This window comes from Pezoporus wallicus, unplaced genomic scaffold (assembly GCF_028554395.1).
Source record: "Pezoporus wallicus isolate ANWC-B61680 ecotype Strahan unplaced genomic scaffold, APGP_CSIRO_Pwel_v1 contig_6966, whole genome shotgun sequence".
In the NCBI taxonomy this organism is placed as follows: Eukaryota; Metazoa; Chordata; class Aves; order Psittaciformes; family Psittacidae; genus Pezoporus; species Pezoporus wallicus.
In genome coordinates this window covers 1,673,029-1,817,207 of record NW_026639746.1, presented here as the reverse complement: position 1 = coordinate 1,817,207, position 144,179 = coordinate 1,673,029, and positions in this window count along the sequence as shown.

Genomic DNA, 144,179 nt, shown 5'->3' with positions numbered 1-144,179 from the left:
TTACCTTCTAATTGATCTATACGTTTTCCACCTAATTAAAAATTTGTACACCTTAAAGCGTTTCTTAAATGCAGTGACCACTTCTGAAATGGTGGAATAATTCGTATCTAATAGCAAGGCTCAAGTAAGAAAAGGTGTGGATGATGTGATTTAGCGCTTATTTCAGCTGATTTTGAGGAACATCTTATTTTTATTTATAGCAAATTCATGATTTCAGTGTGGTTTTACTCTGGGACTAATCAGATGTTAAGATATAAAGATGATAAGACATAAAGTTAGATGTGTCTGAAAGTCTTTTTCAGAATCAAGGCCTTGTTCTGAGTTTTGAGTGTTGGATTTGGTTGTTTTTGTATTTTTTTTATTATTATTTAAATAATTTCTACTTTTTCCTATCTTAGAATTCACTTAGCATCAGGATTACGAAAATTAGGGTCATGCCCACAAGCAGGCAGCAACAGCAAGGGTGATTTTCCACAGCTTAACTTTCAGTGTTTATAATTTGTAAAACAGCAACTAAAAGAACATCAGAATAATATAAGCTTTTTGCGAGAGAAATAATCGAAGTGTTTACTGTTTCTTAAGTTTTCTTCTGTAAGATATGTAAAAAGACAATGCAAGACCTTAGATAGATAGATATTGTTCCCCCATTAAAATTACAAAGGTTCCTAGGGCCAAGAAAGCAATTTGTGAAGGCACAGAGGTAAACACTTTGCACAAAGGAAATTAATAAAATGTTCCCCAGTGGTTCTGAAACAGGCTTGCTTAAATATTTTCCTCACTGTGTGTGGGATAATGAGGTCACCATATTGGACCACAATGGTTAGGGGCTTTCAGCAGCTAAAAGCCTAGCAGCTTTTTGCACCTCTTTCCAAGGCTAGGGTGGCCTGCAGAACAACTGTCCCCAGCCCCAGGCACTTCCCATGATGGTGCTACAATAGTTACATATTTTAGTCCATTACCCACTTACATAAAGGAAACACGTATTCTGCTGAACAAATGCTGTTGAAAATATTCACAACAGTACAACCAAGCAAAATATGACCACCTGTACAAAATGCAGCTGGTAATAAATTTCAAAGGAAAATTGTGGAATAACAGAAAGACATGTAAATGTAAATGTGAGAAATTTCAGGGTAATAGAGCTTCAGTCTACTACTTGCTGTCAAATGCGATCACATGCGTTGAGAATTGGGTTGCTCAAATACATTTCAGTATAGTTGCTAATAAACGAACTTAAAAGACTGATTTTAAATTGTAAATCATACCTTCTAACACAATTATGACAAATCTTTTTTTGTGAAAATAAAGTCAAAATTTGTAATAAAGGTCTTGTTTCACACATTAACGTGCTTGCTGTTGCAAGCACAGAAAGAAAAAGCCCTATTTTTCCATTAAAAAGTGTAGTGCTGTTATCACTGTAAAATTACTAAACACTAAGAAGGCTAATGCTCGATGGGGAACATAAAATAAAAAGAGATGGGTAGAAACCTATAAACTGGATGACAAGAAGTCTACTTGTGCTTTAGAGCAAAATGATATAAAAATGAAAATAAAAGAAAAATGAGTGGAAAAAAGAGAACATAAAAGGGTTGTATTTATAAAAATAGAGACAATGAAAGACCTGTTAAACAGAAACTTTGGAATAGGTGAGAAAGAAATCTTTGATTTTTTCTAACTCGCTGTTGAACCAGTCTTCTGGAGATCAAGATTTAGCATTCTGGAGTCTCATTTTGAGTTTTACCAAGGGTGCTTGGAAGAGGTCAAAATGTTTTCAGAGTCCAAACTTTCTCTCCAGTCGTGTTCACTGGAATAATTGGTAAATTGCATCTCTGGATTCCAAAGCACTAGGAAGCGGCTGCTTTATTGAGTATGCCTTTCTATGGACAAATTAAAAATTTACCAGCAGAGTTTATTTTTTTTTCTAGAAGTGAGAAATTATCATTTGGCTAGAAAGTGTTGAAATGTTTACACAACCATCTCTTTTTATTTGCCTAGCTGCAGGCCAAATCAGTGTTAAAAAAAACCTCCTTGAAGACGGTAAAAAAAAGTAAACCTGTTCCAATTCTACCAAGAGGACACTGAAATGTTAAGATCCTCCAGAGTATGCTCTCCTTTATATAGACTGCTTTATTATCTTGTATTTTCACTTACAAAACCTCCAACTCTAATACAACCTTAATTGTGATTTCTCTGGGTGTGAGGTGAGAAGGTGTTCAATACCACAGATCTATTGTGAGGCAGCTGCTACATTGCCATGGAACATGATAATACAGTACATATTTCTAATCAAAATGTTTTGTTAACAGGAAGGTCAAAGAAGCAATTAGTGGCGGAATACAGTTCTATCATGTGCCACATACTATTTGACTACAATACAAACTGACACAACAGCTATTTCTGCTATTGGAATCACAGAGGTGACCTAGGGCACTCTATCAAGCTTAGTTTGACCCTGACAGCTTTTGACCAGTTATTTGTTGTCATATCTTTCTGACTGAACAAGATGACAAATATACACAAGACCTCATGCTCAAATGCTGCATTCTGTGAAGTGAGACAGATTTTGACCTTTAATTGGTAGAGGTCTTGGGTCTTGTGACTACACATGTGTTATCTTTATTATCCTGTAGTGGACAGAAATTCTGTTAACTACTGCAGCAGTATGTGCTTGCAGAATAGGAAAAACGTAGTTCCACTTAAACGGCATTGAACGATGTTATTCCACAAGACAGTCCTTTTTTAAAAGAAGCGATTGCTCTGACTTTACAGAAGAAGAGAGGTTTTGCTTCAAGTAATAAGCTTCTAATGCTTTATGGTATTTTGTACTGATGCAGGGGTCTAAACAAAACGAAAGAAAAGAAAGGATTTGGGATGAGTATAAAAAGGGACAAATAAATAAATAGGAACTTTGTCCAGGGCTAGAACATTTGAATAAGCACATATTAAGACATTTTTATAAAATAGCGGTCTATGAGCAGTTTCAGTAGTTATCTCAAAAGAGGAGGAAGAAATTATTGATAATTTTTTTGTGGCAATAACCAAAATGAAAACACCATTTTTATTATTTCATTTTTACTATAAACAATTTGAAGTTTTCAGTTGACCTTTAGGAGATGTAGATTGCACAGGCAAAATTCTTTGCCACAGATGTTTTTATTTACCATCAAATAAACGTTGGCTAAGCTTTGAAAAATCAATACTTGATTTCCCAGTCTTGTGTTTGGTCACATTTCCATGAACATGAGGTTGGTACCTGAGGAAGTTCAGTGGTTTGTGGGCTACTATTCTGCCTTTCTGAATACTAACAGTCTGCAAAGTACAAGATGAGAAAAACTGCCTTAGAGATATTAAGAAGCATAGTAAAGCTCTTCACTGGAGAGATGACTGGTGGAAAGAAGGTCAAAAATCAGTGAACAACACAACAGTAGGAGATGGTTTATAAATTAACACATAAGAGTGTCAGTAACTTAGTCCTATGTGGCTTCTTGTTTCTGCTCTTGGGCTGCTTTTCTGAAGTCTTTAATGGGGGAGCTGTCGAGATGAATGTCCTGTGATCTTAGTTCCTTTTGTCTTAGCCTTTCCACACATAACAGCTCCAGGAAGGCGTGAAGAGGGTGATTTCATGGGTCCCTGCTCAAAGGGACCAGGCTTTTTCAAGGTACCACTCAGCTGCTGTTCAGAAACAGATTTTCTGGCCTCCTGCTCATACCAGCTACCTCTTTTGCCTGGAAGGGCCTTCATCAGTAGGTATTATTTGTCTCTTTGCTTGTTCTTCCCCAGTTCTGCTGTTCAGTTCTCAGCTTTTACTGGTTTTGCTTTCAACTACCTGCCGCCTGTTTCCTTTTCCAGTGGCTATTCCTCAGGCATCTGCCTGTAGCTAGAAGCTCATCTCATGTTTTTTCCCCTGAAAATCTGGATTGCATCACTGGATTGCTCTTTTTTCCCTAGTTCAGCAAGCATATCCTAGAAGGTTTTTCTATCCTACCTGTCCCATTTAGAGTGCCAGAACTACCAATGTATTAACACATGTATTACAGTGTATGTGGAATTTATAGACTTATTTGATGTGAAAATGTAGCTGCATTATTTAGGCTGTGGTGAATCATTTAGGAAGTTCTCATAAGACATAGCTTCCGACATTGATAGAAATCAAGACCGATTTGAACATCGTCCCATTATTTCTTATTTCAAGCTATTTTAAAGTAAAATATATGAGTAATGACAATGACTTATGATGAGAGAATCATAAGTCCATGTAGTCAGCACAAAATATTTTTCACTTAGGAGAACGTAATTCCCCTATGGAGTGTTTAATCAAGTAGTTGATTTTGGTAGGCATATGCTTGCAGACTATTGTTTAGCAAGGATTTTCAGGGCCAGACTGTTGTTTAACAAAGATGTTAATGATAGAGACAGGACATAAAATGTTTTGACAGTAAAGGTCTTTAAGTACCAGCTTAAGAGGTATTACAAAAACTAGTGCCAGCTAGGTAATACAAAGAGATCTGCAGAGAAAGATACTAGAAATACAGAAGAAAATGGGAATGTGCGACAGAGTGAATGCAAGGAGAAAGTAGCTTATAAAACAAATATTTAGCAGAATGTAGAAACCCAGAAAGCAGAAAATAAGGCATTTGTTTGCAGCATGATACGGACTTGAAACTAGATTTGTGTCATCAGAAATACCACAATTCAATCTCTTATTCCAAGTGAAAGCTGAGATAACAGTCTTGATGAAGTGTATGCTGATGAATACTCTGTAAATAGTAATCATTTGCAATTATTGCTAGTAGTTGGCTTTCGTGTTTTTCTGTTTATGACTGCACTTGGTTCAAGAATGATGTGAAAGGAATCTTCTACTCCAGCAGTTCGGCTTCTTGTCACATTTAAAGCTGCATGAAAGCAATTAAACTCCCCAAACTTTGTGCAGCTTAAAAATGTTAGTTTGGGTGATTTTTCCTTTTTTTTTTTTTTTTTTTTTTTTTAATTTAAAGAAATTAGGCCATCCTCTCTTTTGAACACACCACTGGCCTGTGGTTGACCACTAGGGATTTTTGTTCTGAAATATTCAGGGCTTTATTCAATTGCCTAAAGATAGGTTTCTATTTAAGATCCCCTGTCATAATTAGCCACATGGGGCTGGTGGATGCCATTAAGACATGTACGCCTCTGAAAAGGCAGGTAGAGTATCTCGTGTTGCACAGTGTGTCTGTGTCAGGCAATGAAATTGTCTGTTCAGAAATGGGGAACACGGAAACAATCATATCAACAATATTTCTTCAAGTAAAGTGATCACTGGGTCCATAATGACTGTGCAAGTAGGTACTGTTGTGATGGAGAGGGATTAACATGTTCCCTACAAAAGTATAAAAGCTGAAAAGGTTGCATGTCTTGGTAAGGCAACATATATGAGTCTTACACATCTATTTCAAGAAATGATTGGCCCAAATATTCTCACCTACATAGTACAAACCATGCCCCATTGAAAAAGCTGTGGTTTTACACCTTTATGTCTGAGATGTTCATGGGTCCTAAGATAAATTTGCCTTCTGCTGTTTAATATTTTAGGTGCAAATCTATGTTTTGCTCATTTTGTATTATACATATACTTACAGCAAGTTCGCTTAGATCCCAGGAATAATACTTATTTTGGTTTTAGCTATGAAACTGAACAAACTTCTTCTCTGTCCTTTGGTAGCTTTGATAGAAAAATAGGATCTTCCCCACCCCTTCATCTCTTGCTTTTACCTTTCTGTTAGACGTAATTTCCCAGTCCTGTTATACCATGTACCAATCTCTATATACTCTGCTCTTTAGACTTATTCCCTCTCCAATAAAAACATGGAAAAGAAGCAATTCTGCCTTGGTGGTTCTCAAGAGCAGACATTTTTACAACTTAATCTTCCAAAGTTTATTTTAAAAATGTATTTTTATGAGACACCACTGTTAATTCTTTAATCTACCTTTATATTCTTAACAATACTGTTCTGTTTTGTTTAGCCCATGAAAAGAAAGAGTCTGCCCTTTGACTTATGACTTGCTCCACCTGCTTATTCAATTTTATTTCACATTTTACTTACATTCAGCAGAAATCAGTTTAGCAACCTAAATGGTTTTGATTTAAGATTAGCACTCAGAATAGTAATGCAGAAACATATTATAAGTTATGTTTCCAAGCCAGTTTAATTCCTTTTCTCTCTGCTGCAAGAGGTAAAATGTGGCTGTTTGGCATTCCCTGCCAACCCTCATTTTACAAGAGAACAAGAAGTGAGCAGAAATATTGCAGTGCTGCTTGCATTCAACATATGTAAAATCAGATTCTGGCTAGTCAGGTTTAGACACTGAAATAGACACGGCTTTTGGCTGTGACTGATATTCAAAGATTATGTAGTTTCTTATTTATCTTGGTTTTCTTTCACTTTGTTCTTCCACAGTATTTTCTGCTCTTTTCCGCTTGCTCAGCTGTTTCCAAAGCGAGAAAGCACTATGTTTTCCTCCAAGAAGAGTGACATTACTTCCCATATGATTTCACAAGGGAGTTTACAGTGGTTAAGATATTGGGAATTTCCTCAGTAAAGGTTTTCAGCTTTTGGTGTAGGAATTCGGGAGCTCAGAGCCTGGTTCTGCTTGCCCTGCACAGAGGCAGGTCTGCCTTTGGGCTGGGGATGGGGGTTGCTGGTGCAAACTCCTGCCTTCCCCAGGAAGGAGGTCCCAGAGGAAGGCTTTGGAGGCATCAGAAGGATGGAAACCGCTTTTTAAATGCTATGCGCAATCACACATATAAGTGTGATTTATTCAGGATTCAGAGCCTCTTAGGAAGAACTGATGTGGCAAATAAAGGGAAAGGCAGGAAAAGCAGATGCTTTACTTGCTTTTTAATACTACTCTCAATCTCTGGCTAATCAAAATCCCTCAATAAACAAGACCAATTTGGTGCATACATCTGTTTCATAGCCAGCCTATGTTGTCAGTGGTGTTGTCTTGAATTCTTTGAGTCTCAGAGCCTCCACCACCTGCAAGATCAGATCCTTGGCTGTAACCAGATGGTGGCATTGTAGCATTACAGCAGATTTCTAAAGTTGCCATAATTTCACTTGGGGCAATCCAGAAAGCCATGAAAAGCAGAGAATACATTTCAAAATGTAATAGCTGGAGAATTTTGCACACACAGAATGATGATGGTGCATCTAGAGCTGAAAGAGGATGCACAGGCAGAGGATTCTCTTAATCACCAACCTTAATAAATAAAATGTTAATTTTGAAGAATTGTCAGCATGTACAAAAATCCAAGTAGGCAGTGATAATTTATTCATGGAGGTATTCAGCATTTAGGAATATTTATGAGCTATTTATTGGGAAAGAAATTTAAGAAAATGAGGGAAGTAAGTGAATTGTGCTGTAAATATCTAAAGATATATTACACCTGAAAATGTCAAATTACAGAAATAATATAATTTTCTTATACCTTTTCTTTTTTTTTATTTTTATTTTTTCCCAGAAAAAACATGAAATGCAGATTGTGGCTCAGAAGCATGAAGTGGAATCATAATAATTCTAACTTAATTCTACCATGTTATTTCACTGTCATTTCCTGTAAGTTATTACTCTCCTAAGCTTCATTCTCTTCAGTTATGAAGAAAAGGAGATAATGCCATAATGCTTTCAACACTGAAAGAACTAGTTAATTAATATCTACAAAATATGTTGACAAATTCTGTGTGCTGACAACATTTTAGCATGTTGTTCACAAATCAAGGTTACAGAGGAACCACTGTTAACCCCTTCTCCAAACCAGCAGTATGTTTTCTGGTTCCTTGGTACTTGCATGTGGTTAGTGTTATGCTTGCACCAGCTGCACTTACATTTGTACCCAGAGGCCAGCATTTAGACCCTATTCTGCTCAGTTCTGACCCGTGGCTCTAACTTATTCTCAGAATAGTATTGTTACTACCAGCATATCTTTTTTACTGTGCTTTCACCCTGAGGAGACCCAAAACCATACTACAAATCTCCAAATTCAGCATGCTTATTTGTACAGGAGTTTAATGCAGTTGTGATGTGTACCTGTACTACAATTAGCTTGAATTTACTTACAAATGAATAGTTCCTCTTTAAGCAAAATAGTCTGAGTGAAAATAGTGTCAGTGTGAAATACCACCAGTCTTCATAATGGGACTATGGCCACTAGTGAAGCTTCTGAGACCTGCAGGGTAAATCCCACAGCTTTTTGCAGATACAGTGTGCTGATTTGCTCTATAGGCTATTTCCCCATGCCCTGTGGCTCTGATTTGTGCAGCCGATCTGAGTTTGCACGGTAAATGTGAGGTTTCACTAAAAACCAATCAGGCAGAAATAACCTCTTAAAGGTCTGGCACGTCAGCATGAATTTTAGCCCATACCCTCTGTGGAAAGTGAGCTTGTCTTAAGCATATTACCTTGCTAAGCTAAGGCATTTGCTGCATGGAAGAAACTTGACATAAGGACTACTATAACTCAAGATAACTTTGAAGTGAAGACAGTCCACAAAAATGGTGATTTTGGCCAGGATTACATTGTAAGGAATTGTGACAGACCGGGCTACAAAACCTGGTAGATTTGGCTATAGCTTCTTGCTGTAAGTGGAATGCAACAGCATTCCCTCACAAATCATCCTAAAATAAATGGGGGGGGGGGGGGGGAAGTAGTTTTTTCATCACTTTAGCGGAAGAAGGGGTTAGCATATGGCTTGAGTTTTGCCATTAATTTCAACAGCAGCCCACTGAACCTATATTATATCTGGAGCTGAAAGCTCACCATTCATTCAGCTTTCTGTCTCTTGTGCTGTTGGTGCAGGACAGTGTTATGTGATGTGAAGGCGTAGACAGGGACCCAGGTGTTGCTTCTGACTAAAAGCCTCTCTGCTGGAACTTCCTCACTCATCTCCCTGATTACAAAGACAGCAGGTGTCAAACAGATCAGAAAAAGAACAAAGGACATTATCTATCCATACTTAATTAAAGGCAGAAATGCACTCAGGCCTGGCTGGCTGCACCAGAAGGCCATGAGGGTGATAGTGCTTTAATTTATTTTAACTACGCAGGAAGAAATTTAAGATGATTGTTGAGAACAATGTAATTAAAGTATAGAATTATCTTCCAGTATTTTGTTTGCTCCTGTTTTGATGTTTTTAAGAAAAGAACTATATTTGGACTTCCTTACAGTTACTTTATTTTTATTAGTACTTTTTGTGAATACAGTACATGACATATATTTAAAATATGCAAGGTAGCCTGATATATATTACAGTCTTATATCATTGTAGTTTTAGTTTAAATGTCATTGAAGGAATAGGCTTTCAACTCCATCATCTTCAGTGGTTACATTATTGTTTTTTTTCCAGTAGTTTAAATTTTCTATTACATGAATCCTATTTATTCATCAAGTAAAAATGTGGCTTACTTATCTTATGGTTCACCTTGCTACTATATGTGTTGCATGAATTCAGTCACTCTTTCAGTTCTTAAAGATTCTCAGTATAAAGGATTAGGGAAAGAGATATAATCTCTGTTTATACAAGTCACTTGGATATATTCTAATCAAAATGACTGTCATGTGTTAGTAGCTTAACCATATAATAGCTGTGGTGGAATATCAGTGATTTTCATATCAAGCTTGTAAAAATTACACAAATTATCTTACAACAAAACCAGAATTATGCCTGCCCTGGAAACATTCTGGAACACATATAATTGTGGTGCATTCAGATTATTTTCTTGTATCAGTGCCATTAAAAGAGCTAAGATTGGTACATATTGTGGTGTATGTCATTTTCCAGTAAATAATTCAAAACCCTTATATTACAAAGGATTTTTACAATATTAAGTAAAATAGAAAGAATCTGCCAAACACCAAGGGTTTAGTGGGGCAGCAAGAAAGGATATTGTTGCAGAAAGGCTAGATAAATACCATGAATTGACTACTCAAAGATGTAATGTGGACTGAGGTTTTAAGAGACTTTAAAAATGACAATTACCTCATAAAGAAAACTGCTTATTCTTTAGATACTTCACTAGGTTTGTAATCATCAAATAAAGACTCAGATTCTGTTTTGTATGCTTAATATAAATAGCTCTTGTATCTATAAAGCCCTTTCTGAATGATTAGTTTCTTCATTATTTTTACTATACTAAATTATTCAGTACTAGTAAAAGTCACAGTCTAAGATCCGAATTCAAATTTCAGTGACCATGATGAAGGGATCCTGATCAGCTTTGAATCAAATTCCAATGTACTGATATAAAGTAATGGAAATAGTTCAAATGTATCCTTAAAAATGTTGCTTATATAGTGTCCTACTAATTTATATGGGACTTAAACACTTGCTGAGTTTGTTTTCCAAAATTAAACCTTAACTCACAGCTATCTTAAGTCATATTTTATGGCATTGTCAATGAAAGCTTTGCAGTTAGATTCTGCTACCACTGGTTAACATGCAAAGCCTGAAGCTTTATGGAGTCGGTATAGATTTCATTTGACTAGTCTTCTAAGTTTAGTAAGCATTTGTGGTTATGATGCATTGGAAGTATTTTTGGTTGTACCTCACCATCACTTTTGGGAATAAGTAGGATGAAAAAAATAGACTTGTTACTGTGGTAGCTAGTGGGAAATAGAGAAAAGTACTGCTAAAGAACCTCATTTACTTGTAATAGAGAATATTATTCTTAAAGCAGGTTTGGTGGGTTTTTTTGTTTGTTTTTGGTTTGGTTTTTTTTTAGGATGAGAACAACACTAACAGCAGTTATGTCTTGTTTTCAGCAAACTTAAACAGTTGAACTATTTCTTAGTCTTGAACATTTTAAAAAACCCCACTGGATTTCTAGGACATGTGCCTGAAGTTAATGTAGACCACAGAGCATTTCTCTTGCTTAGATGAATGTCTCTAATAGTAACATTTCTGGGTCTGTATTCTTTGCTCTCTTTTCATAATGTCACCACTTCGGGTCTTTGAGCCAGGGCTCAAAACAGTTCAGGGAAGCTCTTCAGTGCATGCTGAATCAACTCCTATTCAGGAAGACCCTGTGCACAAGACTAAATTTAAGCATGCATCTGAATCCCATTCATCTCAATGGTATTTAAGCACAGACCTAATATTAAACATCTGTTTAAATATTCTCTCAAATCAGGACTTTTTCCATAATGAGGACTCAAGTTCAAAACTATTATTTTTTGTGTGTTCCTTTAATTTGTTTAAATTCTAGGGAAATATATGGATTTTTCCTTGTGTGGAGCATTTTATGATCACATTATATCATGGTCTGTTCCAATAAATAACATTTTAACTGTTTTCCATTCAGCAGTTAAAATGCTTGGTTGTGTGAAGCTGAGCAGGACTTGCAAAAGTAGTTGTGGAAGCGTGGCTGCCAGCTGCATGATTGATGCTTTCCAGGGCATGCCTGTCCTCAGATCTGCATTTCTGCAAGGAAAAATGTCTATATTATAAAACTTTGTGCGTAGGTTTCATGTCAGTCCCCTTTAGTTGTTGAAAGCTGTATGAAAAAGCTTATGGGTCACCCTATGCTTGTCTTGTATGAAATGGAGAGATGTGGCTGTCCTTGGAGGATGATTCACCTGATTTGTCTTAGAGAAGCATTTTAGAGGTAATTAATTGCCCCTGGCAGGCAGGGCCAATCTTGTACAGGGATTGGTTGAGAAAACTGGACCCAGATATATGGATTTTCTCATTTTCCTGTCTACTTACTGAAACTGTTCGTGCTTAAGTGCTGTAAAGTACACACTCCTAAATATTATTGGGAGAAAGGAATAAGAAAAGTGTGTCACTAAGGTGACCAAGTAGATGTGCATTTCTTTTGTTTATCTTTTTTTACCTGATAATCTTAGATTAATCTTACTTTTGCCTTGTCCTGATCATCAAAATCAGAACACAGAGGACTACTTGTGCGTTCTCTGATCCATTACTATGATACAACAATTTCTTTTAGGAGTCTTGCAGTCTAAAGGTGATAAATATATTTACTTTCCCTGAAGGAATCAATTAATCACATAAGTCAGACAGAAATCAGTGAATCTATTTTCCTCACTCTCACAAGCATGGAATATATTCACTCATAACCAATCCCACAACAAATTTTAGCCAGAAACTCAAGCAGTAAGTAAACATTGACACATTTGGCAGAGAGCAGAATAGTTTGGTCATTTGATGTTGACATTTTTTAATTAAACACTGTCATTGTTTTAGGGAAATTAATTTTAATACAAGAAAATGGTGAGAAATATAAAGCTTCCTCAAGTTAACTTTTAGCTCATCAAAGAGCATCATACAGGGTATATTAAAAAAAAAGCACGCAATTTTGATGTTACCTTTCCAGTATATACATTTAATCTGTATTTTCTGCATTGATTTCAGGTATATTCCTTAAAAACCTTGTGCTCCTTTATATCTTTGCATTCTTGTGTATGTAAGTATTAAATGAAACCAGATTCCCTTTGATTTTAAGAAGTACATTGCTTTACTTGAGTAAACGATGTGTTACTTTTTCTTGGTGATGGATCACCACCTGGCGTTTTCTGGCAAAGTATTGCATTCTCCACTCCTAAGAGTTAAAATGTATTTTCCATTTTAAATAGCTTACATATTATTTTAGAATATGTAAGAAGTATGGAGGTGCTGTAAAAGAGTACATAAGACTAAGGCTCCTAATAAACAACCTGTACTTACTTTCATTAAAAAGGCAGTAAAATATAACCAAAAGAGATAAAATAAATAAACTTGCATTTCTGAACATTACAGGGGAAGAAAGAGTAGCTGAGATTATCAGTGGAACGTACGGTTCCATACTACATGCAGCATGACCCTGGAAATTCATGGTAAAATGTAGCTGAGCAGTTTTATGACCAGCAATAATAGATATCTGAAATCAGTGCTTTAATGATGCTGCTGAACTTGGGTGATAATTTTTGGTTATTATCAAAACACTGAGCTGGTTGTTTCTGCAATTCTTCCTGCAGGATAATCTTGCCTTCATAGAAATAAACCAAGTTTGTTTTCAGGATTAGGCTCCCATTTTGTCTGTTAATACTTTTGTGCATCAAAACCTCTACTGAAAGTCCTAATTAGACTAGTCAATGCACTGTAGACCTTTAAATGCTTTTCCTAGCCCAATACAGGCAATTCTGAAGCTATATTTGTCATGTGGGTTGAAGTCCAGGTTTTTCATATGCTAGTGGGTTGGCAGGACCAGGCAATTTTTGCAATATCTTTTCTCTTGTTATTGCCTCAACTACAGTATCAACTTTTCCAGACAGAAACTTGTGAGTTCCTTGACCACAGGTAGGTACAACTGCAGAAAACAAGATATAGCAGCTCTCTCTGGAAAGAAAAAACTGATGTTTTCCCCCCACATATCTATATCTAAAAATAGTTTTAAGTACTTAATTCTGACATGCCAAGCCCTGGGTTTTCTTGCAGCAAGGCAATTTGGTAATTCTAAAAGTTTGTGCCATTCAAAGAAAAATGTCTGGGAAGCCGGCAAGCTATGATAGGTTCCTCACAGATGTATGCATCTAAGCTCCCCTGACCCTGTTGTGCTGGCATCCCACCACCCAGAACTGGGAGCAGGGAAGGGATGAATGGTTCCAATCTGGCTTTGGCAAGTGTTGGGCAATTTCAGTACACCTTTAGCAACAAAGGCCGGTATCTAATAAATCAAGAGAGCTGTGCCAGGGTTATATATAAAACCAGGCATTTTTATATCTTATGAAAAGTGTGAAAAAGTGTAGAAATATGTGAGTCATGGCTAGAAAGACTGTAGCTGTGGAAGGGATGGACTTTTTGGTATGGAATGACATCTTTTCTAAGTGGGGACTGAACCTGTTTCATGTAGAAGTGTTAACTCCTTGGATGCTTAGAACAGCAATGAATATTTGGGGCATAACATCAAACATGTTTGTGTTCTCATTCCCATATGATTTTTGATACATGCTGAACAGTATGTGGCCAGAAAAAGTCCCTGTCTGCTACAGAGTCAGATGCTACAACATGCAAATAACCTAGGTAAGTATTTATGGATATAATTGTAAATGAGCAAAAAAAAAATTATATGTCTGAATCATCACTTGTTTGGTTAAAGCATTCTAATAAAGACAATTTTAATTGTCCAATGTAACTGTCTAGCAGAGCTACATTTTTTCCAAACATGACTAAGGAAATGTTCTTTATGGCAGATCTTGGCTGAAACACCTACAGAAACCTTGGTATTTTAGATTCTTTTGTGTCTGCTTCTACAGACACAATTCTCTTGTGAAAATTTTAAAGTATTTTAACTTAAGAAAATCTTTAATGCTTTCTTTAAAACATCTCAGACAGAAGGAAAATGATGGCTCTTGTCAATAAGGTGATGAAATGTAGCTCTCGCAATCCTCTGCACTCCAGTAATTACTTGCTGAAGTTAATCTCTTCCTCCTGTTGCCCTCAGGAAAAAAGAACCACAGACACAAACTCCAGACCCAGTGACAACTCCCTTTCCTTCTGGATAGATAATTTTTATGGCTATCAAAATTAAAAGCAACCAGGAAGGGGTCTTAATTCTGGACTTTTCAGGTAATCATAGCAGCAGCTTTTCCTTCTGATTTCACCTGTAAAATTGACAACAACTATTAAGTTTCCCAATGTAATTAAAACTTCTGACGGAACTTGTCAGCGGAGCATGAAAATATTTCAACAATTTAATAGTAATCAGTTATTTTTAGCCAGAAATACTTGGGGGTTTTATGTAGTTTCAAAAATAAGTACATAAAAAATACAGGTAATTGTTTTCAAGTTTGGCCATGCTGTTGTGTTCAGTCAGTACAATCAGTTCCAGTATCCCTTCTGAGAAGGAAGTATTGACAGTGAATACACTGAAATAACATCTTTGGCTAGGGAAGCTGATAGTGGGACAGCCATGCCTTTTTACGCAAAAAAGATTCTGAAAAATATAATCTTAAATGGAGGAAGCAATAATGTTGTGTAGAGGCATTCTAAGTATCTGGCTTAAGCTGCCAATTACTGTGGATGTTAATTTTGCAGTACTGCCAGGATTTTATGTTAATGTTATTGAACAAAAGGCTAAAGTACTTTTTAATTTAAAACTACTGAACTATAAAATTGAACTATTAGGCTTTCCATGGGTTTAAGTGGACAAAGAGAATATTGTGTCAAAGGCTCAATTCGGTCACCTTCAAGCCATTACACCTTTTGAAATTTGAAGAAGTAAGTTGCTGTGGTCTTTTATTTTAGCCTGAAATCCTCCCGTGGTTCCTGCTGCTACCCTTAAATAAACATTATTCTTCACTGCATTCAATGCCAAATATTAGCATAGAGAACTTCAGACGAATCTGCCCCCTTCTTCTGTGTGGTACTCTCAGCCTGATCAAAGAACTTGTTTCAGGGCAGCCTAATCACATGAAAATGGAAAACCTGGCTGCTGACTTTAACCTGGTGTAATCTTGCAATTCTCCACACCTTAGCAAGCACAAGATTGCAGTGCAGGGTGGTAGTAGCTGCTGGCACCCTGTCCTCTTTCTGAATCTGTCCCTCTGGCTGGAGAGCAGAACCGGAGCTGCTCTACCTGGGGTATTTGCATGTTGGTACTGCTTCTGTTTTCAGTTCATTGTCTACAGAATAAACTAAAAACCAGTAGGTGTGCTAATGACTTTACCCTACCTGTGAGCCTGGTTATGAAGTATGATTGGCTTACTGACCTTATGCTACAACTGGAACAATGTAAGCAGGAGGGAATTTGGATGTGACCTGGGCATAGTGCTGTGCAATTTGCCATGTGATATACTTCGCAGTGTAAGCCAAGTCTAGGTCTTTTTCCAAATTTGAGAACTGATGTTACATCTCCAGAGAATAGGTCAGGAAAGTGAGGAGCCCTCAGCAATGATGGCCAGGGCACAGAACATGTCTCTAACTTCTGCAGCAGTCTCTGAACCACAATAGCAAATATAGACCCCTTTTTATGAATTTAGACAAGAGTGTGTGTGCAGTTTTAAGGAGCTATAGCACACTTATGGAGAAAATTGTGCCTCATTGCAGAAATCACCAGGTACCAACAATTCCCCTGCTGCAGAACTGAGCCATTGGATACATTGCTGTGGTTTAACCCCAGCTGGCAACTCAGCCCCATGCAGCTGCTCACTCAGTCCCCTCTGCTGGGATGGGAGGCAGAATTAGAAGGGTAGAAGTGAGAAAGCTCATGGGTTGAGATAAAGACAGTTTAACAGGTAAAGCAAAGGCCGTGTGCACAAGCAAATCAAAACAAGGAATTCATTCACCACTTCATATGGGCAGGCACTTGTTCAGCCATCCCCAGGAGATCAGGGCTCAATCACATGTAACAGTTACTTGGGAAGACAAACAACGTCGCTCCCAACATCCCCCCTTTCTCCTTCTTCCCCCAGGTTTATGCTGAGCATGACACCATATGATGTGGGATATCCCTTGGGTCAGTTGGGGTCAGCTGTCCTGGTTGTGTCCTCTCCCAGCACCTTGTGCACCCCCAGCCTGCTCGCTGGTGGGGTCGTGTGAGGAGCAGGAAAGGTCTTGGCTCTGTGTAAGCACTGCTCGGCAGCAATGGAAACATCCCTGTGATATCAGCACTGTTTCCAGCACAAATCCAAAACATGGTCCCATACCAGATACTATGAAGAAAATTAACTATATCTCATCCAAAACCAGCACATATGTTAAGTATTTTTTCTGGCCTTCACATGAGTCAGAATTTAGAGACTGTAGCAGCAACAAAATTTTTAAGAGAGTATCTGATTTGCTGCTGCACAGTAAGGTTAAAAAGAGACTTAGACAGATTGCAATGCAGTCACTTGTCAATGGTTTAATCAAAATGTTTGAAGCTTTTATTGCATTCCAGTGGAGAAAAATGATTTTGAGCACCATGTGTTCAACATTTGCAACCAAATAGCAGATGAAATATTTGATTCATTTGCTACAGACCTTTGGTTATTTTCCAGAAAATGCTTGACTGTTTTTTTGATGAGATCACTGCTAAAGTTGTTGTTGAGGACATATTGTGGTACAGGCTGAATGTTATTCCTACTTCATCTTTGTACATTTTCTCCTCTTAAGGAATAGTGGACTGGAAATCTTTTTCTCTTCTGTCTGTATAAGCAGTCAATGTTTGAATTATGTGAAGCCTGGTGTAGGGGATAAAACCTGCAGGAGAACAACTTGCACAAGATGGCAATTCATACAGCACTGGATAATCTAAGGAGTTTGTGTGTTCTCTAGAGAAAGGCCAGGTTTCTAGACATTTTGGCTATTTAATCCAGCTCCTCATGTTGCTAGAAAGCATTTTTCAGTTTTGGGAGAAAAATATTTACCCCAGCTTTGTACCTATTGCTGGTGCCAACAAGAATTAGGTGTAGATGCTAAGCGCCTCATCTGACTAGGAGAGGAAACAATGCATCTCAGCTCCCTCTGTGAATCCTACCCTTGTCTGCCTGATCCTCATAAAAAAAAAACAGTGGCATGTCTTTCCTTCAGCTGTATGAGACAGTGCATGACTTGGATGTGATTAACTGGGGGAAAAGAAATAGGATAAAGTAAAAGTAGGGCAACAAAGAGTACACAGTAGATATAAACTGTAATGATTACACTACAAATCCAGTTAAGAAGAGATCATATGATATGACAAAATTAAATGAGATTGAACAGCAAGTAAGCATTTGAAGAGGCCTCTCTTTTGTCGTAGAGTTTCATACAGAAAGCTACATGTGAGTCCAGCAGAAATCAACAATGGCCATGTATGTCTTATTTTCCTATGACATTTACCTGTGAGAGGGTAGATGTGTTGGATTTAGAATATGTTTGAAAGACAGACATGTTTTGATAAATTTTGTGAGATAATGAGCAGGTCGAAGGAGGTGATCCTGCCCCTCTACTCTGTTCTCATGAGACCTCACTTGGAGTATTGTGTGAAATTCTGGTGTCCTCTTCATAAAAAGGACATGGAACTGTTGGAACAAGTCCAGAGGAGGGCCTCCACGATGATCAGGGGACTGGAGCACCTCCTGTATGAAGACAGGCTGAGGAAGTTGGGGCTGTTCAGTCTGGAGAAGAGAAGGCTGCATGGAGACCTCATAGCAGTCTTCCAGTGTCTGAAGGGGGCCTATAGGGATGCTGGGGAGGGACTCTTCATTAGGGACTGTAGTGATAGGACAAGGGGTAACGGGTTAAAACTTAAACAGGGGAAGTTTAGATTGGATGTAAGGAGGAAATTCTTTCCTGTCAGGGTGGTGAGGCACTGGAATGGGTTGCCCAGGGAGGTTGTGAATTCTCCATCCCTGGAAGTGTCCAAGACCAGGTTGGATGAGGCCTTGTGTGATATGGTTTAGTGTGAGGTGTCCCTGCCCATGGCAGGGGGTTGGACCTAGATGATCTTAAGTTCCTTTCCAACCCTAACTATTCTATGATTCTATGATTCTGTGATTTTACGATGGTGTTTCTTCTGGCACTGAGACAGAACTCTGGAAGATGGCACTGTATGTCCCACATTCCTGCCTGGCTTTGGTTCTCTTCCAGCAATGAAACATGCAGCAAGAAAGGACAAAATGCAGTTCTGTTGACTATATCTGAACACTCCAAATGCACAGATCTGTTCAGAGGTAAAATGTGGCATACTGACACCTAAAGAATTTGCTCTTCTATGTCTCTATAATCATGCTGTGAATCTGCATGCCCACCCATCACCCCTTACCCGATTTCTTGGGCACAGTAGATTAGACATTTGGCACCATTTGGTGTGACTTGTAGAGGCACGGAACTGGTAACGCGTTTCTTGTCTGCCCTGCCTGTGTATCAGCATATATTGAATACAGTTGTGTAAGATTTCAGAGTTGGCAGGAGAAAATCATCTTTGTTGGAGCCATACACATACATACACACACGAGATTCAGTAACACTGTAATGTGGAAGAAGGTGAACAGAGGCATTAAAAAGCATAAGGTTACTTGTCTACCAAATAGCAGCAGATGGCAGGGACTAGCAGGTCAAATTCGTTTCCTGTTTGGGGAGAAAAAAAAAAATCAATGATTCAGAGTCAGTACTTTCTTATTTTAATTATGCTATCTGGTTCCCAGAGAAAGTTACTTACACATAACCTGTCTTCTGTCCCTTTCAAGAATCACACTAATCATGACGAAGCAACTCAGCTTCAAGAATGAGATTAGGGAGACTATGCCTATCTGAACTAAGTCATTCTCAAACTGAGCTCACCTTGTCTTTTTGTGTAATAAACTCTAAGCTTTCATATAAACTGAGTACTGTAGGGAAGCTTTGGCCTTTCAAAAACATTGGGCCCAGGTCCAGATTGTAATACTGCCATGCATCTTTCTACTTCATGGATATAGTGATTACCTAAGTACTCAGTGTCCTAAACATGTGAAAGTCAGAGCCACAAACGTTTTCCTCTCACTCTTTATATAATTTTGTTCGCCCATTTAAATGACAAATTCACCTCTTCCTGTACATAATTTGTTCAGAATTGAACTTTTTCTAATTTCTTTTTTTTTTCTGTTTTCACTGAGTTTTGCTGGTGTTTTCTTCACCTAGATTTGCAAAACTATCCCCCATAGCAGAGGCTAAGGAAAGGAAGAAATCATTTCCAGTTCCTCTGAGGAGAAGTAGACCCAACCCCCTGAGAATCTGTATGCAACCTTGTTCTAGAATACCCCCAGGGTTTAAAAATTAAATAAATGAAAAAGTTTGGTTTCAGTGTGTTAGAAAAAAATACTGCATAATTATGAAAATGAAAGAAAAGAGGGCATCCTGTTTTAAATAGAAAGTAATTACACAGCAACTCTAAAATGATAGGCTCCCTCATGAAATTGAAAATCTCAGATAAGTACATGGCATAGCACAAGAAATTAGATTATTTTTCTTAATAGCAGTTAGGTGGGGAGAAAAAAAAATCAGTTTTGATGGAAAGAACTAATGCCACAACCTTAGTGGTTTAGGTGTTGAAAGTCTTGACACTGACAATGGAACACATTCATAACGACATTCTTCAGACATGGTGGTATTCGGAACAGAAGTTCTCAGCAGAGAAATGAAAAACAAAAATCCATTTACATCAAGAAAAAGTATGAATTTCCTTAATACGTTAGTTTGCTCCAGGCCAAGGCGGGTTTAAGGCCTTCCTGCTGTTCCATATTAGTACTTTATCATACTATTGCGCCTGCAACATAACTAATTTATTTGGCAGAGATAGAATACTATTTTGCTGCACCAGACATCTGAAAGAATAAAACTAAAGGTATCTTGGGGGGGGGGCTTCTCTGTGACAGTTTCAATAAAGCTACAGCTGCTATAGGTGTAAGAAAGAACTGGATGAGAGAAAGAGATAAGCAAATTAAGATACACATTATTAGATACTCAGTGTGTTACACACTGGTGGATAACGATTGCAACTAACAGAAAGTGTTGAGACCACAAAAAATACAGACCTACTCCATTTTTGTTTTGTTTTATGACCAGGTTATCAGATATCAGAAAGTACAATACAATATATCCAGATTTAGAAATGACTATGCACTTGGTATTTGGGTGACTTGGAATTAAAAATCAGTACTTTTGGTAATAAAGCCCAAAATAAGCTATATATATGTTTACTATCAACAGAATAAAACAAACAATTTTTTCTTAGAACTGGATATTCTACAGAACAAACCCTGATCAAAAGAGAAAAGAAGACTAGGGTTTTTAAACCATAAATTGGAAATCACCCAAAGATGGCACGTGCATGGTAATTGACATAAAGGTTATGAGACAACAAGCCAAGGAGTTACACAAAAGGCTAATACATTTGTGTGTGAATTGTATGGCATGTTTTATTTTATGTGCTAAAAGAAAACTCCTGCAGAAAGTATTCAGAAAATATATTTGGAAAGACAAAAGGAGACAGAGACTTAAGGCACCTCATTGTTACACATGTTATCTTTCTCTTTGTCCCCGTCTTTTCAGTCTTTTCAATCAGATCATCACAATGTTTTCATAACTTTGTCATTATCATATACAAGTGGAATATCAAAGATGAAAGAAGGGATAGAAATAAGATGACTGCAGGGTACGCATGTCATTTGGTCATGTCAGTAGCTGCCAATTAACTTGCCCCATGTCTTATCTGGGTTGCATGTATGTGTCATACACACAGAACAGTGATGAGCTGTTCATCACATATTCAGGTGAAAATAACTGTGGCATCTTAAACCACAAAATCAACTAGCTTGAGAAGATAATATTTTGACTAATTACTTCCTTCCACCATTGTGATTACTTATGTGTGCTGTAACCACCCAAAATACTGAGCCACATCCTATACAGCTTGCTTGTTCTCAATAAGTCTCTCAGTTCTGCTCCCCACAACGACATATCAGGATATTGAATATGTACTTAACATGACTTCTACTGACTAGGTTCTTGTTTACTGATTATTTTAAAAGGTGCATGCTTTTTGGTAAGTCTTGGGGTGCTTGCTCTCTGCTGTGTCCTGAACAAGGAATGTCTGAGATTGTATAGACTTATTTTCTTTTGTCTGAAGAGATCATAAAAATAAGAGATTTAAAGTTTATTAAATTATAAAATGGGAATTTCTTCCTTGAAAAAATAGTGAGGAAATTTATAATGTCAGTTGAATTAAATAATATGTTCCTTACTGAGATAATTGAAACAGTATGGAGTTCCAAAAAATACATACCTATTTTCTCTCATGAAGACCCTACTGGCAGAATAATGGAGCTTTTAAAATTGCTATGAACAGGGTAGTTGTCTTTACATGAACTATAACCTCTTAAAATATTGCTGTGTTTATACTCCAGGTGGTTGTGCCTGAGGAGGGAGCAATGAGTCATGTGCCAGGATTCCTGGCTCTGTATGCATCAAGAGCTCCGCCAAACACCTTTTGAGTCTTTCCATGTCACACCTCATCACATGTGATTAAAACTGAACAAAACTTTTCTGATGATGTTTCCTTTGGGCAACACTAGTTCTGTAGAATGAAAAAGTTTTGGTAAATTGTGCCAGTTTTCTCAGATCTCTGAGAGGGGTCAGTATCTGGGAACCAGGACCTGGCGGCCCTGGGGCACTCACATTCCCAGCAGCTGCAGTGCCAAGGGCCCACCCAGGCAGCCATGAGCATGTTTGGGATTTTCCCATACTGTAATTTTCAAAGTTTCTGTTATGTATCCAATTCCTTTGTATTTTGCTCTTTGATTTGATTTTTTTTTTTTTTTAATTTTCCCAGGGTATGTCTGCACTGATTGAAGCTGTGGAGTTGCTGGATTTAAAAGGAGAGTTTGCACACAGCTGCCATTGAGTTGTGCATGTGCATGTGCAGTGGTGGAGAGTCTGTGAAAGCCTGTCATATCAGGAACTACAGCTTAATGGCAGTGTTTCAAGGTTGGAGTCAAACCAAAAAAAGCCTGATACTTCTGAGTCAAAAAATATCTTAACTTTTCCACTCTATTATTAAAAAAACACCCCAACACAAAACTATTCACTGTTTCACCTATTCCGTAATGATTCTTCTCCAAGAGAATCATTAATATCTGAAGTTTTCCAGTAGGCTGGAGATTCCTTTCCCTCCTTATTAACATGATATTTTCTACCTCAAAAATATAAACACAGTAGTCTAAAGATGTGGACAAGTACATAGCAAATAATGAGCAAAATCACCCCCATTACCAAAATCCTGTCAGGATTCTGCTGTGTGAGTATAACAGAGGCAAGCTCATTCCTTACTATAGGATCCTAAGTTTTGCTAAGTAGGCTGAGGACAGTTTCTGAGGCAACAGTAAATGACTTAGAGATTCAGAATGAATTACCAGTTGACAAAAAGCTTTAATGAAAGTGTCGGGTTTGCTCCTTTCATGTGTGGGCTGTGAGGTTGAGGTCCTGGCTTTCTGGCTCTGATTTGCTTCTCATGGCAGACTGAGGGGAGAATTGAGGGAACTAGAGGATTATCCGAGGTAAATGCACTTGTGAGGTGATTACTCAGACTGTATCCCCTCATAATTGGGTTTTCATTTGGTGCCAGGTGTCACCCAGCTCCCACTGAAGTCAGGAGAGGGATGCCCTTTGAATTCACCTGCTTCCCTATCATACTGTGGGTGTAGAGCACTGACATCTATTTCACCTGTCAAAAATTTCAGTCTCTGTCATACAAATGACAGGAGATAAAGTAGGATTTAAAGACTGAGAAGGAAATTTAAATATGTTTCAACATTTGCTGAATTTGGAAGATGAAATGCTGCCAGCTATTTGATGTGTGTTTTCATATGCTGTACAAACTTACATTTTTGTTTGTTTTTCACAATAGAACAATAATCAACAGACTGTGGCCTTAGACTCAGGCTTTGACAATTCTTGCTGCTTCCACTTTACGACCATGTGGAGCTCTGGCTTTACAAATTTGGTACTTCAATACTATTGCAATGTAATTATTCAGATATTGGTTTGAGAACTGACAGCAATAATGCATTCTGGCACTCATAATGCTGTGGGTCTTCCTAATTTCTTCTTTTACATTCTATTTAATATTAAAATGGTGGTAACCTGTGGCCACTGACATACTGTTCTGAGAAATACATGCAAACACACATATGTATGCACACGTACATAGTTGTAAGTACATAGTGGAAGAAGCCAATGTATGCACCCATGGTTTCACAATGAAACTATGAGGTGAAAAACTGGTGGGCACAGCGAAAAGGGGGATGAAGCACAATGTGACACAATTATTTATACTTGCTCACTCCAGTGCAGGGAAAAATGGTCTGTTTTGTTTACAGGAAGTTGTGACATCTTTCAAAGAGGTAAAATTATCATATACTGATTCACAGAAAAATTAGGAAGCTATTTAGCTTTCTAGCAGCTTGCAAACCCTGAACCCAGGGGCAGATATGGAGTTTCACACAAAATACTAGAAATTTAGCCTGGGGGAAGGCAGAAATATCAACATAATGATCACCAATGCAACAATAAGTTAAGGTCAAAAGAGTAAATTAGACAATAAGGTGAACTTAGAACCATAGAATCATAGAATAGTTTGGGTTGGAAAGGATCTTTAACGGTCGTTTAATCCAGCCCCCCTGCAATAAGCAAGGGCATCTTCAATTAGACCAAGTTGCTCAGAGCCCAGTCCAACTTGACATTGAATGTTTCCAAGAATGGCGCATCTGCCACCTCTCTGGGCAACCTCTTCCAGTGTCTTTCCACCCTCACTGTAAAAAATTTCTTCCTTCTATCTAGTCTGAGTCTACCTTCTTTTAGTTTAAAACAGTTACCCCTTGTCCTGTTGCAACAAGCCCTGCTGAAAAGTTCGTCCCCACATTTCTTGAGTTAGACCAAGATCTGGGTCATGTTGAGCTTCTCATTCAAGCAACACACCCAAGTCCTTTTCCTCAGGGCTGCTCTCAGTGCAGTTTCAGCCCAGTCTGTTGTTGTGCCTGTGGCTCCCTTGGCCCAGGTTCAGGACCTTGCGCTTGGCTTTGTTTAACTTCATGAGGTTTGCACAGGCCTACCTCTCAAGCTTGTTCAGGTCCCCAAAGGAGTGTCAGCCACACCACTTGGCTTTCTGCTGTCCTTTGCTGTAGAAGAGTGGAGGAAAAATGAGTAACTGAGATAACATCAGCTCCTAAAATTCTCCTGCAATAGAATTACGTTGATAAAACTATTCTCTTTGTTTCAAAAATGTAAGGTAGATCCCTGCCTAACAAGCTTTCTCAATTTGCATGCAGATTAAGTTGACCTATTTGCCTCCTCCCTCCCCTCCCAAAGCTGAGTGTAATCCTCTGTGCACAAAACTTGAGAATTCCTGCTGTAACAAATGTGAGGGAGTGATAGTTGCACACTGTGGTACTGCGGGAATTTGGAAGCTCTTCAAAATGCTATGAACTTTCAAACTACTGCGGTTCCTTTAACTAAAAGATTGATACATACATATTTGTAATTAAGACATGTCTGTAAGAAAAGAAAGAAGGCAGGTAAGTAATCTGGTGATAAACGTATGCTGTGTGTCCCTACTGCATCTGCACCTGGAGTTCCGAAATGGCCAGTGGCTAAAATTTTTGTGAAAAAGAGTAACTGCCTCAGAGCTACCAACACATTTGCTTTTATTTCCTTAATTGCAGTAACTTGCAACTGCTATGTCTTTATGGTTGAGTTTGTTACTCCCTCTTTGATACCGTGAATGGTTAATTACACAGAAATTGTGGAAACTTCATCTCTAAGCAGTCTTTTTCTTGGGAGAAGGAAAATAGTTTACATCAAACAAAAAATTAATTTTGTGGAGCCAAAAATAAAAGATGGTTGTTTTAAAGGAGTTCTAAATATGAGGGTTGGCTGGAACTCGTAGCCTGGATGTTATTTTAAGAAAGTTCTATTGTATTTTTCTTTCTTTCTAAAGCAAACTCGGACAGGATTAAAAATATCAGAGGAACTGGACCCCTGCCAGCCAGGAATTTATTAGAACAACACTTTATTGTGCTCACATAGCTTTTCTTTGATCTTCTAAATTATATTTAGAGACAGATTGATTTAAAATGCTTTCTTCAAAAACTAATGGTAGGAAGCTTATTTTGTTTTGCCAAAAAGCTATGCGTATGGGAAGAAAGGGGGAATCTTGTAAAGTATGGACACTGATGTATTGTACACAAGGACCACACTTCAGTGAATGAAAAAACAGATTTAAAACATTTCAGGTCTTTCTTACACAGGGCATGGAGCTGTCAGCATCGTCAGTACAATTTATTCACACTGTTCAAGTGCTTATGAAAGCTATCGAGCAGCCTGATCTATAAGTGATTGAAGAGACAATACTCTAGAGCTTTGAGTACAAATAAAACCCCACTATTTCAGGCTCCATGCATCACAACTAGTGCTTTCTAGGAGCTCTGCCAGTCTAAATAAAACACAATCTTGCGGTAATTTTATGCAGCACTTGAAAGAAGACTAAGGCTATGCCATGCCCTTCATAAATGCTTCTCTACCACATTTTGCCATAGCCAAGTGATAATTTGACTTGACTATATGCATGCAAGATAATTTGACTTGACTATACACATTCTTTCATATTCTGCTTTCCATTAACTATTATACTTTCCTTTGTTAGGTTATTATGCTAAAAATATTCACTTTATAATGCCAGGATTTCCTGATGCCTCATTTACTCAATTGATTTGAAAGAATAACATCTCCTAGCCTAGCTGTTTGATACATTATGCATAGGGGGAGGATATGTGCTATCCAAGACATATTTCATTCATTAAGTCTGACCAATTACCTCACAGTGTAAGGCTAAAAGTGCAAATGTTCGTCAAGGCTGAAACTGAGACACTGGTGCCCATCCTTGTATCTCTGTTGGGTGCTTATAATACTCTCAGTTGAGATGGGGCTGTAATGAGCCATGAAAGGCAGATCTTTAGCCCTCATTCACCTATACAGGGAAATACACTTGACTTTTTCTGTAACACCTTTCTGGCCAGGAGAGAGCCCCAGCAGAAAGTTTTTAGCAGACTGTTCAAAAGATTTTGACTTGATTGATGACATGCAACAGTCTGACAGTTACTGAATTTGATATAACTCGGAAGCTGTTCATTGGAATAGAGCCAAGACATATGTTATTTTATTTTCAATTGGTAATACAAAGACTTCACTTGTATACTTGATACATTTCTGTTAAATTCAGTGGAAGATTGCCTCATTAAAGGCTTTATGAAGTTCTGAAGATTTTATTCATTTACGTTTTATGGCTGAGACAGAATTTTACCAGTGTCATGTAAACATTCATTTTCACTGTTAAAGAATAGCATATCTGAATAATACAGTCTTTAGCGAAATATTTTAGTTTAGTTCTAGTATCTTGGACATTCCAACCATATATATTCCAGGTCTTCAAAATAAGCAGTTTAATCTGTGAAATACTTTATGTCATGTATTAACAAAACCAACATTTTTTTTAGCTGTTCTTTCCAATTAAAATTCCCAGTGTTAAAAAAGTATTTTGCTGGCTTAAAAATGATGAGCTGAAAGCATAAACAAATCGCATGGTCTTTTTATTTAACTTTTGTGTTTTGTGCACTTAAGATTAATATTTTTAAGCATTTTTTTCTGAAAGTGCAAGTGTGGATGATTCATTTTATCTTTATAGAACAAAAATGGAAAAGATAACCATAATAACATGAGTCCAGGTGGAGAAAAACAACAATTCTCATGAGGCTGAGATATAATCATAAAAATTTGCAATGCTGGATTCTCCAAAAATGTTGCTTTTTATTATGATGCTGAAATAAAATTATTTAACTGTAGCAGGAACAGTTTTCTCTGTAAAACAGATTAAGCTGAAATTGGCTTCTATTAAAGTAAGCAATGAACATCAAGACTTACTGACATGAGAGTTAATAGTTTGCTGAGGTAGAGCCAAAGTCTGCATTTATTTTGAAGGGCAGTAAATCTTCAGGTTTCCACAACATTAAGTCAGTAAATGTTATATATTAATTTCCTTTATTTAATACTAATTTAATAAATACTAACTAAAAAGAAAATACACCACGTAATGGAATCAGGTATTGAAGTACTTCACAAACAATAAGCAACGGTGAAGTAAATATATGGTCTCTGAAGCAGCTAAACAAAAATCTGATTTTACTATACAAATTTGCACATAAGGAGCCAGATTTTTTCCTCTGGTGCTTCCTGAACTTGATAGCTGTTATCCATCAGTGAAAATGCATCTCTTTATGTTAAGTGTTGTGCAGTACTGATGACAGGATATTTCTCAGGTCACCAGGAACTGAGTGTGCATGCTGTGATATCAATAATGCCAAGAAGGCAACACAACCTACAGTGGGTTCCCATTTTAGTTAGGGGAGATCCAAGCAGTGTATCAAACAGAATCCAAACTATAATTCTTAGGTTAAAATGGATATCTGAAATTGCTTTAGAATGTGTGCCTCATTCTCACTGATGATAAAAGGAGCCTGGAATAGATGGATCATTTCAGAAGCCACTGTTTCTGCAGTTGGATATATGAAGTCAGCTAAGATGAATCCCTGTCTATGTCTTCCTATTCTTAGTCTCTTTTATTATGATTCATATCTGGAGGTTTCCTTCTGAGCAGTTAGTTAAACTAAGTTGCCCATTAGCTAACTAAGCTAATATCAACCTGGCATGTCTGGGCAATGACACCAGATGGGCTTCTGCATTGTCTAATGTTCCTCTGTTAAAATCAGATTTCTCATGCATTCATTTATTGTTTAAGATTGACTGAAAAAGGTCACTAGAAAAGAAAAACAAAAATACAGGCCACCCGTAATATAAGTCAGCTACAAAAACTATGAAGAGTATGCGTAATGAATGTATGTGATAGCAAGTCTTACACCCTGAACTCTGAAAGCAATTGTGTAGCAATATGCAAAGACATGAAAACAAGACTCACTGACAGGCTGAGGAGGAAATTCTGAGGTGATGGAAATTTTGCCAATGATGTTGATAACAAGTCCAACTTTGCTATGGGAAAATGGTTGTTTATAGAAATATTAATGGATGATTACCATAGCCTAAGTTTCACCCCTGTTGCAAATCTTAAACGTTCTGTAAAAGGTTATATTCTGAGCCCAAAGTGACTTGTGAGCACCTTTTGAAGCAGAATAATTAATAGGTGGGAGAGCTGCACTGCAGGCTTTACTTAAACTACTGATGTTTTAGAAAGCTGATTGATGATGTCCTTTTCCTCTCTGAGGCTTGCTACATCTATCTGAACATCTGTCTAAAACAGTTCTGAGAGGAAACTTTTTCTATTCCTGGAAAAAAGATGTATGTTTTGCCATGTGTTTTGTGGTTGATATCTGTGTGATCCTTTATGTGTGTTTCTTTCTTTGACAGTGAATATTTCTTTTCTCCACTGCAGCATAAAATTTTGAAACCTGGGGAGTCTGGGAGAGTAACATGGATTTCCCATCTTGCAATTTATTTTTTTTTAAGAGATCTAGAAAAAGAAGGAGGGCTGAAGTGACAAAAAAACAGGGTTATAAAAAGGCTTAGAATAATAAAGGATTGCTGATAAGGGGGGCACTGAAGGACAGAATTGAGAGTTGTGATGAAAGGAGGAGGGATGGCATGGGATATTTCTTGGCATGGGATATTTCTTGGCATGGGACAAGAACAATGATTTGGAAAACTTTTCTTGCTGAGAGTACCAGAAATGGCTTTGAGAGAGGGAGATTTCTAAATCCTCTTCACCAGGAAGAAAGTCTTCAGGATTTTGAGGAAGACATTATGGCCTGTTTTGATTTGTTTGGAAGTATGTAGATGATTCAAGTAACCTTAGTTGAAAGACTAGACCAAACAAACCATGAAAGTGCTGAAGCATAACCATAGGAATTTGTGTAATGCCTGTTTCAGATGTTGCTTACTGCCTTAGGGTAAAATGTATTATAGGCTGTACATCTTGGAGGAAGGTTTATTGTTAAAAGGTAATTAAAAACATGCTATGCTTTCTAAATTCAGAGGAGAAATATAAGCAAGCTGACTGAGAACATTAGAGTCATCTGTCTGTCATCAAACACTCATGAGGCCGTAGCTCTTCGTGCCATCAGACTAGGATTTCAAATAATGAGATAATCCAAGAGAAAACAAAAAAACCCAAAACAACAACAACAACAACAACAACAAAATCAATGTTGCAGACAATCATACTAATTAATTTGAATACAAAGAAATGTATAAAATGGGCCTGGGTTAATATGTTCAGTTTACTATCTTTTACTATGCATCTGCCACTGGCTACTGTCAGGATATTGGAGTAAATAAACAATTTGATCTTAGCTACCATAAAACTCGTTACACATTGAAAACAAAAAATGGTAGAATACTTTTCACAAAACAATAGATTTGGAAATGCAAAACCAGGAAATTCTTAAACAAATGTTCTTTTACTCAACAGCTACTTTTCATGAAGAAAATGTTTCAATAAATGTTATTGACCTGCCAGTGTATAATTTTTCCTCCTCAGCTGTGGTTAGAAACAGTAAAGCTGAAATAAATAATAAGTTAAAATATTTTCCATGGATTTACTCTCTGTTGAGAAAATAGAAATGGATTGCTTGTGTCTGTAACAAAAATACTGGTCAAGTACGATGAGTAGCAAAAAGTGACCATCTGTCACATGTTATTTTAGTGTTAACCTCGACCTCATAAAATGGGGCCTTCCCAACTCTCATGTGGCAATGTAAAGCTATTTCAATTCTATTCACACCCTCTGGGCATCAGTGTGATTTGGAAACCTAATAAAGTAAGTCATCAAAGAACAACCCATGTGTCCAGAATTTGTATTACTACACTATGGGGAACCCAAGTGGTGCTATCCTTTAAGCCATATGTCTTCTAAAGCTCCATTTAAAGACGCGGAAATCAATGTGATTTTGGTGAAAGGTCTGGATAAGACTAAGTAAGAAATGGCACACAGGATGCTGACTATGCACTAAAGTGCTTCTCCCACAGGAACAAAAGCATACCAGGAAGATCCCAGGGCCGAATGCTTCGTCTTCTTGAATCAGAGGAATCAGCCCCTGCCCATTATTTCTATATTTCAGAATGAAAAAATGAAATGAGATTTTTTCTTCCCTTTCCCACATTTAAAATTATTTCTGTGAAGGAGAAAAAACACCCTTTGATTTCTGCCATGCTATGTGACTGTTAAAGGAGGCTTTGCCCATTATCTGTGTAGAATACCTTTGGAAAGCATATTAATAAGAAATTTGACTTGTCAGTAAAAGGCCTAAGATAATCCTGAGCTGTGGGAAGTCACCACTTGACACCCACATATAGGCTTATACTTCCTTGATAGCCATGGGAACCTAGTCCTTTTAGCCAACTGCTACCATTATTTTCAGGCTGAATTAGCAGTTTTATAAAGATTAGATAAACTGCTTCCTGAAGATATTAACCTTCCTTCATCAGCTGTAACAGGGACATGTGATGACTGTCTCTAATGTGTATCTTCTGGTTGTGTAAGGATAGGTAGAAGGAGGTGAATCTTATGTATACTGTTCCCTCACTTCCCATGTCCACCTTCTGGAGCAGGTGAAACCCTTCCTGGGTGACTGTAAGGATTCAACACTAATTTACTATGTAAAGAGACAAGAGCTCTTTTTTGAGCATGTACCCAGTCAATAATGGGTATTAACATATATCTGGAAACAAAAGCGAGATGATTCTCAGGTGAACCTTTCTCTGACCACTGCTCACAGCTCCTTTCTTTTATTTGTTGCATTTTGTCCAGGGAAGTGTTAAAAATTTTAACATTTGGAAGACTCTTTTCCTGGCTGCTCCCTCTGCCTCATTTGCTATAAATAGGAAGAGTGTTCATTTCTTTTAAGGTAATACTGAAAAGCCTTCATGTATTTTCACAATGTGACAAGAGGTCCAGGTTCACAGGAAATTTACCTGTGACAGTGGTGACAGACATATCAGTACTTAGAGACAGTCCAAGTCCTGAATAAGCCTTCAAACTAATAGACCGAGAATTGAAGAGAAGAATAGATTAAATTAATAGGTAAATAAGCTACGACATGCCCTTTAATTCAGTAAAATACCAAAATACTCCTCAGAATATTATTACACTTTCGTAACAAATTTAGCTGTAAATCTTTAATGAAAACACAGTCACCCTTCAGATTGATGTTATATTTGAGCTCTTTGAATTTATTCATTGATATAAAAGATCTAATTCCCAAGAAGAGTGTCAGAGCTCTTTGTAATTTACACAAACATTTCTGAAGCAATATATTCTCAATTTTCTTCTTAAATATTAAAGGCGAAGGTGGAGCATACTTAGAGCTGAGTGAAAATACAGACTCAGCATTTGTTAGTGTTTGTTTGAACTCCCATGGACTGGCAGGTTTAATAATGAATAGGGTAGAATACAGAATGTCCAGATTTATAGAATCTTTTCAGTAAAATTTTCTTAATTTTTTTTTGTCTCCTATGTTTAAATAAAATTATGTAGACTCTCAGGATAGACAAAATGTAGACAGGAGCAAGCTCTCTCAGTTTGCCTCAGCTTTCAGCTGCAAGAGAACTATGTGAGGGAATCTTAAGGCAGTGCTGAGTTTAAGTGCTGTCTCTTGCTGGGGTTCATAGTTTTGGACACTTTGGTTTTCTTACATTCACTGAACAGATTATTAATATGTGGTCCGAGGATGAGGACAGGACCTTCTGTCTGAAGACCTTCAGAGATGACAGGGTTTCTATATTCTCTATAGAAGGAACTGAAGCAAGCAGTGCAGAAGGTCTGGTTCATTAGATACCTAAAACCTGAGGGCAAATTGTCTATGTCAAATGAATTGGATTGTATTCTAGAAGTCCTTACTGGAAGACTTTGACAATACTACTAAAGCAACCTTATTGTTACTGAAATGTTAATTCAATTCTGAAAATTAAACAGTTTCATAACCACAGGTGATTTAAAAATGTCACTTTAAAATGTACAAATTAATATGCAAAATAATGAAATTGAAATACAAAAAACTTCAAAAAAAATTTCAGAGATTAAAAATAGCTTGCAAAATTACCTGAAACCTCACTTCAGCATGAATTAGGAAACTTTGTTCTTTTTCATGAAAAAAATTTCCATCAGTTTTCCAAAAGATATAAAGTTATTCATTCTGATCTGCAGCTATGGTATTACTGACTGGGTAGATTAATACTGAAGAAGGTAACACAATGGAACATTTATTCCAAGATGGGAAAAGTTTTGGCATTAGTTTTGTTACTTTTACATTGTAATCAAGACAATTTTTTTTTTTTTGATTAAACAAAAAACCCTAGAAAACCTGTATGTCTGTGGTGTCTCTGGTTTTTGGCTTCGTGCAGAAAGGTCCCAGTGATGCGGGACAAGCAATGAAGCTCTGACTGAACCTTCTTTCTGAAGCACTATGTTTTCTGAGACCATAAACTCTAAACATTTCATAATCAAAGCAGTTGGCATACAATTTATTCTGGATATTTTATCCCTCTGTCTGTGGAGACAGATTACCAGGAGCTGATTGAAAGTCTACTGAAGTCAATACAGTTCTTTTAAATGACATCAGTAGGCTTGGAATAGGTTCTTACTTCAAACGATTTGTGGCTCAGAGGAAAGTGTTTACACTTTGTCATCACAAACATGTCTCAAGTTTGAAATGATGTTTGCCCAGAACGAGATCTTCTGTGTCACAAGATAGAAATAGTGTTTATGTTCTGGAGTAAATGCACAGACTGGAAGAGAAAGAAAAATGTTTTTCCAGGAGATGGGCTTTTTTGCTGAAGGAAGGGGTTTTGGACAGTCAAAATCATTCTGGTGGAGGTGGACTGGAATAATGGGAGCCAGAAAGAGAAAAAAAAATATGGCATGGTGTGTTTAAATTTAATTTATGCAATTTAAAGCATTGTTTATTCTGACAGCATCAGCTTTAATTGCTATGACTTTTGTCAGAATCATCAGAGGTTTGCTGATAACAGCGATTTATTTTGGTATGAATAATAATAGCAATCTCTGCTGATAGGCATAATACAGTTGAAACTATATTAATTTAAATATAAACATTTGCTCTTTAGAAGAATCATGCAGAATACAATACACTGTAAGAGGGTAAGAGAAGATTTTATGACCCTGACAAGCGATACTGCCACTGGCTTTGGGAAGTTGATCCATAGGCTTTCAGCTAGATCTTTTCTGTGGGAAGGAATGTTTTTTTATAATTGTTCAAGCAAGAGCATCAACCAACTGTGAACCGCTGGATGCTCCAAAGACTCATATGTTATATAAAAGATGTGCAAATTAGAACATAGTCTTAAAATGGTCTCTAGGGTTTAATCATAATCACAGTACAGGAAGCAACAGCTTCTGCTCTTTGTTTTCAAATCTCCTTAAGTCTCTTTCTGTAGTCTGCAGTATATGACCAATACAAAGTAATTTGTACAGTGACAGTGGCAACCAAAATGAGGAAGAAACTGTTTATTATAGGCAGAATTCCTTCTATTACTTCCTTTAAGAGCTGCAAGCAGTGCTGGGTAGATGCCCTCTAACATGACTAAGTTCGTTTCCATTTCAGCTTGACGTTCAGTGTTTCCTAGATAAAAACTTTACAGAAATGAAGTGGTAGTTAGAAGCAGCTTGTTCTTGAGATAAGCAGCACGTTTTAGGTTTTGTTCAGACAAAGCTGGGAAATCTGCCTAAATTCAGGAATTTGAGGTAAGTAAGTAGTTAAAAAAGGTAAATTTTTGCAAAGGTTTTTTTTTTTTTTTTTTTAAACCTTTCTCCATTTAGTTAAGCTCTGTTTTTTTTCAGTTTAGTTTTTTGGTTTTTTTTTTTAAGATAATTTAAAATATCATTATAATCTAAAGCAGACAATTGGTTATATCTCTGCAACTGTATGAAATTGTGAGTGGGAGAGCAAAAGCTTAATGCTGTTTTGGGGGAAGCAAGCCAATTGTAAATTTAGCCCTGCAGCTGATTCCTGAAGGGCATTGGCACGTGCCACTGTGTATAGCAAAAGGAACATGACCCACCTAATGCATGCATGATCTCCATAATGGAAAAGAAAAAAGGCTAAGGTCTAGTGAGGTCTAACAGAGGGCAGGGACCAGAATTTTGAGCAGATGGTATTCAGGGGCCCACAGGCTGCTTGAAAGCCAGGGAATGGAGAGAATAGGCAGATAGTAATTAGCAGAAGGTGATAAAAAAAAGGGCACCCAGGATCCCCCAAACATCTGTTTAGAAGAATAAAGAGCCTGGTCTGACCCTGAGCCTTAATGATCTTAAAGGATACAGTTTAATTGCTTGGAAAAAAAAATACACACACACACACACACACCATGCTGAGCTACAGAGAATCCTGTTTTGAGAGCATTGCAGGAGTTTGTATAATTATTAATTTGGTGTATTTGTTTTAGAAAGATTATAGACAGCATTAAGCCAATAAATGAAGTAGTTATAATCAAAATGCCAACTGCCTTTTCTTGGAATTGGCAAGCTCTTGACAAAAAATTTGAATTTCAGATAGCTTACAAATTGATATTACTTGCTCTGAATATTAAAATGGTTATTTTTCCTGCTTGTCATGTATTTATATGGCTGCATCTGTCCTTTCTCTTATTTTTTTTTACACAAAAAGAACCTAGGTCCTTGATTTGTTTATCTGAAGTATATCTAGCTCCACAAATAGTTGCTAATTACAGCACCAAAGACCTGACTGCAGTTGTCATCATTTACTAGTGACCCAGTTACTTAAGAATTACTGCTGAACCTAACCAAGGAAAGTGCTGATTCACAGTGAGGTTTCTCCTATTTTTATCTCCATTTCATTCTAGCAATAATTTGATAGCAAAGTCCATGCTGAAAGTGTCAGAAAGTGTTTGCATGCTAGTTAACACTTGATTTTAGACATTCTTTTCAGAATGCCGTTTATAATGAGTTAAAACAGTCTTTTTAGCGTTCCTTGCTCTTTCCCAGAAGGAATAGCTTAATTCACTGTTATTAAAAAAAAAACCCAAACAATCAAAACCAGCACAAACTTTTCCCTTTGCAAACCAGTGGCATTGCAGTAGAAAGACAGACCTAACGATTTTCTGGAAATGTGTGCTTTTATATCAGTGGGAGTGCATGTGTGAGAACTGACTGTATGGAATATTTTAATTTGCATTTTGGAAGAGAGGGTAAAAAGCACTTGGGGAAAAATCACAGGTGATGCTAAATTGGAAGGTGCTGTAAACAATAGAAAAGAGAGAAATAAGTCTAAAGGGACCTGAAAGAGGTGAGAAACATGAGAAGAAAATAACAGAGTATGCCCTAAGGAGCTTGAAGTATAGTATGATTAGTGGATGTAGTGCAGGTGAAGTAATTAAATGTGCACGGTTAAAGCAGCTATCATATAATTTACTGCAGAGGGGTGCTATTTCCCCACTTAGTATGAATGAAGCTGCCTTTGTACTGAACTATGGTAAAAACAAATCCATTTTAAAATAAGCGTTTCAGAAATTTAGAAAATCTTCAATGGCATACATGGAAATGAAGGATCATCAAGACAGCAGTTTAAGGATTCTTCATTAAAGCACTGTGCTTTTCAGCACATTTGTCCCTGTTTTAGAACTGAATGTACATTAAAGATTCCATACAAAACTTGCTTCAAGGTCATGGCATATCAGATTAATTTATTTAATCTAAGCCTTGATTTAAACTAAATTTTCATTATAATCTGTTATGACTCAAACTCTTTTTATCTGTTAATTGTTAAATTCAGATTAAAAAAAATGCAGTGAAATATTTTTAGGCCTTACAAAATTCTTTATTTAGAGCCTATATTAAGGACATGCCTGTGAATATGAGCAGCTTGCTTGAAAAATCTTGACCTATGCACTGTTTCTTTTGGTTTCTATCTCTGAAGTGAACAGAATAATGGAAATAGATTCATGCATGGTTACAAACTCATCTCAGTAAAAGTTATAGAAGACCCAAAGCTCCACAGGGCTCTTCTAAATGCAGAGTAGCATCAGATATGAACAGGAATAAGATAATGGTAATATTATTTTGCTCTGTGGTTCATTACTTTTGTAATAAGTCTTCACCACAATCAAAGGAAAATAAATGGGAAATCTAGCAATACAAAATGTTAATGAACTGAGACCCCAATTTCATGTTGTCATCAGTATGGATATATTCCACAGAGCATCCTTTCCCTCTTCCATCTCCTTCCAGCTCAGGAAGGAATCCTGCTTGGGAATTTGCAACTCTGTTCAAGAGGTGCTATGAAATGGTGTGAACCACACATTGGTAATTAGGTGCGAGTCAGTCTGACAGGCTTTGTAAAAGAACGAACATCAGTGTAATTTACGCTTCCCTGTACTGTGCCCTTTGGCTGAGTTAACCACGGGCTGAAACGATAAATATAGCAGCATGGTTTTGCACAGCAGTCAGGACAGGAGTGCCTCTGCACAAAATGCAGAATTGCTTAAAACTTGTACAGTTTTTGTTTCTTTTCATTTGTGGTTTATTCTTTTGGGAAATTTTAGTCATCCCAAAGGAACCAGAAAAGTACTTGTTTCTTAAGAAATGAAAACTGCTGCTCTCATGTAATTATTTGGTTGGGAATCCAAGGGATAAAGAGAAATATTAGGCATAGTGAAACTCATTGAACTGGGTTCAGCAGTAGCAGTCATTTTTCTCCTTCTTAGTAGCTGGTGCAGCATTGTGTTTTGACTTTTGGCCTCGGAACAGAGCTGATAACAATGATGTTTTAGTCTGATCAAGGACTTTCTGATCCTCACGCTCTGCCAGGGAAGAGGGAAAGGCAGAAGGAAGCAGAGACAGGACACCTGACCCAAACTGACCAAAGAGGTATTCCATACCACAGCACGTCATGCCCAGGAGGTAACTGAGAGTTACCTGGAAGGGCTGGGAGGCTGCAGGGTTGGAGGAGGTATCGGTCGGTGCTCGGTTGGGTGGGGTGGGGCGAGTTATTGGTCAGCTGGTGGTGAGGTGTTGTATTCTCTTCCCTTGTTATTTCCTTTATCATTGTTATTATTGGTGGTAGCAGTAGTGATTTGTGTTATACTTTAGTTACTGGACTGTTCTTATCTCAACCCATGGGAGTTGCATTGTTTTCGATTCCCCTCTCTGTCCCTCTAGGAGTAGGGGGAGGGTAAGAAGGGGGGGGGGGAGTGAGTGAAGGAGCTCTGCCTGGTTTTAAACCACGACACTCATTAAAGTGGGAAATCTGACCACAATGTAGCCACCATTGTAGAAAGGCTAGAGGAGAGCACACACAAGCTCCTCTGCGTAAATCCTCTCTGAATTTTCTTTATATTTTATGAAGTCATATTTCCTCTGCATTTGAATTTTTCCTACTGTTTCTGAGAATTACTGCATCTTTGGCCTGCAGTCCTTAAATATTCAGGGTTTATAATGGAAACATAACAAGAACATAAAGCAAACAAATAATTTGTAACTCTAATGGTATTACATTTACTTGTTGCTATTTCAGTTCAATCGTCTCAATATTTTTCATCGCTTGAAAGAATTTGCATAAAGCTTCTGATTTCTCCTGGAAAGCAGCTTTTTGTGATGTGGTTGCACTCTGTGTGTGTGTGCCACAAAGCCATATTTCTCACATCCCCAGGATACAGGCAATGGAACTGCAGGTATAATCTTCATAAACTTCACAGTGCTTACATAATGATCAACATTTGCAGTGAAAAGCTCTTAGAATATATTTTGATAGTTATAAGAATACTTCAAATGATGAATTTCAAAGCTTTGATTAAAAAACAAAATGTGAGAGCCCCTGATTTTCATTTTCCATTTGCCTCCCCCATATCACTTTGGCAATGAATAGTTACTTTTGAGCCTTTTTCTACTTCCAAAGCATTGGAAAAGGGCATTGATGTAAATCTGCTTCAGAGTACCTTGAAACTTGTGTTTGTGTAGAAATACATGTGAAAATATAGACATTGCACAGTGTCAAATATATACATCCCTTTGCGGGTCTAATTCTAGCTATGGATGAAAACAATCCCCTCATCAGGTTTGTGTTTGTGATCATCAACTCAGTGTCAGTGAGAAGACTTGAACTGAGGCAGGAGGGGATAGGGAGGGAGGGGGGAGAAGGGGTATTGTACCTTCTCCACCTGGAACCTGGCTGTAGAGACCTGTTAATAGTGGGGGGGCCATGCCTGCTGATGGGAGTTGAGGACCACAAGGGTGCAAGCAGCTTGACTAAGGCAGGGATGGAGGTTTTCTCCTGTGCCCCACAGGAAGGAGTACAGCCAAGGGAGGTACTAGGTGAGCAGAGAAGAATGATGAGGATGATGATGAAGTTGAGAATATTCTGTTTTCAGAGAGAGCCTGGGTTTTGCCAACCTGTGTGGGGATGAAAGATGCTTTGTAGATGCTGAGCGTAACCCCTGGGAAAAACACTGCAGGCTGCTGGGTGGGCTGGCAGGTGGCCAGGCAAGAGCGGTGGGTCAGTGAGAACCTTGTGTGCCCCCAGGCTCTGCCCTGAGCCCCTGCTGCTTCTGCTGCTGCCTGACTGCTTGCCTGCAGCTTGCCCCTGGCTGCTGCCCAGTGGGCAGCAGGAGAGATCCCTCTCCAAGGGAAGTAAATGATCAATTTACATAATCCTCTTGGCTGCCTTGCTGAATTAGACACACCTAATATAAGTAGGCAAAGGCTGTCTCAGACTTAGTGGATCAATTTACTGTCATTAGCTAATGACCAGCTAATGACTCCCCCTGCCTTCACCCTTTTGCCTGCTCTGCAGCATATGACAGGGAGCCCAGTGGCCAGAGCATCCCTGGCAAGGTTGGGCAGCTGCCATCAAAGGCATCAAAGTTAAACACAGGGTGATGGTGTTCAGGCACCCCTGGTTAGGTGAAACACCATGGGCTTGAAAGAGTAGGTCACATGTGATTTGCCTTCCCTGAATTCATCCAAAATCAGTGGGTCAAAGTCAAACGTGACAGGTAAGGCGTAGAATGAGTATAACTCATGATGAAAGGAGCACCTTCTGAGACACTAGCTATTGTAGCTCATAGGTAGAAGGGGCTTTCGGAGGCTGTTTATGCAGCATCGTCACAGTGCGTATAGGACCCAGTGTGAGCTATGGGAATAAGACAAGGAAGATGCAAACAGTAAATATTGTTAAAGCACAGATGCTGTTTGCACTGTAGCTTTGGAACTGGCATAATACAGATCTGCTGTTGTTTTATGCATATATATGTTATAAATATTTGTATACTTACATACAACAACAGCAGAACCTTGTATTTGGCTAGATAGCAGAAATATATCTATGTTTTCATGTCATAGACAAGAATAGTTCTCAAAAACTGCTGCATGTATTAAGCCAGGAGAGACAATCCCCTCTCTGGGTGTCAGTATCCTTTCCCAGTGAGGGTCCAGGATGCTCCAGCATTCCAAAATCCTGCTTAGGAGGTGAGTCACTACTTTTGCATTTCAAATTAATTTAAATGCAGTTCCTGCTTCCTTATACTCAGTGCTTGGGCTTCTGTGTTTTCTCCACACCTGCTGATGACAGCACTAATCCATCTAAGAGGAGGAAAAAAAAATACAGAAAAATGCCTGTGCTTAGATCTGTTTGCGATGTCATTAGTCATCAGAGGAAAGAGCAAAATCTCCCAGAGTGAAGGTACAATTTTGATTAGTCCTTAAATAATCAGAGAAAAACCTAACAAACTTTAAGTGCTATAAACAGTATTAGGATGCAGACGCTGGAGATTAACTTCAAGGGCTTCAGTAAACTAGGCTCTTAAGAGTCCATTTATATTTCCTACATACTTGCATTTTTAATGAGTTGAAAGCCATGTGATGCTGAATTGCTATATGTTCCAAGTAACCTACTGTAACACATGCCACTACTTTGCACAGCTGTGTTCAGAAAACCTATTTGTATGACCTTGAGAATGTACTTGACTGAGTCCTGTCATGTTGGGTTCATGTGGAAAAACGGAGAAAGAAAGTAACCCCATCCTGCCCGCCCTGGGTGCTCTGCAGAGAATGACGAAAGTCATCGTCAACAGTTGTGAAGTCTAGACTGAGCTCAGATCAGGCAGGAGCACAGGATTTTTTGCAGATATGTATGTCTGTTGAATTAGCCAGGATGCATGTGATATTTATGCTGGTTGATGATATGGCTGCCCAACATGCCAGACTGAGTTACCTCCTAATTTTAACTCACTTATTTGCCACACTGTTTGTGTAATTGGGAGGCTGTACACATGCATTAGGACTAATGCATGCAACAGGCATTTCAAGCTCATGGGAAGCCAGCGGTGGAAAGCCCCTTGTGAACAATGTGCTTGGGCTCCACAGACCCATGCCTTTGGAGAGGTCTAGGGCAAACCCTCTGTGTCCATAGTCAGCCCCATCTTTGAATTGTTCTTTGGAAAATCAACATGTGGAAGATGAATTTGTATTTGCCTTGCACCGCTGTCCAGAGCACACTCAAGTCTGCAGCTTTCAGCGTCTTTGATCCCAGCTCCCAGCCTCAGTATGCTGCCACACGAGCCTGTTCTCAGTAAGACCTGTGAAGGTCACCGTTTCCCAGCAGAATTAGGTGATGAAATCATGTGTGAACAGGTTTTGGTGGGAAAAGCGTTCCCTCCTTTTCAAGGAGAGCATACAGTGACAAAGGATACAAGCTGAGAAGAAAGATCAAGCAAAAAGCCAGATACACTGCCAGGCTTTTGTGAAACAATACAATCAAGGCTGAAAAGCAGTCTCTGACTCCATGCAACACCTGCAGCCATGAAGAAAGCAATGCCCATGCAGAATGTCACTTTGGAAACAGGGGAAGGTCAGCAGTGAAGGGAGAATGCTGAGGTGAAAAGCCAGAATTCATGGAGGTCTTTGCTGAGTGCATCTGGCAAAGCAGCTGAGCATCCCAAGATACCTAATTAGCATTAAGAAGAAGATAACCTTTTTCATTTGGAAGATGGCAGCTCCTGACTTGTATTACTCCAATTTTGCCAGCAGTTTGGGGTAGGAATGCTGACATCTGTGCTATGAATTAAGAGGAAATACTTACCTCTTGTAAGGCTCTTGGTCCATGCCACCTGTGTCTCACACACATCAAAAAGTCACATACATCAATCCCCCAGGGACTGGCCTTGGCCACTCTTACAAGCAACGGTACTTATTCATTAGGGCCCCATCCTCCCCTCTCTAGGAATGGAAACAGAAACTTTTTGAGAAACAAAGAAATGGTGTGTTTGGTTCAGGCAAAACAATATTTTTCTATATGAAGAAGATATTATCATCCAGTCCAAGAAAGTAAATTTGTAGGTTTTTAGCAATGAAGAGTAGGGGAATAAATACAGGGAAATAACACATAACAAGAGGCATAAAGAGAACATACTTTTCAGGGTTGCAACTAGAAATAAGGAGAAGTAAAATTTTCATTCATCTCTGAAGTGATTCAATGACTGTTTAAAAGAACATCAAGAAGCTGGGATGCTCTACGAAACTGTGAATTATTAAAAATAGGAAAAAGATCCCCTAGTGAGGATTATTGTGAAGTCCTCCAATGCTTCAGAGAAATTGTAAAATACAGTTATTACTCCAGAAATTTAGAGGTTTTTCTGTATCATATGCTTGAGAGTAGCCACTTGACATCTACTGGTTTAGGAGCAGACTGGACCTTTGCTTTGCATGGAGCTGAAGGCCATGGTTCTGCAAATGTTCATGCATGAGTGGAGAGCAAGGACTGAGTCCTAAAAAATCACAGTATGCTGCGTGTGAGGAAAAAAATGTTGAGGAAAAGCAGAGGAAAGTGATATTTTTCAACCATAAATAATACAGTATCCTTTAAGAAAACTCTTTCGTAGGAGTTATGTGATGAAAAGAAACTTCTATTTTCATAAGTGGCATTTTAGAAACATTAAAATGTGGAAGAGAAACATCTGCAGCCATTCAACAACTCCACAATGTTACTGAAATACAATTTTAATTAAAAAACTAGAACATCCCCCACTTGCCTTTCCTGCTCCCTTCCTAAAAAGCACTCCCCTTGCTTTAGTGAGTACTAACAAATCAACACCCTGTTAGCACAAGGTAGCTCTTGTTTGAATTGTGTACCCTGGAGATGCATAATGAGTGCAAAGGAACTGCTCGTCTGGGATTCAGATTCTGAGGAAGGAGAGAAATTAAAGTGCCCTGCATGCGCGGTCTGGATCCTGCGAAAGGAGTGGGAAAAATTAAAAATAAATCAATTTTGTGAATTTGAACTCGATACATAAAAGTTGGGCCATAAAACTATAATTTCTTTCACCCAATATTTTTTATAGCTGAAATTTCTATCTGTAGAGGAGAAGGTTTATGGATAGAAGGCTAATGACATTCAGAAAAGATTCTATTACTTTCAAAGAGGTGCATTCAGAGAGCAAGTATAAGTCCAAAGCAGATAGAAGAATATATAATTTTAAAGTCCCGTAAATGAACCAGCAGAGATAATAAATTTCATACCAAGGTAAAGTGAAACAGAAATAGCCAAACTGTTTTGGCAAAAACATACAATAAGAAATTTATTTGGTCTGAAGCCTTTAATTTTAGCTGAAGTACATTTTTTGTTGGTATGAATTATTTAACCCCTTTTGACTTTTACTTGTCTTAGCTTTATGTTACTTCCAGAGAGAGAAAAAAATCTGAAATAAGAATTCAGAACTTAATTTAGAAAATACTAGAATATAAAAGCAAAATAAAATATAAGTTTTTAGTATTTCTTTTCTTAGATTTTAAATTCACTGAAGAAATAAACATTGTGAAAACAAGCCACAGAAAAAGAAACAATGCATGTCTAATAACTGGATTTAATATTCTCATATCTTTTAAATTTATTTGAAGCAATCAACAAATCCAGCAGCTGTTATTGGAGTTTGTCAGAGCTTTTGACCTTGAGTGAAATCCTGGCCCTTTTGGTGTCCACAGCAAAACACTGATTGACTCAGGTTTTAACCCTAACACTGCACCTGAAGATCTGAGCCAAAAATAGTAATCTGTATGTGGTACCTAGGCTGGTGAGAGGGGACAACAATTCAATTAAAGGAACTGAGTGTTAGAGTCAGTTAAGGGGAGGGGAAATTGTTTTGTAAGAAATTAACTTGCTGAATAATGGCAGAAACTGCCACTTGTTACCTGATTGGTAATTTCTACAGTAATGCTGTTGACTTTAAGAGTCAGGCATTAAAATCTCTAGATGTCAGGGACCCATCAGGCACAAAGGACTTGAAAAATGTCAGGGTAGGGAAAAAAGCAGCCACAGGATTCCACGTATGATGTGGATGCAAGGATGGGCAGGCAACTATGTCCCATCATGGGACAGTGCACCAGGCTGCTGTATTATTTATTCCACATCCTGTGGTTCAGTTCAGCCCCAGCAACCCTGCTAAGGACTGCCTAGGAATTGCAAGCAAATCAGGAGCCTCTCATCAACCAAGCCAGATTAACTTAGGTTCTGAATGACTTCTTTGCCTCGGTCTTCACTGGCAAAGGCTCTGACCACACCACCCAAGTCTTGGAAGGCAGACACAGGGACTGTGAGAATGAAGACCTTGGGCCCACTGTAGGAGAGGAACTGGTTCGAGACCATCTTAAAAATCTGAATGTGCACAAGTCCATGGGACCTGATGAAATCCATCCGCGGGTCATGAAGGAGCTGGTGAATGAAGTTGCTAAGCTGCTGTCCATCATATTTGAGAAATCATGGCAGTCAGGGGAAGTTCCCAACGACTGGAAAAAGGGAAATATAACCCCCATTTTCAAGAAGGGGAAAATGGATGACCCGGGGAATTACAGACCAGTCAGTCTCACCTCTGTGCCTGGCAAAATCTTGGAGCAGATTCTCCTGGAAGGCATGCTAAGGCACATGAAAAACAACAAGGTGCTTGGTGACAGCCAGCATGGCTTCACTAAGGGGAAATCCTGCCTGACCAATTTGGTGGCCTTCTATGATGGGGCTACAGAACTGATGGACAGGGGTAGAGCAGTTGGTGTCATCTACCTGGACTTGTGCAAAGTGTTCGACACTGTCCCACACGACATCCTTGTCTCTAAACTGGAGAGACATCAATTTGATGGATGGACCACTCAGTGGATAAAGAACTGGCTGGATGGCTGCCCACAAAGAGTTGTGGTCAATGGCTCAATGTCAGGCTGGAGACCAGTAAGAGTGGCATCCCTCAGAGATCGGTGTGGGGACCGGTCTTGTTCAACATCTTTGTCGGTGACATGGACAGTGGGATTGAGTGCACCCTCAGCAAGTTTGCCAATGACACCAAGCTGTGTGGTTCGGTTGATACCCTGGAGGGAAGGAATGCCATCCAGAGGGACCTTGACACACTTGTGAGGTGGGCTGATGCCAACCTCATGAAGTTTAACCATGCCAAGTGCAAGGTCCTCCACCTGGGTCGGAGCAATCCCAGGCACAGCTACAGGCTGGGCAGAGAAGAGATTCAGAGCAGCCCTGCAGAGAAGGACTTGGGGGTGTTGGTTGATGAGAAAATGAACATGAGCCAGCTTCAGTGTGTGCTCACAGCCCAGAAAGCCAACCGTATCCTGGGCTGCATCAAAAGGAGCGTGACCAGCAGGTCGAAGGAGGTGATCCTGCCCCTTGACTATGCTCTTGCGAGACCTCACCTGGAGTATTGTGTGCAGTTCTGGTGTCCTCAACATAAAAAGGACATGGAACTGTTGGAACAAGTCCAGAGAAGGGCCACAAGGATGATCAGGGGACTGGAGCACCTCCTGTATGAAGATAGGCTGAGAAAGTTGGGGCTGTTGAGCCTGGAGAAGAGAAGGCTGTATGGAGACCTCAGAGTAGCCTTCCAGTATCTGAAGGGGGCCTATAAGGATGCTGGGAGGGACTGTTCATTAGAGACTGTAGTGATAGGACAAGGGGTAATGGGTTAAAACTTAAACAGGGGAAGTTTAGATTGGATATAAAGAGGAAATTCTTTCCTGTGAGGGTGGTGAGGCCCTGGAATGGGTTGCCCAGGGAGGTTGTGAATTCTCCATCCGTGGAAGTGTTCAAGACCAGGTTGGATGAGGCCTTGTGTGATATGGTTTAGTGTGAGGTGTCCCTGCCCATGGCAGGGGGGTTGGAACTTGATGATCTTAAGGTCCTTTCAACCCTAACTATTCTATGATTCTATTCTATCATTCTAACTTTAGGAGTAAGTGTGCTGCTTGTGCCATTGCTTTGCTCTGCTAGTCTTTTTGTCAGGAAAAGTTACCTTTGGAATTACTGGATATTTCTTGATGGAAGTTCTAACTGATAACACAGTTCTAGCGGATGTTTGCTTAAACAAGTCCATGAAATTTTCCCTTGAAGGCAGAAGAAGCAGCCAGCTAAGAAGTGCAAGTCTGCCTTTCTCCCATTACATGTTCAAAGCTCTCTGTTTTGATTCACTGCTCTTTTCCTTACTTGCAGTACTATGGTACTGCAAACCATACTTCAAAAAAACAAGTACACCTTCAACACCTGTCCACCCCTTAATTCCTTTGGTTGCAGTCAGTCTGAGCCATTTAAGACAGCAAGTCCGAGAGGCCTGGATATTAATTTGAAAACAGCCATAATAAGGTACTTTCGAAGGAGACTGTTGCAGATGGTGTTTAGAATTGCCCTCCCCTGCCTTCTTTTAAAACAGCCCTATTCCTGTCATAGGGACATTTCCTAGCCCAAACAGTGCAGCCCTACCTAAGGCTCATCACATCAGTGGCTTCTTGGAGATTCCAGCACTCAGTAAAACCAGAGGGCATTTAATTACCTCAGACTGAAATGAAGGTGCTTAGAAATTCTTGTCTTGTGGATTGCTTCTAGACTGGGGTGCATTTTTGTAGTTTAATCCCTGCAGTTTGCTTTAGCTATCTAGATTAGTATAGGCTTGCTGTCCAGCATAGTCCCTTGGTGTCGTTACAAAGGCATGCATTCAGCATGTTTAGCAGCTAGGTAAGTCTCCAGGCAGCAGCATTGAACTGAGCTCTGTGGTGTCAGAAGTATCTGTGCCATGGCATGTCAGCTTCTCCTGGAGAACTAGCATGAACATACTGACAGACACTACTGTCTCGGCGATGATACTGCCCACAGATCTGATTCATGGCAGTCAATTATACCTTGCTGTTAAGTTTGTCATTCTTGCACCACATCACTCTTTTAAATGGCGTGGCTCTTCTAAGCGCCTAAGCATCTCTCTGATACACTTGTTAATTACTGAATAAAATTCACAATAGCATGCTAAGTATGCACTGCTATAGAAATATCTGTTGTGGATGGAGTGGTGAGTGTGGTGCAGGGCTGAAGGCATTGTTTTAGTCTGATTTAACACTGCCACAACACACAGGTCTGACCCTGGCTGCAGGTATAAACCAAGCAGAAAGAGCACTGATAGAGTGCATTGTGGGAAACAGATTTGGCACTGGAGATTGAGCAGGCAGAGAAAGAATATATCCTTCTTTACCCTGCTGCTGTATTCCCATCTTTGGCCATCCTTTCTCTATGTTTAACATTTGCTTTACTAAAATAATAATTTAATGTGTGTCCTTAACAGTGATTCAATTTTCTTCTAAAGGAAGCATAGTAAGTAAAAGTCCCTGTGGTCAAATTCTTAACATGAATAAACAGTCATATTCATTCCACTTTGGGATTGGCAAGTGCCTTCTCAAATACTCAGCAGCTGCCCGAATGCTCCATGGCTAAATGTTCTAGGTGATGACCCCAGAGCTCTTAATAGGCTGACATACAAATGACACAGTTCTGACTCTTTTGAAGGTTAGAGCACAAAACCCATTAATCAGTATGCTACAGCATCAGATTTCTCAATATGATTTTTATCTACTTATTAAAAGGTACAGGCTTTCACTATTCTCTATTGCTGAGTTTGTGATTCACAAGACTGATCTCCTTGCTATGAAACTTCATGTTTTTTTCACTCACTTGTATGTGGAAAATTTGGGGAAGCTGGTGATGCCTCCAGGGTTTTTGTATCCTACAATTCACTGGAAAATGTCTGCTTCACCCAGCTTATGGTCACACAATAAACAGTCTCTAAACATTTTGCTGCGCCTAACATTTTTCTGCCATAGGCAACCACTTAATCTGCCTACACAGTGGAGCTAGCCCTGAGGGGATGCAATATGTGTTGGAAAGGATAGATTTATATTAAAACATTAGTTTTCAGGACTGGTATTAAAAATAGCTGTTCATTTGAGTTTTCCGTCTATATTCTCAGCTGTTACAGTAACAGAAGTGTTCAAGATTTCTACAATCAGGGTTCCACATGGATTGCTTCTATAAGCAGATTTGTTTGCACCTCACAATCAGTACTGTATTTCTGCTCTAGGTTCTACCCTTTTATCATATAAGCATCTTCTGTATAAACCAGACTTGAAAGGTACCCTTGAGAACCATGAGGAGACCAAAGTGAAAACCCGTGACAGCCAGTTGGAAATGAATTCAGCTCTCATGGTTTGACTCTCCTTTTTGTTTACATTTGCATTAAGTAGCACAGCAGAAGGAGGCACTATGCCCAGGGTAAAGGGGGAACCCCTCTCCTTTGGGAGGCAAAGTAGACACTGAGTCTCCATTTAAACCTCATTATGACATCAATTCATGTGAAAAAAGAAAAATCACAGGTTTGTGGTTCAAGCGTGTAATAAGCCCTTTAGAAACAAGCTGCTCTGGCAACATAATTTAATCCTTGCTACTTCCCGGTTTTTAAAAATTATATATTCCTCTCCTGTAAGAGAACCAGGATTTGTTGTGAATCAGGTCACTCTGTAGTTGTTTTACTTGAATGAAGAACTCACACTGCTTCTCAGTCTGACTCCTCTAATTTAAGATTATTACCTGAAACAGACTTATTTTATTTGGCTTTTTCCATGTTGACGGAGTGTAGAAGCTTGCAAAATGATCTCCAAGTGCTTCTATAGAATAAGACTTATAAGGCTTATTGTGGTAAGTGTGAGCAAAGTAACCATAAAACTCAGGCTGTCTGTGCTCCATGTGAGCTGCTTGGGTCTCAGTGGGGCTCAGCTCCCTGTCAGTGGAATAAGAAGGGTTTGCTAAGACTCTCTTTATAAAAGATAGATTTGCCAGCAAAGCCTTGTTCTCCTGAAGGTATATTAAAACAGCTGTGCATGGTCAGAGCTACTGCATTCCCTGGAAAATGAGAATTTTCAGCTTGACAATGTTTTGCACATCCTATTCTTATCAAAATCAATTACTGTTATGACAGCTAATGAGCATGCAGAATGGGCAGGAAAGGTGCTCACTGGCAAAAAAACAGCCTCAGTTTTGGGATTTGAAAAAAGCAGGCTTAAGCTCTGCATGATGAAAACTCTTCCCTTTCCTACTCCACAGGTTGTGGGCTTGATTTTTAGTTCAAGCTGAGATAGTTGTCACAAATGAATGGGAACAAGTGTGGTTTCAGGCCACCTTTGTGTTTTGTTGTATTTGCACTCTGGCTGGTGGTGGGGTTGCCCTGAGTCACAGCGACTCCAAGGCTGATCTAATTTATGCTTGCATTGCCAAAAGTTGTTCTGGCAGCTGAAAATAGTGACATCTGCCAAGGGTGCAAATGCAGGCCTGTGTGTTTTTTTCTGATCCCGTTGCATGGTATAAGAGCATATGCTACATCAACTGCTAAAGACAGCTAAAGCTGTCATACTTTCCCTTCATCAGCGAGCCTCCAGTCTCCCAGCCATCTCTTGTGGCATCTTTTACAATGGATGTAGTAGTCACAAGATGCAAATGTCTGTGCTGCCTTTGTCTCATTCAGAAAGTTTTCACATAAACAGGGCATTTCTAATGTTCACACTTTTCACACGTCTGTCCTCTTATGATCAAATTAGCGTAAAAGGACCACTGAGACTTGGACAGCTAAGAAAACATTCTTCCATCTTGAAATTATGGACTTACAAGTGATGTGACCAGCTCTTTATACGCCAGCGGATGAAGCTGTTAGTATATATTAACAACACTTTGATGTGAAAAAGCAACTGAATACCTTTCTTCAAAAAATATTGTTTCTCTATTGTCTATTTCTAATTTTTAATTCTTTCCTCAAGTCTGGCAGTATATTTTTGTCATTTATTTATACCTATCTGAGAGCTTGTTTTAGTAATTCGGGAAAGTTAATGCATCTGAGCTCACAAATTCTTCTAGCAGGCATGGTTCAACTTCAGCAGACGTTCATATGGTCACCTTCATTTTCTGCTTTTGGGGATGTGGCAGAACAAATTCATGTGTAATATGATAAAGATCTGTGGAACCCTGAAAGGCGCGAAGAATGTGTATTTGGACCAAACACCTTCCCTTCTAAGATAAGAACTAGTTGTCACTATGTTAAACTAGAAGGAGGCAATCTCCAAATGAACAAATGAAAGTTGTTTTTCAGTGTCTAGCTAAGCTGTGGAAATCCTTTCCACATGATTCAGGTGTACTAAAAGCTTACAGAAGTTCAAGGGGAGTCTAGTAAAGTTCATTGGGAAAAAAAAGAAAGGGAATTACTAAACACAGAAAAACATCTAGCTCAGGAAGTCATTGAACCCTTGTTAGCTAGAGGCCTGGAGGTTACTTAGGTCATGTGTCATTCATTTTTTCTTGTACTCTTCCTTAGGCATCTGATTTTGGCCACTTAAAGGCAGGATGAACTAGACATGCTTTTGGCTGTTCCATTGCTGCGGCTCTATATTACATTATATTGCACATTATACTACAGATGCCTCAATATGTTTGTGAAATACCCTGTATTCCTGTGTAACTCACATTCTTCAAGAAGCCTGCTTCTTCCCATAGACTGGGGGACAAGCCTAAGGTAACAAGCTGAGATATTTAACCCTTGATTACCAAAATTTAGATGAAATGATTCATTCTCTGCATGGCATAAGCATTTCCCAAAGAAAAGTGCACTTCTATTTAAGGGAGACTTGACTTGAAAGAGATTGCTTTCTTGCTGTGTTTGTAAAATTCATTTCCACTAATAAAGCTTTGTCAGTATTAACTTTCTCAAGGAATAAGCCTTAAAGCAGAATGAATAACCAGGATCAAAACTTATATTTTAAGTTAGCTAACTGTTCATAAGCAGATTTATATACTATCCAATCAGCTCTAGATTGCTCTGAGCTTTTGGATTTACAGGGATAGGAAGGATATATAGATATGAATGTTTTTAATGTGTCTATATCAATATAATATCCATCAGTCAAAGAAGGTTGTTTAGCAATATGAAGTGGTTTGAAGGAGCTGCTTGGGTAGCCTTCTGTACATATATTTCATATTCTTCAGAATTACAAAACATTTTATATTAAATGAATAATCAGGTATGATTTACAGTAAATTAGAAACTAAATAAATCATAAAAATCCCCTTCACCATTTTATTATTATTTACTGTTATGGGAATACTGAATAAAAAGTTCACATAACAACGTAAGGGGGAAATATAGTGTTTTCACATGGTTTGATTGTTATAACTATATGATATTTAGTGTCAGCTAGGAGCAGAGGAGCACCATAGATCTTAGAGCATCTTAGAAAATACCATTGGATACACCTGGCTGAGACATTCTTTGCTGCTGACCTTAAGTGACAGAAGAGACAATGCTATTATTGTTTTTATTAGACATTCTCATAGTAATGGTTGAATGCTGACATACTAATGATGTAGGTGGAAAGACTCCAGACTTTGGAGGGAGTATGAAGTGTTATTAGTGCATGTGCCTTCCTATAGTCATATAGCCTTAAAGCTGATGCAGGGCAGACCTGGAGTGGGATAGGATGTACTTCAGTGCAGGTTTCTTGGCAATAATTTGCTTTGCAACTCTTTCTGATGGTTTGCAGCTCTTTCTGTGAACTTTAAGTTTAAGAAAATGTTGGATTAACAGAGAGTATTACACATAAAGTGTGTTAGCATAGAATAAATTAGATAGAATAGAATACATGTAGAGTGTGTTAAGAATAGAAGCCAGGAAAGACTTAAAAGTTAGAAAATGCTGGAAATAAGGTTGTATCGCACATTTTTATTGCTCTTTCTCTGTGTGCACATTATACAGTCCCTAATTATAGGAACACATTATGTTTTCATAAGATCCCAATCTCACTCAGTGTTCACTGACTGAACAGCTATTCGGTATATTGTATTCATTCTTCAATGTCTGGCCTCTCATTTATTTCACACTACTGAAAATCCCCTCTGGAGATCCCTGTTGTGCTGATCAACGTGATATGTAGTGTTTTCTAGACAGTAATAAGTCTGTTTCACTGTATCTGTGCTGAAAGACGTGATGATATTCTCTGTTTCACAGATGAAAAACTGAGCATAGAGGCTGTACCTGAGATAGCCAGACCTGGATGCAGTGTGTGCTCTCCAGTTTTGTATCCATGACTATATTTGCCTTGAGGAGTACACAACTTCTTATGTGAAAGATAACCATTTATTCCTTTGAAACAGGAAAAATCATAGCCTTCCTTGAAGAATCAGGGTGAGGTTATTAGCACTCATTGCCAGTCTCACTAGATATGACAAAACTGAACAGAACCACAATATAAAGTAAAGCATAGTCCTGACTTGATTTCAAATACTCAGTCTTTCAAGGGACTGTTCTCACCAGAGACTTCATCCTAGATTGGGAAGGAGAAGATTTTTTAGCTCTACGGACAAAAGTTTTACTTTGTCAGTGGGTATTAGGGTCAGACAATGGCCTTTATTTGCTCACCAGAGTAGATGGAGACATTGGAAGGTATTAATCTCACATCTAACTTAGATGCCTGTAATCTATAATGTAACTTAGGTTACTTTTTTGCTAATCAGAAATATTAACGAAACATATTCTTTCCAGGGAACAAGGTAGATAGTAACAAGACAACTCTTGAGGACTTGAGACCATTCAATAAAGACAATGGGTATAATCAGGGATATTTGGATAAAATGATCTATTAGAGGCAGTCATTAGTCTTTTAAAGAACATTTAAGATGATGTAGTGTTAAGTGCTTTTACAACATTTTCTTTGCATACAGTATATAAAGCCAAACTCTTCTCAGAGGTGCATACCGATAGGAAAAAAGGCAACAGAAAAGGTCTTTCATAGAACAACCCTGAGCTGTATCTGCAATGTGATGCACTCCTGATGTTTGTACAAGAGTGTGGTTATAAGGAAAAACTAGGAAACCCAGGTGTGACTGCAAGCACCAGGGAAGAGAGTGCTGTCGTTCATGCCTGGGAGACACTTTCAATGTTTTTCTCTATCTAACCTCAATTTCCTCATTTCTCCTCAAATTTCCCTTGTCCAGATAACTAACAAAATTTGAAGACATATTTTTCTTTTTGTACTCTACAGACACTCAACAGGGAAAGTTTCCAACTCAGTGGTTAAAATTGGGAGGATTATTAGCAACCTAGGATGCAGTCTTATAATGGGGCATGTCAAGTGACTCCAAATCTAGAGTTACCAGGGTTTAATGGTGCTACCCTGCTTTAATGCACTGCTTTCATCACTCTGTAGAAGACCAAGGTCTATTGAATCCTGTGCATTTATGAGGAACATTGGCGATGAGTGAAAATGATGTGCAATTCCTCACTCTGATGCATAGAGGGAAAAGCATGGTAAATCATACATTTATGAAATGTAAATGTGAAAATGTGCCGGGCAATAAGTGACAACAATCTGGCCCATAATCCTGCCACAGTAAGACTATTAGTTCACATTGCTGGCAGTTCTGATTGTCTTTTCTTACTGCCCCTTCCTGGGGGGGGGGTGTGTGTGCAAATTAACCTCTGGCAAATTAACACTGTTCATAAACTCTCTGTACTAAAGGCATCTGAATTCTTTTGCCTCGCAGTATGTTTTAGGAGCCAAGTTTGGTACTACTGTAATCTACAGATTAAATTAATGAAAAACAACTTTTCAAACTCAGAAGAATTTTTCCTCAGATAATTTTATTACATAGTTTTCCATCATGGAGCATTTACTTTCTCATGGAGAAGCTGGTATTTCTATTGGCAACAAAATGAGCTTTATTTTTAAAATAAAAATTAAAACTTTAACAGCTGCAGCACCATCAAACATTTCTGTTCTTCCCCAAATTCCAACTTGAACATGAAACAGTATATAAATATATTTGCCAATCTTTTATGTCTTTTTCATAAGCAGAAAGACCTGCAATTTACATACCTTCCTATTGATATCCCTCGAAGTGCGTGGGGGTTGTAGCTGTGTTTGAACTAGTGGGGCAATGTTCTAGTATTAATGAAGACCAGAAGGCCTCCCGCCTCCCAAGGGTGCCACTAGCGTTCTCTGCTTGCTCCCTGCAATGCCTGTACACCAATGCACGCAGCATGGGGAATAAACAGGAGGAGTTAGAAGTCTGTGTGCGATCTAAAGGTTATGACCTGGTGGCAATTACAGAGACATGGTGGGACGGCTCACATGACTGGAATGTGGTCATGGATGGCTATGTCCTTTTTAGGAAAGATAGAGCAGCAAAGTGAGGTGGTGGAGTTGCTCTTTATATGAAAGAGCGACTAGAATGTATTGAGTTCTGTCCAGGGACAGATGAGGACCAAGTGGAAAGTCTGTGGGTGTGAATTAAGGGACAGGCTGGTACAGGTGGCACAGTTGTGGGGGTCTATTATAGACCTCCTGATCAGGACGAAGGAGTTGATGAGGCTTTCTACAGGCAACTGAAAGCAGCCTCACGACCACATGCCTTGGTCCTTATGGGGGATTTTAACTACCCCGATATTTGCTGGAAGACTTACACAGCCAGTCATTCACAGTCTAGGAGGTTCCTCCAGTGCATTGATGATAACTTCTTAATGCAAATGGTGGACAAACCAACTAGGAGAGGAGCGCTGCTGGATCTGGTACTCACCAACAAGGAGGGTCTGGTTGGAGTGGTGATGGTCAATGGCAGCCTGGGCTGCAGTGACCATGAGATGGTGGAGTTTAGGATCCTGTGTGGGAGGAATAGAATACCTAGCAAGGCCACATTTCTGGATTTCCGAAGGGCCAACTTTGGCCTCTTCAATCAATTGCTAAGGGAAGTCTCATGGGAAAGGGTACTAGGTGGTAAAGGGGCTCAAGATAGTTGGTCAGCATTCAAGGACCATTTCTTCAAAGCTCAGGATCAGAGTGTCCCAGTGAGTAGGAAGTCAAGTAGGGCAGCCAGGAGACCAGCATGGTTAAACAAGGAACTGCTGGGAAAACTCATATGGAAAAAGAGAATCTATGGATTATGGAAGGAGGGGCTGGCCACTTGGGAGGAATATAGGACAGCTGTTAGAGGATGTAGGGAGGCAATTAGGACATCTAAGGCCTCTTTGGAACTTAATCTGGCAAGTCGGGTCAAGGACAATAGAAAGGGCTTCTTCAAATACATAGCAAATAAAATAACACAAGAAGCAGTATAGGCCCACTGCTGAATGAGGTGGGTGCCCTGGAGACAGAGGATATAAAGGAGGCAGAGGTTTTGAATGCCTTCTTTGCCTCTGTCTTTACTCCTGCAGACTCTCCCTGGGGGAGAGCTCCTCTTGCAATCTCTTCAAAGAATTATGCAACAGTATTCTCTGCCTAGCTTGGATTTAATGATTTTACACGATTTACTGAAAAAACACACGAGTTTATATTAACACAAAATATCGATGTCATGCAAAGATAATTTCCAAGTAGCAAAACCACAGCTGTGTCTTGGGGATTCAGAAATTTTTCAGGACTGTACAAAGAGATGGCATTTGGAAAGGCACTGTCCTGGGTTTAGCAGTAGCAGTAAATTCTTTCTCCTTCTTAGTAGCTGGTGCAGCATTGTGTTTTGACTTTCAGCCTGGGAATAGAGCTGATAACCAATGTTTTTAGTTGCTGCTAAGTCATGTTTACTCTGACCAAGGACTTTGTGAGTCTCATGCTCTGCCAGGGAGGAGGGGAAGCCAGGAGGAAGCAGAGACAGGACACCTGACCCAAACTAGCCAAAGAAGTATTCCATACCACAGCAAGTCATGCCCAGGATGTAACTGGGAGTTACCAGAAAGGCCACGGGGTCTCTTCTGGGGGTCAGACTCATTTCGGCGGGTGGTATCATATTCTCTTCCCTTGTTATTTCCCTTATCATTATTGGTGGTAGCAGTAGTGATTTGTGTTATACCTTAGTTACTGGACTGTTCTTATCTCAGTCCGTGGGAGTTACATTCTTTTGATTCTTGTCCCCATCCCTTTGGGAGCAGGGAGGGGAGGGGGGGTGGAAGGAAAAAAAGAGGGAGGAAGGTGGGGGAGTGAGTGAATGAGCTGCCTGACTGGTTTTAAACCATGACAGGCACATATTGAGAGTGCTGAAAAAGATAGCTTTAATGTCTAAAAAATGTCCTATCTAACTTTAGGGTTCCTACTGAAATTGCTAGCCTCTTCAATAAAGTGGTCAGCAAACACCAACTGCATTAGTTACTCAGTATTCAGCTGTGGCACGTGTAAGGATATAACAACGTCCATGACCAAATAAGCAACCTTTGACTTAAGTGAGACAGCTCAACAGAGAAGTTTCTCACAGGTGTAAGGTGAGAATGGGGTATGCTATGTAGACCAAACATACACTGCATTTGTTGGGTTTTGGTATGGGTCCAGCATCTGACTTAAATGGCTATAGCAAATAAGGCTAAAAAGATATCTCCCTATCACTCATCCTGTGTTGTTTCTGTTGTGGGCTTTGCCAAGGAAATGCAAGATACGGAACTCTCTCCATTGACTGCTTTGGTCTGCTATGTTTTAACAAAAAGCTTCAATGAAATTCCCTTTCCTGCTGGCCTGTGATAGAATCCATGTGTCAGAAGCTGCAAAGGCTTTTGAAAAGAAGAGATATGAGTGCATAGCATAAAATAAGGATTTTCCCATGTAAATGGAAATTGTGTCCTTTGTGACTGTGATGAACAGGAGTGGCAAGACACCTGGTAAACTGCTTTATATCAGTTTGACCTTGGTAAAAAATGTTTCATTTTGATTGTGAAAGAAGTTAATTTTGATTAATGTTAATAATATTAATATAAATTAATGTTAATAATATTAATATAAAGTTAATATTGAAAAATGTGCATCCTTCATTATGTACAATTGCTGAGTACCTCCTAGTACCAGAAGTTATCTTTCTCAGTGGAGGAAATTTCTGCATTTTTCAAAGCTCAACCAATCACACAGAAAAAGCTTCCTGCTAAGAGGAGCTACTTCTGAGGACTGTACACCTTTTGGGAAGCGATTTAGGTGATTGAGCAAAGATAGTGGGCTTCAACAGAGGAAAATTGCTGTAATCCTTCTCATTTTATTTAACTGTAGAATTTTAGTGTAATACCTGGAGAAACCCAAGCAAAAACACAACAGGATAACTTTTATAACTTTCCGGATATGATAGTAATGAAGATTATAATTCTTTGACAGAGAAATCTTTACAATGCAAATTTATAATTTTTTTTTATTTTATTTTATATTAACTGCTCAATGCTATCCATTTTAGAAAAAATTGTTGATACTTTGCCTTTTTTTCATGCTTGCTTGGAGTAGACTGATATATAACTACTGCATCCTAATATATAACTCATTTGTCATCTACAACTTGATGCACAAGAAAACTAATATAGTGACAACAAGAAGATGATTAAGCATTTTTTACGAGCTTGAATGTGATTTTTCGTCATAATTTATCCACATTCACTTCTAAACTGGCCTACCCAAAACAAATGGACATTTCCACATGATGCAATGGATTTTGAAGTGATAAGGACATTCTTCACTTATCTCAATGATAGATTTCCTCCTATTTGTGGATTTCTATCACTTGCACAGCTTTTGGCACTTTTGTTCTCCTGTGGGATAAAACATTTAAGGATACTGAGAAGAGTCTATACTCTTTGATTTTAGTTAGTAGCTTTTTTTACTGCCTATGAAATTGTAGCTTCAGTTCTTGGGATCTCTTTTTAATTAAGTAAAATTCATGCAATGTAGAAACAAAAGTCTTAAATCAGGTTCTTACTGAGAGAAACACTATTCAAAGGCTCAGGACATATTCCTCACATTAGGGAGCTTAAGCACAGATCTACAAAATATTTAGATGCTTACTTTGCATTAGAATCTATAATAGGTGTCAGATTTAGCTCACAAATTAAGACACCGAATTTGTACGTCGGCATGTACACGTCTTCCTATGTGCTGGGTGCCTCCACTGTAATTGTGATTAATGGATATTAGCTGTATGCCTTAGCTGCCTGAATATGGACATGAAAGACCACTTGAGATGATCCAGAGTGGGGACTCAGACCTCCTTTAGGAAGCAGCATATTGCCAGAGTCTTTTGGAAAACTCAGGGCATCTCAATTGTGTTAGATAATTTTGTTCAGCCAACTGAACCAAGCTCCTAGTTATCACAGTCAGGGGAGCACAGAGTTATTCAGCTGACCAAATTTTAGTATCTACTTTAGATGCCTAAATTTGAGCACCCACACACCTTTGTATATCTAGTTCTTTCTATATGAAAAATACACTTGACATGACTTTTCTTTCGGTTTTATCAGGATGTGGAAATTTTTTCAGCTTTGATAAACAGCCATTCTTGTTACAACTGAGCAACCTCACAATAAAAAATATTTTTCATATGCTTAAGAAGAATTTCCTGTATATGAGCTCATGCCTGTTGCCTCTTGTCCTTTCACTAGTCACCACTAATAAAAGTCATTCTCCATCTTCTCTACTGTCCTGCATGAATCTTTCATACACGTACCCATGTGTATGATATTGCTGAGAGCTGTTTTCTGTAGGCTGAAAAATCCTGCCTCTCTCAGCCTCTCTTCATATGTGAGATGCTGTAATCTCCTAATCATCTCTGTAGCTCTAAATCATTGGTTGCTTGTTCCTCCTCTCTTTAAAGGAGCTGTATTGCTTCTTTACACTGCACAGTTTCAAAACATATTTTAGCCTGAAATTTCATTTCCAGCATTTGTGAAGAGAAAATGTTTCCACTTTTAATTATTGCTTTTTCTCCCTTGTTTTCACCTCTAACCATAGATTCCTAGTTGCCAAACCACCCAAGGAAGTTGGAAGCACTCCTGGAATGCCTGGCAGATTTTGCAGTGTTCACCAACCAAATGATTTTGTTTTTCTTTCCAAACCTCATTGGTGAGCTTGGGAAAATAAATTATTTTTATGCCTCCAACAATCTGCAAAGAAGCTTTTATATGTAATTTTGAACTTTGTTCTCCATTCATAGGCTCTGTTTCCTCCCTAGTCCAACTATTACCACCTTTGCTACCAATTAAGCTGGCCTTTAAGTTGAGAAAGATGAAGAAATAAATGCATAATACTTGCTGACATTATATGGGAATAAGTAGAATAAGCTTCCTGCAAAAACATTTACAAAGTATTCTTTCAGGTGTAAAGATATAGCCTCATTAAGTAACAGTCCATCAAGATCCATTAATAATACAAGAAATATGTTAAGCTGTCATTGGAAAGACTTTTGCCAATCTTTTGGCCAAATCAAGTGTCCTGGGTTCAGCTGTAGCAGTCATTTTTCTCCTTCCTAGTAGCTGTTTCAGTGCTGTGTTTTCAACTTTAACAACATCATGTTTAATCAAAGTAAAGGGAAAATTGTTACTATCAGTCATATTCCACCTTCCCAACCCCAGGGTGGCTGATGTGCTTAAGGCATAACCAAAGGGTCTTATTCGGTCTACTTTCAGTTAACTTTGGTTATTATGCTTGTGGTAGACCTGAATGACTAGTTATCATGAATGGTTATCATGGTGCGACTGATGCACATGTGTACATTATGACAGTCACACAGTATCACAGTATGCTAGAGATTGGAAGGAAGCTTAAAAGATCATCTAGTCCAATCGCCCTGCTGGAGCAGGAACACCTAGATAATGTTACACAGGAATGTGTCCAGGCGGGTTTTGAATGTCTCCAGGGAAGGAGACTCCACAACCTCCCTGGGCAGCCTGTTCCAGTGTTCCGTCACCCTCACTGAGAAGAAGTTTCTTCTCAAGTTTAAGTGGAACCTCTTGTGTTCCAGTTTGTACCCATTACCCCTTGTCCTATCATTGTTTGCCACTGAGTAGAGCCTGGCTCCATCCTCGTGACACTCCCCCATTATATATTTATATACACTAATAAGGTCACCCCTCAGTCTCCTCTAAACTACAGAGACCCAGCTCCCTCAGTCTTTCCTCATAAGGGAAATGCTCCACTCCCTTAATCATCTTAGTTGCCCTGCGCTGGACTCTCTCCAGCAGGTCCCTGTCCTTCTTGAACTGAGGGGCCCAGAACTGGACACAATATTCCAGATGCGGTCTCACCAGGGCAGAGTAGAGGGGAAGGAGGACCTCTCTCGACCTACTAACCACCCCCCTTCTAATACACCCCAGGATGCCTTTGGCCTTCTTGGCCACAAGGGCACAGTGTTGGCTCATGGTCATCCTGTCGTCCACTAGGACCCCCAGGTCCCTCTCCCCTACACTGCTCTCTAACAGGTCGTTTCCCAACCTATACTGGAACCTGGGGTTGTTCCTGCCCAGATGCAGGACTCTACACTTTCCCTTGTTATATTTCATCAATTTATTCCCTGCCCAACTCTCCAGCCTGTCCAGGTCTCGCTGGATGGCAGCACAGCCTTCTGGCGTGTCAGCCACTCCTCCCAGCTTAGTGTCATCAGCAAACTTGCTGATAGTACACTCAATTCCCTCATCTAAATCATTGATGAATATATTAAATAATACTGGTCCCAGTACTGACCCTTGAGGCACTCCACTAGTTACAGGCCTCCAACTAGACTCAGCCCCATAGACTACAACTCTCTGGCTTCTCTCCTTCAGCCAGTTCACAGTCCACCTCAGTACCTGATCATCCAGTCCACACTTCCTCAATTTAGCTGCGAGGATGCTGTCTGAGACTGTCAAATGCTTTGCTTAAGTCAAGGTAGACCACATCCACCGCTCTGCCATCATCCATCCACCGTGTTATTTCCTCATAAAAGGCTAAGAGATTGGTCAAGCATGACTTCCCCTTGGTGAAGCCATGTTGACTGCCCCTCATAACCCTCTTATCCTTGATATGCCTTAAGATGGCACCAAGGATAAGGTGTTCCATCACTTTCCCAGGGATGGAGGTGAGGCTGACCGGTCTATAGTTACCCGGGTCCTCCTTCTTGCCCTTTTTGAAGACTGGAGTGACATTTGCTTTCCTCCAGTCCTCAGGCACCTCTTTCGTTTCCCAAGACTTGGTAAAGATGATGGAGAGTGGTCTAGCAATGACTTCCGCCAGTTCCCTCAGCACCCGCGGGTGCATCCCATCTGGACCCATGGATTTATGGATGTCCAGATTGCTCAACTGGTCTCTAACCCATTCCTCATCGACTAAGGCAAACCGCTCCGTTGACCTGACTTCATCTAAGGTCTCAGGGGTACAGGGCTCTTCAGGACTGCCTGCAGCAGAGTAGACAGAGACAAAGGTGGCATTCAGTAACTCTGCCATCTCTGTATCTTCTGCCACCAGGGCACCCATCCCGTTCATCAGTGGGCCTACATTGCCTCTGGTGTTAGTCCTTGGAGTCTTCTCTGAAAAGTTAAAAATCATGCTTTAAATACAAAATGACTGTTAGAATGAAAATCTCGGGACAGAGCTTATTCTAAAAAGATTTGCAGTTGTAAGCAGCAAGGTTTAAAGCAGTAACTTCACCTGCTTATAGAAGATGGATAATTATCAGTATTCCTGGACTCTGTGTATGTCCTCAGATATTGTGACTGTTCTATACCTACCCAATCCCAAGGATGTTTCATATGTTCAAGGCCAGGTTGGAGCACTATTCAGGATCCATACAGGCAAACCTCTATTATCAGGGGCTGGCACCCTTCAGCTTTTTACTTTAGGAAGTCTAGATAATAATGTGATTTATATATGTGATAGTATTTTATCCTTTGCTCCCAATGAGAAAACTGGTAGCTTAAAATAAAAAGTAAATGAATAAATGTCCTGTTCTGCTGATGTGTATGATGAAATTTACTATGGCAGAGAATCACACAAAACTCTTCACGCACATGCTGGCAAATAAAATACTATTTATTCTACTCAAACAATTTCATTTTCATTCAACTAATTTACATAATCACACTTTCAATCAGTCCCTCTCTCCCCAGTTTTCAGAAAGGTCTTAGAATGGTAAATTCAGAAACTTAAACAATTACTCACATATTGAATATGTGTTTGTCTGGGAGTAGGCCTAATTATTGTTTCAAACAAAATTTTTAGTGTGGTTCAGCCTCCTTAGGAATTCTGTCCTTTGCCTATGTGCTGAAGGTGCGAAAAAGCTTAAATGATTGGAGTCATAATAGCACCCTTATGTTTTGGAAAAAAAAAGTCTAGCAATTTTTAGTATTAAAGAAGAACAGATTTACTTATGTTTATTGGATTTCTCCTGAGGCAAGAAATGAAAGGCTTGAAATGCAGTCTTGTGAGAAAACCCTGTCGCTTAATATCTGTGTCTTACCTAACTTTAGGAAATAAGAGCAGCCCAGACAAATAGTTTATGTAAAACTGAAGATGATTAACTTTCTACTGCAAATTCTAGACAACTTTTTTTTTTCTGTTTATTGTGTCGATTATACTTATTTTTGTTCATTTCTACAATAATCTCAGGGTACACTTCACTTCTCATGTTTTTGTCCTGGGAACATGCAAGGGAGTTAGCATCTTATAAGAAGCAGAATCAGCTTTGAATCCTATTTAACTCCTTTTCTCTATGGGATTTTGTAGTGTATTCTACAAGTCAGTGAGTGAAAATAAATAAATTGTACCTAAAGTATTTCTTATTAATCTGCAACATGTTGACATTTCTTATATCCTAGAATAGCCTTAAATACACTTTGAACATATTTCATTATATCTTTGATGGCTGGAAGGATCTGCTTTCTCTTTTTTTTTTCTCAGTTACTTGACATAACTTATTTCACTGAGGAAATTTCCTTTCTTCATTTCCTGTATGTGTATATTCACCTTTTTTAGGGAAGATGGTTTCTTGGGAATCAATGTTTATCACCTTTCTATAAACCAAACTCCGTACTATGTATTCTGCACTGAAATTATACTATTTGAGTTTAAAGTAAAGGGTAAGATTTTTTCCGCTAATCCTTAGATGCACATTAAAAACAGATGGAGTAGGAGTTTCAGAGATTTTCCAGGTAAAATTCACAAAATTACAAGAACATTGAGAAATTACTAAGAAACAATGTAATGGCAGTGAATTTGCATGTAATAGTACAGGAAAGTTACAACAGTGGAAATTGGATATAATCTTGTTTAATGATTTTGATCATTTTACTGGAAAAACATTTCACAACTTGAAAACATATTTTTGTCTTCCTTGGTTTGATGGTCAGTAAAAATTCCTGAAAGCTGGTATTAAATTGTCTTCTTTGTCCCAGAGATCATGTGATAGCAGCCACCAAATCACAAAATATGAAAGAAGGTATGCATGTTAAAGACTCTATGCTTTTACTATTTGTCTGTCATTTGAATCATAGGTGCTCCAAGCTGGAATAAAAATAAATTTTGTAGTGGTGTATTAATGAATCTGTCCTGAACAATTATCTTAAAATGATGAGGATATAAATTAAATTCTTCTCTACTGTTTTGGAGGAATCTTCTACTCAATTCAACTGTCAAATCAAGTCAAATGTCAGCATAATTGGTTGCAAAGTAGTCCTTAATAAGTCCTTAGTAATCAGTATTTCAACTGTCAGTCTAATTTAGTGTGACTGCAATGCTCATAATTATAAGAAGTTTTAGAGCTGTAGTTAACCACTGGAGAGGCAGGGGGGCCCACAGAATGCTTCGGTGAGCTGTCAAAGAGATCAGAAACATTTTAAAATCTGAATGTGCTTTTAACCACTTTACTCTGTAAAAGGAGTATGTTAAATGTCATCTTTAAAGGCGTCTCTGTGGTAATAGCATGGACCCAACGAGATGTGAATAATACAATAATTTGCTGCCATTTTACAAAGTGATATCATAATAGCACTGTGCCATTACTTGGAATACTTCTTATTAAGTGCTTGCAGATTAAATATCAAATGCCCTATTGTTCTACCTAAACAACTTATCCGTCAATTTTCTGATATTTTTATCCAAAAGAAAATAAAATTTTAAATGTTATCATAAGGTTCCTATAGTAATAGTTTTGAATGGAACACACACACTGTGCTGATAAGGGGAGGAAACAAAACAAAACAAACGTTGTTCAATTAATGTAATAGGCACAAAGCGGCAGGAAGACTTCTTTGTGTGACCTTGGAATCTCTGACTGTGACTTGCCTCTTATTTTAACCCAGCTCCAATTCAGGGAAATAAAGTATAGCATTTAGTATAATCTTAAAGGTTACAGATGATTAATTTACAGGACTGTCTCCCCTTTTTTTCTGCTGGTATTATCATAGAATCACAGAATAGTTAGGGTTGGAAGGGACCTTAAGATCATTGAGTTCCAAACCCCCTGCCATGGGCAGATTATTTAACATTGTTTAGCAATAGCATGAGATAGATGATCCCAGCAGAATATTGCAGTTGCGATTCTTCATATGCATTTCCACAGCACCTAGAACAGAAGCATTCAGCTAACTGTTGTTGCACTTAGCTGACATTTGCTAGTTTTTGCCAAAACCCTCTGGCTATTTTAGAAAGTCCACTCTGCACATCAGTGTTTGGGAACTGACGTGTGCTGTGAGAATATTAAGAACAAGGTACTTCTTTGGGGAAGATGAGGACTCATCTGACCAAACTTAGACCTGTAGCATCTTTAGGTTCTGGAAAACAACACACAACACTTCTAAAGTACAATTAATCTATACGCTTCAGATGTCTACTTGCAGATGCAGTTCCTTAGAAGTGCATGTTCTTTACATCATCCATGTTAGACGAGATGAGTCCAACACCTATCTATAATCTTTGTGATGGCTAGGCAATAATTTTGATTGGTCCAAGCCTTAATATGCCCTTTGACTAGTTCCAGAATAGATACTGCTAAAATTGCTAGGATTGCATCATAAAAACTTGAAGGGGATATCACAGAAATGCAATGTAGAAATCTGAGGGGGACATATCCGTAATTCAGATTAGGCTATATTTTTCTGGGTAGGGTGTGATGTAGGGACCAGGAGAGACTGGTATCTTTAGAAGAAGACACAGGATGGATTAATTAGGCACCAGGGACTTGGTTTGTTTGGTTTTGGGTTTTTGTTTGTGTGGTGTTTTTTTGTTTGTTTGTTTGGGGGGAGGGGTTGTTGTTGTTTTTGGTTTTTCTTTTCTTCCTCAGAGCAATCTTATCTGACACTTTTGAAGAAAGCATAGAGAGTTAATTCTCTGAGTTTAGATAGCTGGTTCATGGCCATAGGTTATGTGATGTAGTAAGCTGGTCCTGGGTAAGCATCTAATTCGCTTCCAGCGTTCATGCATCCACATTCTGTGTTGGAAGCAGATTTTAAACTTCATTGGAATTTCTGAAAAGAACGTGGCAGTAGGAGGTAAACATGAAAACCCAAAACTCTCAAGAGAAAGATTCAGCTGTAGCGCAAGCGGGTTCATACTGTGGCTGCAGCACTGACACCAAGGAGAGGTTGCATCTTATGCAGGTGGAAGACATGTTTTCATCGTTTTTTTCCTATAATTTAAATATTTTAAATCAACTTAAAAAAACCCCCACTTTTCACAGTTAAAAGTGTAGATAGAGTAACTTTGTATGTATTTCAGACACGTAATAGTCACAAGTCAAAACCAGGCAAATAGTTCAAATTGTCTAATCTTAGGTTTCTAATAGAATTCATGAAGAACTTTAAGGCTTGATTTATGGTGTTAAGAAAATTTTAAAAAACCCTAACCCCAACCTCCTTACTTATTTTTTTATATTAAATATTTAAGCCTTTTTCTTTTTGATAAGTAATCAAAACTCATTGAGTTTCTGCTGTGACACAAGCTACAAATGGGAATTATAGCAATGTGAATCAAAGTGGTGAGAATTGTGAATGAGTTGTGGAGATAGCGAGATATCCTGCCAAAGTGAAAGAACTTTCCCTTTTAAATCTTATTCAGCTTCTACAGTAATAATGATAATTTTCAAATGAGAACATTGACACCTATGGTTAGTAGAAGTAAGAGCAGAATATGGCTTATCTCTTGTTTTTAAAAGTGTCAGTCTTTAAAAATTCCTAGAAACATTTGTTTTAGCCTCTAAATTCTGTTTAGTCCCTCTAACTTCTGTTGATGAGACCGAAAAATTAAAATTGAATCATTAACTCCAGTAACATAATATTTCATAATTAGTAGGGCTTGGGGCATCTTTTGATGCTTTCCAGCAGTGGGTCATGTTCCTGTTCGAGAGTTGTCACAGCAACTTTAACACATACAGACAGTAGTTGTAATTATAAGACATTACAGAGCTCCATTTGCTCCAAGAAAAAAATCTCACAGATTGTGGAATATACTTATCTCTATTTAAAAAAATTACTTTCTGTGCTTTACTTAAAAGAATTCACTGCTTTATTTAGACAGTATGGACAGGGTTTTATTTTAACTTGTAAAGCCAAATACAAATGATAGAGTTTAGAAATTGAATAAGATTTAATTGCTTTTCATGACAGTTGGTATAAAGGTGTCAAGTTGATGGTTTTTTTTACAGTAGATGTTTCTTTCAAGCTGATAGTATTACCAATATGAAGATATATTTTTTTCCTGATTGTCAATATATGTATCTATATAGACAATACTGCACAGAAGGTTATTCTTCAGGCAGCACTGGGCAGAGTCAACATGGTGCGGGGTTTATCCATGAAATAAACAGCTGGCAGTTGTGGAATGTTTTTTCCTAACCCTGCTTTGATGTGTTATAGCAATTCAGCCAAAGATGCCTACATGCCACTTGTTTTTTTTGAAGATGAACTTGCAAAATATGATTTCCAGGTGTGAAACTGTGATTGAGATGGCAAAACAGTAAAAGGTAACAAGATGGAAAAATTTTCATGTATGATTTTGTATTCATAAGTTCGATGTGTATATAACAGGATTAAAAAAATAATAAATTACTAGTTACTTTAAAAATAAAAAGGAAAAAAACTTCTTCAGATGACTATGGTGTATCAACAAAGAATGTCAGGAAAACCTTGCTCCTGTAGAGTTTGTTACCTTCCTCCTGAACATCTTTCCATTTTGGATTTACTAAGCGTGTTACTATTTTGCTTTATTTAAAAACTTTGTAGGCATGAGATTCTCAGTATTCTTGAAACAGAGCAGTTGACACAATTATAAATAGCTTTATGAATGTTGATCAAGCAAAAGTATCATCTGTTATACCTCAGACAGATAGATATTAGAGGACTATCTCAGTCCTCTTTTACTGCAGAGGTGGTATGTCTGTTTTAGAAACATTTTATTTGCCATGTCTTTATGATATGAATAGCTATGTTTATACAAAGTTTTACATGGTAAGAATATGGAGAGATTATTTTTTCTAAAATCAAAATAATAAGTCACAGGAAGCAGAAAAGCAACACGCCAGTCCTCTGTGGTAATTCATGCAAGTGAAATGCTGTATTTGAAATAAATGTTACTGAAGCCAAGAATATTTTTATGGTCAGAATACAACCTGATACACATGGTTCTCAAAGTGAGATTGGTTTGCTAGATTTTAAGCTATATCAAATGGCAGTGCTGTAGAAACATGAGTCTCTTAAGATTAACACAGTATAATATTCACATATATTTTTTAATATGTAAGTTAGTCATAATTTTGTTTCATGCATTATAAATTGTTTTTATTTTGTGCCATTGTTAGTAACTTGCTTCTGCAGACAAAAAATAGTCCATTATATAATTAAGAATGTTACCAGAGTGGAAATCTTAGGGTGTATGAGCTTTTGAATAACTTTATAGCTTACAAGTAATTTTACTCCCATCTGAGGTTTTGTGGGCATTTCTATTGTGACACTGAAGATAATAAGGACGATTCTGTGGATTACTGATTATTTAAATGCCCATCATGTAAAGCAAGGCATAATCAGGGTATATTTAGGGTTAAGTTTGTTCATTCTCAATGTTTATGCACTCAATTGCGAGAAAACCTACCAGTAAAGGTTGAGGCTAGGGAAACAGGCCCTTTTGAAGCACACGGTTTTGAAAATGTAGTGTGCCTCTTTCCTACCAGAGCCATAGTAGTGTTACAGCCCTGGCATCCTGCACAAGACTTCCTGGTGATGGCCCACGACACCAATGAGGCTTGTGGGGTTGGACTGAAGCCTCAGCACACAGAATGGCACTGCAGGAACGTGTAAACTGTATGCCCAATTATGGGCGAACATGAGGAAAAGAAATGTGTATTTTGAGGTAGACATATGAGATAGGACCAGTGACAGGGGCCAGTGTCAGAAATGTAGCACCCACTGGAGGGACTGTTCTGGACTCAGGCCTGGAAATCATTGCTGCTCTTCTTGATCAAGGAGGTGGTAGGATCATGGGATAGTTCAGGTTGGACAGGACCTCAGAAGGAGACAGTTTGAGCTTAGACTCAGGTGGCTCAGGGTCTTATCCAGCCGAGTCTTGAAAACCCCCAAGGATGGAAAGAGACTGAGCAATTTCCTCTAATGTTTAACTGTCCTTATGAAGAAAAAAATACCCGGTCTGAAGTTCTTTTATTTCAACTTAAGCACATTGTGACTCATCTGCCCACCACATCCCACTGTGAAGATCCTGGTTTGTCTTCCTACAACTTCCCTTTCAGTGCTGAGGGGCTGCTGTTTAGTCCACTCAAACTCATCTTCTCCAGGCTGAACAAGACCATCTCCTAGGCATCATGACAGCCCTTTGCTGACCCTAATCCACTCTATCAGTATGTTGACTTGTATTGGGTGACCAAAACTGAGCAGAGTGCTCTAGTAGTGGCCTCAGGGGTGCTGAGTGGAGAGGGATAATCCCTTCCCTCAATGTACTGGCTCTACTCCTGCTAATGCAGCCCAGAAGGCTGCTGGCCCTCTTTGCTGCCAGGGCACTGCTGGCTTATGCTCAGCTTGGTGCCCACAAGAGGAATTTAAACAGCAAAGAAATACAAGCTAGATTTCTATTTTAAACTACATAGCTTAGTTTTAGATCTCTCCCTTACAAATGTGGTCTTGCAAATATGACTTGGAAAAAAATGTTGTCTGGAAGCTGAAGAGATGAACCACATAACTTTATTTTTTGCCTCCAAAGCATAGTCTCCTTTATTTATCTCTTTAAATGGCTTCCTTTCACAGTAATGTTCTATGTCACCAGTTAACTCTATGTTAATTAACCTGGGGGCTTATATTATATAGCCATCACTCTTCTGCTGCCTTTGTGACAACTTCATGTACTGTTTTCAAGAAGCCATTTATATGAAGAAAAAATGGTAGAAACAGGTGACTACCCAGATTGCCCCCAAATCCTCAAACCAGCTCCGCTATTTGGAGCCTTAATCTGGATCCAGCAAGAGAAATATCATGGCAGTTCCCTGCATCATCTTGAATTTGTTGGGTCTAGTTATGTAACTAATATTTTATATTTCAGTATGATTCAAAATGGCAGAGGCAGTTTCATTTTCCTTGTGCGTGTTATTTTTACAACTGCTGCACGTGACTACTATGGTTTTCCTATATTTTGTAGAGTTTTGTCTGTTTTCTGAGAAAATTAACTGTATGGTAGTTAAAGAGCGCTAACACACACATTAACAAAGAAGCTTTTGGAGATGATCCTCTTTATTTTTATGAAAACTTCCGTCCAATCTGACCTTGAACGCTGCCAGGGATGGGGCAGCCACAGCTTCTCTGGGCAGCTTGTTGTAGTACATCACCACCCTCATAATAAAGAATTTCTTGCTACTATATAATCTAAATCTGCCCTTTTTCAGTTTACAGCCATTCCGCATTGTCCTTTCCCTACATGCCCTTGTAAAAAGTTCCTCTCCATAGTTCTTGTAGGCCCCTTTTAGATACTGAAAGGCTGCTCTAAAGTTTCCCTGGAGCCTTTTCTTCTCCTGTTTGAACAAACCCAGCTCTCTCAGTTTGTCTTCACAGGAGGGGTGCTTCAGCCCTCTGATCATCTTCATGGCCCTCCTTTGGATTCACTCAAGCATGCCCATGTCCCTCTTGTGTTGGGGCCCCCAGTACTGCAGGTGGCTTCTCTTTAGAGTGGAGTACAGGGGAAGAATTGCCTCCCTCGACCTGCTGGTCACGCTACTTTTGATGCAGCCTAGCAAATGGTTGGCTTTCCGGGTTTTTTGTTAGCTAATAGGATATCCTGAACTATTGTTTTTAAATCCTATCATAACGTTGAAAAGTACCACTTACCATGATACTTTGCAGTTTTGTTTAATTGTTGGTTTTCCCAGTGTCAGTGAAACTGTACCGAGCAGTATAGTTCTTAAATAAAAACAATCAGGTTAGAACAGCTTTCAAATGGAAATCCTAAATGATGGATTGCTACTTACATCCTTTCTGCACAAATGAGAGGCCCAGGTTGTCTATGCAGGTATCTTTTAAGCTTACATTAGTAGCCTTACACCAACACCTTTCATGACTCTAATTACATGATACATATATAGGATGCACATAAGAGCTGCATGACTTTTAATAGTAGAAAATGATTACCAAGTTTTAAGAAACTTCTCTAATATGAATAAAGTGTACTGTGGAAAAAAAAATCAATTTACTACTGGAATAGGAAATAAACTGGGTTTTGTTTTTGTTAGTTCTTCACATTCAAGAACAGTTTTAAGATCCTTAAACTAGGGACATGAAAAATGTCATACTCTTTCAATATTTACCATCTGTTTTGCTTATGATCAGTATATAATGAAATACCAAGTTCAAAAAGTGCCTTATATATCCTGCTGGAAGAGAGAACTATTGCTTATTTCAGTAGAGTGGAATGGGCTATAGAAATCTAAATGAGGCAAAAATCTAACGTGAGGAACAAAATTCAAATACCTGTTCAATGCAAGTTTTTGTGAAGGGATCACAGCCTTTTCTTTACAAACTCCTGAAATGGTTTCGTAGATGGTAAGATGGATCATTTGGTTTGGGGCTTTTTTTTTTTTTTTTTTTAAGTAAAAGAAATAAAAATCAATACTGTAATCAATCAGAGAGGCACTGACTGATTCCTCTGGCAGTCCCCTAAAACAGAAGTTGATGAGGTCAGATAAGGACATGACAGACTGTCAGTGCTGGATAAACCATTTCTCCTGGGTGGATTAACACGATATTTGTAGCTGCAAGGAAAGACTGCCATTTCTGAGTGGTTTTTGAAGGGGTTGGGAGGAGGGTCAAATGAAAGTTATTTCGATCAGCCCTATAGTCAAATTACCAGTCAGTTAGGTGACCTTAAGTCAGTCAAGATAGAAAAAACAATAACAAATAAACAAAAAAAGCAAGTGTAAGTGTAAAATTAAATTCTGGCTTCACTGGATTTTGTCATACACTCCTGCTACTCTTGGTAGTCTGTTTTTTGTGTGCAGTGGCTATTTGCTGAGAGCTGTGTCAGTCAGTTACACCAGCTGTAGGCTCCTTGCTTTCCCCACAGCCTACCTATTATTCTGTGAAATATGAAGATTATATATTAAGTAATAAAGATATCTTTACTATCTTCTGCCTTCAACAACTTGAATTCATCCAAATGATTATGATAGTAAAAGGACAGAATCGTCACCCCCACATTATGACTCAACCTTCTCAGAAGTCACTTAATCTGTCAAACTCTCTCACAGAAAAAAATAAATCCTGTAGGGTAAATGGGAGAAGGCTTTTATAAAACCCTGGCTAGACAGCTACAGCTTTGCATGTCAGTTGACCTTTTTTTTTATAACATTTGCCCATTTATTTATGTGCGACAGCAAGAGAATTACACAACAAGCCAAAATCCTTCAGCCGTGTGTGCTCTGTGTGCCCATGCAAGTCGAAAGTCTCGCCGTGGATTTGAAAGGCTCCTGATATCCCAGCTGACCTGGGCATTAGGAATGGGAGGGTATCACAGGGCTGTTAGCGCTCAGATCTGTAGTCATTACTGAATAGGGTTCCCTTGTCCCTAGTTCAGTGAAACCTCCACTGCACTTATGAACCTTTCAGGTCAGTGGTATCATGGGATTAGTCAGTGGGGTATGATTTGATACTCAGCTATCTTCTGTGCCTTTCTCACTGTGAGCTTAAAACATGTGCTGAGGGCTTGGCAGGAGACCTGTGGGTTTAGGCACTTGGGTTTCTGAGACATCTTATTTAAGGACACTGCTGAGCTGGATTTTTGCTTCACTGAGTTTTTTTTCTGAGAGAAAAGCCTTATCAAACAGCTACACTATGCTATCAAATTGTGTCACACAAATGTTTGTCTAAAAAATCCTGCCCTGAGATTACTTCAATTTATGCTTAGAAATAAGGATCAAAAAGAAACAACAAAGGGTGCAAAGCTATCATTTAAAACTGGTGTTCTGCATTTCCTTCTCTCTCCATAGAGAGACGTGAGGAAATTAGTTCCTTAGGCATCTGAAACATGGTGATATGAAAACCCTTGTTGGGTCCAAGGTGGGAATTTCTGTTTTCTGTCAGGGACAGCTAAAAATGTGGAGGCAAGTCATTAAGCTCCTTTCACACTCAATGAAATAAACACCTAAAGAAAGTCTTCTATCTTATGCTGCAAAATCTTCTCCTCAACTCTGATGAATCACCCTCTGGAGGTGACTGTTTCACTGATTAATTCAGTGAGGTAAGTCCCACTCTTGAGTCTACCTAAATACCCTGTTTGGCTTCAACTAATTGTAGAGAAATGTCTGAAACCTCCATTATCTGAGCACTCCCCAGACATCATAGTTAGGTATTATGTATTTGTGCCTGTCTATATGTCAGTTTGATCTAGACAGCTAGGTTCCACTTAAGAAAATCTAAGAATCAAGGGAAACAGTGCCTAAATCTGATGCTCCACAGAAAAACCACTGATGGGCAAGAAGGTCTGTCCATCTCCATTTTTCTAGAATGTTCTACTCAGTTAAGGTGCTTTATTTTACAGTCTGTCTACTCCAAAGCTGGCTGTAACCTCAGACATATCCCTTGGGTGCATTTAGATATGAGTCAATTGCAAAGGTCACCAAGGATTATATGTGAAGCACATGAGAATCCAGAACATGAGACCCCATGTCACATCTTATCCTGAAACTATTCTTCCCTACCTGTCACTCAGAGGGGCAAAACAGATCATTCCTGCAGAGGTCAGTGATGTTCAGAAAGTTATTTCATTTATATGAAGAGCCGAATTAAAATACCACCCCAAAGATCCTGCACAGCATCTGGTGGTTGAAATTCTTAACTATAGTGAGAAAACATGCCCTTTGTTATCTAGAATAAGAAATATTTTCTATTAAATGACAATTTACATGAGCTGATCTATGTAGCCCAGCAATGAAGAAGCGTTTGTTACACTAAGAGAATTTGATTATAAATCAGAAGAGTGTTTTCTGCCTATTGGTACAATAATTTTGCTGCTGTCAGCCTTTCCTTCAAGAACTGAGCTCTGAGCTGCCCTAGAGAAAAGGGTTATGCCAATACTAATGAGAAGGGTAATGTCCTGGGTTTAGCAGTAGCAGTCATGTTTCTCCTTCTTGGTAGCTGGTGCAGTGCAGTGTTTTGACTTTTGGCCTGGGAACAGAGCTGATAACGATGTTTTGGTTTGGCCAAGGACTTTGTGAGCCTCATCCTCTGCCAGGGAGGAGGGGAAGCCAGGAGGAAGCAGGGACAGGACACCTGACCCAAGCTAGCCAAAGAGGTATTCCATACCACAGCACGTTGTGCCCAGGATGTAACTGGGAGTTAGCCGGAAGGGCTGGGAGACTGCAGGGTTGGAGGAGGTATCGGTCAGAGCTTGGTCGGGCTGGGGTGGGGGGGGGGGAGTTATCGGTCGGCTGGTGGTGAGGTGTTGTATTCTCTTCCCTTGCTATTTCCTTTATCATTGTTATTATTGGTGGTAGCAGTAGTGATTTGTGTTATACCTTAGTTACTAAACTGTTCTTATCTCAACCCGTGGGAGTTGCATTCTTTTTGACTCTCCTTTCTGTCCCTCCGGGAGCAGGGGGAGGGAAAGAAGTGGGGGGAAGTGAGTGAACGAGTTGCCTGACTGGGTTTAAACCATGACAGGTAAGAATGTTTGGGACTAACTGGGAAATAATTCCTTTTTATTTTGTTAGATTGTGAAATAATGACAATAAAGATAATGCTAATGAAGTACACATCTTCCAATCATTAGTCTTATTTGACCTTGGCTAATGAAGACCAAGACAAGGCTCTTGAAAGCTGACATATAGAGACTGTTGTGAGATAGTGACCACCCCAGTAGGTTAGCTGAAGTGGCCACACACCAGGGTGCAAATAAAATGTGTGAGACAGATATTTTTTTTAAGGTTATAACTCATGCAATATCAGAGACAAAAACCAAAAGCGCTCAGACCAATCCATCTGCACATAACTGTAAGCTCAAAATTCTACTGTTAAGGGGTGTAAAACATTCATCTTCAGGATTAACAAGCCATTTGAAACTGAAATTACTTTAGATATCTAGGTACTAAATTGAGAAAACAGTGGAAGATCACAGAATCACAGACTGTAGAACACCAGGTTGGAAGGGACCTCAAGGATCATCCTGTTGAACCATTCTTGGAAAAGTCACAGTCTAGGCAAGATGGCCCAGCACCCAGCTGAATCTTAATGTGTCCAGTGCTGGAGAATCCACCTCTTCCCTGGGGAGATTATTCCAATGGCTGATTGTTCTCATTGTGAAAAATTTTCTTTGTCAGCCAGCTCCCCACCCACCACACAGGCTAATTGTCTAGGCTGTAACACATCAGTTTTTCTAGGAGAAGACTGTGAGAAATCATATGAAGAGCTTGCAGAAATCCAGATAGACAATGTTCTATCTGTCAATTATCTGACATTGTCTGTCAGTAATTGCTCCACATCAACCAAGCAGGTTACTCTGCTGTAGAAGGTGATTGTGTATATGAAGCATGATTTGCCCCATGAATCCATGCTGGCTTTTCCCAGTTATGTGGTTGATTTGACTTATGATAGCCCACAGGAGGATTTGTTCCATAACTTTCATATAACTTTCCATAACAGTCCCCAGACTGAAGTAAGACTGATAGGCCTATAATTTCCTGGATCCCCCTTCAAGTCACTCTTGTAGAAGGAGCTGAGATTAGCCTTCTTCCAGTCTCACGGGGCATCTTCTGATCTCCACGATTTCTCAAAGACTACGGAGAACGGCCTTGCAACGTCAGCCAGGTCTCTTAAAACCCTCAGATGTCTTCAGCTGCATCTGCTGTAATTCAAGGCCTGATACTGCATGTAATTATCACTGAAGTGAGAGATGGGAGCAGCAAAGTGGGTTCATCAAATTTCTTTAAATTTTGTGGATTTTACTGTTAGCAGAGGTGGTTTTCGCATATACTGTTAGGATTTTCTCCAGCAGTAAAATATGGCTTATTTTAAAGAATACTTAATCTTTGTTTCTTTTCTCAGCAGAGAAAATTATCTAAGTAAAAGGGTAATTATTAGAAATCAGGTTCAAGGAGAGATAAGTAGTAAGTATGTCTTAGTCAAAACTTTTTCCCTCAAAGTTCTTGCTGTGGCTTTTAGCTGATTCTCTGCTAATTTGAAGGCTTGCTAGAGAACCATTTAATAATATGAAATTGTAGAATAAGGAAGACAGAAATGCCAGTTGACTTACAATTGTATATGAAGGGTAGTGGTTTCAAGATGACATTCTATCATATTTTTCCCTAAGTAATTTTAGCCTCTGCTAAAAAATTATGCATATTATGAATGATTAATTTCACAAAAAGATATACTACAAAAGGGTTCTAATCCTTTGTATACGGTTCATTACATATCTTAGTGTTAAAAGGCAGAATTAGGGAAGTGAAGAGAATCTTCCAATTATTGCTTAATCATGACACAATTTGAAGAATGAGTCTTGTGAGAGGAAACATTTCAAATCAATGTGACACTTGAAAATTGCTTTAAGTTACTTCATGCATTTTGATGTATGAAATTCTTCTTAAGGCACAACAGATGAAAAGTAATATTAGATTCAAAAAATCAAGAAGCTTATTGTTTCATTAAATATTTACCAGCTATTCAAACTTTAGTGGATTTACTCTGCAACTGAACAAGAGACCTTAGGGTTTACATCTGTAAATCTTTGTGCTGGTGTCTACCAAAAATGATTAAACCCAAGGCAAATCTTTGCCATGGTTCTAAGTTGATTAATAAATGAATTTAGAGTGCAAATGTTCTCCTGTAAATTTTAATGATTGAAATAATAAATAGACCTGTTAGATAAAAATTAATAACCAAATACTTGAGATCTACAGAAATTATGTATGCACTGTATTGGTATCATAAAAACATGATAAATTCACATATGCAATCTGTCTCTGGCTCTTCTTTGTTGGAAAAAGAAGAAGAAAGAAACAGGAAAGGAGAGAACTGTTTTGCTTGAGGCACAATTTTTCAGATGGGGCTATCCTGAACTGGTCGAATATCTTAAATTTTTGGATCAGAATGTAGTTTTCAACTGTAGTCAAAGATAAAGCGTTTACTTTCTTTAAAAAATTCTTGCACCTAATTCTTTTTTCTTATATTCATGGTACAAGGACTAAAATCACCTTCCAGATCAAACAGCAAATGGTGTTTGGGCTGAAAATACTCTTCATGTATACTATTAGTCATATTATATGCATAATATTGCACATATCGTAAATGCACACAGGCACACACTTGTGTGACCATGTGCTATTACTGTGCTGTTTGGACATATGTAATTCAATTAACTGCAGAAAATCAGCTGGACCATATTAGGCTCTAATTCAGGATTTCCCCATACGTCTGTCAATTGCAGGAATGCTGCTTTTATTTTAATAAGTGTGGTTTTATATAATGTTCTGTTCTTTTCTTCTTTTTCATTACTGCTGTTTGGTCTCAAACTCTGGAATTCATATGCCATGGAAAAGTCACACTGCTTTACTCACAAACCATAATAAAATTACCACAGTAGGCTACAACTTACCCTATTCTGTCAGTTTTCTGTCTTCCATCACTTTTCTCCCTCTATTGCTAGACACATTAATATGAAGCACTTTAATGTGGAGTACAGTATAAATATTTGAGATTATCTCTTGTTATATTAGCATTTCTTATTTCAATTGTTGCAGAACTGTTTGATATTTTCTTAAAGCAACTGCTCTTTGTTGAAAAATAACTTTATTTTTCATGAAACCTGACATGATGAAGAGTGAGCACAACTGACCGAAAATAACTTTTTTATTTGTGAAAAGTTTAGAAATTTATAAATTCCTTAGATACTTTCTTAATTTTTTTCCAGACATTTGGAGTTTCAGCCTAAAGAATTTTGGAGATGAAAAAAAAATTGTCAATTTTTTTCTGGAAAAGTTTAATTGGAAATCTTCAGGACAACTTTAGGATCAATTTCATTTGAAAAATAAGTAGGAAGTTGGTGCTTCTTTTGGAGAAATACAGTGCTGGGATGAAAGAGTACTCAATTCTGCCAAAGGGGAAAAATGCCGTCATTACACTAGCTCTACTTGCCTTGTGGTGTTGGCGAAACATATTCTTGGAATAGCCCTATGCAGATGCAGATACATCAGCCTTGACAAAAAGTCAGATTAAAAACTGATGATAGCTTGGAGGGAGAGCAGGAATGCCTGATGTGTCAGGAAAGAAGTTCAGGGAACAAAAATACACAGCAGGTATTACAGTCCTTCCCTAAACCCTGTACCCTGCTTCAGCGTGAGACAGGCATGTCTGCATCTGCATCTGTTGCATGTCTGCATGATATTATAGTGAAAAGTATGTAGCTTTTGAGTGATTTGTCTAAAGTCTGGTTTGCCTTCTGTATCGTGTCACATCCAGATGCAACAATGATCATGGTCTGGATCTGATTCTGCCCACAACACAGGCAGTGGCAACTGTCTCAAGGACACACATGGGAACATGTGTTCACTATTCTGATGTCTGGTCTAAAGTACCCAGAAGCCCTTCAGCTCTTCAGATAAAGCTAAAGAGCTAAAAGGATCAGATGCACTGAGTTCAGCATAGTTTTTCTAAGCTGGTATTTCCAGGCCTTTTGTCCAGTAGGGATGCTGCTCTGCTCATGTATACTGTTTGGGATTCTTCTGTCCCTGTTTGTCTTCCAAAAGCTAGACATGCTATCACCAGCTCACTTTTGCAATTAGAAGGGAAAAATTCACCCAATTTTTTGCATGGGGTGATTCATCTTAAGACATTTATCTAAAATCTGAGTCACCTTTTAAACTTAGGTCTTAAACTTAGATCTAAACTGCCTACTTTTTGTCATCTGAGTTATCTCAAAGTGACTTCCATCATTTAGCTGGGACAGCTGATGTCTGTCCTTGGCTTTTGTACACAGAGTGCACTATGACTTACTTTTATAGGCTGTTAAGCAGAAACAGCAGCAGACTCAACCAGTTAACAGAGAGGAATTTCCTGAGCTGTCCTTCTTCATTACAAGAGCTGATAGAGTTTGGTCTAGTGAGTTTTTGCCGTGCTTAGTCTTGTCTTGCTTTCAGTCAAAACTGATTATCACTGAAATCCCATCAAGGTTCAGAAGTCCAGCGCTGTAGAAGCAGAGCAGTACTTGGATATGATGCTTTCCAGCAAATTCTCATGCTCTAGGAATTACATCCACTTTACTGTAAAAGATTCTCTTTTTTCTTAATAAAGTGTGGCAATGATAGCAGCACATTTCAGGCAGCAGCACTGCCTTAAGTGTCCACAATATAGAATAGAATCATAGAATCATAGAATCATAGAATCATAGAATCAATATATCTCCTGTTACCAAAAAGCATTCAGCCATTTCACCTTGGCTGACTCCTCCCTGCATGGCAAGGCTGCAGGATGATGCTGCAGTACACACATGGCTGTGGTGATCACCAGCAGTGGATTGGGGAAGAACTCTGCCCCTCTACTTTGCTCTCGTGAGACCTCACCTGATGTATTGTGTGCAGTTCTGGTGTCCTCAGCATAAAAAGGACATGGAACTGTTTGGAACAAGTGCAGAGGAGGGCCACGAGGATGATCAGGGGACTGGAACACCTCCTGCATGGAGACAGGCTGAGAAAGTTTGGGCTGTTCAGCCTGGAGAAGAGAAGGCTGCGTGGAGACCTCATAGTAGCCTTCCAGTATCTGAAGGGGGCCTACAAGGATGCTGGAGAGGGACTTCATTAGGGACTGTAATGATAGGACAAGGGGTAATGCTTTCAAACTTAAACAGGGGAAGTTTAGATTGGGTATAAGAAATTCTGTCCTGTTAGGGTGGTGAGGCACTGGAATGGGTTGCCCAGGGATGTTGTGAATGCTCCATCCCTGGCGGTGTTCAAGGCCAGGTTGGACAGAGCCTTGGGTGAGATGGTTTAGTGTGAGGTAATCCCTGCCCATGGCAGGGGGGTTGGAACTTGATGATCTTAAGGTTTTTTCAACCCTAACTATTCTATGATTCTAACTCCATTGGGCTGAGCAATGCTAAGGAGAAGTACAATTATTGTAACTTTCTAAATATTTCATTAACTGCTGATCTAGAAAACAGTCTTTGAAAATGCAAATGTGTTAATAGTTCTGTTCAAGCTGATGAAAATGTTTGATACCTTATGTGAATTACTAGGCTAGTCTTTATCAGCTTACATAATAAGGTACAGGGATTTTTTTACTTTACCCTCTTATTTCAACTCATGTTTTGGTATGTATCCTGTGATTTTATTTAACTAGTCCATTTAAAATTTCTGATTGAGCTTTCACTCTTGGTTCATATTAGTCTTCTGAATCGTGGTGTGCAAGCTGCAATGACAGGGACTTTCTTTTGGGGCAGGTTTGGAACTGTAATCACATTTTAACCTCATCACGTCTTCATATTCTCACTTTTGCAGTGTGCTGGCCTCTGGCAGTTGATTCATCATGCGTCCCTAAGCACAAACATGGACTGGGACATAGAAAGCAATAATAGAGTAGAATAAATCATATTATAAGCTCATGTCTGGGGGAAAAAGATCAGAGAAGGCATGCCAGCTGTGAATGTAAATGTATTGTATGGCTTCTGGGTTGTCAGCTCAACGATGTAGTTGTGAATTTATGGAGTCTAGGTTTTGAAAAATGCAATGCTAGCTGCTTTGGTCAGAATCAATACCAGTCAACAGAATGAACCAGATTTAACTGGTCAAATACTCTGGCATGTTTGATGTGTGAGCTCAGAGAAACATTGTATATGTTGCTCACACTAAAAACATAATTACTGATCTAAACTGAAATATTAAGCATGCACCTATGCAATGGGCACATGCTTAATATGTTTATAGCTAGTACACGCTAGAATATGCTATGAAAATTAAATGAAGACAAGAAATGAGTGGGAAGTTCTACTACAGTTATTTATGTAAGCATTCATTTGTTTTGGTTTGTTTCCTTTTTTTCATGATTAGGTGCCTAATTGTGTGAGAAGACCACTGTGTGAATAACAATGGTTTATAGAAAAATGCACTTGCTCTAATCATTTGTGACACAGCTTCTGGAAATCTCACATGAAAAAAATCTATTTCCAGATTGTCTTGAAATAGTTCTCTCTCTATATGTATATAAGAAATCCTTCTTTTGAAAATTCCCATCCCTCAATAAAATGTGTGAGAGACTGGACTTATAAGTAGACATAATATAATTGTAGATAGTGTGGTTAACAAACTGTTTATCTATCTATCTAAAGCTGTATCTGTCTGATATGGTACAAACAAATTCAGTGCAGTTTTAATTATAATATTTTTCTTACCTCAAAAAGTCATATTTCACCACCAAATATGTACAAAATACATACAAAACACATATATATATTAATATGTATTCTTATATCCTAAAGGCATATTTGCTTTGATTTGGAAGTGCAAGAAGCAAAGGACTACGTCTCTTTTCTCCACAAAAAAATGTATTTCATGAAGGTCTGACAGCATATGATAATACCTAAATTATGAAGAACAGTCTATACAAAAAAAAAAGAAAAAGTAAGTACAGTTCTTTGAGGTGATAATGTTTTCTGTTCAAGTAAGTAAACATAACTGAAAACTAAAATTATGCATAACTGAAAGTAGCACTGGTAGGAATATTTATTTATCCCTTTATATTTATTTACTTATCATTTTATATTTATTTATCCTTTATATGTTTTTATTTATCCCTTTTTTCTCAACTATAGGTTGTGGTGGAGTGGTTTTTTTGTGATTTTTTCTCTACTTTGAGTGTTCAAAAGTCCTTATGTAGCAAATGGAGGACACGACTGTGAACGTGATATGCTAACAAGACATAAAAGAAAGACATGGGCATACCGGAGAGAGTTCAGTGATATGGCACCAAATTTATTAAGTTGGAGTATCTGGCACAGGAGGAGGGGCTGAGAGAGCTGGAGTTGTTCAGCCTGGAGGAAACAAGGGTCAGAAGCATCTTATCAGTGTGTATAGGTACCTAATGATGGCCAGCGAAGACAGAGCTAGGTTCTTTTCAGTGGTGCCTAGTGACAGGACCAAAGGCAGTGAACATGGACAGAAACATAGGAGGCTATATCCGAACATCAAGAAGCAAGTTTTAACCTTGAGGCTGACAGAGCACTGGCAAAGGTTGCCAATCCACTCTTCTGAACTGCAAAGCAGGAAATTCTGGGAGGATGGGAGTGTTCAACAAAGTCTTCAAAATAATGCTTGAAACTCGGTTCAGTTTCAGTTTGAGCTAAAATGTGGCTTTGAATGAGGCTACTTCATATACTCTTTTTGGGGTTTTGGGTTTTATTTTCTGGTTTGGTTTGTTTTTTTCTTTTTCCCCAGACAATATACAAACCTAATTTTTATTGAAAATTGGAAAAACAAGAGCCCATGTCTATGTTCTCAGATTCAGGTCTCCTTTGTTATTATTCTGTGACAGCATGTATTTATCTTTAAGCTTTTTCTCAGGCACCCATGTTGCTAATGTATGCCTGGTATTTCTTTGCAGAGTATTTTCCTTTATTTATTTCTTTTTGGCAAAATTCATCAAAAATTACCAGCACCTTCGAAAACCTTAAGCCAGTGGAAAACCTCTCCTCATAGTTCTTTTATTAATGAGAAACAAAAACCACAATTGAAAGCTTCTTTATTCTCATAAACCAATATTTTATTTTACAGCCATGACAATGTTAGGATAGGATATTACATACAAAATCCACAGGTATTGCAGCTCTCTTGAATCTGTCACATAATTTATAGAGCTGTACACTCTAAAGAGGTGTCACAAGTGCCCATATATTAGACATTGTGTATGAGACTCAGGGGATATATGATGAGTGAAATTAGGATCTCCTGCTCTTTAAGAAAGTGAAAAATACCCCCACCCCCATGTGGGAATATTTATACTTTTTTAATGGAATCATTCTGTTTGACATTAAACTATAGTGCTGCAGGAATAGTCCAGGCCTCCTGTTAGCTGGATCTACTATCTCCATCTCCTGTGGTGTTTCCATGAAACACTACAGAGTGTGTGCAGGGAGAACACAGTATAACACTGCATGATGTGTGTTTTCATTAGGCTCACTGATGAGAGAAAATGGGGACCTGATGTGTGTGAATACCGAGAGACGTCATGGTACCATAACCAGTTGAATATTGCATTGAAGTGAAATGGTTCAGTTCAGTTAAACTAATTGTCCTGGGTTCAAGCTGTCATGTTTCTCCTTCTTGGTAGCTGGTGCAGTGCAGTGTTTTGACTTTCGGCCTGGGAACAGAGCTTATAACAACGATGTTTTGGTTTGGCCAAGGACTTTGTGAGCCTCATGCTCTGCCAGGGAGGAGGGGAAGCCAGGAGGAAGCAGAGACAGGACACCTGATCCAAACTGACCAAAGAGGTATTCCATACCACAGCACGTCATGCCCAGGATGTAACTGGGAGTTAGCCGGAAGGGCTGGGAGACTGCAAGGTTGGAGGAGGTATCAGTTCGTGCTTGGTCGGGTTGTTGCGGGGCGAGTTATCGATCGGCTGGTGGTGAGGTGTTGCATTCTGTTCCCTTGCTATTTCCTTTATCATTATTATCATTGGTGGTAGCAGCAGTGATTTGTGTTATACCTTAGTTACTAAACTGTTCTTATCTCAACCCATGGGAGTTGCATTCTTTTGATTCTCCTCTCCATCCCTCCGGGAGTAGGAGGAGGAAAAGAAGTGGGGGGGGAGTGAGTGAACAAGTTGCCTGACTGGGTTTAAACCATGACACTAATGAACATGTTTTTATACATGTTCTAATAGAATATTAGAATAGTGTAATTTTTCTTAAGAACTTTGCAAATTCATTTGTATTGGCAGAATAATTATCATGAAAAAGGTAATCTTATGTTTGGTTTAAAAGTCAAATTCTGAAAAGAAGTCAAGCATAATTCATAGTCAGCAAGTCATACAAACAAAGATGGTTTTCTTGCTTTTTGGGGACTTCTAAGCATACCACCATCTCAGATTAGATCTGGTGAGTTGGTTGAAGGTCAGGTTAAACAATCAGGGTAGCTACAAAATTTAAGAGGACTTATGGGTAATAACAGTAGAAAAAACATCAGAGAACTATGCTGGATCTTGGGTAATTTATGAAATCTGTTATTATTGATGATGCTTTTTGAGTTTTGTTTTAGCTAGAAAGCTCCGTTTTGTGTGTTTGGTTGGTTCCTGCAACTTTATACTGAGTTAGAATATAAATGAAATAAACTGAGATTTTTTTTTGCCTTTTGCACACCTGTGGCAAGAAAGGATGATTAAACGTTGGTAATTATTCATTGAAATGGAATAATGAAATACAGCTATAACTAAAATAGCTTATGAGATGGAAAATTACTTCCTTCCCTCCCTCCCTCTTTAATTTTAGTTTGTTCTCAGAGGCAAGGAACTCAACCAGTTGAAAAGGCTAACCAGAGAGGGATCTCAACAAGCATCTCAAAGGACAGACTCAGAGCTAAGAAGCAGTGACAAGGAAGAGGAGACAAAGGACTTAATTTCATGGCAGTGTTGAACCAGGACATGCAACTGCTTGCTTTTAGGGCAGTTCAAGAAAAAAAGAAATCATACTCCACATACTCTGGCTTCTTTCCTAGTCCAAGTGCAGCTTGAGACAGCTGATATGTCTTGGAAATTTGGTAAGTCTCTTAGGTATCTTTCACTAAACCAGAGCACTATACAAATGAGCTTTCCCCTTTCAACTTGTCACCACAGTATTTTCTCTGGTTAGTGGTTTTGAAAGAGTTTTGGTATATCTCTTGGGTTTTTTTGTTTGGTTTTTTTTTTTGTTTGTTTTCAAGAGTTTGAGTGCAATACTGCAACAAGTAGTAAGCAAAGGTAGTAAGCAAAAGTAAAGTAGTACTGCAACAAGGACCTCCACAGCAGAGTGCTCCTCATGCAGTTCACCTTCTCTTTGTGTCCCAAAAGATTGCCAGGGGGGAATGAAGAGGATGGTGGTTTCTCAGCCCTTTTTGAATAAAACTTTGTCCTCCAGTCTATGAATTTATGACCCTGCTGGTGCAATCAGCACATGCTCAAGAACTAATCCTAATCTTCTGAAAAGTCTGGGAATACAAGTAGCAGATGTCTCAGGCTGAACTGACAAGCACAGCTCAGACCCATTTCAGGGTGGGTTTCTGTAAATGGTACCAGGAGCCCGCATATGCACTTGTGTTTTCACAAGGCTGAAACAGACAAAAATAATTTCAGTTCAGTTAATCACCTTCTAATTTAAGGTGAATTTAGAGTTCCAAGAACACATCTCAGTGCTACATGAGAGCTCAACCTTTCCCTCTGAAAAGAGGGAACGTCAGGAAAATAAACTATTAAGAAGTGGAACTCCTGTTCAAAGAAGTGGAACTCCTATTCAAAAATGGCATTCTGACCGTAATAATGGAGATCGTGTTGACTTCCTTATTTTAGCCTTCTCCTTCTGCCACTGTTAATCTCACATCTTTTTATGTAGATATTTCCCAGTCTTTTCAGCTCTGCCTCTTGCAATTTTGCTCTTAATTTACTCTTTTAATAAATTACAGCTCTTCCTACTCAATAACATCCTCTCTCACGACTCTCCTTTTTTGGTTTCTCACACCTATTGCTACTATACCTTCCTTTGGGGGAAATCTCTGATATGGAAAACATCTTAATTCCTATAGTATGAAAATTTCTCCTGTTCTTCACCAACTCCTTCACCAACTCCTTCTAAGAGCATTTTTATTACTTTGATCCTCTCATTGACAGTACACATTCCCATCCAGAATTGCTCATGTACTATACTTCCCTGATTAAATTACAAGCTCATTAGGATTGGCAGGTTATTTGGTTATGCATTATAGAAAATACCACATGCATCTAATATTTGATTTGGATTGCACCCTCTTTTTCCCATCACAATTTGGCTAGCTGTGCCTGTTCTGCTAATAAGTGTTATTGCCACAATATAGCTACCAGAACAAAAGCACCTTTTTGTAGAGACAGATGTGATGTTTTGAAGGAATTACCATCTATCTGTAAGACCTCAGATGAACCTTCTCTTTGCGCAGGGGGAAACCTGAACTGTTCTAATCCTTACAAGTCAATTATCATCTAAACTGCTCATTTCCTGCTGCAATTCAAGATTCATGAAATCTGAATGGGATATGCATTTTTAATGTTATGGCAGGAACCATAAATATTGTTGGCCTTGTTTGCCAGAATCTTAATACAATAATGACTATAAAGCTGCAGGAAGGAAAAAATATCTGAGATGCGCTGATTCAGTTTCATAACCCAATAATTTTGACAACCTTTTCAAATGATTAAATAGGCTTGGAGAAATCCAGGCCCTGAAGTATTATCTTCATTTGTGAAACCCAATGTTGGTGGGTTTATTTATTTATTTTTCTTTCTTCTTTTAAATAATGCAGGAGCAGGTGCTGGCATTTCAGTTCAACTAATTAGATTCTAATTTACTGTAAACATCTTAGAATTCCATGAACACGTCTCAGTGGTATCTCAGAGGAAACAATCTACTGGTTCGATAAATCTTTCCTGAAATACCAGTGAGAATTGACTACATGAAGTGTATGGCCTTACTTAATATATCTGTTTTTTTTAGAATACACTGAAAAACAAGATAACATTTCCAGGTTTTTCCTGATATTATCATTATCTGTGTAAAGGCATACTCTGTAGGAATTTCGTATTAATGACACCACTGTTTTAGTTTAGAAAACGATGCAATATTACAGTATAATTCAATGCACTACTGGAATTCTTCCAGACATTAAATGTGTTTGTAGTGATGTTGCCACAGGAATCTTCAACAATGTTTTGAAATATTTTTACGTGCATATGATTTGTGTATCTAATTTGGTGATCAAAATGTAACAGCAAACATTTCAATATTTCACTTATTTCTAGGTTATTGCTTTCATAAAGTGGTTGCATTTACAACAAGAAAACTTAGCTGTGGCCATTTATTAAAATCAACCAGGAAATCTCTCTAAATAGGTCAATTTTAAAAATGTTTCTGAACATGTTAAATATATAAAACTTTTTTTTTTTTCCAAGCTAACTAGATTGAAAACAATACTGACTTGAATTGCCGTATTGATACTTTTTAGTCACATGTTTATTATAGTAAAACATTTTAAAGAAATCCTGTCTGCTTCTGGGGTTTTTTTCTTCATTAGTTATTAATTGCCTTTAAGCATTATAAAAGACACTTTAAAGATACAAAACAGTACTAGAAGATACACACTTATCTTTTCTGACTTCATCTTTAAAAATCAAAGACAGCTGTCTTGGTACAGATAGTAGGATTTACATTTCACCATTTGGGTGAAGCTTTAACTTACCTCTCAGCATGTTAAGAGATACCTTAGGAGTATGTGGGAGCAACCCTGCTGAACCAGCACTGCTGAGATTGAAAATCCTTTCTCAGTATTGCTACATTGACAAACCTGTTGATACCAATGCCATTGTATGCATCTTCCTTTTCTCAGCTGTTAACCTTCATCATTTGTGTTTGATGTAACTTCTGTGGCACTACGCAATCAACAGAACAAGGAACTGGCTGAGGATAGAAACTGTACTGGTTCCAGAAGTGTTTTTGTCCAGGAGTTCTTCACTGATATTTTTCATGTTCTGGAACCAGAAATTGTTTTCTCAGGGACCTGGAGAGGTTGATGGTGAGGCAGGAACGATGTGCTTAAAGCTTCAGCGTCACCAGAGGAGTATATTTATAACTGCACTTTCAGAGACAAAAGAAGTAGATATGCAGAGTCCTGCTGAAAACTTGACAGGACCTGTAAATACTGGAGTGTACTAGGATTTTGGTTAACTATTGCTTCTTGAGCTTCAAACATACTATTTCTTCATAATATTTGAGGAATTCACTCTTGTAAGAATGATATTTTTCTTATATGCAATTTCTTCAACTTTTCATGGAATGCTATGTGTCAAAATGTGAATATTGATATGTTTACTGCTTTTTTATCTACACAAAAATGTTTCTTAGTTTGGATTCTTAATTAGCATAGGAAATCTTAGAAGTACTTAAGATAGATTGTGTGAGTGGCTACCACAGCTGATACCAGCCGGAAATTAAAAATAAATAGAAAACTCTGAGGCAAACAGTGTTAATTCCTGTGTTATTATGCAGGTTCGCTCATCTCTGCTTTCATTTGATATCTAATTTTTTTAAATAAACTGTATTTTGCTAAGTAGGGGAAAATGAACGGTATTGCAGTAATGTGTATTGAGAAAAATAAACCAGCTGAGGGGTTAGGATCTGTTTGGAAGAGGGCTGAGAAGTAATTTAAAATACACATATGTTTACGTGCAGGAAAAAAAAGTGTTAACTGAAAATGATACCAATACACACAGGAGCAAAACAAATTGGTCTGGAGTGGGAAATTACGTAATTGCTACCCTTAAGTTACAGGGCTTGACATACAAACTGATAAAACCCTCAAGCTGTTTCAGCTGGGTTTCCAGTTACCTTGAAGAGTAGCTGCTATGAGCTACAGTGCCCATTTCCTTGTGCCAGCAAAGGAATGTTTAGACCCCTACTGAGAAACTTTTCCCCATGGGATAGCTTATATCTGTGTTTCAAGGTTTTCTTGGCAGATAAATAAATCCTTGTCCTTTACTCTGATTTAGATTAGCTTAAGTGTATTTAACTAAGGTTAATTGTATTAAACTCAGAGTGTTTTGTTTTCTAAGTGCATATTTCATTGTAAAGGAGGAGCCTCTGTCCTACTTCACAATGCTTAAGCTTCCTCTCTGATTATAGCTGTGTTAAAAGAACCAGAAAACAACATCACTCCAAAGCTTAATTAAGTAAATAGAACAGTTTACAGGAGAAGGATTTTTTTTTTTTCCCTTGCAGTTATGATATTTTAGACATTTTCTTTTTAATATCCATCCTGCCAGGTTCCCTGAACTGTTTCCAAACAGAGTTGAACTGTCATCCAAATAGCCTCAGGAAAATTTATGGTGACATATCTTTATACTTAAAAATTAAAGCTGTTGTTTCTGAGAGGAAGCAGGAATTTGTTTCTGTGCAAGAGTTACCAGACCAGGGGGTCAGGAGTTCCAGGTCTTCTTCCTAGGATTACCATGGATGCTGGGAAATAATGAAGATTTTTGAACAAATCTAGTCAGAGCAGGTGCCACAATTAAGACTATGTAATGTTGAACAACTTGCTGAACAACCTTTGTCATTCTGCCTGTGAACATGGGACAAATAAAACCCCTTCTAACTCTAACAACGAGCTATTTATTAGCATTTGTAGAGGTACTTCTAGTTCTCATAAGGAAGATTTTACTGTCATGAAATAATACTGGGATTTTCCTAATTACCCTTTTTGTTGTTAGCCCCAGTTTTCTTCTTTTGTAGCCAGGGAATGGAGGATTCCAGAATGTGATAAACAAGTTATTTCTTGATGGAGAAACTAGGAGGGACTGACTGGGTAAGTCAATTTTTATATGCACCTCAGTAAAGCTGCACTGTAAAAAGAGTCTACCTGGATCGGTGCAGCACTGAGATCTAATATAGCCGTTTAGCAGAATGCTGATATATTGATTTGGTTCCTGACACTTTTATCTGACTGCAGTGGTTTTTTGTGTGCTGCTTGTGGTCATTCTTTCCACATGACTAGCTTTTGGCTACATGTTCTTCTGTTATTAAGTCCTCAAGTTATGGCTTGATGGCAATGGATGGAACAATTCCTTAGCAGAAAATTCTTAGCAAGTGCACAAGCACTGCTTAGTGAAGCATTGTAAAGAAGTGATGGAATGCAATCTACTAAATTACTGCAGTCTGTCAAGGTGGTAAAGCAAATGCCAGTGCAGAGTAATAATCTGAGCAGTAAACTCAGAAAATACCCAGTCTTTGTTCTAACATGGACCGTTTAAATCTCTTTTGCTCCTAATACAGTAGCTGGAGAGAACCCCATAAATAATTAGGGTAAACATAAAAATGTTTCTTTAATATAAAACTATTGGAGCCTTTTAGAGAAAGCAGCAAATGGTAGTTGTTCATAAAGTACTGAGTACTGCATTCTTAATGATTATTAGTGATGAGATACAGTGTTAACCCTAACACGCTGTTTTTTGCGGTATGAATATGGGAAGCATGTGTGTTCAAATATTAAAGATATCTATTGCATTGAGGACAGTGTTTTTTGTGTTTGTTTTTGTGGTTGTAGGGTTTGATTTTTTCCCCCTTTTAAACTTTCAAACATATTATTTTCTTAAAAGTATCCAGATATACACTATCACTTCATTCATCATTCACAGAGCTATAACTTTTTAAATCTTTTTTTGGTAATGATATATTTTTTCATATCAGGACACACTGGAGGAATAACTTAAATCTTTTAGGCTTTGCTTTCATGCCAGTTTATTCAATCACTGTACGTACTAATTTCTGAGATGTTCACTATGACAGAAGGTGGTAAGCACAGAGTGGCTGAAGTGATTGAATCAGAATCTTTGCCATTTATAAATATGAACATGCTACTGAAGATTTTTAATCTGTTTTAAATTGATGGTGAAGGTTGAGGAGAAATGAGGAAGCAGTATTTATCCCTCAGGATATCCATTTGGTGTTTCATATGTTTCTGTATGTTTGAACTTCTGGGCATTGCATTTTCATCTTTTAATGCTATCTAAAGTTAAAGCTTTTAGCACTTCCCCACATTATTAAGGAACCTCATATCCTCTTGGGTGACATGTAGGTTTGAAAGCAGAAACAATTTTTTAATGAACCGATGAACTTTCGTCTCCCCTTGATTTTTTGAAAGTTCCTGGAACTGTGGCAAGGTTTCATCTGTCCCAGATTTAGATATCTAAAAATTACTCATCTAGTTTGTATCCTAGGCTATCCTCACAGTAAAAGCTACAGACCCCTCCAAAAGACGAGTTACCTTATTTTAAGACTAAAGGTGGAATTAATCTGTTCAGATGCTTGTAAATGTCTACAGAGAGATACAAGCAGTTTTAGATTCATTGTTCTTAAAGTAGGTATCTAAAATGAATCCACATTAGAAGAGGAGAACAATGCCCTGGCACAAGAAAAAAAAAGATTGTTTCTTGGCATTGACTATCTGGGGGCTTAGATGATTAGCTTAGATTAGAAATCTAGCTTTGTGATACATTAAATTGATCAATCTTTGTAACACAGGCTGGCTGTAAAGAACCAGCTCTGCAGGTTAACTGGTTGGCATAAAAAATACAGGTCCATAGAATTCAAAAGGACTCTGTGGATTTATGACAGTGCCAACACTTTCCTTGGCATAAATCAGTGCAAGTTCACAGCACTGAAAACAACTGTTGGTTTGTAATGGCTGAGAGCTTGACTTAATAAGTGTACTGCATATTTTGTTTAAGCTGTTGAAGAAAGCTTAGAATATGCTTGCTGTGCCATCTCACCTACCATACTCTAACATAATTATCTGAATCCTGAAAAGTTTGAGCTGTATCTCCATGAAATCAAGCAGTCCTTGAAATATGTAAATGCATACTGATTTAATTAGATTTACATTAAGAGATAAAATACCCCATAGATGGATACTCGGCTTCAGGAGGTCTGGAATTATCACAGATTTTTACATTCTTGCTATTATTGATACCCACAGGGTTCTGAATTTTGGTCTTTGTGTAGCTGATAAAGGCAATTGAGGCATATTTTAGCAAGTTTAGCAAGGACTAACCTATGACACTAACATATGTCCTTGTTCGCCATTCTCTTTCTTCCTGTCATGGTTTAAGACCAGCCTGTAACTCAGAACCACGCAGCTGCTCTCTAGCAACCCCCTCCCCGCCACTGCCCTTCTTCCTTCTCCCTCTCCCAGAGGGATGGGTAGGAGAATGGAAAGAAAATAACTCCCATGGGTTGAGATAAGAACAGTCCAGTAACTAAGGTATAACACAAACCACTGCTGCTGCCACCAATAATAATAATAATGATAAGGGAAACAACAAGGGAAGAGAATACAACCGCTCACCACCCACCAATCGATATCTAGCCCGACCTGAGCAGTGATCTAGCCCTTCTGGGTAACTGCCTCCAGTTTATATACTGGGCTTGACATGCTATGGTATGGAATACCTCTTTGGCTAGTTTGGGTCAGGTGTCCTGTCTCTACTTCCTCCTGGCTTCCCCTCCTCCCTGGCAGAGCATGAGACTCAGAAAAGTTCTTGGTCAGACTAAACATTACTGAGCAGTAACTAAAAACATTGGCGTTATCAGCGCTGGTCCCAGGCTGAAAGTCAAAAACACAGCCCCGCACCAGCTACTAAGAAGAAAAATGATTGCTACTGCTGAACCCAGGACACCTCCATACTATTATTTCCTCTTTTTTAACCCAACTTTTCCTGCAATGGATGTGGGTGAGGCTGTCTGACCCCAGTGAAGATGCTGTCTTACAATAAAAGGTAACTATGAAAAAGTAGCCAGCATATTACTATCATTCCAGTTTAGTCTCCCTAATTTCTTTCTGGTATTTTCTGGAGAGGTATTCACCATTTGGCTTGTCTGTAGTAAATTCAACAGACACAGGCCATAATGGTGGTACTGTACATACACAGGTGTGTACTTGGTATGTCTGAGATCCTGGCCTCCTTGGGTATCCTGTAAAGTTCATGTGCATATGAACAATCAACATTATTCTGAAATTCCTGGGGGTCTGGCAGCAATTACAGACTCACTGTTCTGACTGTGCTGACCCTTTTTTCTAGAAGGCTTAAGCCTCAGGTGCAAGTGTACATTCTCTACATTATATGGCGATTGTCTATCTTACCTCCCAGTAATTCCAGTGAAACCTTATCAAGTTCAGTAAAAACCTTCCTTCTGGATTTCTTTATTATACAAATGGTCCCCAAAATCTTACTTTTAGCTTTTGGCTGACATCTGCTTCTCGTCTTACCATAGCTATCTTTTATGAAAGCCATCTAAATTTTTGATTAGGATGCATTGAAGCTACTCTTCCCTTGAGCACAATAGATAAAGAAGAGAATATTAAAATTGTAATCTGATTGTAGAGTGCCTGCATTTTTCTTTTGGTTGAAGAGCAGAACATACTGACATTTACTCTGGAAACATGTTTCCTGAGACTTCCTCTGATGTATTGACAGTTACAGAATCTCTACTGAAGACAACTCTACCATGGGGCAAAAGAATCAAAATGAAGAACTTTTGGCAAAGTTTATTGTTAGATGTCTCTGTTATACTCAGTTATGATCTGTGTTATGCCAGACCCACCTCCTTTCATTCTATAGCACAATAAACTTCTTTTTAGTCTGCATTTTAAATAACAAAGCCTGACTATATCACGGTTTTCCCCTTTGAAAATTAGATAAATTAATTTATATGAAGAAAAGTGTTCACTTTTATTGCTTTGACAGGTGCCAATTCAGCTTAAGCTGAATAAAATATGCTCAAACATAAGCATAACTCGTGCCTTAAAATATTAGGATATAACATGTTTGCCTACTTTATTCCAGGTTGCATCATCCATGATAGAACTACTGTGCCTTGGGCTATAATTTTATTATTTTATTTTTTATGTTTTGTGTCGTGTTAGCAGATCTTGTGTCTGTGTATTAAAGCAATGTTTTCTGGTTTTTTTTTGTTTTTTTTTTTTTCCATTTGATAATGCATAGCTTGAAACATACTGTAAAGTGATTAATGTGTATAGCATACACATATGTGCAAAGCAGAGACAGCTTCACAGTATATGCATAAAACTTCCATACACTATCAGTAGGATAAATCCTGTCAGTAATATATCATGTTTATATAATCTTCCATATGTTTAAAAATATTTTCGTGCACAAAATGGTCATGAATAATTCAGCTTCCTAGTGGTAAAATGGAAAGTCTTATTTATATTTAAAATATAGGACTTCTTTAATTTAAAGGAAAGATTAATCAGGTAATTTGTTTTTATTGCTGATGTCTTTACTAATCAAAATTGATATGTTTGTTAATAACATCTTTCATTTGAATCTATTAAAACATAAAATTGTTTTCTCAGACCAGCTTCATGTAGTTTAGCAACCCTGAATTATCTTCAGTCCTATAAAATCTCCCAGACAGCCCCATAAAAATCTAGATCATCTACAGGCTGAACACCTCTGCTATTACACTATTGACAGCAAAAAGTGATTACATACTTTTCACTGCAATGGTATTAGTGATGACCTGCAGGAGACGAGATATAGACACATTTTCTTTCAAAACAATGTGAAGCCTGATGAAATGTTGTTAATATGGTCAGTGGTCTGACTGCTATCTAGATAGATAGACAAACATATATGCTGCTTGAGTGATGGAAAAGTTAAACTAAAGCTTTATGTAGTATATAACAATATCCAGTACTTCTGCAGTGTAAAATATGACCAGTGGTGTAAGACCTGTGCTGTCTCCTGACACATCAATAAACCCTGGCCTCTATAAATTTTACATAGCAAATATATCTTTACTTTTAAATGAGATGAAGGATCTCTTCAGTTACGAAGCAGCCCCTTTCCCCACCCTATCACTGTTGTCCTCGCTGTGCAAATATACAACCAATAAATGTACTCTTTAATTGCTTTGTCAACCTCGAGAGAAAAAATTCTGCTACTCAGAGGGCAAACCTGATCAGCAGTAACTGTTTTCCTGTAGGCATCCAAATTCTTCAGGGAAGGAACTCATAGAAACTGGGATAATCCACCTTGATTTTCCTAAGCACACATCAAGTTGCCCTTACTTTTGAATGCAGATTTACACAGTATGTAACAGTAACACCTGCTGAACGTAATTCATATGTGCAAGAATGCTCCTTCAGACAAGTCGCAAGCACATAAAAGGAGGCAACAGGTGGAGATGACATGTCAGTGAGGGGAACACAGGGCAATAAAAGGGCAGAATTGGTCAGAAAGTTACATATGCATCATCTGATGAAAGAGTATCAAGAAACCTGTATTCAGAAAGCCGGAACAGAGCATTTGTCTTGCATATATGCTGTTTGTAGTCAATATAATCTGCAAACTTTGACATCCTCCCCGGTAAACAGGGAATTTAGGATATAATTTTAGGTTTTGTACATTGACAAAGTAGCCCAGACCTCACTCTCACTGGCGGGTATTTCTGTCTGATCATTGCATCTCTGAAACCAAAAAATACTGCAAAGATATTACACCTGTGTGAAGTGAGAAGGTGCAATTTTACTTGCATCCATTAACTCATGAAATAAGGATAGTATGGTATTAATAAATTCTTATGGATTTTGTTGCTAAATTGGAACAGCTTGTACTTAAATCATATAGATAACAAAATTAAACAGGGCAGCTGACTGTTATATGTGTCCAGATATTAGATAAGTGGTATAATTAAAAAAGTTAAGATGTCAAGCTTCCTCCAAGGTACAATAATGAGCATAAATGCAAAAATAAATCTTCTGAACTCTGATCATCCAAAGATGGACTGCTAGATGAAGAGTTTGGGAGCTGTGTCCATTGGGGTGATAGTTTGGATAGCTGGAATATTTACCCAGATATCACTAATGATCCATTAAATAAATCTCCACCTTGATCGATGAAATATTTACTGATTTCTTGAGGCTGAATGTAACTGAGAGCATTGACAGTGCTTGAAGCTCCTCAGTCTTTCCTGGTTTACACGCACCAGAATAAAATGAAATTCTTTACCACTGAAGTCACCTCTGGTGTCACTGAACGAGCTCACAGCATTGCTTAGGTATGTAAATTATTCATTGTAACCTTGGTTAAGCTAGTGGGCCTGAATTGCTGAGTTTACCCTGAAACATCTCTGAACTGTGGTCAGGCTGCAGTGTTACCACGTAGAGATGAATCTGGCAGAGTAAGAGAAATGTCTGTATTCATCTTGTCATCAAACTACCACAAGGAGAATGTACAAGGCAAAAAAAGACACTAGCAATGGGCTTGTAGAATTGCATTCCAAGTAGCATAGGAAAAAGTCCTGCCTGTGACACCTGAGGCAGAAACATCTGTGTGACATACTGTCACCTCTCAGGCTCTTCCCCATAGAGAAAGCCATAGCTCAGGAACATCCTTTCTAAACTGTTTCAGAATTATGAATGTTTAAGGAAACAGTTCTTTGAATCTCTTATTTAATCTGAATTAGTAGTTCTGGAGGTGCCGATCGTGGTAAAGTCTGGTCATTATGGTCTTTGAGTTTCTCAGTGCTTTCATTTCAAAACTTAAAAACACATCTTAAATGATCCAATACAGTAAAAAGCTACAAAATATAGCTATATGACATTGTGTAAGTACCCTATAAATACTTAAGCTTTTAAAATTAAAATTCTACTTTTTTTTTTTAATGGAAGAAGCTGCTCATTTCAATATCCACAAGCACTGCGTGACTTATCAGGAGAGAAATTATTTGCTTTCTTTATATTTTCCATTCTGTATATTATTTGCTTTATAATTGAACTTTTTATTTTCTTCAAGTGAATACAACTTATGCCTTGAAGCTTTTCAGTGTGGTAGCCTATTAATTCAAACAGGTTTTTTATGGTTTGGAAAGGATTCAAACTGTGCCAATTTGAAAACATAAGTTTTTATGTATTTGGAGCTTTTAGAACCTGAACTGTAATACTACAGAGGCCTTAAATATGGTAGGATTTCTGAAAACAGAGAAGAGGCTGAGTGAAAGACATTGTTTTCACTTTAAAAATTGATCCAATGTCATCAATTAAATACCTTTTTCAAGAAATAAGAATGACATTGAGTTGCCCATTTCGAGCACAAATCCTAACTAGAAGACTGTAAACCTGGGACCAGTGTTTGTGCAGATTGTTTCCACCTAGGAACTCCATTTTGGAGGCAAGGGTTTTGCAAGATTTGTGCAGTCTTGCACAGATAAGAATCATTCTGCTGATTGCTGTCCACGAGCCCATACTTGTAAGGACATTAGGCAGGACAAGCCAATTGGCTCTGCATGAATTTATTGAAAAAATCTGTTCTGACAGAAGCTGAGAAGGTAGGGCTTGTGTGGAAATTATGTACCCCTAAGATTGCAGGTAGAGAGAAAGCCAAGTCCTGTTATTTGTTCCCATTCATGGGAGGTTTTGATCTTTGTGTTTATCCCTTCTCAAGAAGCTTTTCAGCTTTTCCTTTCAGTTCTTTGACTCAGTACAGTTCAGTAACTGTGTAATGAGAAACAAAACCTCTGTTTTCATATGCAGTTTTAGCATATAAAGCAATTTGTGCATAAATTCATCCCACTGCATGATAGGTTACCCATCCTAAATTCCTTTTATAGATTTAATTTTCCAATCCCCGCCTTTTTCTTTTAATCTTGTTCAGTGTTTTTAAAGCTGTTATTGAAAATCAGGCTTTTAAAAACATAAATTATCAGACACAGTTGCTTTCAACCACATTATCAGCAAATGGCTAGAGTACAATCAGACTAAGTGCTTCTTCCTGTTGTCTTTTACACACGCTCACATACACACTCACTCCACAGATGAAATCACACTCAAATGCACTTGACTAAAGCAGCTGATGAAACCTTTTTTCTGCTTTTCCCATGTGGCAGGTGAAGGGAAGATCGTGTCCCTGCGCAGCAGTACCATCACTTCCCCTGTGCCACTTTCTTTCTTTTGCATGATTGGGCTGTCAGTCCCACTCAAGGGACTGAACACTGCTTTAGAAAGGTCATGTTTCCCTCCCTCAGCAGCTGCTGTTTTCCCCCTTTCACTCTGTATTCGCTGGCCCCTTCACCAGTAAGGGAAGTCAGGCACCCCAGCGCTCTTGGCCATGCCACTGCATAAAAGGACACAAATCAAAGGACCTGGAATCTCTCTGAGCATGATACTGCAGTCTTGCCTTCATGATCCTTCCAGATAACGTTGAGAGCTGGTAAATGCTGCTCAGGCAGGAAGTTAATTTTCTAAGCAATAACATTGCTACAATAGGCTGCTATATTGCAGGAATCTGGAAAACGAAAGAAAGAGACAAAGTAGTTCTTACCTTGTCTGGGAGAAATCAGCATCTGACACAGTACTTCAATTCTGACAGAATACTTAAAAAATGGCAATATTTCAGGAACAGGCTGATTTTCTTCACTGAGATGGGAATAGTAAAATTCTTATGGGTATTAGTTCATTCTGTTTCACTGGACACTGATGATTACAATTAGGTTTATATCAGGTAAATGGTTTGTAATCGTTTGTAAAGATTTTAGTTGAGTATTGTTCTCAGTGATGGTGCTGATCTGATCCCTAGGGAAGTCCATAGACAAAGGGACTGGGATATGATTACTACATCCACACAGTTACTTAAGCATGTTCTATTAAACATTACAATTTAATAGAACTTAACTCCCACCATGGCTCTGCCTCTTTTTCTTTAAATCCAGAGTAGATATTCACATTTCTCACACAACACATCCATCTTGTTCATACCTGGTGATGTTTGACTAAATCTGGGGTAAGTTTTTCTTACTACTTTGTCTGTGTTACCCATTAATCTTTCCATTCTCTGTAAAGATCTCATACATCCATGTGCTCACCAAAGCTGACGACTCAATGAAGGTGACCTCAATACTCTTCTGTGAAACTGTTTCCATCCTCTCCTGCAGAAATTTTGCCATCTCTGATCTCCTGACCCTCTTTTTTGCTTTCCAAGCACATCTCTTTGTCTTTCTTTCTTTTCTTCTTCTATATCCTAAAACTCAAAAAAAAAAAAAAAAAAAAAAAAAAAAAAAAGGTTATTGTCTGGTTTAGCTTCTCTGCTTGCCATCCTAACCCTGTCCAGTCTAAATTTCAAATTGCTTCTAATTGCTCATTTGTCTGCACATGTTCCTTCCTCCTGCCTTTCTCCATGACTGTATCTCCCTTTATTCTTTCCCACTTTTGAGATCGCTTGTCATTTCAGCCCAGTTGCTTTTCCAAGTACAGTATATCTTCCTTACAATTTCAAGTCTAAGATAAGGTGTGACTTCCAAATTTTTAGGTGCCTGGCGGTGTTGGAAACTGAAGAGGTGTGAGGTGGTATTTAGAATTGATGTTTGCAATCTGGCTGTACCTCCTTTGCACTAACGCATCTTGTATGGAAATCAAAGTTCAAGGTACATCTGAGGTGTTTTTCAATCAGAACGAACTTGCTTCCTTTGTTTTCCTTGGGAAAATTTTGCTTACTGGTGTAGTAAGCAAAACACTACAACAGTTCAATGCTTTCAAACACAAATCCATAAAGCTTGCAAGAACAAAAGTTTTCCTAATTTTTCTAAAATTTTCTTGCCTCGTTTCCTTTGCCAATGTATCAGCTTTTTCTTTTCTTGACCTCTGTTAACCAAACTGTTATTCTTCTAACAGATAACTAATTTAATTTAATTTCATGGGATCTAATAATAGAATTATTTTTCTGTTTTCAATTCACAAATAGGTTTACACCACCTGCATTGTGCTTGCTGAAATATATCCAGTTTCTCAAAAAGCAGTTCAAAAAAAAGGAGTAAAAATTGTGGACAAATGTTCAAATGATTTATACCATCATTGTTTCAATGAATTGAAATCAGTCTGAAGGAATCTAAATTCATTACTTTATTTCCATTCTTTAGTTAGCAATGCAGATGACTGGACTTGCCAGATGCTGTGCAAGGGAGATGAGTAATATTCAAAATGTTGAGTCCCATGTTGATGCTCAGCCACCAGCCAAAGCTTTGCATCTGTTCAATGGCCTAATAGAAATTCAAGCTGCACTGCCAAAAGTGACTTAAAAGAAATTTAAACTTTATCCATTTTAACCAGAGGACTGGAAATTAATATATGTCATGATTTTGCTTGAGCTGGTATACACTGCACAATTTTTCTGTCAGTGTTTCCTTTCTGAAAACAATTATTTGAAAGAATCTGTGTTATGGAAGCATGCAGAAAGCATGGCTTTATGTTACTTTATTTGAAACTTGGCCCATGAGAGCAAGTCTGTACTAATCAGTCTGTTTGAGCTGCTACAACAAAGTAATATAGAAAAGCGTGTGGTCTTTTCTTGATGACATGGCCTGGGTAAGAAGAATGGTGTAAATAATATATGCATGTGTGAGGAGCACCCCAAACTGCTTGTGCTGCTAAGGGTTTTGCCCCCAAATAGTAATGCCAAGAAGAAATTAGCAAATATAAAATTTGCTTAAGCTGACCATTAGCAGAATTAAACAGCAACCAGGGAACTAGCAATAGAACTCTGAGAGAAGGAGTCAGCTTGAGAAACGATATAAGAGAGACATGAAGATCTGTAAAGCGGGAGAGATCCTGCTGGGGAATGGGGTGGGCCAAGTGGCTGGGTCTGCTGGCTCTGCCAGTGGGCACAGAAGGGTCGGGTGCCACACTGGGGACTAGCGTCAGTGTGGGCTTGGCACCACTGGAGCTGCCACACTGTCTGGGTGGCAGGCGGCTTATCTTTTGCATTGCTGATACTTATACTGAATGTATAGTTCTCTGATTGCTGGCTAATTAGATCATTAATAAATTAATAAACTTCTTCCATCCTGATTTCATTTAAGCCTCACGAGTTAAGCTGATTTTCTCCATGACAAAATACCAGTTATCCTGTAGTAACAATACAACAGTGTCTTTGATGCTGGAAAAACTGACCATTATAGCTATAGGCTTTGACTTGCTGCTTCATTATGCCAGTGACTGGACATCAAATCTGTTTTAAACACTTCTAGCAAATCCATCTCTCTGATCTTATAAATGTGGTTCAGTGAAGAAAATATGTCTTTCTGTTCCTCTCCTCCGCCCCCACAGGCCATGAAAGATATCCTGGATTCCCCTGAGCAAACTGTCCATAGAGTATCTGCCAAAAAAAGACATTTAGTCGACACTGCAACAGAGATGCAAAATATACTAGAAAGACAGGCAGCAATGCTGAGTGATGCTAGAGTGCCCACATATTTATAGCTGTAAAATGTGCTGGCTTAACAAAGGCAGCCAAGTGTACTCTAACAAAATTACAATGTTGACAGCTGTGTCCAGGGACAATAGGTACCACTAAAAGTTTCTCATGTGGAAAACATGGCTCTAGAATCTTGAAATTTGCTTTAATTCTTTTTTCTGATCATTGTCATTTTCCTAATGTCTTATCCAACTACCAACTACTTTTTTTAACTCTTTAGCAGAAAGGGAGACATTTCAATGCTGTGTCCATTGAAAAGTATAGCAGCAGATAGTTACTGATGTGCACTGTGTTGATTATGCATTAGCAATTAAAAAATACTGTAAGAAGCTTCAAGGAAACTGAGCTGAAGTAAAAAACCTCACATTTTTCTTCAGAGCTTTTTTTTTGTCTGAATGCCATTTGACATATATTTTGTGTTTTGTAACTAAGGATTTAGAGTGATGTGGGTTAGTGTGAGGTGTCCCTGCCCATGGCAGGAGGGTCAGACTAGATGATCTTAAGGTCCTTTGCAACCCTAACTATTCTATGATTCTATGATTTTTATTCTGTGTGAAAATTTACATTTGTTTTTAATTCAGAGATTAAAAGAACCATCATATCTGTGGACATCAAAACATGTTATACATAATTTTCTCCACAGAACAAGAAGCAGACTATCAGGATTGTATTAATTTCCTGTTCTGCCCTTGAGCTGTAAACATGTCCTATTGTTCTGCTTGTGATGCTTGCATCTTTTCTTCCTTTAAACTGCACGATACCAGGCTTATTTTTTTTCAGAATCACTTGTTTTCTTCCTTCTTCTTTTTCCTTTTCTTATACTAATAATTCTATCTCCCCAACTTATTGTCCCAGCTGAGGAGCCTTATAAAATCTTTCCATAAATGCATTATATGAACTGTGGTGGTTGCCTGTCCAACTCTGCATTCTGTGGGCCATGCCATAAATATAGCACCTGGTTAAGTGGTGGATCTCCTTGTGACTCTAAACTGAAGATGCCAAATGTTTTGGTGGATTCCAAACGTAATATGATAAGTGAATGGAGAGAAAAGAAAAATCCAATAAAGGTTGTTGAACAGAATAGTATTATATTTGGTATAAGAACTCCTTAAACTGCAGATGGCGGGAAGCTGAGAGACTTTAGTTTAAAATGTATTGCTGGATGCCTGCCTGGTTCTTACACTCCTCCTTTAAACATCCACTAAAGATTATTTTTAATATGAGATACTGGAATAACTGAATGCTTGGTTTGCTATGGTATGGCTGTTCTTATATTATCCTATGTAGATGCTTATAATGACAGATTTCAAAAGCAAATTAATACTGTTGAGGTTTCAGCCTACTTATCCCAGCCAAAAGCAGGACAGATGCTCAGCCATGGACTCATACATTCAGTGTCAGGGTATATTCAGATTTTCAAGTCTTTCTTAAATGTAGAATTACTCTGCAGGGAGGAATGTGTAGGAGCAAGAAACCTAACATTATAATTCTTTACCACCAGTACACATACTATTAAACATGCGTTTGCATCTGTTTTGTTATAATTTTCATGGTGACTATGCATATGAATGGGATTCAGAGTTGGCTGGTGCAGTTACCAATGGTATCAGTATTGGTAGGGTACTAATATGAGCACAAAATAGCATTGTTCCTAATTTCCACTTTAACGTACTTTGAGTGTAAAAGATCATTCATTGTATTTCCATTTTGGTCTTTTTTTTCATCTTATACAATGCTAGGTAAACATAAATTTGCTAGTGCTTGTTTTGATTTTATCTAAGTCTTATTAAGGCCCATGATGGGATTTGAAGACCTTGGAGTATCATCTACTTTATGTTGTCAAGCTAACTCAGAAATGATTCCTAACAGGAGTCCTATCAAGAATGAAATGATGGGTTTCTTTCTTCTTTTGCCTCATGTTGGCTGATCATTCCTGGACACAGCCCAATTTAGCACAGATGTGTTTTTTCCTCCTATTAGTCAAATTTGTTTGGTTACTGTTTTTTTTTTTGTTTGTTTGTTTGTTTAAAAAAACCTAACTCAAGCATAATCAACTTTAATGTAGGACGGTCTCAGAAAGGCATTGTAAAATGTTGTCAGGCTCAAGAATAGTAACCATTGTGAATTAATACCCTTCGCTAAAATGCACATGGAGTCAAATAAAACTAACAGTAAAACACTGACATTATGTAACCAATGCTGTATCCAAAACTTCAGTGTCTTTTGTCCTTAAGAGCTTAAGCTAAGTAGATGGAGATGACATGAATATTGTTTTTCAAAGTTCATGAACTTTTATTCTTTTACTTGGGGACAATATGAGTTATTCTCCTGAATCTAATCAGTTTTGCCTATAATTACAGCTGCCAGAGATCAGAATCTGGCTTTAGCTTCTTACAAGAGCAATTGAGTCAGAAGCGTGTTTTGTTCCAGCAGCAGCTGCTAAAAGGTCAATAGAGCTTTTGAGGACAGAAAGAGATAGTAAAAAATCCAAATTGTCAGGAAAAAAGAAAATAGTAAATGAACTGGCTTTTACTGTGTTGTCCATTTCAATCTATTTTGACCCAAATTCCATGGCCAGTTAAGTTAGTTGACTAATTTTAACTGGAAGGAAAAGGTTATTGGTTGCAAACTATTTTTCTTTTCTTCAAAAAAGAACTTTCATCTATCTGTGGAATGTGTACTTGTTCCCACCATGAACAGAGAGCCTGTTACCCTTCCCTCTCTCCTGCATGTGAAATCTCCCATGTGGATTTCACAGTGGTTAACAGAAAGTGTTCATTGAATTACTATTTTTTTTTTTCAATATTTCAGAAGTTAATTTCTGCGGAATCCAACAAATTAAAGGAATCAGAGCTGAGAGCAAGCACTCAATGGTAATGTCAACAGCCCAGGTCTCTGGCAGGAAAGGCTAACTCTGTATGCTCACAGTCTGAACTAGCGTTTTTCAGCTGAAAGCAAATCTCTGGCAGACACTCACTGCAGCTGTAGTTTTATTGACAGTAATGATATTTCTGTTTTCAAATGACAGAAAATATGTTTGGTACTTTCAGATTTGTTTCCATTTGGGTCAGAGGTCTTTTCACGCCTTTCATAAATGATGGAAAAAATACAAATTAACTTGTCTAAAAAAATAGATCTACAGATTATCTTCAATGTTTGAATAACAAGTTTATTCTTACCAGAAGTTGCTACTGAAATATTCTGCACAAATATTTTCTCTTTATGGGTAAAATTATTCTGTACTTCTAATTATTTGTTTCATATGTACAGAACTGTAAAATAGCTGATTATAACAATAAATCATAGCTATTATGATATTCAGATGTTGTGCCTAATAGCATGACATTGTTAGTGGAATAATATAAATATTCCAAGCTGATACAATGTCATTTTGGATTGCCCAATATCAACATAAACATGTAATTTCCTTGAAAGAGGAAGAATAAATTTGTATCATTTCACCTTAGAGACTGGGGTTTGAAGCACAGGTAAATTAAATGCCTTGATCTCATGAAGCAGGAGTTAACTGAGATCATGTAGTCTAAAGTCTACTGTCTGAAAACCAGCAATATGAGTACATCACTCCATCTATTCATCCATCCACCTATCTACTCATCCATCCATCCATTTTATTTCTTTTTCTCTTTACATGGTACTAAATTTTGTCCAATTCATAAAAATATGGAAAGAAATTAAACAGGAGAAAAAAAAGATAAAGGAGGATGATAAAGAGAAACTTTTATGTGCACTGGTATTGCTTCTCAGTTGTTTGTCTAAACTGCCTCTGGAGTTGTCCTATGGTGAAGACTTTCATCACCTTCTCAGGCTGTTCAAGTGTTCCATTATTTTTGCTGTTTGAATTTTTTTACAATGTCTTTATTGCAATCTAAGTCAATTATTTCTTTTCTATTCCTCTATGTGTATTGAAAGCCATTGTTCTTGTGTTTAAACAACAGCTTACACAGCTGAAGACAGTTATGTCTCCTCTCTGTCTTGTAGAAAGCTTATTCTAAAGAGGATGTCACGAAGTGACAAAGAGCTGCCAAAGAGGAAAAGCGTTCTTCAAAGAAAAAAATATACTAAAGATAAAAATGATAAAGTATTAAAATGTAAAATATTTTCAAAATATCTATTCAAACTCAGTGGTCTGTAATGACAGCGAAAATAATTGGAAGTATTTATAAGTACTACTACTATAATAAAGTGCTAAATATCTAGACTTTTCAGACAGCTGAATAATATATAAAATCCCCAAACTTTTACGGGTGCAAAGAGTTTGGATGCTTATGGTGCTTATCATTGTAAATGAGGAGCAATATTTTTAAAAGAAAGGGTAAAGTGACATTTCTAGAGGAGATAGTGAATTAAGCTCAGTTATGGTATTTGAGGAACATTTCTGCTGTGGCAAAATAAAAAACAGTATATGGTCCACAGGACATTCAGTCTAACTTTAGTGATTGCTAACAGCTTTATTTATTTGATTATTCTTTATAATTGTAATATTTAAATCCATAGCCTTATTTTTATGACAGACATTTGGAACTTTGAGCCTTGATGAATCTCATAGACATATAATTCTAGATTTATACAGGGGAAAATGAAAGGAAGAACTGAGTTCTTAATATCATCTTACAGTATCACATAATGTGCTGAAAGGATTTCTTTGCGGAAATAATTTTCTGTCATTTATGAAGACATGATAAACTGACACAATAAAAGCAGAAATTTTCGGTTTTCAGGTCATAACACCAGCATAAGAACAAATATTTTGTAGTAGAAAACACATTCAACTTGAATGCAGTGTTGCACCTTTTCCAGCTTAATTTGGAGTAGAAATGAAGTCAAGTGTAGCTCTTTTGCTGAAATTTTAAAAAATAAGAGAATATTATGATTCTGAGCTTCTAGGTCCTCAGAAATATTTTGGTTTCAGTTGCTGCTGAAATGCTGAATTTCCCAGTTTATACTCATTTATGCCCAGTGCAATCTGACACTGAGAATTACTGGAAGGATTCCTTCGATTAGAATCCCTCAGGTCACAGCTCGTTCCTCGGCAGCACAGCACACTATTGCTTCTATTCAACTTGGACATTTTTTTTCATGGCAGGCCTTTAGGATGAACAAAACTACACAAGTTGCAAAGGATAAGCTGACATTTTATCTCTCTGAAGTTTGTGGTCACATTGTAACTGAGAGGGGAAAAAAAAAAAAAAAGGCTGAAAGAAGGGATTTACAGCCAAGAAGTAGCTGAATACTGCTCCATTTAAAACAATAAGGATTATTCTCATTTACCATTAGATGGCATACATACAGTATAAAATACATGATGAAACAGAATTCCAGTGCACTAGGTGAAAGGTTAAGTAATACTTCTGTAGTATTATAGATACACACTAAAGTCTTCTAATAGTACTTGTTTCCACTCAAAGTTGTTATGTCTAAAGAATCTCAGACTCTCTACATTGAATACTGCTAAATAACAGGCCAAATAAGTCTGTGCTGCTAAAAGTAGCTCAGCAGCTGTTAAGGCTGCAGTACTGCTGTGGGTTCATCTTCTGCATCCCTCTTTCCCATTACCCTATTCAACAAGAATTTGCTACTACTTGAAATTCTATAACTGATGCACAATATTCTCCCTCTCTTTCTAGTGTGAGAAAAAGAATCACACGCACACAAAAGAAATCTGTGTCAGTAGCCTACAATGAATAAGGCAAATGAAAATCTAAGTATTTTACTTCAAGAAAGAAATACCTGAATTTCTTCTCCCACTGAAATTGGGCTGTTCTTAATTTGTAAGTACTCTCAAGACAATCTGTCATGCCAGTGTAGTGCTATTGTGGTAAGGTGACCTGCTAAGCACAGGGAAGACACTGCTTTAAACTAAGGACTCGACATATATTCAACAGTCCTCACATCACAAATCTTATACTACCATGGAGTTATGAGACATTCCTTCTGGCTGGGTCAGCAAACTAAATGACTTACCTATACTAGAGGAAATAGCTAGTGTGATATATTTCATAGTGTCAAGTTTTAGTACAGCTTTGTTTAGTCTGAAGAAGCTGTTTCAATTTAGAGTACCATTGTCGTGGTTTAAACCCAGTCAGGCAACTTGTTCACTCACTCCCAGTGAGTGGTGCCGGGCTGACAACCATCGAGGCCCCCCCCCCGGGGCTCTCCCCTTCCCTGCTCCCGGAGGAATGGGAAGGAGGATCGAAAGGGTGCAACTCCCACGGGTTGAGACAAGAACAGTCCAGCAACCAATGTACAACACAAATCACCACCGCTACTATCAACTACAACAATGATAAAGGAAAATAACAAGGGAAGAGAATACGATACCACCGGCCAAGAAACGAGTTCCACCCGGAAGCCCCTGTCCTTCCGGGTAACTCCCAGTTACCCCCCACCCCGGCCATGACGTGCTGTGGTATGGAAATCCTCCCTGGCTAGCCCGGGTCAGGCGCCCCATATCTGCTTCCTCCCGGCTTCCCCTCCTCCCTGGCAGAGCATGAGCCTCACAAAGTCCTTGGTCAGGGTAAACATCACTTAGCAACAACTGAAAATATCGGTTTCACCAACACTGTTCCCAGGCTAGAAGTCAAAACACAGCACTGCACCAGCTACCACGAAGGAGAAACATGACTGTTACTGCTGAACCCAGGACAACCATGAATCTAAGAAATAAAATTTTTCTCTAATAACATAACAACACTGTATGAAATACAGGAAAATAAAAGGCTAAAATAGTCTGGAATTAAAATGTAGGTGTATTAAGGATTAACAGAGGCCAGATTGACCCAAAAGTCTTGTTGCTTGGTTTAGAGAGTCATTTTTCCAAACTGTGTAGATAAGGATGCTATTACATGGAACCTTGCATGTGTTTCTGAGGTCTAACACCTAAATTTCTATATTCCAACAGGAAAAAGAGGTAAGTGCAGCAGGCATTGCACTTGTTGAGTAATGGAATTTAGGGAATCCCTCTAAGAGTGGGGTTATTGAAAAACAGATTGTGGAAAGCTCGAATGAATAAGACTATAAATATTTCTTAATTTTTAATGGGTCTTGTTGAAGGGAAAAACTTCTTAACGCATTGTCGTGGTTTAAACCCAGTCAGGTAATTAGTTCACTCACTTCCCCCCCCCTTTCTTGCCCTCCCCCTGCTCCCAGAGGGACAGAGAGGAGAATCGAAAAGAATGCAACTCCCACAGGTTGAGATAAGAACAGTTTAGTAACTAAGGTATAACACAAATCACTACTGCTACCACCAATAATAACAATGATAAAGGAAATAACAAGGGAAGAGAACACAACACCTCACCACCAGCTGACCGATAACTTGGCCCCCCCCAGCCCGACCAAGCACCAACCGATACCTCCTCCAACCCTGCAGTCTCCCAGCCCTTCCGGCTAACTCCCAGTTACATCCTGGGCATGACGTGCTGTGGTATGGAATACCTCTTTGGTCAGTTTGGGTCAGGTGTCCTGTCTCTGCTTCCTCCTGGCTTCCCCTCCTCCCTGGCAGAGCATGAGGCTCACAAAGTCCTTGGCCAAACCAAAACATCCTTGTTATCAGTTCTGTTCCCAGGCCAAAAGTCAAAACAGCACTGCACCAGCTACCAAGAAGGAGAAAAATGACTGCTACTGCTGAACCCAGGACACACATGTACTTTAAATGAAATCAGTATCAAAGCAGTTTATTGATTTACTAATGACATGTAATTAGCCAGTAGACAGTGAATAGTGCCCAATGGAGAGGAAGCTCTGCCTAGCGCAGGCATAGGTTGAGATGCTGGGGGCAGCTTGTGCCAGTGTCAATCCAAGTCATGAATAATACTGTTTCTGGTAAAAGGTCTCTTCCTCCAGTTTTCAAGTTAACTCCTCCTGTTTCTCAAAAGTCTGTTTTTAATTCCCTGGTTTCTGTTCAGCCTGCCTGATAGGCATCTTCCTCTTTAACGTCATCAGTCTGGAGGCAAATGACCTTGTAGAGAGTTTGGAGCATTTGAGCCACTTGAATTAGGTACACTCCATGTCTTAGGAAGTGCTAATATCCAGGCCATTAGCCAAAGACTGGCTCTGCAATCACCCACAACAAAGTTTCTAGCTAATAGCTAATTATGGTGTCTTTAAAAATTATAATCTGTGATCCTTTCTGTTACTTGGAACTTCTTGAAGACATATGTAGTGTTTTTTTGTCTTCTAGACAGAAGATCTTGTCAATCTTGCCAATTTTGTCAATATTGATTAAAAGGTGGGAGTCAAACACGCAAAACATATTTTTTAAAATTGTTTACATAGACAAGGATGTTATTACTTACACCATAGAATCATAGAATACCAAGTTGGAAGGGACCTCAAGGGTCATCTGGTTCAACCTTTCTTGGCAAAGTATGACCTAGACTAGATGTCCCATAACTGCACATGTTTATATTAAATCAAGTGAGAACTGGAATTTCTACCAGCTAGGAAATATTAGCATTTCTATTAAAAAAAAAACAAAAAACAAAAAAAAAAACAACAAAAAAACCCCACCATATTTTTCCCAGATGACAGCAAAAGGTTGGAAATATGTTTTCTTTTCTTTATCCTCCTCTAAGAGCTGTAGAAAGAATGACTGCTTTTTGGGAAAGGGTGAAGAGAAGAAGGAAAGTTTATTTATTTTCACTTATGAGCCCCCACTTGGCAGCAGACTACCTGAGGACTTAAGGACCTCATGTATGAGGATCTGAACAGTCCTTCCTCTCTTGAAAGATCTTGGGATTATGTTTTGTGGAAAAATACTGAATAATTAGCTAGAGGAGCAGACCTGGTAAGCTACAGAAAAGCTGGGGAGTTTCAGACCTCACCAGTGAGACAATGTTTGGTTTTTTTGTGTCATAAATTAACGCTGTGCTGCAGGGGGAAGATGTCAGTGTTCATTAGCTCTTTTATTTGACCGAGCTTGAACCAAAAGCCTTACTATGCTCATCCCACTCCAGTTATAAATTGTGTTTTTTTGGAGTGGGTGGAGACATTGAAATAAAATGGGAGCTTTATATTTGTGTCTCATTACTCTATGAAAAGACAAATGAAATAGATTCTGGGCTAACACCTAGTCACAGCTGAGCACATAAAAACACAGAGGCTTTGGAAGATGAATGTGAATGGGCCACAAGTCATCACAGGGGCGTGAACACTTACAAGGAAGCTTTGCAACCCTGAAGCTGTTTCATCAGATAGCTCTTTCCTTTCTTCCCTCAATTTGTTTCTGTACTGCAGAATGTTCTTGAGCTGTGTGTTTCATTCTACCAGGGTTTACAATTCTACAATAGATGAAACAGTACACTGGGATGAATTGTTCTCTTAAAATATAGGTATAGATTTTATTTCCATTATTCATAATTCACTTTTTCTTTTAAAGAAAATATAATCATCATGGCACACAATGTTCATTTGGCATAGCTTGTGGCCAGGCTCTGGTGTGTGGATGCAACTAGTTAGAAGCATTCAATTTTCTAATTTTCTCTGTCTCCTTACTGTTTTGGTTTGGTTTGGTTTGTTTTCCCCCCCCACCTCTTGGTGCACCGCTAGCATTAGTTAATTTTGCCAATCACAAACACTTGTAACTGAAATGAATGCCAAATAGAGTGGCTCATTGAAATGAACTCATTTATTTTTACCATCAGCTATTTTCCTTGAAGATTCATTTGATTGTTTAAATTAAACTGACTAAACCACGCTCTTCTGGTTGTATTTCCTGCTTTAGAGATTTCCACATAGCTTGGTTTTGTGATACAGAACAGTGTTGGTGTACCTCTAGGTAGCTGCTCAAGAAAATGTAATGGATGTGGTGATTCCCCTTTCTGTATCAAATTCATGCCATCAGGATTATTCCCCCCTTACAAAGCTGGCAGAAAAGTAAGCACTCCCAGCCCACCTTTGATTACCAATTTTTAACAAAAAATGCATTTTTTTTCAAAGTGTCTTCACTTCACTGAAATGTATTTTTTCCTACTTGTGGCCAAAAAAAAAAAAAAAAAAGAAAGAAAAAGAAACACAATAAACACAATATATATTTATTGTTGGTATGACCTTACTCTGATCACTGCAATTACAGAAACAGATGAAGCATTCTGAGTTGGTCTGATGTTAATGTGGTGCTGCTTTAACACCTCCTAATAATTCGAATTCAAGTGATCCAAGTCTCCAGTATCATTTATACCCTCAACATCCTGGCTGTGCTCTCAGGACTCTTAGTGTACATTCTCCCTGGGAGAATGAGAAAATCAAAAAGCATTGCAGGTTACAGTAATCGGCGACAAACTAATGTTGAATTAACAAGGAAAAGACTTTGAAATATGGTTATTTCACTATTGGTTTAAGGGTAAAAGACATCATTCTAGAACTACACTTAAGTTTCCTCACCACTGTGAACAACAGCTCAGATAAGACAGCCACATTTCTACTGCTTTAAGCAAGACTGTGCTTCACATGCTGCAGGTGAAGATTAAGAGGCTGAGATCCCTGCAGTATAAAGGAGCTGGTTAACAGAGATACCTGGGCTGTCCCAACAGTTATTCTGAGATTCATATTATATACCTATGGGAAATTGAGGAACTGATAGAGTAGCTAATTTTAGAATCCATTTCTGGGAATATTAAGGAGGAGAAAAACATTAGAAGTCACCATGGCTTCACCAAGAGGAAGTAAATCTTGGCCAACTTGATAAAAGTCTATGATGAAATGACTATTCTGCTAGATGAGAGGAGAACAGTGATATTTTCTATCTGTACTTCAGTAAGGGCTTTGGCACTGACTCCCATAAGATCCTCAAAGAGAAGCTGATGATGTATGGACTGCATGAGCAGAAAGGGAAGTGGATTAAGACACTCTATTTTGAGGCCAGTAACTAGTGGTCTATCTCAGAGGTCAGTACTGAGTTCAGTCCTGTTTAAAATCTTATCATCAGTGATCTGGATGAGGGGGCAGAGTCTACCCTCAACAAATTTGCTGATGACACAGAACTGAGAGGAGTGGCTGATATGCCAGAGGGTCATGCTGCCGTCCAGAGGAACCTTGACAGGCTGGACAAATGGGCCAACAGGAACCTCATGAGTTCAACAAGGAGAAGTCTAAAGTCCTGAATGTGGGGAGAAATAACCAATACATGCTTGGGGCTAGCTGGGAAGCAGCTTGGCAGAAAAGGACAGGAGTTTTGGTGGACACCAAAAGCCAGCAATGTGCCCTTCTAGCAAAGAAGACTAACAATATCTTGGGGTGTGTTAAAAGAGTGCTGCCTGGAAGTTGAGGGAGGCGATCCTTCCCCTCTACTCAGCACTGGTGAGGCTACACCTGGAGTGCTATAGCCCAGTTCTGGGCTCCCCAGTATGAGAGAGACATGGGTATACTGGAGAGAGTCCAGTGAAGGACCACAATTATTAAGTCCCAGCAGATCGGCTGGGACTGTTAGGCTTAGAGAAGAGAAGGCTTAGGGGAGGTTCTTACTAATGTATATAAATACCTGAAGGCATGGTGCAAAGAAGACAGAGACAGATGCTTTTCAGTGGTGTCCAGTGACAGGACAACAGGCAATTTGTTTAGCAAACAATCTAAAACACAGGAGTGTCCATCTGGATATCAGGAAGTACTTGTTCATTGTGTGGGTGACCAAGCACAGGCACATGTTGTTTGGAGAGCTTGAGGAGTCTCCATCCTTGAAGATATTAAAAAACAATCTGGATATGGTTCTGGGCAACTGGTTCTAGGTGGCCCAGCTAAGGCAGAAGGTTTTGACCATATGATCTCCAGAGGTCCCTGTCAACCTCAACCATTCTGTGATTACACGATTCTGTGAACTGAAGATTAGCAGCTTTCATTATTGCAATGACCTGGTGGCTAGAGACAGACATTAAAGTTAAGGTAGCATGTAAATCTTTCTCTTTCCTTGAGCTGCACAAAGAAGAAACAATGATTAATAGAGTTCAGGTTATTAGAGAAAAAATGAAGAGTCGTGTAAACACAGTCCAAAACATGTATTAGAAACTGCATTAGAAGGTATTTTCTTGTTGAAACCACCATCTCTGCTCAAGTTCTCCAAACCCTGAGGATGCATTCACTTTCTTTGCCTCTGACAGAGTATTTCACTGTCTTTACAGATAGATTTTCAAGGTTGAATTTATCCAGCTCTGTCTTTCTTCCTTTCATTTTATCTTGTTATGCCTTTGTCAGCAAAGCTGAGGAGTCCTTCCGTTTGTCACAGACTTGGTTTTTATTTCCAATGTAAAATATATCTACAGAGTAATAGTCTCTTTCAACCTTTTCTTTTCTGATAACTTCTGAACTCCTCCCTCAGAGACGTTGCTTTTCAGTGGTTGGCTCTTTGTGCATGAGTATCTCTTCTCTGAACTCTTTCCAGCTGATTGTACAGCTTTCTTGAAATAAGGATTCAGGGCTGAGCATGAGGAAGTTCTTCCACTCCATAATTTCACTTTTCATATCTTTAAGAGTGTCAATCATTGGTTGTTTGGTTTTCTTCTTTCTTCTTTTAGTGCCCTGAAAGTTCATGTTGAAGTTTAAAACAATTTTTGGCATTGATTAATTGAAAAGCATTTTATTTTTCTTCTTTGAATTTATTTTAACAGATGATCTTGAAATACTTCCTATGGGATAGAAATCCTGTTTACTTTTTCAAGGGCATTATTCTATTAGAATGGTGTCAGTATCTCTCCCTGTGAAAACAAAACCTCTTCTCTGCTTTGTAAAGAGGAAATGGGGAAATACCATTTCTTCACTAATAAAACTGAAAAAAAAATTCTTGTGACATTAATGAAAATATATACACTGAGTTGAAGAAGAATGAGGAGGGTGCACATTGTGGCAGACGGAAGGGAAAATCTGATTTGTGCTTTTGCTAAGAAAGTCTGGATTTTCTATTAAAAAGTGGCCAGACTATGGTCTGAGGGCAAAGTGAAGTGCTGACCTTGCTGCCAGGAGCACACAACTTCAGTGACTGAGAGCAAAGGAAAGGAGTGAGCACCCCCTCAGAGCAGAACACTTGTACTAAGAAATGAGGAGTTAAGAAATGATGCTCTGTACATATATCTGCCAGAACAATCTTTACCTTGATATATTGTGCTCTTACTTAATATTTGAGGTATAATCCTCCTCTGATCTTGATCAGTCTTGCTGGTAGAGCAGAGCTGAATACACCACACAGTCTGCATCCAAAGAAAGGAGCGAGCTGGTGAGAAATGCTGTGGCCTTGACACATCTTCATCTCTTTGAAGGGCAACCCAGAGGGCTTGCAGTGGCCCTGGCATTGCTGAGCACAGCTGCATGCTGGCTGGAAAAGCCTGCTGGATTCTTTCTTGTTTAAGCACCAACAAAAATACCAGAAACAGGTAAGCCCTAAAGGAGCAATATATTAACGTAAGCAAATGATGATAAAGCAGGAAATGTGTCATGCTCCAGTGACTCAAGCAGGAACTGGCAGTGGAGCTTCTTGAGCTCTATTTTTAAGTAGCTATTTAGCTTTATCACATTGTGTATCCCTTAACCTTGTTGTGCTTGTATTATGTAATATATGGTCATAGCTGATCTCAGAGGTTTGCTTCAAAGATTCATTTTTCAACAAAATTTGATAATTCTCAGGGGAAAAAACATTATAGATGAGTCAATAATAACCTATTTCACATTCAAGTTAATTTATTTTCTCATTACATTTCTGCTAAAAATCCTTTGCTTTTTACGAAGTGTGCTGAGGGATGTAAGCGCTTTAAAACTTACCACTTTTGAGGTGTTGTAGGTGGCTTAGGGAAAAAGCAAAATGATAAACTATATGAAGCCATTACGATTACTGTTTTCATTATGCATCAATTTAAGTGATTATTATAACAAGTACAGTATTAGGAGAAGGAAGCCAGAATTGCCATAAGGAAGAAAAATATCTTTACAATTTACAACAGCTTCAGGTTTGAAGTTTCTTTGTCTTTGTCATGAAAAGTTGGAGTAGTCTCTCCCTGGAGAGAAAGAAAAACTCTAAATATTCAGTTTGCTCACTGATACTTCTGGAAGGAATACCAACAAAAAGCCCAAACTTAAAATCCAGGATGTACCTAGTGAGGTGGTGAGTGGTGAGGCATAGCTAGCAGGAAAGACTTGCAGTATAGGAAAGGAAAGGACCAGTTGGTAGGACCAGGACTGAAAACGAGGAGATTCAAGAAGAACAGGAGTGGCTGTTGAGAAAGGCACACTACAAGATCAATGGCAGCTTAAATCAGATCTTGCCACCCAGCAGGATTTACTAACTGTGGTGGTCGTGATGCTGCTGTAGAAGGGGAAGAGTAACCAAGTAGCCTGTGTGTCTCTAGTGGAAACCAATGATTTCAAGGTAATACGGCTTTACTTTAGGAACTAGCTCTTTTATGTTTCCCTGTTATTTGTCGTATTTTCTTTACATTACTTCTTTTATTAAAGTTATTGTTTTTAAAACATATTTTGAACCATTAATTTTTAAAATTCATGTTTGCCTTGGGAAAAACTCAGAGCATCAGAAAGTATAATGTAATTTTCCAAGGATTCTGGACTGAGTCAAGATGTGTTAGAAGTGGCGCTTTAAAATGTTAACTCAGCCTCTGATGGTGTTAATCAGGTTATTGCACAGGGACTTCAGCACTGCTATTACACAGGTAAGAATGAAAGATGAGTGACAAAGTAAAATACTCTTTTTTTCGAATTTCAAACTGTTGATTGTGAGTAGAGCTTTAACAGAATTTTAAAAAGTGAGTCAGAAGACAGGTCACTAAGCAGTCAGAATATAGATCACTAAATTAGAGAATATTTAAATAATAAATATCTGAGTGATGTTCACCATTCAGCATCAGTGGAATTAGAAGATGCATTTTCTGCGTTGATAACTTTTAGAAAATAGCTGAAGAGAATAGTAAAATATCTGTTCCAAGGGGGAGGACGAGTTTGGCCTTTAAGACAACAAACTAACACTGACTAGGAAAGTGCCTCCCCCCCAAAGGTATGATCTGTCTGTGAACCTCTAACGAGTCATATGGTGACAAAAAGTCAAAACTGGTAGGTTGAGCAGTCTCATTTACTCCCTGGCTAATTAATCAGTCCAGTGGGTAGAGGAAAACAAGGGATGAGATTTATTTTGGCTTGACTAGGACTGCTGACATGATCCTGTACATGCAAATTAGGAAGTCATGGCTGGGTGAAATTAGTGTAGAGTAACTAAACAGCTGTTTGAAAACCTGCACAGCTATCATTAGCTCTTTGCCAAAAATGGGAGGAGAAATTAAACGAGGGCTTGGATGCATCTCTTACCAGCTTATATTTTACTTTATGGTAATATGGATGACATAATAGAAAATACACTATGAAATGTCTGTAGGAAGTTAAATGTGATTACAATAGTCTGAAGGAGGAGGAGAAGAAAAATACAAGTTAAGATTTTTAAAAAGTTCTTGATAAATTGAATAAAAGGGTTTAATCAATAGGATGAAATTCAGTAAAGAGCAATGCAGAATATTTAATTTGTAGGAGAAACAAAATCTAGAAATACAAAGTGGGCAATAACTGGTTAATGAGCTGTGCTGCAAAAAGCTGTCTGAGCCTTAAGCTCTGAGCTCACAGGTGCAAGTTAATGCAGTGTTCTCTCAAAAAGGCAAATATCTAGCTGTGATGCATAGTAAGACTGTTTCACCTCACTCAGCAGGTAATTTTGCCAATAAGCAAGTGCAGCCTCAGCTGACACCCTCAGGTCTGGGCATCAGAGAGGAGGGCAACAAGAACAGGAGGAAAATAACATGTAAATAAAGGTTAAAATAGTGAGATCAATGTAGGGGGAAGGAAGATAAAGTGACAGATGAAAAATAAAACCAACAAACCAACAAAACTTCAGAGGAGGACAAGAAATTTGAATAAGAGGGTCAATAATTAGTTAATTAAATCATCACCAGCTTAATTCTCCTTAATATTCATTGAGTAGGAACACAAAGAAATCTGCTTACTTATCAGCACCAGAGGTGAAAGAGAGAAAAAAGTGTGTAACAGCAGGAGCTGTGAGATGAGGTAAGAGACTGCCCAGGGAAATGACTGACTTGTTTAGGACTGGTCATGCATGAGCAAGAGCCTAAGGTGGTGTGACCCACCTGGGAACCATCCAGATCAGTCTCAGGCTAGGAACCCTGGTTAGGGAGAAAAGGTGGTGGCAGTTGTGGTAAATATAGGAAACAGTTGTTAGGGAAGCACACCAATCAAGTGTCATCTACAGCCAGGTATGTATGATTGAGGTGTGTTGGTCTGACATTCACAAAAAGGATTTGATCATCCACACCCAAAAAGCTGTATGATCTGTTCAAGGTACAGTTCATGTTGCCTTGAGACAACATCAAATGGATGCAAAGTCCCTTTTCCCCTGATATTTTAATTCTTACTATGGCATCACACACTTTGCAGGGGGATTCTGGGTGTGGTGCCTGCTAGAGAATCTCATTTCATCATTACTTCTAATCAGAGAATATTTTTAAATTAAAAAAAAAAATTTTTTTTAACGGAGTGAAATCAAATTGGGATTCCAGGATCTTTCCCTCTTTCCCTTACCCTCCTGGCTAGTAGGGCTGGAATTCTTCCCTATGTCTGATAAAAGTGGGAAACCTGGCTTGCTGCCAGACTGCAGATTAAGGCTGCTGAGATGCTGTCAGCAGCAGTCTTGATGGTAAATATTCATGAGCCAAAATGTGCCAATATTCATGTTTGGCGAATTGCATATTCAATGTTATTGTTATACCACTTTGTAAAGGTCATCCTGGCATCTAAAGTCAACTGAAATGACTGATCTACTGCAAAAGAACACCATTCTCTTAAAAAAGTGTGAAACCTGTGCATTTTTGAGTAGTCTATGTGGACCACTTGTAAACACTTCTGTTTCCATTATCAGTTGACAGTCCCAACATATAGAGTGGCTTTAATTTAGCAGGAACAGCTGTTATTCCTACCCAGTTTTACTTGATTCTTGCTATGCCTTATTTGACTTTGAAAGTACAAAAACCTGCATCTCGAATCTCATCATTTCACCCACTTGTACAGTGGGTTTTTATCTGCAGTGTGACGCAGCCAAGCTGGTGGCTTTGCAGTTTTTGAATACTGAACACATTTTATCCAAGAAAAACCAAAACCATCAAACCCCCACTCTACTTAGCTTCATTTCTCAGACTGCTTATTTTGGGATGGGGCAGGGAAATCCCATATTAATTTTCAGCAACAGGAAGGTATTGTTGTGGGTAAATTTCTGTCAGAGCCAAGGAAAGGATTTTTCATCTGCAAGAATTCAGTGTTGCAATGTCATAAGAACATGTAGTTATTATTCTGAATGCTATGCAGACTGTAACATAAGACAGAAAAAAGTACTCACGAGGAACATATTGAATTATAATAAATCTGTCTCGTCTGGAGACAATGATGAGCTGGCACATTTTGTCAAGTGGCAGTCACATAGGATGCTGTGCACTGCATACATATTACTGCATTAGCAATAGGCAGCAAGGATGGCACCAACAGGGGAACTGCTCAGACAGATAGGTTGATCATTTGTATTCCAGAGCTCAGCAAGTGCTCAAATCACTGATCCAAACCAAATATGTTGAAGTCAAGGCCTGTTTCTATAACATGTTTGATATACAGCTGAGCAGTAACTGAATCAAAACAGCATCTCACTATTTCTGTCTGGTGCCTTACTGGGTGGTGAAAGAAAGTGAAGCTTTTCTTGGCACTAGGGGTATGTTGTATGCAAATGGATCATCTCAGTGGTAAATCTTTAATGTGACAGACAGAACATTAATTACATAGCTCCCAAGGATCATGTTGCACACCCAGTTTCCTTAAGTTAAATTATTTCAATGATTCTTGAATTCCAGACGTTGCAGTCCTACTGTGTGCTATAAATTAACTCCTCTGCCGTTCAGCTTCAAGTCCTTCCTAACTCCTAGGGCAAATACCATTCATATTCACAGTGTGTATCTGAGACGACCCAGTGTGTTAACTACAATTCATATTAATATTCTGAAATACAATCTAATCAATAATGTAATACGATATAATGTCTACAGTTACAACATCTCATTTTTGTAGGGTACAAGTTCATCTGATGAAAATGAAAAAGCTGCTCATTTAAAAAAGTAAATACCTAAAGGGTTCTTCCCTTATAAATAAATATTATAAAATCAGTCCCTGGCATGTGAGGAAGGATCAGCCCTTTGCCCTTTGAGTCCATATTATATTGAGGCCATATAAACATGCACGTGCATCCAGATATGCACACACATGTACTCACACGCTTTGCTCTGGCAGCTTGCACTGTAGCAACCTTGCCTTTTATTGGTTTCCCATAACTTAGCGCAACTCTAGCTTGCGCAGCAGGAAGCAATTCACAAGAGTCAGAGGTTAACAGCATGGCAATGCTGTCCTTTCTTTCCTCTGAATATTGTCACCTCTTTTTAATCTACCCCAATTTTCCTATATAGATGAAGATCTATCAGAAACAAGCTCCTTTTAAGAGCTGCTCAAATATCTATGCATGTGTAAGAAACAGTAACCCCTTTTATTTTTCCAGAGACCATGGAAAAATGAAAGGACTACTTATAACGCAGTCCTTTTCATTGGAATGAAGATGCACTACTTTAGACAGATTAGTCCCATTTACAAAATGGAAAAGAAAGCTCAGTGCTTTCAAAAAGAAAAGCTCAGCATGTCCCAAGATAGATTTCATTTGAAAGAATAGTCCAATCCACCTTAGCCTTGCTCCCATGGTTCCTTATTGCAGTATATTTTTACCCTACTTTCTCTTCAAGAGAATTTGCCTTCTTGAAAATACAGTATTCCTCCAGTAAGGTGAAAAGAGAAAAGCATACAAGAAAAGGGACATTTTTTTATAAAAAGGTGTAAGAAAAAGAATATGTGGGGGCAAGATGAGGAAAGAGGCAGACTGTATAGAAGAGATTACTTGTTTTCCAAATTGAGATTATTTTGGGGCTCCAGTGAACTCTCTCTTGAATCCCTTCAACAATATACATGAGAAGCAGGCAGGAGGTGCATAGTAGCAAGGTGCATAGTAGCAAGTAAGCAAGGAAGCCATATATCTCTGCCAAGAATGACTGCTAGAAGGAGATGCCCACTATGACTAGATGTGTTGCCAAGGCAAGCACAAATTGTAACAGAATAGGTGAAAAAAATGTTTCTTTTCATGTTTTATGTAAAGTTTTACGTAAACAGAACCATTAGAATACACATAAAAGGAATATATCTTGGAGCCATGCAAACCTAAATCAAAATGTTTTTAATAAGAAAGTATTACCTGACCCCATGGCTGTGGGTTGAGCACTACATAAAGAGGAAAATACATCCAGTAAGAGTTCTTGTCAGCTTGACTTAGATAATCTAGACATTTGGAAACACAGAAGTACCTTTAAGCATGCAATGACCAATCTTCTGGATTAGGGTTGCAATATTGAATACAGGTTCAGTCTATGGCTAGCTTTAACTTTCACGACAAAAGTAAGAAACAGACAACACTTTTGTGCAATGCTATCTGACTGTAACTTGTCCAATACTCAGGTCCAGCAGGTTTTAATTTGTCCTGATCACATAAAAGAGAACGCCCTGGTAGCTTGGACATATAAACCTCCTTATGGAAGCAAAATCCTACAGTATGCAAGTCACGCTTTCTTTGGAACTATGAACCTTACCTCCACTAAAGGCAATGTACTGCATTACAAAATCTTTTCCAGACTCTTCTCATTCAACTTCCAGTGGAAATTATTCTATGGTGTATTAAGATGATTGTCATTATTTTTTTTTCCTTAGAGAAATAAACTACTTTATGTGTTTCTGTATGTCTGATTCACATACTTGTGTTCTTGGGCAGGGGGAATCTCTGAAACAGTATCTGAAGTGATTCAAAAAAGAGGTGGTTTGGACGCACCAGTGTTTAGATGTTAGCTAATTCCCAGTGCTGCCCATACTTTTAGGAATAAGTGGAACAAAGAGGGAATTGTAATGACTTTTGAAATCACTTATTTGTCCCCTGGGTTTCCCTTGTGGAGGTGCTGCTACTTGGTCTTCTTATGCAGTGCTTTGCTTTAAAGCATTTTTTATAAAAAATGACATAATGTGTAACACTGCAGTCATTTTTAAGGCTGCACAATATCAACTTGAAGAGGTTTCTTTAAAACAGGTTTAGCGGCTGATTAAGTAAATGGAACAAAGTTCTTTTTCTGCTACATGAATGTCTAATCTCTAAATGTTTAGGACCAAACAACTTGAAAATGTTGGCTTTTTTCCACTTTTAAAAGTTATACACCCAAGTAATCCCCACAAATATCAAACTGCAATAACATGCATTTAAACTTCAAATGTCTCTGCCAAAACATTCTGGTTTTAATCATACCCTGGAAAATGTAAATGTAGTTTCAGAGGTAACAAATAATTTATGACAAGCCAGATTCTTCCTCCTTTACTCCAAGAAATTGAGGCTTAGATAAAATCATTCTGTTTGAGAAGTAAAGCTCTTGATAAGTGAATAAAAGTGGTAGGATCAGCTTCCTTGTTAACTGGGAGCATTTCTATGGCTCTAGATATTCTTCTGCTTGGAAACAAGAGCTATCATTTCTTTACAGTGCTCTGATAAATGGCAGACATATTCCAGGATCTATAAAATCTTCACATGCAGCAGTGATACTTATGCCAGGCATTCCCTTACCACAAACTTCATATAAAGTAAAATCTTATCATTGGTTGGAAATTTTGACAATCCCCATTAGTAACTGATCGAGCCGCTAAAAGGACATAATTTGACCCTGGGTACTTACTTGCACGCTGGCTTGATGTGTGTGATCTTTAAAACAATGTATATTCTAATTCCAAATCTCTGTTCCTCTGAATAGCTGTACAGGTGGAAAAGGAGGCTTGGGAGGTGGAAATGAACCACATTAACATGAGTTATTTCTCGTTGTCTCTGTAGATCCCCTCAGTTCTTCTACATCTGTTCAAGCTGTGCATGGTTTTTATTTACTAGTCTAGTGGTAAATAGAAATATGAAACGTCAGGTAACAACTTTACGCTCACCCAGTGGTTAGTGGACAACTTCTCTTCTCCTGCAAATCCACCTCTTCTTTCTGAAAGCAAGATTAGAGGGGATCAGAAGTGAGAAAACATGGCACTGAAAACTCCATGAGACCAAATTCTTGCTCTTCACACGGATGTTAAGAGAAGTAATAAATGATCAAAATATTTGCTCTTAAAAATTAAAGAATTAAAATCACTTCTCATGTGATTAATGCTCCGCTTAAGAGTGGCTAGCTTTATTCTTTTCACTGAATAGCATCACTGGCTATTGGGTAGATGTGGAAGAAAATCAGATCTTTAGGAAATAAAATATAAGGCATTCTAAATTCTAGGCTCTCCTTCATAATTATGTTTCATTTTAAACACTTTTTTTTAAGGCTTGGGTGTAAATATACAGTTTTGATAGTCAAATATAAGAAAGACTGCATACATATATGTGAAATATGTATTAGGATAAACCAAGGCAACTCATTCTTTTATCTCAGAGCAGGAGTTAATTTCAGAACTTTTAAAAGAGGCCAGGACAATATTGATAAAAACTGGGTGTTTTGTTATTATTTTTTAAAGCCAATTCTGATGGTCCAGCCCTCCATAAAGTAGGTGAAATATTAACTCAGTATCTTAGAAGACAGTTAAAGCAATTGTTATCTCTTTAATATATTTCAGAAATTGATTCTGGGTTTCTGAAGCACAGCAAAATGTCAAGCATGCTTTCTGTATAGAAAAATATGCAGCAGTCTCAAATGTGTGCATGTATTACATAGGATATTGATTTTTGAAACAGTGAAATATATTTATTTGGATTTACTGTAGCCTGAAAATATATTGCATCAGGAAAAGGTATAATCTTGCCAGATTATATATCCTACCAGTTTGCTTTAGGTGAGGAAAAGAACTCTATGTAAGTCCATCAGAAATTATTTGTAGATAGTGATGACTTTATAATGATCTCTGTAGATTGAGACTCTAGGCATATGTCACTTTTGCCCCACTGCCAGACATCTTGATCAACAGATTTGAAAAAAAAACAGAAAATTGCACAGCTTTAAAATAATAGTGATAGACCTAAGTTTAGATGGTTTGTGTGAAAGTGGAACATTGAGCTTCCATACTATGGCAAAAAAAGGCAAAAATAGAAAAAGACATTTGCAAAAAAGTCACCTATCTTACTGAGCCCTGCCAGCTTTGCATTACAAATTGACTTGATGCAACACCTCTCCCAGACAGTCCAAATCAAGATTAAATCTTGACAGCAGAATCAGAACTGTTTGCAGGTAAAATTCTACTGGAATGCACCTTCAAGACTTCTATCCACCAGCTCTGATACTGGGACAAAGCACAGATTGCTCAACTGATTCCTTAGTTTCAGTGGAGTGTGTAATGTATGCTAAGGGGTTCAGGGAAATAAATAGAGGATAAGAGATCCTTTATCCTCTGTAGCTGTGTATGATTTGCAAACAGTTGTTTAATTTTGATTGTTTTGCTCTTGATATCTTGTTTTTAACCTTGGCTTTGTTAGTGAACTTTTAGGTAAGTAGTGGACAGTATTTTACTAAAGTTAAATGTTTATTCTGGAGTTGTCAAGGTTTTGCATGCAGCTTGAAGAAGAATTTTTATTTTGTTAATTCTCCTAAGTACATAAATACTTTTAAGGACTAATGGTTCCTTCTACTAGCCTACTGACTTAGCAATGTTATTCCCTACTGACCATTTTTCCTTAAGCCAGAAGATTTTAACTTTTTGCATCCTCCTGCAAAGTTACTAGGTAGATGCAGGAAACACTGCCTGAAAGCAATAATAGTAGGCTGAATGACCATTGTGATCCCTTCTGACCTCACTTACCTTCTGTGAAAAAGAAAACAACTCTCTCTGATTTTCTTGTGACCACATGGTCTATCACCTACTGCACATTTGCTTGAGACAAATAAAATCACAAGAAGGCAAATTGGAATCTAATATTATTTGGACCAAAAAATGCAACAGTTGTTAATATTTTAATATCCAGTTTATATTCCTGCATGTACAACATATGCCAAACCTTCAATAATCCAGACACTTGAACTTTTAGTGATTGAATATAGAAATTTATAGAAATAAAGCACAAAATCCTTTTAAATAATCCAATAAAAGAAGAAAAATCCCAAGCTAAATCTGGTGTTTGAACTTCTCTTTGCTCTGCTAGGAACAAAATGTTTTGCTGCCCTGACATGTATACCAATGGTCTCTGGAGATATCCCCCTACTTTTGAAATCTCTGAAGAAACTTTACTTTTCTATTTCCTTCTGTGCTACTGAAGAATCTTGACTATATTGCTTCTTTGTACTTGATGCAGTATATTGCCCTGCCATCCTGTGTTTGTTAGTGGGCAGAGAAGAACCAAAATTCATCCTTCTAATGTTAGATTTGCTAGTTTTCACTTAGGCAGGTACAAGTAGTTCTATTGGCACTGTCGTTAAAATGCCGCATAAATGCTCTAGTCATGGCTCAATTTTACATTTTCATGATCACATAAAAAAAAGCATAGGTATCAATGTATGTCTACATACATAATGCAGCATGACTATTCACATGTGCATAGTTTTGAGAATTGAGTAAACGCTACAGAAGTTTTTAATTCTGCCCTAACTTAAAGTTTAAATTCAGAGGTCACAATTAGAAATTATGTCACAAGAACTGGATCTGTGAATTTCTGAACTTCTGAAATATTGCAAAGGACAAAACCATCCTGAGTTCTTTCCATGCTTCCATAGGCAGAACAACAGCATCTCTGTGTCATCTCCCTTTTTTACTATTATTTTTTTTTCCCTAATTCTGGGCAGCTTGTATTAACTATTCTAAGAGTCCTACGGCAGTTGTACTAATGAGGAATAAAATGGTAATTTTCAGGTAGATGACCATCCCATTCATCTCCCTGTCTTACTCATACTCTTCTATACATCTGCCCCTGGAACAGCTAGATGTGAAGCGTTGCATTAAGTAGCTTAATTGACTTGTCTCCTCTTACTGAACACTGAAGCTACAATTTGCCTTGGCAGCTACACCTAAGGGCTGACAACATCTCAGCTTTCAGAACACAAAAGGGATAGCCTGCCCTCTGTAGAAGTATTACTAGTTGAGATGATCTTCACATGTATATGTATACATGTGAATATAATAAATCCATAGGAAACTTGAAATTCTTGTATGTATAAATTGAGGTTTTTCTGTCAGAGAGATGAAACCAAAACTGGCATCAACAGGGTCCAGATCAGATTGCCCCGACACTTTTATCATTCACATCCGAAAAAAGGAATTCCAGCTGGTGTGGTGTAGAGGAAACATGACTAGGGAATATAGAGCCCTTCTACTGTGAGTACAGCTGGTCCTAGGAGAGTGAACTGAAAGTATTTATGATTGGTATGATAAAATATTGGCTTATTATTACAAAGGGCTTGAAAAGAAAAGCAAATGAAGGAAATGTGATTTTAAGAGCAACTACAAATAAACTTAGAATGGAGATGAGAAGAATCTTGTTACCAGAAAAGGAAGTTTCTGATATCACCCTCAAATAAGAGTAGTGATCTAAAGAAATATCAGTAGTTTTTGGATGGAAGTAGAAAAGTTTGTGAAAATGAATAGTTTGCATACTAAAGGAGAGGACAATTTGTTATGCATGATCCAGTTAGTTCTTTCTAGAGAACTTTCTAGAATTCTTTCTATTTTCTGTACCGGCTACACTGTCATCTGTGCTCTGCAATATTTCTAATTATGTGTAGGAAATGCAAAGCCTATTTTGTCTTAAAAGTCTCTGGATGTTCATGAACTGTTTGAAACACCATCCCAGCAGAGATTTGGAAGGGTGTCTCCCTTAAAATTGTAACCCATATGAACACATAAATCTAAAGGAAATGTTGGTATCGTTTGCTTTAATCAACAGTTAATAATTGTATGGCTTTTGATGAAACTAGATGAATCTTTGCAAATAAATAAATCTTCTTTTTGGAAAGTTATGTTCCAGAATTTCAAATCATGAAGTGTAGCAAAGTGACTCCATTACTTTTTAGTATGTTCTGCCCCAAATCCATACCTGTCTACATGCAACTTTTCAGTCTTAGCTTTCTGTATGATTGTCATTATATCATATTCTTTGAAGCAAGACTCTCAACACTAGAAAAGCTCCAAGATGGAATTTACACAGGAATAGGATATATCTAGTATCATGCTCTGTAACTGATAATCACTGTAGGAAGCTCTTCTTCATGTTTATTATTATGACCACACAGTACAAATCACTAATAAATGTGATAATGATTAGATCTATAAGGATAGAAAATGGTGGGATGATTATTATGATTTAAAAGATCAATGTATGCAGCTTTAAAGATATCTTTTTTTTTCTGTCTCTTGTACTAATTGCCTTCATAGAACTCCAGATCCTATTTCCTGAGAATCTGAGGAAGCAAAAGCAGCAGGATTATCCTTTGGATTAAGGAGAAACTACAGTAAGGGACACTTCGTGTAGTCTCCTACACGTAATTACATTTTTATGTGCCTGATTCATGTGCTCCAGATTATTGTACTTCTAGTAGATTTTTTTGTTGTTGTTCATATATTGCAAATGAACTGAAACTGAACAAATGCTGAAGATTATTGTATTGTGTGAGGAATTTCCAAGATGTCTCTTAGGGAAATACTGGGTTGTTTTTAACTAACCAAACTGCTAAGGGATATAATCAGTCTGTAGTCCAAATCTGCAGGGAAGTAAAACAGGATATATTTAAATCCTATACATCCAACATTAATCCACCATCCTATTTAGATACAACAGTAGATCCAAGTAGAGGGTTTTCATATTTTCAGAGTGTCTCAGCTGGAAACCCAGCAACGTAACAGAGATAAACAATTGCACTTTTTTATTAAAATATTCATATTTCATGTTGTACTGCTTTTGATTTAAAAATCTTCTCATAGTCTCATAGAGTTTAAATACTTATAGATCAATGGAGTTTGAAATGGGAAAGTTAATGTCTCTGCAGGTGACAACTGCTCTGAGTGCATATCAAGTGTGTGCAGCTGACAGACATATAGTTCATAACAGCAGCATAAGCTGAAATTTTCTTAATTTTCTTACCAAGACATTGCAATTGTTTTGTATGAATTAGAACAAAAATAGGGACTAAAAGTATTCCTGTCTGATATCAGTAATGTGGAAGTTAATTGAGTTTTGTGCTATTCTACTGAGAAATGTACCATCCTAGCTAATTGTTAGCAAACAACAACAGTTAATATAAACCTTCACCTCTTCAGGGCAATTTCTGTTTCTTATAAAATATTGCTGTTGGAGCTTCACTGTCACCTACTAAACCCACAGTGCCAGACAGACTTAGTTCTGTGACACTAAGCGTTTGTTCAGGATAATTCTCTGTACAGAGGATGTGAATTCTTGAGCGGGCCCAGATATCTTCTTGAATACACAAACAGAAGCTCTTCTCCTGTGTCCTCCAGCACTAACTTGTGTGGCTGTCCATCCTGGCTCTCCATACTCTAGAATGGATCATCAGTGGGGGTCAACACTTGAATTTTCTAGGGACCTACTCTACATCCTGGGATAAGGATCTTGAGTAGACAACAGTCTGTTTTGGGTCTACTTAAGATGAACTATTGACTATTTCTAAACAAAGCAGGCCAGGGACTGTTTTTTGGCTGTGAGATTTTGTTCTGTCTCACATGCCCAAACTTTCATCCTTCCCAAACCCTGTGGTCACACATCTTTAGGAATAGTCCTTGACATGTACAGCACCTCAAAAAAAACCCAAACCAAAACATAATCTGAAAGAGCAGTAGTTTACATAACACAAAACCATACTGAGGAGTGTGCTGATATTTAACTAGTGTGGATGTTTGTGAGCTACAGACCATTTACTTGTATATAGCCACAGAGCCTAAAGCTGGTTCTGCTGCTATTAAAATAGTTCTCTGTGAATGGGCATCTATGTGGTCCTGCTCCTAACATGCTCAAGTAAAGATAGTTTAAGCATAGCCCCAGAGAGCTCAGCTGGACAAAGCCTCTATGTACTGGGCCCATGTAACCTTTTTCTGCACAAAGCATGTCTCACCACAGTGAGTCAAAGAGGATTAGTTTGTTCTTCCATGTGTGGTGGAGCAAAAAGAAACCTTTAGCCTCAAAAAAAAAAAAAAAAAAACAATGAGAGACTCTTGTGTCAGCAGAACTAAGTGAAAACAAAGCTATTCTTCTCAAAGGCATTAATGCAGGCACAATAGTGATGGCAGAGCAACAAATTTCACTTCAACTTTGACCCTGTTAGTTAGTGCTGTCCTGAATGTCAAAGAAGTTGCACTCTTTCAGTGTGAGGACCAGGACAAAATAAAATAGCTAAAAATACAAGCTTTCTATATTTGCTCCATAAAAAGTACCAACAAACATACCAGAATTCTGAGGCGGTCCCCACAGTAGGAAATAGGTTAGTTGTGGTTCCTGGCCTGCAAAGGCATCCTGTTGCCTAGCCAAATGGGGCAATCACCTGGGGGATAGGGAAGCTGATGTTAAAGTTCATGCAGCAGTACTAGCTACAAAAGTGCAAAAGGCACAACATGATTTCTTCAGGGTGGTGAACAAGGCAAGTTTCATCCAAAAGTCCCCTGGATAGTGGTCCATCACCCATCATGTCCTGAATCATACAGTAATTTTATCAATGCTTCGATCATCTAATTACTATGAGATAACGAGAAACAATTAAAACTATACATGCAGAAATGTCTTTCTTTTGCAGACTCACTGTTTTACTTAACCCCGTGATTTATATATATTTAGCAGTTTGTTAAGCAGGTAAAGAAACCAATGAGGTAAGGAAAAGGAACTCATTTCAGACAGTATAATGAATCTCCTTAGAGGTATAAATGGGGAAAGATGACAAATCTAGTGTGAAGTTATATTTTTCTGCTTTGCTCTAACAGATCAACTGTCAGTTGGTCTGATGTCTGTGCTTTGTTTTCAAACTGACATATACAGGGAGTAAGTATGTGTGTTTAGATATGTCTATCCTAATGAGCCCCTTAAAAGAGGAAGCTGTAGCTTACAAAAACTTGTTAACTGGAAATCAGGGCCTATGGGAGCAAAACAGAGATGATGCAGGCAACAGTGAGAATTTCAAGTACAGACATTCCTATCTTGCACCATGTGTTCTACTATCTTTTGTTCAATCTTATTCCTGGCACCAAAGGTAGTGTTCACAGGACACTAATAGAGACAGAAATGGCACCAGGTCGTGTGCTGTGCTTTGGACCACATGTATTGGAAATTGCTCCTGGGTAGTTAATCTCCCAGTTTTGAAGTGGACAATAAGCACACACGTTGAAGAATATGTGTGTAAAAAATTTTTTTCTTGTGGATGAAAATTTATCAATATGAAAAAAGACCAAAACCAGTAAAACTCAGAGACAGTGTTTGGGAAGAATTTGCTTTGCCTTTCTTTATTCAGCACTTTAGCATTGTGCACTACACTGAAGTTTAAAGAAACAAGTAATTCATGATGTTTAAAATGCTTTATTTGTTTGCTTCCTTGGTTTGTTAGGTTTGCCCTTGGACTAGTTATTAACCTGACTCTGTAAGTTTGGCTAACAGATGTTAAAAATGAAGGAAATAAATTGACCATCAGAACCTGCAATTACTGTCTTCTTTGGAAATAACACAATACAGCACCACTGTTTGAAGAAAACTACTCTGTAACTTGGATTACAATTCAGTCTGCAAAAGCTTGTCTTTCCGCATTGATCCAGAGTGAATTGAATGCCACACTCAAAGCTGGCACTTGAGGCCTACAGTGAAAGTTAGGTGATTTTTCTTGTAAGTCAATGCAGTAATTGAAAATTTTCTAGTGAAAAATGTTTTAGTCCCCTACCTATGGCAGGTGCATTGGAACTAGATGATCTTTGAAGGTCCCTTCCAACCCAAACCATTCTATGATTCTATGATTTTTATTAAGCAGGCATGGGGACACAGGACACGAATGCCTATTTTTTAAAACTGTATTTATTTGTTTAGATGAGGATGACATTTTGAGTCATAGTGGGAAGAAAGGGGAAAACATTATTTTGTAGAATAGGTTAGACCTCATTTCTTAGTGTACATGTCTAGACCTTGGTCTGTTTGACTATTAGTCTTCTGAAGCTGCATTCTGCTTTTCCAACTCTGAAGGTTTTTATTAATTTTCATGTTGAAGAGGAATTATTTCTTTTGTAATATTAATTTCAATTGGGCTTTGAACCCCTCTAAAGTTAACATGACAAATTTATATCTAGAAGAAAGCCTAACTTTAGCAGTTGTTAAACAGTTTTAAGCAAGTTTATGAACATTATTTTCTATTAAGCCATATATAATCAAATATTATGTTTTACAAAATTTTACTTTAAAACATTATGTGTGCCATTTGCTTAGGAAGTGAAGAGAACGTGCATACTCAAGAAAGGACATTTCAATTTGCTGAATTTGCAAACACTTTATGCAAAGCAGAGATTTTTTTACTTATGTCTATATTATCAAGTAATGCTGACCAATATGAGCAGATGTGCAGAACGAAACAGTGGTGAGGAACTATTTTTAAAAATATACATTTCATGTTTTTTTTAACTTCAGACTCACTCGAGTCTCTCCATTGGACTGAATGACCACTGGAGACTAAGGGCATTCAGTATGTTCCTGGATCACACGTTCTAGCTTAATGTCATCCAGAAAATTCCAGCTCAAGCTCTTCAAGACAGAGAGCTCTGGTATGTGAACTATGCCCAGGTGACTGGAAGATTTAATTCAGAAGTGTACTTCTTGCCTAACCTATAATATTTCTGTTGATGTGTTCTAAACTACCTTTTAGGTTAGGTTAACCTGGCCTAAGTCACCAGCTGCGGAACCTAAAACATAGTTCATAGTTCAGTTCGGTGTCAGAGCCTCAAATAATCAGTTTAAATAGCACTACTTCTCAGAATCACTATTTTAGGTACTAATTCTGCCATTTGAAACTTCCCCCCCACCCCTTCCCCCTTCCCTTTTAGCATGTGATGACTTTATGGGACACATACTACTTACTTATGTGGAGATCTATAGAAATATGCACTTCAAAGAAGGATTTTCTCCAAGATAAGGGCTATGTAAATGAACAGATTTTCTCAGTCATGTATAACCCATTTTTATATGTGCTACTCTGATTTTTGTGTAAATAGGTTCATGATTAAAAATATCTAGTGAAAGACATTGTAAATTTTACAATTAAAACAAAATAGAGAAGAAATTAGAACTTAGATTAACGTTAAAGCAAATTCAGAAAAAGAAAAATCAGAGGCAAGGCTACCTTAAAACCTTTATTTTTGCCCTGGATTAGTAAGGCTACATAGCATCTTGTCTGTACTTGTAAATGACAGAGATGGTCCTGTAAATGGAGAAGAGCCTTTTGCAGGTCTCTTCCAGCTCTACTTTGTTTGGTTCAACTGCATAAGTTTCTTCTGAGAACTTAACATTCAATATTAATCATCATAAAATTAATGAGCTTTAAAGAAGATGAATCTGTGAGGATTTTTATAAGGTTTTAGATATCAACTTCCAGTTCATATAAGGGCTCATGCTCGCTCTTTAATCCAACTGAGAGATTCATAGGATATATCATATAGGATATAAATTATAGGTTATATGTTTGTTTACAAACAAACAAACCAAAACCAGCCAAACATAATATGAAAAATTATTCTGATTTTAATAGAAAGAACAAGTGTACTATTATTTCTCCACAATGTTCAGTCAGTGTATTTGGTTTCATATTTACGGAAGCCAGAACCAAGCATAGATTTCGCAAAGCACTGTGTGTGGTCCATATGGATACCATGGGCAATTTTTTTGTGCCCATACAATGATCACCTACTATAAGATAACTTCCATTCAGTTTCATCTGGAGTACACAAAACATTGACAAAGGGAACAGCATGTGCTGAACATTAATTGGCACTAGACAGACACATTATTCTGTGAAAGATGCTGCTCATCAATAGGGAACCAGCTGCATTATATTTACATAAGTAACTATTGGTTTCTATCTTATTGCCATGACGAATCCTTGACAAAATATCAAGATATTCCTAATACAACCACTTTGATTGTACATCCTGTAGAGCAAAACAGGAAATAAAGATATATGAGTTTGGGTCCAAGGTTAATTTAACTCTCAGATAGTCAAACGAGTTTCTGTCAAAAACAGTATGGGAAAAAACCTGTCTATGGCTATGACAACTAGTGGATATTTTAGGAAAGAATGTAAGACCAAGGCAGTCCCTCTCCCAGCTTTTGAGATTTGAAAGCTCAGAGGCTTCTTTAGTGTAGGATGGTAACTATAACATCACACTTGATAGACCATGCTGGTCTTCCATAAACTTTCCAATACTGTTTTCCTGCATTTGTTCTTTGACAGGGATAAGAACCTAACCTTTTGGTTTTTTCTGTTTTCCAGAAAATTTCTATTGCAGAACTGCCTCCACCTTCTATTTGTGTAATACTTTACAAGCCAAATGCCCTCATGCCCTCATGCCTATTCCTACAGATCATATTGTGTAAACTCAAATAATGCTGTGGAGTCTCATTCAATTTTTGTCTTGCTGACTTCAGTTCTGTCCTTCTCTCTATTCTTGGTACTGACTGTCACCCCAAACTCACTCAACCTTTATCTAGATAACTGATGAAGTGTTTCACCCATTCATCATGCAGATGAATCTTCACCTGCTCTTCTCTAGCATCACAAACCCAGCTACCTAACTTAACTGCCACTCTTAGTTTGGCATTGTAAGTGAGGACATCTCTGATGGTTTGATAGTAGAAAATTCTTTTTGGTACTTAAATATGAGCTTAATTTTGCTTTCATATACAATGTATATAATTGTTTAATAGCAAAATTAGGACAAGGGGGAATGGCTTTAAGATGAAAGAGGGTAGATTTAAGTTAAATATTAGGAAAAAATTTTCCACTATGAGAGTGATGGGACATTGGAACAGCTTGTTCAGAGAATCTCTGAGTGCCCCATCCCTGGAAGTGTTCAAGGCCAGATTGGATGGGCCTTTGAGCAACCTGGCCTAGTAGCAGGGGGATTGGAACTAGATGAGCTTCCAACCCAAGCCAGTCTATGATTTTATGATTCTATGAAAAATATCTGAGCAGCTTTTCCGTATCTTTGCTTTAATTGTCCTTATGCTGAAAAAAAAAGTATTCATAGAAATTTTCTGGAGTAGGAGTAATAGAGAGAAATGTAAAGTCCCAGTCAATCTTCATTACTTACTGTGACTGTACAGTGATAAATGAAACAAATTAGATACTGACAAATATTACAGACGTAATGATGACTGCATGACAGAGTCCACCCTGTAAAAAGTGTATCTTAATTAGTAGTGTGGGTGCACTTGATGTGCTTAGCATTCTTATATTTGCCTTCTCTTAAAAGTGGTTTATCGTCTAGTACTAGTGTCTTTATCGTGAGTGGTATCTTTTTTTCTTGGATGAGTATGATCTGGTCAGATATGTGGTTCACACTGCAGCTGCATGATGAATTTTGCTCAACTGAAGAAAGAGAAATAGGCATGGGAAGTAGAGCTCTTGTTATTTACAGTGTTATGTTTACGGCGACTGTGGAACTACAGCTGTGGAACTACAGCTGTGAACTACAGCTTTAATGTACAGCTCATGTACAGCTCATTTCACAGAAAATCATTAATACCTGAGTTACTAAACAAAATTACACCCATGGCATAATACTACTTCTTTTAAACTGGTTCTATTCCTTCATTTAAATTTGGGATGCTAATACAAAACAGCTAACAATAATTTTCAAAGTTCAGGTAGGTCCTATTGAAACAAAATAAAGGCAAGGGGGTCTTGGGAACTGTCTTTTGGTCTTACACAGTTATGCTTAGAGTCATGACATGGTGTTAGTATAATACTGTATCTTGACATTACCAAAAGAAGTATTTTGTTCTAGACTTGCAGGAAGAATGACATGTAGGATATGTATGTTCTTTAATTAGGTCATAACTTTGTCAATCTAGCTCCCCTGGGGATCACCTCCCAGTGTTGCTTAGAATACAGCTCTTTGTTTCTATCTTGCACATTTCCATCTCCTGGCAGGAAGGGGTAGGCAGCTGTCATTCTTCACCACACCAAACCCAATTGCAGTTCTTTATTTTGACCCCTACAGTCTTCCCATCTATATAGGTTAGGAGGTGAGAAAAATGTCATTGATTAATTTTTCTCTGTGAAGTGGGAAGAATTGCTGCATAAAACTTTCTTCTCCTGAATATGAATGAGCTATTTGAAAGAATTCTTGCTTTAACCCAAACTTACCTGTTTTAATGCATGGAATTGAATAATGATTATATCCTGTTAATGGAACTAAACTATTAGAAAAATGTAAGATTTTCTTAGTCAGGATGAATTAAAGATTTCTGTTGCTCTCCATGACTTCTTTTGATGCTGTTAAAACTACCTTTGACAAAAGTGATTAATTAGTAAAGTTTTCAGCTTAATTTTTAATGGAATTTAGTGTAATTTTTAATGGAATCTATGAATCAGAACATTCAAGACAAAATTATCCTCATGAGTTTCTTCTGCCATCTATTTGCTCTACAGAAAAACTCAATGCCAGTCAAAATGTCTAATCCTAGAGAAATTGAAAGGTCTGATACTTTCTGAGATGAGACTAGATGGGAAACATCTGGTTTAGAGTTTGAAGAGACTTTTCATCTTTCTTAACGCCACCTATTAAAGTAAGTGGTCTCCAAAAGGCTCGTTGCACTCTTATTTTGAATTTTTTTGGCTGGTTCATGTATTTCTAAGCATAAAAATGGAAATATAGGGTGGGCATTGAGAAAAATTTCTTTGGTGAAAAAAGGATAAAGAAAACCCCAAAACTTATGCAGTTTGAATATGGGGTTCTGAAGCATTGTGGTCTTTTGCAAAGAAGGATGTTGTCAAGTGATGGTGTCTTTTTGGTGATGATGGGTAGAGTTTCTATCTCTGGCTCATTGTATTTATGCTACAAAGGAAAATTGGGTTTGCATTAAAATATAGTTTTAAATTTATGTCCTTCTGCATAAATTATGGAGTTTAATAGTGCCTCTTTTCTTTTTGAAACATAGAAAAAGAGTGTAAAACCATAGAGAAATTTATCAAAATGTTACATTATGATTCTATTGTGTCAAACTTCATCCTGGAGTTCATGTAAACTCTATATCCATCAACTAATTTTGGAGACCATAGTAAGAATTTTTTAAATGGGACTTTCTTCTACAGCCAGTATAATTACAGAAGAATATAAATTCAGACTTGATAAATAGTTCCCTATTTATAATATTAAGTGAGGAATCAGTGTGGAAAAGTTCTATAAATGATAAGAAAATCTGTTATCACTAAATTACAAGTTTTATTGGATTCTTAAAGTAAGAACTTTTCAGTTAATTGAAAACTTGATAAACTGTGCTTTTTGATAAAACTTTGGTTTTCAAGAGAAAATGTTTTTATAGAATAATTGAATCATGATGCTGGATTGTTTGGATATTCAAGGAAATACATCCTGATGGAGTAATAATGTTGACAATCTCCAAAAATATATAATCTCAGCCACATATGTGTTGATCATCTATGACGGCATTCATTGAGGCATGTCAAATCAAGGGATGCTCTCTCCCTTGCACTGCATCATGAGTATCAGTTGTAAAGGTGTTTTTATGAATAGATTACAGACGTAGTGTGTGCATGTATAAGATGTTCACAGATGATTAGTTTTATCAACAACAGAGGAGTGTAGTAGGCAGAAAGCCAAGACACCACTAATTTTGCATTGAAACTCAAAAGTTTATACTAAAGAAAATCAGTAACCTGAGAAACTGTAACTGATAGCTTTCAAATATGCTTGGTGCTTATATATCAACAGTGGTATTTGAACTTCAGAAAAGAGTGTGTTACCCTTGCTGTCTGAACCCGAAGCTTAGCCAGCACAGGACTTTCTTTATCAGGAAGCAAGGTAATGCTGCTGTCTTCTAATCCTGCTGACATTTAAAAGCCAGCCTGCCATGCCCTTCCTTAGTGTAGAGAAACAGGGGAAGGAGTTTTGATACACCACTTCCTCTTGTAGCAACCCCTTTACTCCTAGCTTCTCTTAAAGGGGTAGAATGAGGGACTTCATTCCACCCTGGCAGGAACTTGCATCCCTCACTCCAAACCTGTTACAGAATTAAATTTAAAAAAAAAAAAAGAAGTCAACGAAACCAATTTTTTTTAATTAATTTTCAAAGACTACTTGTAGTGCTATAGAAAGCTGAGAGGGAAAGAGAAATCCAGTGCCTTTACTTACTGATTACATATCACAGGGAAGGCTTAGCTGCATCATTGCTCCACTGCCCTGCCAGAGCTCTTGTGGATTCAGCAACGTGAACAATAAGGCCACTCTTAGTCTTTTAAGCTGTTCAAAGGTCTCTGTCCTTCTAAAATTTCCATAGCCTGTATTTTCCTCTTTGCTATGTGCAGGAGTCCAGAGAGCAGTCTTATACACGTACTGTCTTCTCCTTACTGAATGTTGGGAGTTGAGAAGTTTTTAAACAAGGTATTTCATCTGTTCACTGCAAGTAGGACTGGAGATTAAAGATCTGAAGCACACTTTGAACTTCATATCTTTTACACCTGTCACTTTAGAATATACTAACATAGATACAAGTTAGGACTAAGGCCTCAAAACCTTTGGGAAAACTTTTTAAAAAATATTTCTTCATTTCAAACTGAAAAAGCAATAAGCCAAGCTGTTGCTTTTGCCTTTCTGGAGAAAAGTGCATGGCTGGTATGTTCTTTTTCTGCAGCGGTATCTGTTTTCCCACAATATCTTACCCATGCTTTCTATGCTTATGTCCCTTTTCTCCTTTGCAGCACCATTCCCTTTTTTCTCATAAGGTTCTTCACCTTCTCTCTCACTTTCTTCCTGAAAATTCAACATCTCCTGCTTAGGCCTTTCCTGATGCAATAGCACCCATACTGTTCTACCTCTCTCCACCTAAAGCATGCGTGCTGAAACTGTTGCTGTTCCAAGAAACTACACATTTTGCCAGGCCAAAATATTTGGATGTATTTATTGTCTTATTAGAGGTTTTTCTGAGCTTAAACCACGACAGACACCATACTATTTCTCAGGTTGGGGCAGGTTAAACAGTGCTCAGTGCCTCTCAGGTGCTGCAGAAACAAAAACATTGTTCTAAAGGTCATGCATAGGCAACTTATATAGGCTTGTACTTGACTGAAGGCTACCTGGTGACATGTAAAGGACATCAGGGATGTAGTGAGAGGACAAAGGGTAATGGGCTTAAACCTAAAGAGGGGAAGTTAAGGTTAGATATAAGGAAGAAGTTCTTTACTGTGAGGATGGTGAGGCACTGGAATGGGTTGCCCAAAGAAGTTGGGAATGCTCCATCCCCAGCAGCGTTCAAGGCCAGGCTGGACAGAGCCTTGGGTGATACGGTTTAGTGTGAGGCGTCCTTGCGCATGGCAGGGGGTTGGAACTAGATGATCTTAAGGCCCTTTCCAATCCAAACCATTCTATGATTCTATGAAAGGTGAGGTACCAAGTCCTTTATTCAAAAAAGGGAAATAAATAAGATGGGTGCAACCAAGAACTGATGGGGATAGTTTTCTCTTAACTGAGGAGCTGGAAAAAGTTGGGAGTAAGACACAAGCTCTTAGAGCTGCCTACTGCCGAAGGATAACTATCAACCATAGAACTTTTTTTTATCCCCAGGCATTCTCACCCACTTTTGACTAAGTGCAGCATGTTTTATAGAATATGTACTATCAACACTGTCTTGTGATAAGTTTGCGAACAACTTACAAATGAAGCAAGCGCACCAATTAATCATGTGTGCTTTTTCACTTGCTACATCCGGTATTAGAAACAGCATGCCCAGAACATGTTACTGTAATCTCTTAGAAATGAAATATTTTGAAGTTTTTTAATAATGTATTTGAAGTCTGAAGCCTGATACTGAGATCTCATTGATGGACTTTGAAGAAGACAAAACAGTAAATTATTAACATTCCTGAATATCTCTAGGATTATCTTTTTGGAGAGAGTAAAATGGCATGTTTTAATTTTGCACAACAGTCCTCTAACTTTTCAATGCAAAAAATGCTAACTTAAACAAAAGTATTACTGAATATGCACCTAAGACTTGCAGTAGTCCAGGCAAAAGAAGCTGTTTACATACATACAAACTAATGACTTTGCTTTTTTTGCCTGTCAAATGTGAAGGTATTGCATGATTTAAACAGTGCATCTGTTCTAGCCGCAGGGATATTTCTCTCTGTGTGTTTTTGCTGCATTTACAGCAGAGACTCTTGGCAAACGTATTTCAATTAAAAACTTGCAGGCAGATAAATTTCTTCTAGATTGTTTCTCCTCCTCGGGTATGCTGATTTTTCTGGGCCTTCTGCAAAAGACAGATTTCAATGAAGACTGAAAATCTGCTTCCTGCTTATAAAAGAATAAGTAGTTGTCCAGCTGGGTGTTTGGCTTCTTGAGCTTCAGGCTGATTCTTTAAGTTTACTGTGTGATTAAGTTCATTATAGAGATTGCACTTGCAGCATTCACATTTCAATCCAACTAAACAAAATCCATGGAACAGAAATCCAGCTAAAAATAATGCTTTTATTTTTCTTCCAGGAGGAGCAGAAATGGAATTTTCTTACCCTCTGCTCCCATTCTTGCACAATGAAATGGCTGGAATGGAAATTCTTTTCTTCTAAAAAAAGAGCTGACCTGTCACTTACTGCACATTAAGGATTGTTTAGGACCTTTGTTCCAGTGATATCTGAATAATGTAATGCTTCTTATTATAAGCCTAAAGCCATCTGAAGGCTGGTTTGCTGATCATTAGATACTGCAGTGAGCTCCATGGACCTGATTATGAGATACTGACCTTGTACCAATCAGAAACAAACCTTACTCAGCATTTTAACAATGCTTTCAAAGAATAATGAGCTTTATTACAAAAGTTTACTTTCTTTCCTTTTTTCGAGAAGGGAGAATAAAATATGTTTAGATAGTTCAGATGAGATCAGTGTTTTCTAGTCATTTTCTCTGCATGTAAACTGATGAATATTTCAGTCTAAAATATGCTATACTAAAGTATATACCTCTTGACAGCAAATAACCTGGTACATAATCTCTGTAAAACTGCTACTTTTTAAGAGATATCATTTGAAAGGCAGATGGAATTGGCAGTTGCCCATAGAGATGCCTACTTTGTGTCTGCCAGTGAGGTAGAATCCAATATGTTGCTTTGATATGCCTAAATGTATACATCCATAATGTGCTGTTTCAACTTAAAAAACTTGAAACAGAGGTTTTTCTAATACTTCAGTATAGTTGCATCATCTGAATAAGTATATTGTTTCCAACGGATCCTGTGCATACAATATTATTCTCAAAATCATGTTTATAGACTAAAAGGAAGAACACCTACACATAAAGCAAATGAACTCTTAGCAATCTAATTAAATAATTTTTTTTTAGTTCAGATGTAATTATTATAAATATACTCCAAAAAAAAAGCACCAAACACCACCATTGTTATTGTTGTTGTAAGAATGTAAATTGTTATTTACATTCTTAATTTCCAGCTTTTACCTTGGTGGTGTGCTCATGCTTCACCTCTCCTCTGGTCCTAAGGTCCTTCACTGAAAGAAATATGTTCTTGTTAGTGTTTTTTTCTTTCACACTCTAGGATCCATTTGGAGCAATTTTAAATGTTTGCCAGGGTGCTTTTACACTTTTTGCTCTTTCTTCACTGGTCTGCACCTGCATGTTACACATGAATTTGCTATATACAGTATCATTTACGATTGTTGAATAGAATATATTTGCTCTCTTTGGTAACACCAAAGCCAGATTTACATTTCTATTAACTGACTAGTGGGGAAATGGTTATAGTCTGAGGTTTCCAGTGCCAAGCCCGTGTCCCACCTCTTATCATCAAATCTCCATTTTGATATGTAAAAAAAACTGTGCTCATCACCTTGAAGCAATTTCTTTCAGGTATGGCTGAACAAAGGGTTCTGCTGAAATTCTTGATACTCAGTTACAGTTTTAAACCACTGTTTTTTTCCTAACTGTCAAAAACGTTGGCAAAGTTTGAAGACATATAGTTTTGAGTTGGTTTCTACTGCTCAGCAACACCAAGAATGTTCTTGGAGCTTAGTTAAACTTAACAATAGAATAGGAAAAGGAAACACAATTCAACTTTTCATTTTTAACACTTCTTTCTATTTAATTTTTCCTGTTGCATGGATAAAAACTCTTAACAGTTGCAGGGGAAAAAGCAATTTAGGCTCCTTTCTGGGGGCAACTTGCTCAAGTAATTTTGGCCTGGATTCTTTCATTTCTGGAATATGCCTACTTAACTTGGCTTAAATGTCTGCAGAACTACCTGTTCCTTTCAATCTTCTCTTTTCTGCAACCATTTTAACATGTCTTAGATTTAAGATTTCTAGAGAATTGTGCCAATTACCAAAAATTACTCAAAAAAAGGCACCCTAAAAACCACACAAAATATTTCTGTTTAATCCTGATTTACAGTAATTTGAACATGTGTTAAATTCTCACCTCCTTTCTGGTTCTGACAATGCAAGATAAAGATGCAGAAGGAGCGAAGAACAATATTAGGCAAAAAAACCCACAAAAATTGAAAGCCCTATATTGTATTGAAACAACTGATGATGATTTTGTTTGATACCTTCTTACAAGAAAGTATGAACTGAGATTTAGCTATGACTAAGTAGGATCTTTGTTTTTCCAAAAGCAAGAAATTGAATACCAGGAAGGAGGAAGAGGTTGAATAGGAAATATAGGAAGGGTGGAGCTCTTGTTTTTCTGTATGTGTAGAGCTGATCTTTAGTTCCACTTCCTCTTTAGTTTTGTCAGGATGTTTTTTGAATCGAACAAAAAAAGTTATATGGCTTATGTGATAAAACCTTGCATTCCATGTTAAAGTGGAATCTAAAGTTTGTAGCTCGAGGTTTTTAACTTGTTCCTTATGAAATAAAAATACCTAAAGAGGGGCAATTTTGTCAATTATGATAAGAGTCTGGTGATTTGCACAGAGACACTTATCTGAAGAGTGTTTTGGTTTGTTATCAAAACTCTTATCTCCTTAGCCTTAGAAAATCTTAATGCCCAACTTAGTTCTCAGTTCTAATAACCCATGTAAATAATTTATTTTACAACTAAGCAATTGAATAATGTAGTTATAAGTAGAAAATGGTCTTTCTCTCTTGCAACCAGAACTCAGAGGTTGAGAACTCTGAGCCCTTAAAATGATCTCTCCTGGTACTCCTAGGGTTTTGATGCATATTTTGTGATGCTCTGGTACTGTGTGCTACAAAGCGACAGGCAAGAATTTGGATGGAGAAAACCAGCTATTATTTCCATTCCCTCTAGTCCTCTGGAAATTAAAAAAGCCCTTTCTCTTAAGGCAGGTAGACTTCAGCGCAGTGGAAAAGTTTGAGAGAAATGCTGTCAGACAGTTCTGTTGTATGAGGCATTTTGTTTCCATTCTGCAGGGATGGTGGAGTGACAAAAGAATTCTGTTAGATCCCACACCAGAAATGTACTTGCAGACAACATCTGTACTCCTTGCTAGGCAAACTTTTCCCCAAACATGCTACTTCCATAAAGTGTATATCAGTATATCACACTGGCTTTGAGAATCAACTAAAGCTTCTGAAGAAAACATTACCTTTGTCCATGAGGGCAGTCAGGAAGATTAAAGCCCCATAGTAATGATAGCCTGGTTAATGGTCATTGCCCAGTGGTAAAGAAGGAGCCATGGGGTATCGGATAATGGGAGTTGCTACTCAGGACATGAGTGAAACAACATGAATGTGGTATGTATAACCACACTTCTACATTTTGTCTGTATTTACAGCCCATTACAGTCACAGTAAGTCTTTTTACTGACTTTAATGTTTTTTGGAAAAGCCCCCTATATGCTTTTTATTTTACTATAGACCCTTAATTTAGTACGTGAAAGGGTTTTTCAATTGTGTGAAAGGGAATGGTTTAGAAAAGGGTTCTTTTTGGTATTGTTTTGTTTACACTCTTTGTTCAGACTATGATCTACAAGAATAAAACACTCATTATCTTACCATTCTTTATAATGAAATTCAGTGAAAGATCAATTAATCCCATTAAAGTAATACATTGCAAGAATGGATTTCTTTCATAATGATTTTATAGCACTGATTGAATACATTGGATTAGATGTGATAACTCCTGAGTATAGTTTTCTTAACTCCTGATTAAGAGTCATGTGGAAAGCATTAATGTAGCTAATGATACACTAATCTATTCAGGAGGACAGAATGTTTATAGCTAATTTATCAGTGACCTGCAGCACTGTGTGAAAACCATGTATCAGTGATGTGCAATGCACAGGAAATGAACACCACTATTTTTAGATTCATATTAATTTTCTGTGATTATATCATGTGACTCTCCAGTAGCTACTGAAGACATGTTTTATAGTGTGACTGCATGTTCATTTTACACTCTCTCCTCTCTGTTTTTAATTATAGTACCATCATGTGAGTGTATCTGGAATTAGAACACTGTGGCTGTAGGCCAGCAATAGTTCAATTGTTCAAGAGCCCACATAAAATAATTGTTGCTTGTGATGAGCTTTCTTTAGAAAAGATTACATTCCCAGATTGAGGGAAGCAGGAAGTAAATGTGAAGATGATAATAATAATAATAATCATAATAAAAAAATCAGAAGCTTTCTAAAATAAGCTCTAGAATGCTATTTAAAATCACTTATATGTTTTCACATTTAACACTGTCCTTCTCACATTTTCCATTTGCCTATACCAATAATATTATACATCTTCTTATGACTTAAGGCTTTCAATACTCAGGACAGACTTTGCTGAATATCAATTTTGGGCCTAAAAATGGACATACTTTTAATTCTTTGGAATTATCTAACACACATGAAATTTGGTTCTTAAAATTACTGAAATAAGGAAAGTATCATGAAAGCAATTACTACAGTTAGCATAAAAAAATAAAGTTTAGCAGAGATATCTACAAGTGTTTCCAAAACATATAATTGCTGAACAGCAATGAAAACAAATAATTGCTTAACATCTAGAGATCTACATTTTGCATATCATAATAGAACTCAAAAATATTTACAAAATAATTTTTAGGGCAGGCATAGTAATTTTACGCTTACTGAATATTTTGACATTTTAGGCAATATCTTCAGAAATAATAAAAATGCAAGAAAACAATTGCTGGGATTACAAAATATATATAAAACATTGAAGAATGATGACAAACTAACTGTATAAATAGCAATAACATTTTATAATGTTTGGAGGCAATAAAAGAAATCATATTGAGTATGGGTTTGTTTTTTTTTTTACAAATGTAGCCGAAAACATGTCAGGTGCATTTTTCTGAGCACCAGTAATGACAGTTCTTAAAATTAATCTTTTCAGTCAAAGAATGACACATTTAATGCTACACATTTAATGCTAGCTATTGACCTGTTATTTTCATTGTCTGAAAAGTTAATGTTACATGAGTAAACTATTTTTGTAGTCATGATCAGCATACATGGTCAGGGGTATATATGTAGAGGTACATAGCACAGATACATTTTCATTACTGATGTTATCTAGAGGTACCTTGGTCTTCCCCTTCTTCTCTGAAACCTGTGTATGAGTAGGATGGAATGCAACACATACATACATTAATTAAATTCCATTAAAGTACTACTCTGTCATTTGGAGAATATGATGAATTGATACTGTTTACATAGAAATGTTTGGAAGACCAAGACATTGGCTGGTTTAGGTTAGAGGGGAAGATTAATGGCTGTATGTGTAACACTGTTTTTCTACTTAAGTACTTAGGTTCTTCTGTGTGAAACTCCAAATAGAGTAGGAGATGAACCCTAAGACAAGAAGTAGTAGTTGTAGTGCTGTCCTGGGTTCAGCAGTAGCAGTCAGTTTTTCTTCTTCTTGGTAGCTGGTGCAACGCTGTGTTTTGACTTCAGCCTGGGAACAGTGTTGGTGAAACTGATTTTTTCGGTTGCTGCTAAGTGATGTTTACCCTGACCAAGGACTTTGTGAGGCTCATGCTCTGCCAGGGAGGAGGGGAAGCCAGGAGGAAGCAGAGATGGGACACCTGACCCGGGCTAGCCAGGGAGGTATTCCATACCACAGCACGTCATGCCCGGGGTGGGGGGTAACTGGGAGTTATCCGAAAGCACACGGGTTTCCGGGTGGGACTCGTTTCTTGGCCGGTGGTATCGTATTCTCTTCCCTTGTTATTTTCTCTTATCATTGTTGTAGTTGGTGGTAGCGGTGGTGATTTGTGTTGTACATTGGTTGCTGGACTTTTCTTGTCTCAACCTGTAGGAGTTGTACCCTTTCAATCCTCCTCCCCGTTCCTCCAGGAGCTGGGAAGGGGAGAGCCCTGGGGGGGGGGGGGGGGGGGCGATTGCTCTCAGCCTGGCACCACTCACTGGGAGTGAGTGAACAAGCTGTCTGGCTAGGGTTTAAACTACGACAGTTCTTTTGACTGGGAGGGTAAAAGAATGTCTCCTTCACAGGTTGACCACCCGAGAACAAGAAAAAAAGATGTGTAATTGCTAAGCACCTCCATCATATACCTCCCAAAGTATAAAGGTGGTGACCATACTGGGAGCATAAGCCAGATTAGTTTCATGATCAATGATTCTATTGTATTACAAGTCATTGCCATAAAGTACAATGAGACAAAAACCTTAGCCCAAGCCCCACACTTGAAAAACACTAATACAGCAAATACCGGGTGGAAGTAAGGTACAATATACTGAAAC